At 42.5% G+C, this 144,179-nt stretch overlaps 1 long non-coding RNA gene across 1 annotated transcript; it reads left to right on the top strand.

Annotated features, from left to right (window-relative positions):
• Positions 1 to 70,361: 70,361 nt before the first annotated feature.
• Positions 70,362 to 73,243, top strand: LOC125961200 (uncharacterized). The gene is made up of 3 exons (XR_007471573.1): positions 70,362 to 70,475; positions 70,911 to 70,977; positions 73,150 to 73,243. It is a non-coding gene; the product is annotated as an uncharacterized LOC125961200 (long non-coding RNA).
• Positions 73,244 to 144,179: the final 70,936 nt, after the last annotated feature.

Consider the following 144,179-nt stretch of genomic DNA (forward strand, 5'->3'; position numbering starts at 1 on the left):
ATTTTTGTCATGATAAAATATAACCATGATAAAATTTTTGTCATGATAAAATATAACCATGATAAAATATAACCATATATATCATTTGTATATTACTTACATTCATATTAACATATAAATATTTGCTTGTGAAATATAAATACATGGCTATGTATTTCTAAAAAGAAAAGGTATTTATCAAATGATTTTCCCACCTGTTATTTGCCCAAGTAGGCAGACATGAAATTTTATTTATAAATTTATGGATATAAAGAAGAGTCATATTTTTGTGTAATCAGGTTTAGTCATATTTTCTTTAATTTCAGGTAGAGAAATTTATTTTCGAATGAATAACACTTGTTATATGCTTTGGCTATCTTTCTAAAGATAGAATCAGGGATCCGATGGGCATGAATGCCTTTTAAGACTGTTGCAGTATTTCGTTGTTTGGAGTGGTTTTACCAATTCCTCCTCCCACCCACGGAGTCCAAGCTTTCACGGCTCACTGCACCCATACTAGCCTTAAGTATTATAATTGTAAGTTATTCATCATTCTATTCTAATTCTAAAATGAACACATCTTCATCACAGAAAATTTGGAAAATACCACTGACTATAAAGAAAACAATAGAAATTGTTGCTGTCACTGGACCCAAGGATAAGTACTGTGAGCAATTTTGCTGAGTCACCTTCCTGCCTGCTTCCCTGGAGACTTACTTTACATATGAATTTTCATGCCGCTTGTATTCACTGAACATTACATGTGAGCGTTTCCCCACATCATTAAATAGTATGTACCCACATAATCTAATGGCCGCTATGGCGTTGTCAAACCTGTAATTAGTCATTCTTCTCCTTGAACGTAGAGGATGCTTCCAATTTTCCACAGTTGTAAAAAAAGGACATTGTAACAAATATCTTTGAAAACAGGCGTTTAACAGCGTCTCTTTTTATTTCCTGAGGAACATTTCTAGAATGGAATTATTGGTCTCAAAGGATATAAATTATATAACTTCACTTCTATTTTCAAATGACTAACATCATGGGAAAGACTATAGGAAAGACTATCCAGGGTGTGGTCTCTTTCCTCTGCCAGTGTCCACGCAGTGTCACAACAGGTGCTGTGGTCATCCAGGTCCCAGGGTGAGACAATGCAGAGCAAAGCCCCCAGTTGGCCCCCAAAGGACACATAATAAGAGCAAGAAATAAACCCAGTCCTTCTAAGTTCTCAAGACAATGTAGCATCCTCTGATCAAGATGTTGCCATTTTACTCAAGTTATAGTTTTTAAAAATTATCAATCAATATTTACAAGATCCTTTATATATATTTAAAATATAATTATATATAATTAAATATATATTATATATTATTTTAAATTTATTTATTTTAATTTCTTATATTAATTCAAATGAAATAAGCCTTATTATTTTTGGACCAAGGGAAATAACTAAGATCCTAGCACGTCCAAAACCTACACTTCGTAATGCATTTAGGAATCCCTTGAAACAATGGGGGTGTTGAGACTCAGGCTATATCACAAAGAAAGAAAAACTCACATCTTCCCAGAGAGAGGAAGTGATCATAAACGATTTCATGGTGTTTGAAGCACTTTATAAAGTGAATTTGCATGCTGACCTGCTTCATCTATTGCTACGTATCCAAACTTTTGCAACTGATCTGGCATCTCCTAGCTATATTTCTGAAGAGTAAATCTCAAAACTATATAGTAAAATAGCTGATGTTTTAGAGTAAGTTTTCCTGGAAATTTTTGATTACTTGATTACTAAGGCTGTTATGCATGTTTCCTAATTAATGTTTTTTTCTTAATCCATCTCTCATTGAATAGATCTTCTTTATATACTTGTTATTTTGTTTCTAGCCATGTAGTTCCTCCACTTATAGAACCAATGGCTTTTACGACCAAACCAGTTGCTTACCTAATCTGATGCTCTACAAGGAATATACCATCTTATGAGAAATAAAAATTTAAAAGTTTATTCCATGACTTCTTTTCCTGTCGGCTTTGAAAAAACATGACTGAATCTCAGAAGTGTTGTTTCCCCTTTATGCTCCAACTGTTTGTTTCACCCTCAATAATACAAAATATCATTGTAGAATCTATTTCTCCCTCTTTATTATTTTATTTTAACATTTCATCTAGCATTTTGCTGACTGGTCCACAATTTGCTTTCTTTTCTACTAGCATATTTCATGCTTCGTCTGTATAATATCTTTTCAGTCTTCCCCACACCCCTTGCTCATCCGCGTAAATCATGTTTTATTTCTCTTCCGGAAGGCCTTATGGTAATTAAATAATGGTGTTTCTTCTAATATTTCTAGGAACACTTTATTATTTTATACTAGACATATTGGATGCTGTGAATTGAAATGGACTTCAGGCAATTGCTTACTTTCAATATTGGTCTGTCATTAGGTTATGTCTAAAGGACAAAATCAAGCATATTCTGTTTTCTGATGTAGTAAATGTAATTGAAGTTAAGACTATTTGCCTGTCTGTGAAGCCATAAGAGAATATCAGGATTCTTTTTTTTCCTGTTAGCAAAAAGGAACAGGTACCAGTAATGCAAGGATACATCAGAAGTGGAGCTAAGACTTTTGTTTGAAAAAATTAAAGTCATAGACCGAGATCCACACTTGAGACAACATTGACCTTTGGGTCTAATGACTGTGGTTTGATTTTAAACAAAATAAAAAATAGCTTTTGTGTGTGGGTGGAAGCATGGAACGTGACTGGCAGTGCTGTGAAGGGTCCACGTTCAGATACCGGGATGTTTAACCTTCCCAAACCTTGGTTTCCTCTTTCGTAAAATGGTAAAATCTTTTCATCAGACTATTGTTGGGAAGATCGATGAGAAAATATCTGTCAAGCACCTGGTCCACTGTTACATCTCGCAAACATTAATTTCCTTTCTCCTGTACTTCACGTCGCACATAAAGATGAGTAAAAACTGCACTCCTGTTTTCCTATGGTTTTTAAATGTTTGTAATAGCTGCCATTTACATTCACGTTCAGGGCCTGAATTTTAATGTTTCTAATTAGAAAGCTCCCTATTTAATTGATTAGAGCGTGCACGCACGCGCGCGCGCACACACACACACACACACACACACACACACTCAGCATATTCTATTTCATTAACTTTTAGCATTGGCATTCAACACAATGAAAAAGTTTGAGGTGTGCTCTTCATTTATCTGGACCATGTTAGCTTATGCTCTTGAAGACTTGTCAGCACTGAATTAGGGTTTCGAGATGGAAGCTCTGCAAACGTAGAGAAATGAATCGGCAAAACTCCATAGGAAGACAATTTCTGTTATTTTACAAAATATTAATAAAGATGAACACCAGCTGTTTCCCAAGTCATTAACGTAAGGTCCAAGTAACACATTCTTTCAGGAAATAGGCCAAGAAAATTCATAAGCTTCCTTTTTTTAGTTAAGACTATATTAACTATTTTTTTCACTTTGGTTGCTAAGAGGCTCACAGATGAATACAATCTGTACTTAAATGAGCTTTTTTTGAAATGTGCTTTGTAAAATATAAATTGATATACAAACGCTATGATGTTTGCTGCATTAATATACAGACCTTTTGTTGTTAAATTTGTCTTTTCTTACGTTTGTGTCTTTTAAATTTTGAATATTAATTTTACAAGTGTTAAGAGTATGAGCTCTGAAAAATATTTTTGAAGTACAGTACAATTTATAAGTGAATGATATATAACATAATAGAATATTATTCAAGCATAATATATTCATAGAATATAATATAAAGATAATATTCATAGAATATTATTAGAATACTCAGTCAATAAAAGCGATGGTTACCATATAAGAAGTTTCTTTTTAGTTTCATTACTTTCTTTCCAGTTTTATCGAGGTATAGTTGAAATATGACATTGGTAAGTTTAAGGTGTATGTGACGATTTGCTACACATATTATACAGTGTTTACCACAATAAAGTTAGCTGACATATTCTTTACGTCACATAATTGCCATTCGGTTGTTGTTGTTTTTATGTTGAGAACATTTAGGACCTACTCTCATGGCTCCTTTTATGTGTACAATACAGTATTGTTAACTACAGTCACCAGGCTGTACATCAGATTCCTGGAACTTCTTCTTTTTATAACGAAAGTTTGTACCCTTTGACCAAATCTCCCCATTTTTCTGAACCCCTGGCAATCCCCATTTTACGCTCCATTTCTATGAGTTCAGCTCTTTTGGATCCAACATATAAGTGAGATCATAAAGTGTTTGTCTTTCTTTGACTTTTTGCACTTAGCATAATGCCCTCAAGGTCCATCTATATGGTTGCAAATGGCAGGATTTCCTTCTTTCCCAGAGTTGAATTATATAGAGGTAGATATTTTACATTTTCCTTACCATTCAACCGTCAACGGACACTTAGTTGCTACCATGTCTTGGCTGTCATAAATAATGCGGCAGTGACCATAGGGGTGCAGATATCTCTTTGACATAGCAATTTCTTTTCCTTCGATTATATATACCTAGAAGTGGAATTGCTGGATCACATGGTAGCTCTATTTTTAATTTTTTGAGGAAACGCCATACTGTCTGCCACAGTGTCTGCACTAATGTACCTTTCCCACGGCAGCGCACAAGGGTTCTGTTTTCTCCACAGACTGACCAACATTTGCTGTTTCTGATAGTAGCCAGTGATGGCTCACTGTGGAATTGATTTGCATTTACCTGATGCTTAGTGATATCAAGCACCTTTTCGTGTACTTGGCTCTTTGTATGTCTTTGGAAAGGGGTCTATTCAGGTGCTTTGCCCATTTTTAATTGGATGATGATGATTTTTTGTTGTTGAGTTGTATGAGTTCCTTATTTATTTTGGACATTAACCCCTTATCAGATATATGACTTGCAAATATTTTCTCCCATTCCATAGTTTGCCTTTTCATTTTGTTGGTTATTTTCTTTGCTGTGCAGAAGTTTAATGTAATCCAACATGTTGATTTCTGCTGTGTTGCTTGTGTTTTTGGTGTCACATCCAACAAATCATTGCCAAGACCAATGTCAAGGTACATTTTCCCTGTTTTCTCCTAGTTTTAGGGTCAGATCTTACATTTAAGGAAGTCTTTAGAAGTTTGTTTGTTTGGGGTTTTTTTGCCTAGAATTTGACCCATCCAAATAAAATTATATGGTTTAGAACTGAGTTGTCCCCAAGGCCTTCTGGACTTGAAAAAGCCCTTAAAACATATTCTTTCTCTTCTTTTCTAGAAGTTTATATGTTAGCTAGTCCTCCCTTAAATAAAATGGCAAGTTATTATTATATTTATTTCACGATAGCATCAAAATATTCAGTTGCATATTTCCCTTTAAGATTTAAATAATATTAAAGAATTCATTCTGGAATATTCACTATGTTCTTACATCAAAAATGATTATCCCTGCAAGCTCTGATTTTAAGTGAAACATTAATAATAATACTACTTAGCATTTGCATAGCACCTTATACTTTCAAAGTACTCAACGATTATTAATTAGTTAATCTTCCCACTAGCCCTGGGAGGTAGGCCGGCATTCCCCTTTCTTTGTACAGACCCAGAGATTAAGTGGCTTGCCCAAGAACCCAGACATTCAAATTATACTTGAACTCAGAGTTTGATTTCTAATGTTTCCTGCAGACTACAGAGCTCAGCTGCTCAATAATAGTAGATTAAAATAGAGTAGATAAGAATTAATTGAAGTAGGTTTTTAACTGCTCAATGACAAAACAGTAAATATTTGAACTTGACTTTTTGCTTTCGCCTGTCTTAGAGCTTTTTATAAGGAAATCATGGCTCAGTTAAAAAATTATAGTAATTTAAAAACAATTAGAAAACTAAACCGAGTTCCTGGTAGAAAGATCAATTTGAGGAAGAGAGTGACCTACTTCCTCTTTAATAATTGAGTTAACGGAAAATTGGACTAGTTTGCCAGGAGCACTTCTAGTCATTTTCATGGGGCCTTTTTTTGACAGTCTGCTCCCATCAGGAAGTATGTTTAAGCAGAAGAGAGGTGAGGTATTATTATTCATTCATTCGCACCCCACCAGCCCTATCCCCTCACCGGAAGCACATTTTGGGTATGAGTTAATCTCTTTGGGCAGCGACTTTCTCAGAGCTGGTGTGTTTGCTCAAGGCTGCTTTCTGTGACTTGAAAAACTCGGCTTCGGTTTTCTCTGTTAATACCTTTCGTCATGCCAGGAAAACCCAAGACTCCATTTTTAATTTTTCATCTTTTCAAAAAGAATGTTCATCTGAGTCATTTCTCAGTCACGTAGCTTCTTGTGGTTTTTTTCAGAACTCAATGGATTCCTTGCCTTAACTATATGCCTTTCCATTTACAAGTTGGGAATCATCAGTTTTTGAAAACTGGAAGTTTTTGTTTCATCTTTATCTCCTACAAAACCTGGTCCTCTGTTTTTGTACGTGAGAATTTGGCTAAATGTGAAGTGAGGTAACGTTTGTCCTGGCCTCATCCAAGGGTTTGATAAATATGCTTGCTATATTCTTCTACTGTTGTTTCTTATGTTGTTATTCCTTTGAAGGCAATAGATGAGAAAAAGGAAAATGCATTCTTTTTAAAAAAAATTTTATTGGAGTATAGTTGATTTACAATGTTGTGTTAGTTTCAGGTTTACAGCAAAATGATTCAGTTAAACATATACATATATTCATTCTTTTTCAGATTCTTTACCCGTATAGCTTATTACAGAATATTGAACAGATTCCCTGTGCTATACAGTAAGTCCCTCTTGGTTATCTATTTTATATATAGTAATGTGTGTATGGAAAATGTTTTCTTAAAGTTTCTTTCTTGTCCCTAAAGTGATGAACCTGGGATGCTAACAAGAAAGTAAAGGAATTAGCAAACCCCCCAAAACGCCAACGTTAGAACACGTGAGAAAAATGCGAGCCTTCTTGTGTATCCACCTCTCTGCCAGGCCAAGGGAGGGTTAGGGGGTGGCAGCAGGCAGCCAGGTGCCAAAATGATAGATCTGTTGATAAAGGAAACAATAATTTTCAAAATTTGTCATGTGATCTTTACAGTATAAAATGTTAAGGATCTATTCAATATATAAATCAATTATGAATCATGTGTTTTCATAAAAAATTCACTAAACAGGAATTTCAAATATTAGATAAATTTAAAAACAATATTTTAAGTAATATTTCTACTATGTGCTAATAGTAGAAAATTAATAATAATATAGTGAGAGCAATAATGCTTTATTATTTCTGAAAACTTTGGTTTCAGTTTTATAATACAGTAATTTAAATGTCTATTCGTAAGTTCAGTTTATTTTACTACTTGCTTTCAATAGCTGTCATAACTAAGAAATAAAAAACCCTTCACAAAGATACATAATTCCCAGTGGGAGAAACACACCAAGAGCTTTATTTAATAAAATTATATTTGTTTTTCACACCTACTGTTTTGATTTTTGAGCTTTTATGTAAAGGTTTTGTTGAACTCTTGCTATTAAAGGTCCATCTTCCTTTATCAGTCAATTGCACCAGCAAACTAATAGGAAGATGCGTCTTTTATTTTTATTCTTAGCTGTTTTGGGGGGAAGAAAACTTTTAAGCACATCAGAGGATTCTGTTTCTAAGTTTCTAAAGTTTGCAGCTGTGGGTTTTTTTTTTTTTTTTTTTTTTTAGGGACAATGTATTTACATAATTTTAAACCACAAATTGCAGATGAAGGAAACACAGTTATCTGTTTCTTCCAGTAAGCAATGCTTTCTATCATTTTGTTGATATAAAACTCTATAGTTAGTATGCATTTGGCTGCAGATGACAGAAAACTTGACTTAGTGGTTAAAGTCAGGAAGGTATTAAACAAACTATGTAATAAGAAGTTCTTACAGGATGGACTAGGAGCTCTGTGATGCTGTCAAGGACCCAGGCTCTTTCTTTCCTTTCTGCCATTCTTAGCATGCTTATTCTTCTCTTCATGCTGATACCTCATGGTTACAGAATAACTGCCATTGCTCCAGTCATTCCTGTACTCATTCACGGGAGCCTCCTGAGCAGACAGGATAAGGTTAAGGGAGAAAAAAAGGGTCTCTCTTCTTTATTATCTTCCTATCATTGTGGAAATTAAATCTTTCCCTTTTAATGTGGCCGAGAAAAACTCACAAAAGAGGTAGGAGAAAGTTCACCTCTGCTATTTCTTCATGTTTCAACTGCCTGTCCAGTTGTATCATCTCAAAGCTGAAGTTCTCTTTCTTGAAACTTTCAAGCCGCTTTTCCATTTTGTGAAGGTTAGCCGGCAAATACTAGAGCATGTCATGTGGATTCCATTTGACAAGACTTGGAACCTCTGCCTGCCCAAGTCCAGTCTGCCCTTAGGACAGCTGTGTGCTACGTGTGTCATAGGACCACCGGGTGGGAGCAGCCTGTGTCACTGCGCAGTGAATTCTAGGCATGCTTATCTCCTTTCTTTTTGACAGAAACATATCTACAGCACTGCTCTTCCAAGGTTGTTTTTTGCAGCCCCTGGCAATAGGCATCTCGTTGGGGGGCCTCCTCAGCCGAATAGCTAATTTCACTATTTCACTAAAGAAAACCTCAGAAATGTCTTCTTTCCGTTGACCATGAGTGGGCTGACTGCTGGAGCTCCACAGAGCCCTTCCCACAACACACAGGCATCTGCTGGCACCATCACCTAAACTCCTGCCCCAAACAATGAAAACAGAAAGGGACTCACTTCTCTGCCAATCTTTTTTATTTTTTACTACCAGAGGACGTAAGTCTCGCACAATGTAAGCTAATGTCATCGACACGTGTAATCCTTAGGCATCTGTAAAGGGAAGATGTATAAGGTGGAGCTCTGCTATTCTGGACAAAAGTAAGCAAATGCTGGAAGATGAAAGATGCAAGGACTTTAACTTAACCTTCTTTCTGGTTGAAGTCACTTGTATTTAAACGTTAACTGACCCTTTTCCTTGGAGCTTAGGCTGTAAGTGAAGGAAAACGTCAGGAGTAGGTATATTATGTTGGGTGGGGAGGCTAAGGTGTTGAGGTCATGGGAGTATCTTCTCGACCTCAAAGGACTTCCCTTTGGACCTTCCAAATAAAATAAAAATAAAATCTTAGGCCTCAAGGTGAAAGTTGAATTTCTATTTCCTGAATAAATGATGGTTGGTTTGCGTTTTCTTTTAGTCCTTGAGGATATTGTATTCCTTCACTGTGTGAGAATTCTGGACAGCCTTTTTTTTTTTTTAAGACTTAACAAGACTTAAATCTTAGAAAATATGTCAATGCATTTCAGCATCTGGGCACACAATTAATCTTCATCTATCTCTGGTAATATAAACACACCTGTGGGATGTTTTCCATTGAATACATGGAAAGAAAACTCATAATAAATCTCAGACTGATCACTTCATCTTGACTGACAGCGCTGCTGGGGGCTGCCTCTTGAGGAGTATAATTTGGGAGTCTATAAACGCGGGAGACTGATTTCTACAGAGCCGTTCTTTCTCTAGTATTTATCCCAGGCTGCGTGACTCTCCCTCCTTTTTCATAAAAAAAAAAAAAAAAAAGAAAAAAAACCGTCACACAATGTGCTTCTTATGTTTAGTTTATATGACTGAAAGCACACACACACACAGACTTACATACGCATCGTTGCTATCTAATACCTGGAAGACACAGAGATGGCCAAGGAGGGTGTGTAGGATTGGCTGCTGCGTTTGTCACCCAGAAGGGTCCTTCTAGAACTTGTTGCTTTGGAGGGACAAGAGAGAAAAATTTAGTCCCTTAGCTGGAACAGTGCTCCTAGGGAATCCATTAAGTAGTAGATTTAACATGATTATTGGGGTTTGACTGCACTCATCATCAGTAGCGTGTTAGTCCAATCTGTCCTATTCTGTGGCGGTAGTTTTCAAACTGTTCCAGCATGTTCTGGAGCACACCTCAGGGGTGTGGGGTGTGGGTGGGAAGTGGCACGTGGGAAAGTCACATGGAAGAGTCTAAGGCCCCCTTCCCATCCCATCTTTGATAAGAACCTCTGTGCTTTGATCTGGTTTATACATTCGATTTTAACGGTGTGCTATTCAAATGGATTTGGAGACTGCGGGTCAGCGTTAGATAAAGGGTAAATAAAAATTCCAGATACCTGGCAAAATAACTCCCTCATTTTCAGAATTGGTTAATTCTGCTCTGCTGAATCTGATGGCCATGTCCTTGTGGCTTTGTAGCCATGAAGGTAGAAATACCTTCATGTGTAAGGTATTTAAATACCTTCATGGGTAAGGTAAAGTAAGCAGCTGTCTCTCTCCATTTTGAGTTGGGTGACATTTCCCCAATATTAGGGGAAAACAAGTTTTATTTATATGGTGGAGGACTTGGGAAGAGAGAAGTTTGAATTGTAAAGATTAAAACTTTTTAGTTTAATATACTTTTAGACTTAGAGAAAAGTTGCAAAACACAGTACACCTAGTTCCCACATACCTCTCACCTAACTTCCTCTAATGTTAACAGCTTACGAAACCTAGTACAGTTATCAAAAAATCTTGGATAACTAGCTTTAATGCAATGTCCTGAACTAATCAAAATACTCAGGAAATTTTGCCAGTTTACACATTAATGTCTTTTTTACTGGTCCAATTTCCAATCCAATATTCTGCATTTCACTTGTTGTCTTGTGCCCTGATTCCGCTCCAATCTACGATCGCTCCTCAGACTCCGTTTTTCATAAAGATTCTCGGTGGTTGTGTGTTGAGTGGTTAATACTGACTTTAACTTGTTTAAGAATGAGATTTAAAATTTGCTTGACACTCTTCAGTAAACATTCTCAACTGTAGCAGAACAATAGACAGTGAAAATTTATTACCTACACATATGGAGCAGTTGTCAAAAATCCTAGGTTTTGACAGCTTAAAACCTGTGTAAATTGGTAACATTTTAGGCCTGATTTAATATTCCATAAGTTGAACATAAATCTACATAAATATGTAGCTATAATACCATGAATTTACTGGGTCTGTGTTCCATAGATTTACAAAGAAGATAGTGGATAATCATTTTTACTTTATTTTAAGATGTGTGTTTATTAGTTTTCAAAAATACAGGGGAGTGGGAGAGGGTAGTGATTCTCTGTCTAGGTGTAAATAATCTCTAATTGTACTGTTTTAAGGTCAAATAATGTCTGTATAATGTTTAAGAGGAAAATTCTCTTCTAGCAAAGTATGTACTCAATTTTTAAGGTTTTTAAAATTTTTAAACTTCAGGTGCACGTGAAAAGGATTTATATTCTCTACATGTTGGATGTAGACCTCTATATATTTCTGTTATATCAATTGTGCTCAAATGATATTCAAATATACCAAATTCTCACCAACATTTGATATAGCTGTTTGTTAAAAATTGTGCGGGGCTTCCCTGGTGGTGCAGTGGTTGAGAATCTGCCTGCCAGTGCAGGGGACACGGGTTCAAGCCCTGGTCTGGGAGGATCCCACATGCTGCGGAGCAACTGGGCCCGAGAGCCACAACTACTGAGCCTGTGCATCTGGAGCCTGTGCTCCACAACAAGAGAGGGCGCAATAGTGAGAGGCCCGCGCACTGTGATGAAGAGTGGCCCCTGCTCACCACAACTGGAGAAAGCCCTCGTGCAGAAACGAAGACCCAACATAGCCAAAAATGAATAAATTAATTTAAAAAAAATTGTGTGCTACAATCTCCCACAATATCTATGGGGTTTTTTCACTGTAACTTCTCCTGCAGTGCTCTTGAGTTTTCTTCATAGATTTTATGGTTCCTTTGCTAAGAGAACACACATTTAGGACTCTTTTCATCTTTCTGGTGTGTTGCTCCTTTTACTATTATGATTGTTAATTTTATGCATCAATTTGGCTGGGCCCCTCTACCCAGATATTTGATCAAGTATTATTCTGGATGTTTCTGTGAAGGTATATTTTTGAATGAGATTAACATTTAAATCAGTGAACTTTTCACAATAGCCAAGACATGGAAACAACTTAAGTGTCCAATGACAGATGAATGGATAAAGAAGATGTGGTATTTATATACAATGGAATATTACTCAGCCATAAAAAAGAATGAAATAATGCCATTTGCAGCAACATGGATGCAACTAGAGATTATCATATCTGACTTCTGAAGTAAGTCAGAAGGAGAAAATAAATGCCATATGATATCACTATGTGTAGAATTTAAAATATGACACAAATGAACCTACCTATGAAACAGAAACAGAATCACGGGTATAGAGAACAGACTGGTGGTTGCCAAGGGGGGCGGGGAGGGATTGGGGAATGATGGAGTGGGAGGTTGGGGTTAGCAGATGTAAGCTTTTATATAGAGAATGGATCAACAACAAGGTCCTACTGTATAGCACAGAGAACTATATTCAATAAACTATGATAAACCATAATGGAAAAGAATATAAAAAAAGAATGTATATAATTGTATAACTGAATCACTTTGCTGTACAGCCTAAATTAACATGACATTGTAAATCAACTATATTTCAATTAAAAAAGTTGATAAAAAATAAATCAGTGAACTTTGAGTAAAACAGATTGCCCTCCATGATGTGTGTGGGTCTTGAAGGCCTTAATAGAACAAAGTCCAAAGTCCCCTGAGCAAGAAGGAATTCTGCCGGAAGACAGCCTTTGAACTCTGTGGTGGTTAATTTTATGTTTCAACTTGACTAGATTACTGGGTACCCAGAAATTTGGTCAAACATTATGCTGGGTTACTTTGAAGGTGTTTTTGGATGAGGGTAACACTCAGATCAGTACACTAAGTAAAGCAGATTGTCCTCCCAACTGCAGGTGGGCCTCATCCAATTAGTTGAAGACCTGAATAGAATAAAAGGCTGACCCTTTCCTGAGTTAGAATTCTCCTGCCTGACTACCTTGGAATTGGGATGTCAGCTCTTCCTGGATCTACAGCAGGCTGCCAGCCTTTGGACTTGAACTGGGACATCAGCTCTGAAAATCTTGGATGTGCCAGCCTCCATAATCTTGTGAGTCAATTTCTTAAAATAAATCTCTTTTTTTTTTCTATGTGCATACACATTCTGTCTCTGGAGAACCCTGACCAGCACGATTATTATGTAGTACCCTCTTTATTCCTATCCCTATGTGCATACTCATTCTGTCCGTGGAGAACCCTGACCAGTACAATTATTATGTAGCACTCTCTTTATTCCTAATTATTATGTAGCACTCTCTTTATTCTCTTCTATTCCTAATAATGACTTTTGCCCTAATGACAGTTTTACTTAATATTGATGGTGCTGCCGCAGCTTGACCTTGGTACCTTTTCCATTCTTTACAGTCAGTCTTTGTGCATCATATTAAAGGGTGTTCCTATAAAGCTCTTGGCTTGATTTTGTTTATTATTCAATCTGACAATCTGAATCTTTTAAGGTATGAATATAATCCATTTACTTTTATTGTTAAACGGACACATATTTGGAGGAACTTGTCATCATATTTTACATTTTCCATTTAACAGACTCTTTCTTGCCTTCCTTTTCCCTCCTTTCCCATGTTCTAGTGGATTCATCATACCTTCTTTCTATCTCCTTTTTCCTTTAGTGGTTTGGGTTTGCAGTAACAGCAGGTACTGCTGGGTAAGAGCTTATTGTGTTCTAAGGACCTGGTAATTTGTGCAACATTTCCCACAGCACTGTGAGATATCTGTGGTTAGTTTTTCCACTTAGAAATGAGAAACCTGTGATGCGGAAGAATTAAGTAACTGGGCTAACGTTGTATGGGTAGTAAAGACTGGTTGAGAGGCCATATTCTCAACAGCCTCATGCTGATTCTCAGGTTAAGTATTGCATTTCTAACTCTTAGTGTCGGGCACCATATATTTACAAGCAGTCTTGACTGAATGAAGTTCAAACTTAATCAACGTTCATGTGTTCTTCCCCAAAAATCCAAGGATTATAAAAAGCTTTCTTTCACTGATCTCCTCTTCTTTATGCTATGTTATTGTTGTCTAATGTTAACTAATTTTGTTATACCTTCTTAACTACTGCCTTCCAAATTCATTATTATTATTTACAATAAAAGCTTATTTAGATGTGCTAACTTCCTTAATCATCACTACTTCCGCTACCCAACACCTTCCTATGAATCCACTTCCCTTTCTCTCAGGTATGTCTTTCAGGACTAGCACTTCTCACGAATGTCTGTAAACGGCCAAGTCTCTTGGTGGCTGTCTGCAGATGACCTTATTTTTGCTCAAATTCACAAGATTCTTTGGAAGAATATAGATTTTTGCATTTTTATTTTCCCTCAGTGCTTCAAATGTATTATTCAATTGTCCTGGTAGCTATTGTGTTGTTAAGAAATTTTCTATCAGCAACTGTATTTGTTTTCACTGGTAATCTTTGCAGAAGTCTATTTGAAAGCTGTCAGAGTTGCCTGTTCTTTTTGTTTTTAATCACCTTCTTTAGAACAGATTCAGAAAATTTCCAAAGATAGTGCAGAGTCCCATTTTCCCTGTTGTTATATATGTTCCATTCCATACTACATTTGTCACAGCCAGAAACCAGTGTTGGTACTTTACTAAATGTACCAACTAAACTCCACACTTATTTGGATTTCACTAGTTTTTCCTAATTCCCTTTTTATGTTCCAGGATTCCACCCAGGACACCACATTGCACTGAATCATCCTGTGTCCTTAGGCTCCTCTTAGCTGTGAGGGTTTCTCATGCTTTTTTGTTTGATTGTTTTTGAAGACTGTGGCAGTTTTGAGGAAGACTGGCGAGGTATTTTGTAGAACGTCCCTCAGTTGGGATTTGGCTAATGTTTTTCTCATGATTAGACTGAGGTTATGTGTTTTGCGGAGGGCAACTACCCTTTCCATCCCATTGGACCAAGGATGTATCCTGTCAATATCGCTTGTTATTTTTTTTTCTTTTCTTTTTTTGTGGTACACGGGCCTCTCACTGTTGTGGCCTCTCCCGTTGCGGAGCACAGGCTCCGGACGCGCAGACTCAGCGGCCATGGCTCACGGGCCCAGCCACTCCGTGGCATGTGGGATCTTCCCGGACCGGGGCACGAACCCGTGTCCCCTGCATCGGCAGGCGGACTCTCAACCACTGCGCCGCCAGGGAAGCCCTGTTGCTTGTTATTGATGAGGTGAGCCTTGACCACCTGGCCATGGTGGTACCGGCCAGATTTTCTCCTCTGCATTGGCTTCCTCATGTCTCATATGACTCCTGGGGAGCGAGTGACAAAATGCAGCCTGGCTCATGGATGAAGTTGTGGGAGAGGCAACTAAGCTGATGCCTATTTTTTACATATCGTCCTATTTTATTATGTTTCTACTTTTAACATGTCTATAAACGTCTTCAGCCTCAATGTTATTTCATATTTGCTGTATGGTTGCATTATTTCGTATTTGTTCATACAGTCACATCATTTCTGGTTCTTGAAGGGCCTGATTCTTCTCGTAATGGACTCTTCTGACTCTTGCTTCTTTCCGTCATGTGGATTGAAATACTTCATTGTGAGTTTATCTTCTGAGGGGGTGGTTCGTTTTGCCATCGTCCTGTTTACCTCCAGGTTTTGCTTTGTTTTGATTTTCTGCTCCTTCTGGGCCCCTAATGATTTCAGTGGTCCTGGTCCAACATTTATGGTAATTTCTTAGTTCAGAGTTTCTGCTTGGCACACCAAAGCCAAACACCACTCTGAGGGTTTTAATTTCTCCCAGATGCTTTTCCCCTTCCCTTCAAGGTCCTGGCCAGGTGGCAAGCTTCCTTGCTGTTTCCCAGCACCAGCTGGTAAAGTTTTACTGGTCCCAGCTCACCCACTGGGCAGAAAGCAATGCATCCTGGCTAGAGGGGCTCAGAGACCCCATGGAACAGCACCCCTGGGGGATATTTGGGAGTCTTCTCTGCTTTTCACCCTGTCCTGGACTTCTCTATTTCTGGATTTCCCTTTCAATGCAGATTTCCCTTTCTTCCAAATGTGGTATGATTTTTAAAATTTTTCTGTATTTCACTCAGCATTTTTATGTGTTTGCAGTCAGTCTGCCACTTTACTAGAAATCTCCTTTAATCCTTTTGTCAATACAGTATTTCCTATGTTGATATGTCATCTTTATTGTGCAGAATCAAGGATGGGGAAATTCTGATCCAGAATATTAATCTTACTTTGGGATGTTACAGATCTGCTAGTAATTACGTTTACGATTCAAAAATCTTTCTAGTAGTTCTTCAGGGTAAATGCAGTCAGAACTTCTGAAGTTAGTCATTAAATATTCATTGAGAACATACTGTGTGTAAGGTATTTTATGATAAACCAATGGCCAAGGCATAGTCTTTGCCTTAAGGAGGTACATCACCAACATGGATAACGAGAAAGTTGAATGTATAAGCGACATAGAAATAGTTTACAGAAAAGTCTGCAAGAGGCCGTAGAAAGATGAGACCATTTCTAGCTGGAAAGATCTGGGAAGGTCTGATGGAGGAGGGCATGGAGGGAACTTGAAAAACAGGCAAAATTTGGAGATGTGGCGACTGCTGACGCTCTCAGCACAAACCTGGATTAAAATGTCAGGCGATGAGGCCACCACACTGCCTGGAATTTTGGTGCACACACGAGGTGCACAGCACTGCTGACTGAGTGTGTGATGCAGGGGCAGCCTGTCATCGTGTTCAGAGGATACTGGAGAGTGTTGAAGATGTCTTCTCTCCAATGGAGTAAAAAGGTCTTGGGGGCAAGCAGTGGTTAATGATGAGGAAGATTTCATCCAAAGAAACATCTTGACAATTAAAACGATGAATCAGAAACAAATATACCAACAACTTGTCAGCAGTCGCCACACCCTCACTCCCAGCGAGCTGGGCTCTACCGGGCTGTCGCATCACCCCGGGGCATGAGGAGGCCTGAGCCCTGCACCCAGGGTCACTGGTCCCTGGGCGAGCAGAGGAGGAAGGCGATCAGGAAGCAGGAATCCAATTGCTGGAGAAGCTTCACTGGAACCATTAGAAAGAAAGAGCCACGGTGCACTTAAGCGAACATTCAAAAAGCATATTAACTTATTAATAACAGTAACGAGTATTAGTAAACTTGTTTGTAGTTCTCTTGTCTTTCAAGCACTTTATAAACATTAGCTGATCAATTAACAATGGCTGCTTCCCAATACCAATCGTAGCTCTGAACACAGAGCCTGAGGAAGGGTGGGGCGTGGTCACAGATTCGGGGTCCTTGGGCCAGTGTCCCCACTGCCCACCTAGGCTCTGCCTTGGGGCACAGGCTGCCTACATGCCTCAGCTCCCGTCCCTACCCTGAGCTCAGAAAAACTGCCTGTGTGGTTTCTCCTCTACATTTCTCTCTCCCTTTCTTTCTCCCTTCCTTCCTTCCTCTCTCTCTCTCTCTTTCTTTCTTTCTCCCTTTTAAAAAACGTTTATGACGTTTGAGTTGAGAAAACCAGACCCCTTTCTCCCCCGAGGTTGTACTTGTTCTTTCTGTGTTACTGTTCCTGATGTAAGCAACTAACCGTAACAACAGGGCCCCGGCGTCGTTCTCCGTTACCCCTTTTATTTACTGTCGCAAGAGAGGCTCAGTTAGATTGCTCTCCCTCTCGCAGTCAGGGTCCGCACCGGCCAGACGCTCCCCAGGCAGCTGTTTTGGGGGATGGACCCGCCCCACTAGAAAGATCACGAATTTATGGGGACCAGAAAAAGGCCATAGGGTATGTCTGCTTGAGGAGGGGGATTTAGACTGACCCCGTGGCAAGAGGCTGGGTGGCAAAGGAGGAACAAGGTGCCCCCGGGAAGAGCCGGGAGAGAAGGAAGAGGAAGGAGGAACTGAGGAAGAGCCGGGAGCATCTCGCCGGAGCGCCCACTGGTCCCCGCGCGCTCCCAGGCTTTCCGCACCGCGCGCTCCCAGGCTTTCCGCACCTCGCGCGCCCTGGGGCTCGGGAGTGTTTGATTCATTTGGCAATGACCTGGTGCAGTGTTGAAATGAAGACCCATAAAACCTCCTCTCTAACCTGCTTCCTCCCCTCCAGCTCTGGAAGGGGACCTCTGCCTGTCTCCGAGGAGCTGGCGGTGGCCACCTCAGGCCCTGCGCATCCCCGGCGCTGGTGCCCGGGGGTTTGGGGGCGGCCTCCGGAGGGCAGGGCGCGGGCCTCGGCTGCTTAAGGCCGATCACACACCGGCCGGCCGAGAGAGTGTCCAGGTGGTGACAAAGCCTGTGCATTCCTTCCCCATTGATCTCCCAGTCAATCATTAGGAAGCGACTGTGCTAGACACAGCCCTTGGGCATGTTTCCAATGCAAAGCCACTTAGCATTAAAATTGCAGCATCTCTTTTGGCTTTTTTACAAGACTTTATCAAACCCATTTAAAAACCTACCTTGAATCACAGCCCACTCTCCGGATAGCCTCTACTTTGAACTTCGACCTCTGTAAGACAGCAGCCAATAACTGTGCCGTTTAACGTTGAATTTTCTCTATGATAGGCAATTCTCATGGAAATATACTAAATTGTAGTATATTTTGTTTGTTTAGTATATTTTGTTCGGGCTTCGTTTTTTTGGCAATTTGAGAGCAGAGGTGCTTTTATATTATTATTCTGTCATCAATACTTCCGTAGCCCAATGTAAGCAATCTTGTCTTCCAGTTGTAGTTTAAATTTCAGTGGAAAAGGAGTTAACATTTTAGAAATTCAGAATGTGTGAGTTTCATACGGCATCAGTGTTTCCCCCGTGAGGGATGGAGGCCGTCTGCTGGGACCCCCCTCCCCCGCCCCACTGGGGGAGAACTCAGGAAGGAGGTCTCCCCAAGCCCACCTCTAGACATGCTGTGTTTTTTAAAGACCATTTTTCTTTTATTTGTGTCTCATAAATTCATCAGTTACAGAGACACTGATCATTTCTTTGGAAGCAAACGCACATCTCATGATGGAAACAGTCTAGCATATACCTAAAGGTCAGAGTCACTGTGACTGATGGCTTCCGAACAAAGTACCCATCCCTAGGAGAGGCAGGAGCTGACAGGAGCATCAGAGAACTCCAGGCATCTCGGGGCTCATTTGTTCGCCTCGCACTACTGACTTAGGCTGTGGTTATTCCTGCCGCGTGACACGCAGACACACTCATGGCTCACCATCGGGCAGCCACCATGGACCAGAAGAATCTGCAAGCCCACAGTGACTGGGGCACATTTCCTCTGAATAAGCCCCATATGAAGGCAGACTGGGGGTCTGAAGCTCTTGGACCTGGGCCCCCGAGACTGACCAAGGCGTGAATCTGTGTGCAAATGTGTCTTTCTGCTCTTGTTTACATGGACTTGAGAGTAGAAAGAAAGAAGAAAGGCTTGCGACCAGCTGAACCTTGTGTGGTATTTCAGGCAGGAAAACGGTAGTTCGGAAGATCACAGGATAAATCCTCAGGATAAATCCTCATTTGGTGTTTTCTTATTTTTTTCTTAATAGAATAATGTAAAAATTTCCGGAATAGAGTGGAAGAATGTAGATTAAATATCAGAACTTCCCAAAATTAAATAACACAAAGATGTGAGCGCTCTGAATGTCGAATTTTATTACTTTATGTTTCCTTGTAATATTTTTCTGTGGACAAACTTACATGAACAGAAATATACTTTAGTTTAATTATACCGAACATAAGCCTAAAATTCTATTTTCTAGTTTTCTTATTGGCATGTTGTTCAACCTCATTTACTACGCTTCACACTTGCCCTCACCCTGCGGCATCGTACATAGCCCAACTCCCCAGCTGCCCGGTGAGGCCTCGCTGGCCCTGAGCTGCTAAGGATGCTCTGTCCGCCTCTGGTCAGAGTGGGGTGAACCGACGACCTCTAGGGGCTTCCAACTCCCAGTGTCTGTGGTCCCTCAAGTCCCTCACTAACGTCACCATGTATCACGACTATCTCTGGGCTCTGTAGGTGGGAAGTGCATCCCAGTCCTATGTTCATGCAACAGGGAATGGGAAACAGCCATTGTAAACACTGAGCATCAAACACGTGCACTTTTTACTTTGCTGTTTGATTTCAAGAGTTACGCATTAAATCTCATAAATAAAAATATCAGTCTACTGCTCCCTGAAGGAGGCGGACCATAATTTTCCAAATCGTAAGTGTGGGCTGTGCATTGTGACTTATTTCCAAAAACCCAGTGTGCAAAGGGCGGGAAGAGAAACCTGGCTCACATGGCCTCAGCCAGTTGCTCACCCTGCGGGCCTCCTTTCTCCTTCGTCTGTTATTGGGGTGCATGTGTGGGCGGTGGTCCTCTTCATTTCTGATTTTACGAAAAATTGACAAATGTAGAAAAGAAGATAATAAAACACAAACTCAGAGCCTCCCAATTATTTATGGGATGTTAAAAGTCTCGCGTGAGGCAATCAGAAATCTTTGGTGTGTGTGTATTTTCATTTTTGTGATGCAGATGAGATGGCTAGGTAGCTATGTAGTTGACAATATAAGGAAATATTTCTTTCAAATTGTAATCGATATGCATGTGCAAAGCAACTGAGGCCCCAAGGATTCACATCAAGCGTTCTGCCTTTTGGAATTCAGTGCTTTACTTTCTTCTCTTTTTTAAGGCTGTGATGATCTATGGAGAGTGTCCTGCTGGGACCCCCTGTGGGATCCTAGGATCTTCTGTGTGACCTTGAGCAAGTGGCTCAATCTCTCTGGGCCCTGGTTCTCAGGCTGCAGCACAAGCAGGAAAACGTATCCTCCTCATTCGGTGTTTCCAGAGCATCGTGAACATTATGAAATGGTGCCTGTGAAAATCAGAAGTCCTCAGAGGTGGGTACAATGCAAATGTGACATTTGTTCCTGTTATGGAGAGATTCCATAAACATAATGCATGTACACTGAATGTCTAAATAATCGTGTACACATACATTCTTGCCTTTATGAGGGTTCATAAAACTCAAACAGCATTCATTGATTTTTGTCTTATTGTAAACCAAAAAAGCAATAAAACATACCCAGGACATAAAAACACTTAAAAACTTTCCCTTTAGCGATAAAAATATGCTTAACTAGTTATGGGCCATTGCCGTTTTGTTGAAGAGTTGCATATTTACCACATCTGTCCCCTCACCTCTCCCACCAAAAACAAAATCTCCAAGGGAATTCTTTGCTTCCAGAAACTCTGAGCCCCTTACAAATATCAAGATTTTCTATCATGGCAATAGCAGTGCAAAAAAGTACCCGCCCAAAGGTATTGTGATTTAGTAATGGCAGAAAGTTGTCTAAACGCACCGTACGTCCCTAAGTACAGGGGTATGATCTCCTCCCATCTATTAGATAGGGATTCACTGTTCCTCGGGATTGTTTTCATTCTTGGAATCCTACAGTTACTCAAAAAAAAAAGAAAAAATTAATTTCTCTCCTAAGGAGTAGAGTCCCGGATGTGACACACATAGGCAGCTGCTCAGATTTCCTGGTTCTCTGCCACCCTCCGATGCCTCCGTTTATAGAAAAGGAAGAGCCAAGGCGTAACAATCCTCCAGAACCACAGAATATTTCCAGATGGAAAGACAGGATTTTGTGAAAGCCACTGTGGAAGAGTGAGCTCACTTTTAAAAGATTTTCTTATTAATGGAAATGATTAATTCACAAAGAGACATAGGTCTCTTTGTTATGTATATGCAAGTTAATGTTAATATGATTCAGAAAAATGAGGCAGGCTATTCATTTTTTTATAGCTCTTCCCAAATCAATATACGTGTTAATATAAAAAGCTTGTTTTTTCGGTGAACTTGAAGGTATTTTAAAAGCATGCATTCACTTGGGCTTGCTATGAATATGTCACTGTTGATTCCTGTTGATCCTATTTTATAGTAATTTAGATTTCCTCCAAGACACTCAAATATCAAATGTCCAACAAGGCCTTCCCTGGTGGCGCAGTGGTTGAGAGTCCGCCTGCCGATGCAGGGGACACGGGTTCGTGCCCCGGTCTGGGAAGATGCCACATGCCGCGGAGTGGCTGGGCCCGTGAGCCATGGCCGCTGAGCCTGCGCGTCCGGAGCCTGTGCTCCGCAACGGGAGAGGCCACGGCAGTGAGAGGCCCGCGTACCGCAAAAAAAAAAAAAAAAAAAGACCAACAAATTACGCTGAGATGAAACTAGATATTTCAAATGTATTTTAAACAGTCGTTAAATTACCTCCATTGGTTTATTATCTCATCTGAAATTTGCTGATCCTGCTTCTGAATGCTAATCGCAGTTTCTGGCTTTTTATTTATATCGTTTAATCTTATATCTGCACATGAATGACTGCTATGCAGCCTGATGTAACTTATTCGGAGCCTCATTGTGTGTTTGTACCAATGTAAACTGCACAGGTGGCTGGCACGAAGTTGCCAGCTTCAGAGCACTGAGAAAATGCATTCTGCAGAGCCTCAGATAGAGCAGATACTCGGCACACTGCAAGAGAAGCTGTCTTCCGAAATGAAGACAGCTATATTCAAAATGGGTAAATGTCGGTCAAAATATGTAGGTGCTGTCAACGGATGTGTTTATTGAGCAAACAAGATAAAATTCCATATATTACCGTATAGAAGCCTTACCTCATATCCTGTTATCCTGAAATATACAAAAACTACAAACACATTTATCACCTACTACAGCAAGGAGCTTATTTAGATGGAGTAAAGAATAACAATGAATAAAAAGTGAATATGTTTTGCAGAATAAAATGTCAAATTTGTTCTCCAAAGTCCGTTAAGAGGACTTCTATAACTTGTTGTACTGGCTAGACTTATTCGTTTTTTCCAACCAGCCTACCTTGTAGGAGCCTAAAAAGGGGTGGGTTTCCCCCCCCCCCTCCATGTTATAAACACATATTTTCTGTAAATAGAAGGGTAGAATTAAGCTTCTAGAAATCCGAACAGATGGTACAATAAGAATTTGTCAGATCCCTCCCAGTACGACAATGATTGTTGGAATTTTCAGGGCAAAATCTATGAACCCTCTACTTTCTAAAGGCGTATGAAAGATCTCAGTGGTGTAATTTTACAGGGAGTTTTTTGCAATGCTAGCTGTTTTTCTAGACCAAGAATATTTCCTTTCATTGGTCTGAGGACACACTAGTTTTCATCTAGATCTATATATTATGTAAATTTGGGTGGCATAGCCTCCAAGATGGAGTAAGTGAATTTAATTTAAATTACATGTACCTCCTTAAATTAAGCTAACATTGTAACAAAATTTTTCTCCTTATTCCTCCTTTTACGCATTTCTCCTCTCTATTTATCATTTTTCCCAACCACCTGAAATGGATGGGTTATAATAATTCAACTGCAGTCATAACCCACCTCCCACTCACCCACACCATAAATACCACCAACAAATTATTTGGGGGAGAAATGTTGGCACTGACTACATCAAACACTTTATTTACAATAGATTCTTTTCCATTTGGATTCACCAAGGTTGCTACTCACTTAAAATACCTCACAATCTTCCATGACTGAATATGGGAATTTTGGTTGGCAGTTTTGTTCGAATAACTCATGGCAACCATGAAATAGTGGTTCCCAGCAAAAGGAAAAAAAGTCTTCATTACAACCTTAACCAAAATAAATGCTTGATGAATAGCTGCTACGAGTCATTTTGCTGAAGTTCAGCCTTTTAGGATCTTCAGAGCTTTTTTTTTTTTTTTTTTTTTTTTTTGCGGTACGCGGGCCTCTCACTGTTGTGGCCTCTCCCGTTGCAGAGCACAGGCTCCGGACGCGCAGGCTCAGCGGCCATGGCTCAAGGGCTCAGCTGCTCCACGGCATGTGGGATCTTCCCGGACTGGGGCACGAACCTGTGTCCCCTGCATCGGCAGGCGGACTCTCAACCACTGTACCACCAAGGAAGCCCCAGAGCCATTTTTATGGAGGCTAGTTCTCATCTCTCTGTAAGTCAAATTTTCTTCATTTTACCTTAAGAAAAACTAAGCTCAAATGTCTAAGACAACTTGGGACACACAATAATTAACAAAAGTGAACCCCAGAGGCAGCCTTAGGGTCTAGACTTTATAAATTTATTTATTTGTATGTTTAAGCTATATTGTAACACATCCCAAAACAAGATTGTTATTTTCATTATGTGAAAACGTCCATGGCTAGATTCTTAAAGACAAAAACAACAAAGACCTTTTAATATCACTGGTCATTGGTGTCATAACTCATGGTAATGCCCAATAGAAAAGAAAGCATTTATCCAGAATGCCAAATGAGGTTATTGGTTTTCTGGGATTTTAAAATGTAAGTGCCTTTTCTTCTTCCGAAGTCATTTGCCCCTCAAGTAGTCACTGGAACAGAAGATAATGAGGATATCATTCACAAATCATACGTCGGGTGCTCGGTTTTGAGTCTCGTCACTACTCTGGTTGCTTTAACCCTGGTTTATTTGAAAGGATCTAGCTCAGTATAGTACATGGTTGCTCATCTATTTCCTCACTTCTGCTTTCCTCTTGGCTACGTCTGGTAATATTTTACTCATATTACTACAGTCTTGGTGCATTCTACATTTATAAAAACCCCTAAATTCATACAGGCTGCAGATATGTAAGAGTATCATTCTTAATGATGCTCTGGTCTGAATTAGAATGAGTGCAAAGCAGTGTCCAATGCTTGTTTGTCTCCTCTTGGGTGCACATGGTAAAATGTATTCATTTCATCATTAATACCTAAGATATCCCTTCAGGCTTGTCACAAACACACATATACGCCACTTTGTTATCCACAAGGGGCTCAAGTCCATAAACAATCAGGAAATTGGAAGATTTCTATCTAAGTCAATTAAGTATAAAGGCGTATTTGTTTAGTGTATTGGAGCTGTCCTCATTAGGGGCTACTGGTTCATAATGCAATGTTTGCTGAACCTGGCTGAATGATAGATTGGGATTCTTTCTACTCCTGTGACCCCAAAGCTATTTGTTTTTCTTTTAAAAGCTCTCTATAATGTTTCCTTAATGTGGATGGTGAAATAAATAAGCCTTTAGGTTCAAATGTAAGTCAACATGGAATCCACTAATTTGCTGATTGTTGATGAAAATTAAGCAGTCTATAAACTTTAGATGAGATAGATGCATAAATCTAGCTCTCCCAGATGCCAGGCACACCATAAGAACGCAGTGCATGGTTTCCTTTTGAATGAATAAACTCATAAAATATATGATCTTAAGTGATGATTTTTTACAATAAATATGCCAAATATGATGAAATGGACATCATCCTACTTAGAGACATCCTTTGGAGAAGCCATCGACGGACTCATTTTGGAGAATCCCTTCAAAACTTACATCGCATCTTCTTAACTTTTCTCAGAAGTGGGAAACCTATTCCTCCAAAGTCTATTTAAATGTTTCTTTTACATCTGTGCGATCCACCATATCAACACAACAAAACCAATTTAGAGCAAAGTGCGCTCTGAATAATCTGGATAGTGAAGATACTCATCATAATTTCCCCCTTTTGCATAATGCCAAAGTCCACCCCAGAATTTCTTCCAAATACAACAGTATACTATTATACTTTGAGAGATAAGTTGAGTATACCGCTGATAGAAAAGAAACGCATTGGTATTCATTCTGAAAAGAGCTGTAGGTGCCTCATAAAAGTGCTAGGCTGTGCGATTCCTCACCACTCACCATTTCCTGCCTCATATCGTGATATTTATCATGATTCTTATGCTTGTCTTACTTTCCTTCATTATATTATGAAGAGCTAGAAGGCAGGCATGAGGTCTTCTCGTATTTATAGCTCTTGCTATGCTCAACACAATTCTGTATACCTAGTGTGTGCTCACCCACTGTGTATTGACTACCTGAACGATGATTTAATAAAGGATTTTTTTGGGGGGGAGTATTGGGGATGTGATGTGTCTGCCGAAGCCTCTCTTTCTCTTGGGTCTCAGTTCTCTTGCTCCTTGGTTCACTCCTGGTCACTCTTTTCTTCCTAAAGCATTGTATCACCCAGCCTCCCTCTGAAAGCTCAGCACAAACGTCAAGACCTTGCTGCCTCCGTTCGTCACTCAAAGCGCTTCGTGCAGTCTCCACAGAAACTTTCCTCGTGTTCACATTTTCTTTCAGAATATGCGAGCATCTCTCCCTTGGTATAAATTGAACTCTTCAGCCATCATTCTCACAGTTAATCATGTATTTGAATCAGCCACACCTCTGACCTTTTCAGCATTTCCTTGTGTCCTCTACATGATCGCATAACTGTACGTCGCTGAGACATCCTCTCACCTGCTCTAAAGTCTCCTGAGGCGGTCAAAGTTCCTTGCTCTTGCTTCTTTTACAACGCCAGATTTCTCACTTGCAGATTTGTTTAACTTCCTGAAAATTGCATTCTTTGCTCCAAATAATGCTAACGAACTTATATAACAACATAGAACACCATACACTGGTATTCTCAGATGCTAGCACAAAACTGACGTTTCCTTCCTGAAAATACTGTTGCTTCAAGGTGAAAAGGTTCGTAACATACTCAAAAGCTGCGTCTATACTAGAGAAACAGTGAAAGCAGTTTCATCTGTGATAGTTTCCTGTGGTACATATATGCAGGAAGAGTTGGTTCTTCTGAGTGTCTTTCAACAACGAGAAGGAATGGCCTTTCCTGATGGCCTCTGAATGCATGTTCTATTGTCTGTTACCTCTATTTTGAAACTGTTGTGCTTTAATATTTCCTCTCTAGAGTGAGGACCACGGTATCTTTCTACATTGTAGTCACACTTGCAATAGTTTAAAAGTTCTGTTGGAAAAGAAAGGAACCCAGTGCTCCAAATAAATCATTGCCTTATAAGCATCTCAAACTTTTTATCCCAAGATGGTGAACCCACTTTATCAGTGAGGTAAAATCATTACTGGATTAAATATTAGACTAGAAAGATGTTGATATATTTGCAGATTACTCCTGAATGTAAAATACAGGCTTAAAAAACATATTACTATATATATAAGTAAAAAATCAGGAATTGGTTATAAAGGAAATTTCCTGTTCAGTAAGTCACATATTGTCCAATGATTCATGGAGTTGTTGAGCTGGAGGAGTCCCTGGGGACCAGCTAGCCCAGTCCTCTCACTTCACAGATGGTGGGAATGCTCCATGGTTAAGTGATCTGCCCAGGGTTATCCAACCAAGAGAGGCAGGATGAAGATTAAGGGGAAGAATGCATGGTGACCTGCTTGGACCTTTCCCCACCATGGGGTATTGATCACTGAGCTATATCTTAGTTGAGTATAGTCTCTGCCTTTTAGGAGTTTGCAACTAAACATAATTATAACAAAAAGCTCATACATATTCATTACTTAATTAAACTAATCTTAGAAAGCTCTTGCTATGTAACATGTTCTACTAGATGTTGGAGATTTAAAGAAAGGTATGATCCAGTATTTGCCCCCAAGGAACTTGAAGTCTAGGTGGAGAGACCAACATGTAGCAGATCATGAGAATTCATTTCTGTATATAGTGGTAACGTGACAGGCACAAGGAATTACAGTAATACAAATGTGGGGTTTAGAGCATCCAGCCAGGTGATGGTGTGAGAAACACTCATCAAATGAAGCGAATTAGTCAAGCAAAGGTAGTGCATGATGTCTCTGTGCGTGTGTCTACGTGTCTGTGTCAATCTTTGACTAGACAAACTATGTTAGGTCCTAAATATGCAGACACAAAGGCAAGTCGTAGCACTTGCTGGAGTATCTTTAAGCAGATTTATGCTTTTATTTGAGTATCAAATATCAGACAGTGACGGAAAAGGTCAGCCACATGGAACAAATAGAACTTCTTTTGTACCACGTTAAAGCACTTATATTTGATTTTATGTTACGGAGGTTAAAGGAAAACAAGAATGAAAAAGTAAGTGAGCAGGAAAGTGACTATAAATCTGATTAGAAGGATTAGGAAACACTATATGGAAAAAATAACAGATGAGAAATAGGTTAGGGCCTTCCTGGTGGAAAGACAGAGCAAGGATGAAGACAGGAAAGCATGGACTGTGGTAGAGAAGGATGAAGAATCTTGCTGCACTGGGGCACAGAGAAGAGCAAGGTCATGGTCCACGTTCAGTCACCCAGTCCTCAGAGGTGCAAGGTTGCACAGGGAAGAAGAAGTCGTCAAAGCAGGAAGATCTTCATTCATGAGCTGACCACTTGTAAATTAGTTGCCATTGTTTAATGCAATGTTTTATTAATTTCTGTTAAGTTGACAGTGACTCACTCAATAATAGAGATTCAGATGATACAATGCAAAGAAAATACAACTGAATTGTAAAGAAAATTTGTAAAAACTGTAAAATGCATACAACTTTGAGAAATCAATAAAAGGTATATTGGAGAATTGTTTAAATCTCACACAAAGACATTTACAAAGAGAATCTGGCAGTTAAAAATTAATTGTTAACTTAACCTTAGAAGAATTCCGTAAAGATGAAGATAAGTAGGCTTGTCAAAAGAAAATCATACAGAGATCAAATAATTACTCCAAATAATTATTGCAGGCTCTCTCACATCTAAGGGCTCCTGTAAGGCCATGATCACCTACCTCTCCTGGGTCTTCTAGAAACAGCCTCCCACTAGTTTCTCTGCCTCCAGACTTCTCCCTCTGAAACCTCTTCTCTCTAAAGCCACCAAAGGGATGCAACAAGCGCTGCTCCAGTGAAGAAATTAAAACAATGTCGGTTTTTCTGATCTATGCTGAGAAGCAGTTAAAAAAATTGGAGGAACTCTCCTTCCACCCAGGTGTGGAATGAATCCCCTCAAGGCTAACGCCCTCAGGCTTTGGGCTCTCTGGCTGGTGCCACATGCATAAGATGAAACCTACGAAGGCTCCTGGTAAATCCTCAGTGTTATCAGTTATGGACCAAGAGGATAATACCCTCAACTTGTCTTGCCACCTCTTCTTGTAATCATGTTTTCAGGTTCCCTTCTCACTGATGGCTGCATGCTTGTCAATGAAAATACACCCTCCTCTAACAAACCCCAGAGTTTGTTAGAACTGTGTATAAGACAAGAGCAAATAGGCCCCGAAGGAGAAGCTGAGGGCGGATGACCACAGAGCACGAAACGCTGATGAATAGACCTGGGGACATCCATTTCAGTTACTCAGGGAATGCTTGCTTATTTCCTGATTCAATGCACATCCATCGGAATACAAGGATGACCGGGTGACATTACCTGCCAGTCCTGTTTCTGGAGGAGCCGAATTCTGGCTGGCAGTTCTCTCTGCTCCAGGATAGGACACCCCTCAGGGCGCTGAGAGCTGGGCTCCAGAGCGAGTCCTGGATGACAGTGAAGTTTGCGATCGGCCCACAAGCAGGAGAGAAGAAAGGGGGGAATGCCCTTCAAAGGACCTTAACGGGGTGGAGAGAGAATTTCATTTCCGAAAAGAAAAGGAAAGCATCCAGATAGATACACAAAACAGAGGTCCTCGTGGTCTTTAGGCTGTGGAACTGCCGTGCATGGGAGCAAAGGACACTCCGGGTTTAGGTTTATTCATCTCCTTGATTAACACTAGAAATCCATTAAAGGCGTATCGGAGCAATTTCTGCGAACACGTTTCTGTGAATTTCCAGGGTTCGGCCAGGAAAACATGTAACCCATTAGCAATCCCACCCACAGACACCCACGGGGAAGAATGTACATTAAGAGGAGGACAGAGATGTGCAGTGGGGTGGAAACACATGGAATTCTCTCTGCTTCCACAGTGAAGTAAGCCCGGCTGCCAGCGTATTCCAGGGCAGGTATTGATGTAGCAGGATTGGCCCACTTGCCTCCTTCCTCCATCAGGTGGAGGCACAGGGGCAGGAGCCTGTGTGGCCTTTACAGCCGGACAGACTTGGGTTTGGCTGGAGCCCCACCACTCACAGCTGTGTCACTCAGAGCACATTCTTGGCCTCTCTGAGTACGAATGCCCATAAAACGCAAATACTAAAATGCATCTTGTAATTTTATTGACAGATCCAATAGAGGAGCAAAGGTAAAGGGCCTGACCAGAGTAAGTGTTCAATAAAGATTAGTCACTGGTATTGTAATATGCTACCTGGTTGACTATAAAGAGAAACAAAATGGTCAGCAAAGATGTAGCACCCAGGAGAGCCAGAGAGGGGGGTAGAGACGTGTAGTCTACCTAATGAGGCGCTATTTTCCATTTCCATCTATCTTCCCAGGATGGCGACTGAAAGAAACATTCATAGGATGTGACATCTATATGTTTGCTCAGTATGTGCAAAGTAATTAACGTTTTGATCAAGTTCAAAAAATCTTAATTAGGCCCGTGAGCTCTTAGGGGACACATCCATTTCCACTGGTGCATTCAGCGGCCTCAGGATCGGTGTTCTCTCTGCTGCTTTTCCTCCCCCAATATGTACCCAGATTCTAAATCCAAGCCGGGCAGCCAGCGACACTGCATCCTGGGACACCTGGGATCCAGGGCTAGTGTTGTTCTCTTGTTCTGCCTTCATATGAGCAGTTACCTTCTGTGTCTTCCCTGCACGATGGGAGGTGTTGTACGGCTGGGGTCTTTATTTTGTGCATCTGAGGGTGGTTAAAAACAAAGCAAGCTTTTCAGTTAGACGTAGAAATTGCTTCTCTGTGCATACGTTAACGTTTGCAGATGAATTCGCTTTTCTTCACTTTTCTTTTTTTGTGCGTTTACTTTGCAACTCGTTCAAGGAATTTGTTCCCAAGCGGGCACGCACTTTTATCCCCGTTGGGTCTCTAAGAGTAGGGGATACAAATCCTGTTCCATGTTATGAATGCCTGGGATGGCCCAGCAGACAGTCTCAAAGGTACCAATAAAGCAGACTCCCTGGCAGTCACCTAGGTCTGTGTAATTCTGTATCCCTGGACAACAAGTCCTCTTGAATGACTTTCTAACCTCAGTTGTGTCAGGTGTTCAAATGACCCCAAAGGAGCACTGGATAACGTGGGTGCTTCTTCCAGCCAGCAGAACTGAAGCCTGGAAGGTTATTACTAATACACGGATCAAACGCACAGCATTTTAAATTTTATATTTATCTTGATATCGTTATCCACATCCTTAATAATACTTAGCATTGATGAGTAATGACTTCTTTCTCCAGAGCTTTTTATAAACCTTCATGATGAATCCCCTTGCACTTCTGTGACAGGGAGGTATAGGAGGTTTCGGAGTTACACATAGAAGCAGGGTCATTCCCAATTTTTTGACTTTGCTAAACCAGTGGATTTGGCCCTTAAGGCACATTGAGGTCCTTCCTAAGTGTCAGAGGCTACAAAGAAAAGGTGCGTACGTAGGTCATCACTTCCTGAATTTCCCCAAAGGTGTGTGTGTTACTTGCTCCTGAAGGGAAACCTGGAGCAAAAGTGTTGTGACGAAGCCTGGGTCCTTCAGGCCTCAGTGCTCCCCCGGCAGGGCCCTGGCGCCAGCGATGCGCTTTCTAGTGGCAGCAGGGGCCGCGGGCTCCTTGCTGTCCTGTCGGCCTCACTTGGGGCACGCAGGCGTGTAGTCCGTGTGTGGTCTCCCGGTCCCTGCAAAGGGACTGCCAAAGGCTCGGGTCACCTGACCTTGGGAGCCATCCAGACCACAGGCTGTTCTGTGGGTGAGTTTGGCAGTTTGGAGGGTCATGGGGATGGGCTGAGAGTCCCAGATAATCTTCCCAACAACGTCAAGGGGAAAGTGACTACCAGAGCTGCCCCTGTGTGAGCCGGACGCAGGAAGTCTGTTCCTCACAAGACGAGTAGTAACCCCAGCGGCACTGTAGGCTCCGCAAGGCTCCCTGCTACAGAAAAGTGGCTGATGTAGGTGGGGAACAGGAGGCTGCAGGGGGTTCTATTCCCTGGACAACCTTCTATGCAATCTGCTCTACAAACAGGTTTTCCTGGGAAATTGCGTCCATAGCGTCCCCTGCCTGATGGAGCCGAGCTGCTCCTCCAACAGGAGAACCGCGCAGAGGCCGTGTTTCTGGGCCGTGCATGTGCTTTTTGGTTTCTTTTCTTTTCCTTTTTTTAACAACAAGAAATAAAGTGGCAAAGATTGAAGCTAGTCAAATGGTCCTTCTCAAATCTTCAAGTACTGGCTTCCTGGTTCTTTCAGCATTCACATTAAGAGGAAACTGAGATTGTGCTGGAGGGAAGGTGTGAACCTGGAGTTACTTCTGTACAGAGACAGAGAGAGGCCAGCAGAGGCCCAGAGGCGGAAAAGCACACGGGAAGCTGGGACTCCGGAGGTTTAGTCCGGGACCTGTGAAGTTCACCTTCTCACTTGGATCTTCCTGATTCTGCACCGCTCCACCGGGGAAGGGTTCTCTGTTCTCTGGGTAATGGCGCATTTCTCTAGATCTCTCTGAATCACCTTCATTGGAGCCTCGGTCCTGGGATGTTCGGACCCACACTTGCCCCTAAGGAATCGTTCCTGTAAAGCCTCCCACGGCCCCGGAAACCTGTCTCAGGATTCAGAGTTGGTCCCCAGAGCGGCACCTGCGGGCGGGCCTCCTGCGATGTGGAAGCACACCCCCAATCTCAGGCGCGGTGCCTGCAGGTGCCCCCTCCCACCGGCGCACGTATAGGCGGGGCGGGCGCCGGGCCGCCCGATGCCTTCCAACCAGGGCGCTCTGTCGGAGGCGCCTCTCCTCCCAGCCTCGCCGCCCTCCAAGCCCAGAGCGGCCGTTCACACCTCGCCTCAGCTGCTCCTCGCTCCGTTCTCCGAGGACTCATCCTCTCCAGGTAACCAGGGAGACTAGTTGCCATAGTAACGACAGGTTTACTCCGCCCACCCCTGGAAGGAGCAGCGCGGGCGCCAGGAGCTCTTGCCAGGACCGCACTGGCTGCCGGCCCCCCAGGGCCAGGCCTGGTGCCAAGCAGACCCCGCTCTCCAAGAGCCCTCTGCCCTCCATTTCCATCTCCTGCCCTTTCCCGTCCCCTCCGTCCCCTCGTGTCCTGTCGAAATGAAAGCAGGAACCCCCGTTCTCCCAGGACCACTTTAGGTGGTTAGCAGGTAATTTAATTCTCTGAGAGCGGCGCGGGGCTGCAGCGCGGGGTCCACGACTCATCGCGGGCAAACAGACTGCACTTAAATCCTGGCTCCTCGAGCGCTGCTAACTGGCTGGCAGAAGGCAATGTGGATGGATGCGGGTTGGAAGGGGGCCTGGCTCCTAGGAGCGGCTCCGGCTTGCCAGGCATTGAAAGCCAAGCCGGCCAAATTTTTAAAAGGGACCGACCCACCCTCCCGTCTGTTGGAATCTCTGCTGCTCTACGCTCGTGAGATGGCTGGGACGGTGAGCTCCAGATATAAAATAGAGAATCTGAATGTTTCTAACAACGAATCAGGCAACGCCTGTGGCCTCACGGGCTTCCTAGGCTTGTGTTGAGACCCCGGCTCTCATCCAGCGTCGCCGGCATCCCCTCTAGAAGGCTGCCCAGGCCCCGGAGAAGCGGTGATGTGTCTCCCAATCGGCCGGACCCTAGGGTCGCTCTTCTCACACGATTCCTTGGGCAGCAGAGGGGATTGTGTGGGATTCCAAAGGGCACTCTTGGTGTGCGTTTGCATCCCCTTGTGCGTGTCAGTAAGCGATTCTTCATCCTTCTCTACAGGACACAGAGAGTGCTGGAATATTTCACGTAGGATGTGCCCACCTCCCTCTGTTGCATGGGTGTCGCAAGATGCTACTCTTGAGAGGAGAAATTGACCCCCTGCCCCATATCCATGGCACGTGGCTGCATTTCTGAATGATTCACATTCTTTCTTAGGAGACACTTCAATCAATTTCTAGGGCCCCCTAAACAACTGTCTGTCCCTTACCCAACATCGAGGCTGGAACCTCTGCCCCCAGAATTGCTCGGTGCTTCCCCATCTCACTTCTTTAAAGAAGTCTCTTTGTCCAGCAAAGGCAGATGTTTACGTAGAGTTACTCCTAATATTGTATTTGGTCAACAGAGTAACAAAGTTCTGTATTTTCTGAATCTAAAAAACCTCAAAAGAAATCAAGCTACTTGAAATAGGTTTTCCTGGACAGTAAATGACCAAGAAATCATCCAGCATTTTGTTTTAATAACTGATGTGGGAAATACAAAGAAATGTAGCCTGATCTCTAATGCAGAGGAGTTTCCTAGTTCCTTTGGAAAACAAAAAAATCCTTATGAATCTGAGGAAGAAAAAATAAAGTGTGCATCGGATATTCATATGTGTTTCAGTTAGCTGGAAGGACCACACGTCAAAGGACCCTCAGCTAAAACGAGGGTTTTGGACTAAAACAATCTCTCAGATCTTTAGATCTTTAGGCTCTGACATTAGGTTGTATGTATGTTTTCTGACATTTCACAAAGCATTTGGACAGCAACATCAGTAAGTCTGTTTTTATTTTTAACCCCCAGAAATATTAGTTCTAGAAAGGGAATGGTTTTATCCACAGCAGTACTTTGGCGGCACAGGTGAGTACAGAGAAAAGAAAACTGAATCCCAAGGTGTTGCCCCTTCTGGAGCAACTCTGTTCTGCCCAGAATTCTAAGACCTTGGCAGGGATGGGGGGCGGGTTACCATGAGAGACGGTTGGGCTGCAACGCGCAAGGACAGAGCTGCTCATGGAGCGCAGTCTCCAGGGTCGGAAAAACCTGGATTTGAGTCCTAGATCTGCCGTGACAGGCAATTCATTTAACCTCTCTGTTTCCCAAACTATCCTTTCTTTCATTTATTTGTTCATTCATTTATAGAATAAATTTGTTCATTTATTTATAAGATAGGATTTTTTCATCCTATCTTAGGTGCCAGGGATAGAGCAGGGAGCCAAAGAGATAAAAATCCCTGGTCTCGTGGGGAGAAAAACCACAAACAAACCGAATACAGCTGATCCTTGAATGACACGGGTCTGAACTGCATGGATCCACTTACACTTGTGTTGTTCAATAATAAATGTGACAGTAGTCCAAGATCGGAGGTTGGTTGAATCTGCAGATACAAAACGGTGTAACCAGAGGGTTTACCCTAAGTTACATGTGGTCTTTCCCTAAACCCCACATTGTTCAAGGGCCAACTGTATACACCATGCCAGGCAGTAGCCGGTGCTCCTAAGGAAAATACAAAACAGGGTGGGGAGAGAGGGTCGTAGGCCAGGGGCAGTGCTATCTTGTCACTAGACACCTTTCTGATAAGGTGACCTAAATGGACGCATGTATGTTTGATGAACATCCTACAAAATAATGACCATTATAGCTCCTTCCTCATAAGTGCATTCAGAGGCCGCAAAGCGATGGCCTGTGTGGGGAGCAGGTGTAGGTGTAGGGTCTTTGCAGATGTAATTTGTTAATTTGAGGTCATACTGGGTTAGCGTGGGTCCTGATCCAGTATGATTGGTGTCCTTATAAGAAAAGAGGGAAAGAGAAAAATGTAGAGACCCAGGGGGAAGACCGTCCCGTGCTGATGGATTCAGAGACTGGAGGGACGCAGTGGCACACCAAGGATTGCTGGCCACCACCAGACGCTGGAGAGAGGCCTGGAACAGGTCCACCTTCAGAATCTCCAGAAGGAGCCAACCCTGCTGACACCTTGATCTTGGACTTCCGGCCTCCAGAAGCAAGGGAATGAATTTCTGTTGTTTAAGCCACCCAGACAGTGGTACTTTGTTACAGCAACTCCAGGAACATAACCCACTCCCCTTTTTCAGATAAAAAGGGGAAAGGGGGAAAAAGCTCTGTCTTCCAGAGCTTTCTGACTTGTCCAAGTTTAAGGCCCCTGAAGGATAAACAAGGGCTGGAATATCAAGATCGGCCGGCTGATACACCATCAACCTGTGTCCCATTTGTAAACTGAGAACCACCTGCCCCACAACTGAGGAAACAGAAGCCAACCAATCAGGGCTTGAAATTCTGCATCTCCCTTCTTTAAAAGCTGTCCCTCATGACTGAGTAATCGAAAATGACAGCTTTATTTTAGTAAACCAATGACATAAGTATACCCCATATTTTAATCTCCAAAATTAAAGCATCCAGCTGAGGATGAGAACACATACCTGCAGGAGGCGGATGGCATTCCAGCCTGGGTGCTCTGCTCCGTCAGCTCTCCAGTCGGTTCCTTCAGAAGCACACATGCCAAACGCGTGCTCAAATGGCAACTGGAAAAATTACCAAACCGATTTGAAGGCACAGAAAATTTAAAGGGCAACTGGAAAAATTACCAAACCAATCTGAAGGCACAGAAAATTTAAAGGGTCTCTAAGCCTTGGGGACGTCACGTGGCTAGTAGCCAAATAGCACCGCTGGTCACACCATGGAGAGTCCTGATACTCTGACCCTGGTTCTTCTATGGGTGTGACACCTCTCATGCAATGGGGCACGGGATGGTTTGTCTCTACTTGGATGTGAGCTCTTTCCACAACTCTGCTGCTGTAGAACAGGGTTCTTCAGAGAAGCAGAACTAGTAGGATGGAGATACACACACACACACACACACACACACACACACACACACAGTTGCGCCTTGGACAACATGGGTTTGAACTGCACGGGTCCACTTATACATGGAGTTTTTCAATCAATGTGTGCTGCAGTACTGCAGGGATCCAAGGTTGGTTTAATCTGAGGATGCAGAGCCATGAATTTGGAAGCTTAGATTTGGAACCTCAGATTCAGAGGGGTGATTATAAAGTTACACATGGATTTTTGACTGCCATAGGGTCAGCAGCCCAATCTCCCTGTTGTCCAAGGCACAACTGTGTATAGTATACAGAAGTATATATATAGTGTAGAGATGTATAGATAAATGTACGCATAGAGAGATTTATTATCAGGAAATGACTCACGTGATTATGTAGGGTGACAAGTTCCAGGATCTATGGGCAGCCATCTGGAGACCCAGGAGAGCAGATGGTTAGTTTCAGTCCAAAGGCCCAAGATCCAGGGAGCTGGTGTTTCAGTTTGAGTCCAAATGCAGAAAAAAGCTGATTCCCAGTCTGAAGGCAGTCAGGCAAGAGAAATTCCCTTTGCTTGGGGAAAGGTCAGCCTTTCATTCTACCCAGGCCTTCAGCTGATTGGATGAGGCCCACCCACATTATGGAGGGCAATCTGCTCGACACCGTCTATGATTCAGACATTGATCTCATCCAGAAACACCCTCGCAGGCATAGTCAGAATAATGTTTGAACAAATACCTGGGCCTTCTGTGACCCAGTCAAGTCAGCACACAGAATTAACCACCACACTTGCCTACTGATAGAGGAAGTCTTTACTCATAGATGGTTCACTTTCCCATTTCCTCAAGAACCAGAACGCTTCTATTTAGAACCGTCATCAGCATTATCTTGCACACTTATATTTTAAGGAAAGACATCCATTTTTCTGCAAGCTATAATTTTTAATATCACAGTGCTCCCCTGAGAGGAGCAACTGTTTGCTTTCCCTTGGTATTTAAGCATGTTATTGGTCTACTACTCTACTTGTCCCTAGACAAGTAGATCATAGATCATTTGACTATGTTCAGATTTAAGTTTTATTCAAATTTCGACTCCAGCTATTATTTCTCAACCAACCCAAGGGTTATAGGCTCTGCATTTGACCCTAATATTGCAACCTCTGAACCAGTTTCCTTCGTGTGAGGTTACATTATGTAGGAGGCTCCCCTTTGTCCATTACCTGGGCATTTCAGTGACAGAGCCTCGAAAAGGCATGATACTGTAAATCAGGAGGGGCCCGGAGCTGCAGGGGAGAGAATAATAGTGTTGAGGCCACCATGGTAATTTCTTCTATTCTTAATGCCATAGAAAGAGCTCTGTGAAGAATGGGCATGAGGTGTTTCTTCCTGGCAACTTGTCAAAGGAAGAATATGTTATGCAAATGGGAATATTCTGTTCCGAGAAATAATAGATCTAGAGTGATTTCATTCTTTTGTTGAACCGGACAAGGTTTACCTTTAACAGATAGGTTGGCCCTTACCAGTGTTACTTGTTGGATGAAGAGGGAGTACCGAGAAGATATTAATTGTACGACATTAAGCTAATGACAGGCACCCCCCCCATACCATACTTGAGAGAGGTCATCGATAAAAAATTTGTTAAAGAGTAATTGAGTGTTCTGAATTACTTAAATAGGTATTGAAAATGATAAAGTCAGCGCAGGAGGATTAAAAGAAAGGCACCGAAGAAAAGATGAAATAGTGACCTTTGGTGATCAGCTTGGTGTTCTACCAGGAGAAGTAAAATCCTAAATGCGATATTTTAATTGGTTTCTCCCACTTTGATTCGGAAAGACATACCACCAATCAAGAAATTCTAGAAATAAAATGCGAGAAGAAATGTGATTTCCTGGCGTTTTTGTCTTCACTGCCGCCACCTCTGTTCCCATGTGAAACGATACGAAGCACGTGGCATTCTGGTAAGATTTGTTCCTGTCTCCTTGGAAGTGGATCCCAGCTTCAGATTCTAAGTAAGCCCTGAGGGCTGTTGGTGGAACAGTATAACCAGCACTGGATCAAGTAACGCGATAAGACACAGTCTCTGATCTTGCTATTAGCTTCAAGTTCAACAGGGAAGACAGACAATAAATAAGTTTATTATAACGTGGAGGGTGCCAGACATAGGGTGCTTTGGAAGCATTTACCAAAAAAGTGAATACATCATCTTTAGATTCTGAAAGAGTCCCTACTGCATTTCTTCTCTTCCTAACAGGTCAGTGTTAACATCTATTCATTTTAGATACTTTGACTAATGACCACACAAAAGCACCTTACATATCTTCTGGTCCAGATCGTCAGGTAACTTGTGGCTAGAGATCTACACGGACTGCTCCAAACCACACAGGGAATCCTTCAATGCAATTGCTGATATGATTGGATGCAGTTCACCCTACTTTGAAAATAATTCATGAGTCCTAGGCACCAGCCTATTTCTGTTTCCTTGAATGAGAACTAAAATATTGATTTATGTTGAAAACAAATCCTTTCATAGTTAATAGTATTCTTTCCTTACTGAGGTGTACCTGTTGCATGTTAATTTCTATAATTTATGTTCGTTTCTTGAAGTTTTGAATTTCTTGATTTTGTGCATTTCTATTAAATAATATCTCTATAAAGGTATATTTTACAGTGATTTTAAAAGAAGATTGAAAGAAAAATGCGATTACAAAATTTATCAACAATTCCATGCCAAATGGCATCGGTAATTTTAGAAATGTGCACTTATTAATCAAGAAAAATCTTCCGTATGTATAAATTTCACTAGGCCCTGCATATACCATTGAATCAGAATGTAACGATTATTCTGCATTTGAAAAAAAAAGGAAAACTTTGCATGAAACATCCTCAGTGAAACTAAGGCATAGTTTAAAAACCAATCAGAATTAATAAAACATCCCAGATTATATTCTCTTTTAAAATCTGATTTGAAACCATGTGACAGATGTCTCCAAAACTTTTAAAACCGTGTTGATATTTTTGAATAAATATATCTCAGTAAAGATGAAGCAGAATGGTTTATTTTAATGGTACATTTTAATTGCTAATAATCATGCGTGATTCAGAGAAACCCACAAGTGCTGTTTCCAAGTAGACTTTTTCAAATCAGTGACTCAAGAACGATCAGGTCTCAAATGGCCACGCTAATACTCCCCCAAAGTCCTCCAATGATACCATTCTGAATGGTATGACCCCAAGAAGAGATTCTCTAGCCCCTACACAAATACTTATTTTCTTGCATGTCATCAGTAATTTTGCATTTTCAAAAAATTAACATAAATCTTTTTTCCTTTTTAGAAAAATAAGAAGAGATTCAAAAAAAGAAAAAAATTAGAAAGTATAATTTGTTGTGATAATAGCACACACATATAGAGTACTTATTATATGCTAGTTACTCTTGTAAGTGAGTTAATGTATCTGCTCATTTAATCCTCATAACTCTGTGAGGTAGTACAATTATTATCCTCCCATTTTACAGGTTGAGACAGTGAGGCAGAGAGGACACATAACTCCCTGGAGGTCACACAACTGCTCAGAAGCGGTTGAGCTGGGATTCAAACTCAGGCATTTCTTATTTCTGTTGTTTACTTTTTGCTGTTGGACAGAGAAAACCATTCAATTTTTTTTTCTACATATATATTCACAGAAAGGCAGGGTATTATACATACTATTTTGTTGTCTGCCTTTTTCACTGTTCAAAATATGATGCACAGCTTTATTTAATAACAATCACATCATAGTATCACATTTAGGAGAAGCATAATATTTAACTTTTCATTGTTTTGTGACATTTCATCATATGTATTTAACTAACCCCGTTGTTGAAGAAGACTGTGGTTCACATGCCGTCTTATTCCTCCAGATACCCGGATGTCCGTCCTCTTCCACAACTTGTGCCCTAGGGTAAATTCCTGGAATGGAATTTTTGGGTAAAGAGTTTATAGAGCTTACCTTTTATATATGTGCTGAGTTGCGCTCCAAGAAGGATGTCAGCTTTTGAGGCCTTAGTTTGGCATCTCCGGTGGTCACCTTCTAATTGTAAACTGCTTGGTTTTCTTCAGCGATAATCTCTGAGGCGTGGATAAGTAACCTTCCCTCTTTGAAAGTGTTCGCTCCTTACCCTCTGTAACCCTGCTTTCAGGGTCCCCTTCAAACCTCACTGCCTGCTCTTACCCAGAGGTTTTTCCACCCTGATAACTTCTATGGCTGAAGTAGAAACATCCTCAGTATTCTGCCCCAGCCTCCCCTTTGCCCTCTGTGTTCTCTGCTGGGCAAGTTCATCTGTCCTTCTACGGCCAACTCCCACCCTAAACCCAAGGTTTCCAGGTTACCCCCCTGGACCTCACCTCCCTCCTAAGCTTCAGATCTCATTTTCTACTGCCTGCAGGACCACCATGGAAGCATCCTGATTTCCAAACACGTATCTGAAACCAACTTCAATTTCTTTTCTCCAAAACGTATTTCTCTTCCAACAACTGCCTATGGAGCCTTATGTGTAACATTCAGCTTTCAAAGTGAAGAGGGAGGTAACTCAACATCCATCTCCCGGTCACTTGGCTACAACATTTGGAAGCATCTTTGACTTTTTTGGACTTCACATTTGCCAGCGTTTCGCGATTCTATCTCCAAAATACTTCCTAAAGTATCTTCTTGACTTCCTCTGCACTCATAATCCATGACTTGAAATATTTCTAGAGACTCCCAACTGATCTCCAGCTTCCATCCTCCCTGCATTCACCCTTCTCAGTACTCACGTCCGGAAACAGCCCTCACTCTGGAGGGATGCAGGAAAGTGCGGTTTGACTTTCCCTTTAACATTACCCATCAAGAACCTACCCACAGGGAACTATATTCAATATCCTGTAATAAACCAAATGAAAAAGAATATATATAATTGAATCACTTTGTGCTACCAGAAAGTAGCACAACATTGTAAATCAACTATACCCCAATTAAAAAAACAAAGAAAGAAAAAGGAAACCTACGCATTCCACAAAGCCACCTGGTCCATGCACTGTTTCCCTCACCCCAGGACTGATCCATGCACCTCCCCATAGGGCTGTTCCTTTCCTGTCCTATGACGTAAGTTCCCTCTCTGGTGGGCTCCTTCCTTAGACACGACGTGCCTGATAGCCAGGGCTGTATTTTGTTTTCATCTTTGTGTCCTGTACAGCAGTGACACTGGGCCTCTCACACCGTTGTTGTTCAAGAAACTTTTATTTCTTATCATCTTAAACAGCTCCAGGGGAGCTTTGGTTGTGTAAATTTCTAGCAGAAAAAGACGTTTATGTCTTACATGCAGATGATCAGACAATAGACGACTGCCCTCAATGTGCTGTGTGCAGTATGACGTTCAGGCGAGATCCTGTTTGGGTATCACAGTGCTGGGACAAACGATCAGTACTTCATAATTAAAGTGCTCATCAACTTGATACAATTTTTCTTCCAGTAAGAAAGCGCAAGCACACTCACATATTTAACAGCAGAACAGCATTAAAATCATGAGGAACAGGTGTTTACACAGTGGTGGTGTTCCTTCAAAGGGCTGGAAATGATAATCTATCACTGACTTCTTGGACCTCATCGTTAATGACCTGTACACACTATTTCGAGAGTCTCCTTAATGTCTTCCACTTTCAGCATCCACCATCTGACTAGTTCTAGTTCGTGTTAACTTGAGTGTGAATCCACCATCTTCCTCTCCAATCCCAAGAACTGACTGGTGACCAAGGTAGCTGGACAGGGACCTACCCTTCTTTGCCTCAGGCTATGACTTTTGCGTCTCCTAATAAAACAAGGACAATTTGATCCAGTAATATTTAGTGATCAAAGCTATCTTTGAGGAATCATATTACCTGCGGGCAGTGATCTGTCCTTCTTTGAGCCTTAGAGTTTAAGATGCAACCCGAGGTTTTCCCTTGTCTCTTAAACGTGCAAAGCTCTGCAGTGAGAAGAGGGGGAGGTGGCGATTCCATGCCAGGACTGCTGTAGGAGACAGAGCATGTGCTGCAGTGCCAGACAGATGCCACAGGCTCACTTACCTTGATCGTCCTCAGGAAAGATCATCACCTTATTCATCCCAACCTTAGGGCAGCCCCTGGCACGTAGTGAAACCCAGAGAAGTTCCATAAGAACCTGCAGCTCCTGTGCTAGGACTTCTAGGAGATGCTGACCCAGCAGAATGCTGTCATTTCAGGGGACCTTCACCTGAGCGAGGATGTACAGTAGCTGCCTCCAGGTTTACCCTGGAGCAGTGGTTCCCACACTTTTGCATGTACTGGAATCACCCAAGGGACTTGTTAAGCTCAGCGTGGTGGACCCACCACCAGAGTTCCTGTTGCAGTAGGTCTGAGGTGGGACCTGAAAATTGAACAAGTCCAGGGTGATGTCGATGCAGGTAGTCTGGGGACCGTGCTTTGAGAGCTAGAACCGTCCTCAAGCTTCAGTGTGCGTATGGATCACCTGAGGGTCCTGTGAAGATGCAGATTCTGAGGCAGCAGATCCACAGTGGGGCCTGAGAGTCTGCATTTCTGCCAAGCTTGCAGGTGTGTCGATGCCGTGGAGCCGGACTTGGACTGCTGTTTGAGGACCAACATGCTAGAGATGGTCAGCCTTAGCTGGCCATCAGGATCAACACTGAAGTGGGCAACCCCAGACCGAATGGACCACATGCTAGCAACCATCCCCACGCCCCGGCTAGTCCTGCAGGCCATGGCTTCATTCTCTGCGCCACCATCTCCTTCTCTCCATGGACAGAATGACCTCAGCGGTGGTCTCGCTGAATTCATCCACAGGCTTCCCTGGGCAGGTGCCCCTCTGACACCACCCCCACACTGCCCCTCTCTCGTTGAGAGGCAGCTGCAGGTTACATCGACGTCCCCAGTGGCTTTCTGACCAAAGCCCTCACTCCACATCCACTCTGCATCTTTATTCAACCCGCCTAGCAAATGACTGGACACCCAGAATTAAGATTTTGAGTTATAGTTTCAAGAGCTTCCTGAGAGTAGTAAGCAGATGGTAGGCTCTTCTTCTGATCAACCCAGAGTTTAACACTCACCTGTGTTCTTCATGCCTTGATTCACTGCCACCATATTTGGTGAACTCCCTGTGGGTGTGTTTTTTTGTCTGCATTCATCTGATTAGATGAGCTGTAAACTGGATCGTATTGACCCACCAATGCATTGACCCACGTGCCATCCTGATTCAGTAACTGGAGAAGGCAAAATAGTGTTACAGGCACTGGAAATCACCGGCATGGCCCACGCGCATCCACTCATGGGGCCATGAGGTATAAAGCCTCTGCATTTCCAGAAAGAACAAAGAGACAAACCTTAGACTGGGGTTCAAGCTGCCACATGTAGCCACTGGTGCGATAGAACCTTCATTATAACCCATCCCCCAATGCCTGAGTTGCCTCAAGATGTCCACTGTCTTCCAGTGACTCATTTTGGGTGGGGTCCTTCATTCTGCGCTCCAGCTAAGTGCCCTTCCTCATGGCTCAGGACTCTGAGGGTTTGAGGGCTCACCTCTAAATGGGAATTGGGTGAACCTGGAGCTCAGACATTGGTTTTGAAAGTGTCCATGTCCTACAAGAGGGGAATGTCATCCACTGGGCCTTTCTGGAAGAAAAAGGAAGGATGAGACGAGGCATTACAAGTTCAGAGAGTCCTCCAGGGATTGAATCTTGTTGCAATGACCTGGCCCTGCAGAACCCTGGCCCTCACCTGTGAGACCTTTGCTTTCAAGTAAAGGGCAGTGATGGGAAAGTGGGACAAAAGTCAGGACCTGGTCTACAGTCTCAGGGATGGTTCCCGGTTCCCATCTACTTCCTCCTCTGCCTGTTTCCTACTTTGCTTGAGTCTTGACTGCAACAGGCATGCAATAAGGCTTTTCTTCTGCCTTTGCCCACTAGCACAGGATAAATTCACAAACTCACGTCTGGTATTGAGTCGTACAATTACAAAGCTTTAGAGGTGGGAAGGCTGAAGTTCAATCATGTCCATTGACTAAGACTCAGATGGGTGACGTCAAATTGCCTCCGGTGCCCGGCTCAGTGCTGACTCCTCCCCCTCTCTCCTCCAGCCTCACTGGGATTCTTGAGACCTGGATTTTGTTTCTGCCTCTGCCCTGACCCTCTGACCCTGCTTCCTGGGTCGCTAAATGCAGACTCTAGCCAAATATCTTACATGGGAATCTTGCCTCTCCCTTTGTTTGATCAGATACCCTGACTTTGACCTTTGGCGCCGAAGACATCTCACCTTTCACCTGCCCTTCTCTGTGGCTACTGAGCTTCTTGCCCTGAATCTGGAGATGCTTGGTCTCTTCTCTTTCTCCTCCTCACTCAGTCTCCTGGCCCCTCCTGGGCTGTTCTGCATGCCACACCTCAGGACCCTGACTCTAGTCCTGATATCACACAAAATACCTTGTGAACTATTTGTATTTCTCAATTTGACTTCCAGTGTGGGCTACCAAGAATGTCTCTTCCCCCCACGAAACTCCACATGGGAAGTAAGAAGCCCTACTTGCTTCTTCTACTGGCCCCAGGAGCAGGAAAGAGTAGGAAGGGCCCATGACCACGGGTGATGCCAGGGGTACCTGAGAAGTGGAGCAGGTTCCAGAGTCTCCGTGGATTCCCTCTGCCAGCTTGTTTTGTTCACTGTTTTCAGGCTTTTCTGTGGTGTGCTAGGTGATAGCACAAAGGTGATATTTGAAAAACACTTGATGGATGGCAAAATAAACTCCCAGAACTGACAAAGCTGAAAGAATATCATTTTCAGATACATAGCAGCCCAATTTAGACATCAGAGAACGCTATTATTAAGTCAAAGAATAGGGGAACAAAGCTACTTCAAATATGTTAAATCAATCAACAATGGTATTATAAGACTGTAACCATATGAGGAGCTTCACATGTTGTCGGCGAGGGTATAGCCACATTTGCAATTAGTGAAAAGATAACAGCACGCAGTGTAAGGGGTGTGTGTGTGTGTGTGTGTGTGTGTGTGTGTGTGTGTAAGCAGCAGAGATTGCAAGGGCACAGTTCTACATAGCAGGTCACTCTCCAGGAGTATGGGTAGTGGATCAATAGAGGTTATTTACTGAGCACATACATGGGTCCAGGGGCTTGTGGAGCTCCTGTCTCATCTCTTCCCCTCAGTGAATCCCGGAGGCTGGTTCTTTGCCCAAATTCACCCAGAGGGAAAGGGACAGAACCTCCAAAGTTACACTAACCCAAGCACTCAGCCTAAATGTGGAAAGGATGTCCAAGGGAATAACCCCCAAACTAGCGTTCAGGTGTGAGATCTCCCCACGAAGCCCAGATCCTGACCCAGCAGTGAATACCACCAGCAAACATGCTCCACGTTTAGCCCATTCTTTGCTTTACTTCTCTACCTTTCAATAACGGATCCACTTACCCCCGCTCAGGAGTTCAACTCATCTGATGCCGAGTGTTGATTTTCTCCTTCTCAAACTTATCCCTTTCGAAGTTGCGGTCCAGGCTGACTATCATGAGTGAAACCTTCAATCCTAAGGGGCACGTCCACCTTTTCAAGTCAGTAGCACCCAGATTTGTTTCCCGTCCAGTGACTTGTCCGCCAGGAAGTTGTGTCATTTGTTTCTTGTGGCTGGACGTACTGCAACTTCCCTGGCTTTAAAGCATATACGAGCAGCCATTCCAAATAACCTATGGAAGGGGAGAACTTCTTTGCTCGGCAAATGGTTTCTCTGACTTGGGGTGTAGGAGCCCAGCTGAGATGGTTTCTTCTCCCGGGTGAAGCAGGCTGGGGGGTAAGGAGCACACGTTTTCTCCCTCTTCTGCACTGTGGGTGGCTGCGGGTGCTCTCATGACTTTGTGGAACAGAAAGAGACAAGGCCCCAGCCCTGAAGAGTTTACAACCTGAGCCAGACAGAAAGGAGGCAGCAGCCAGCAGTAAAAATCCCATTTGTGCAGATATGGCTGGTACAGAGAAGGTGAGAAGACAGTACTGCTGGAAGAAATTTTTAGGAAAGATTTATAGGACAGGAAAGTATGTCCAGCGCATAGAAAACTGGGATGCTGCTGAGAGAGGTTCAGGCGAATGTACAGCCTGGGGTGGTAAAGAGCTGAAATGATTGACTAAAGAATTAAAAAGAAAGGGTTGGATATAACTTAACACGACAACCAAATAAATTATTCATCAGAATATATATTATAAGATATTCATCTTTTACATTGTTATTTACCCAAAACGGCTTTTCAGAAATGACTGACCATTTGGGACTATAGCCCTAGTTTCATTCATCCCACTAAGATTCTGAGATATTCGAAGAGAAACCAAAATACTCGAACTTTGCCTCTCTTGTTAATGGGGCCATCGGCACTTGTATTTGGTGGTCTAGAGCTTTACAGAATGACATGCACAGCCTAGGTCCCTGGAAGAGTTTACTCTGAAGATCACATGCGTGTTAGATGATTAATTCATCCCCTGATAAACAGCAGAAAACGTTCCTCCGAAGTGCCTTGGTGTCATGCTGATTTCTGAGTCGTTAGTGTTACTGGCTAAGAGGAATATTGAATGGTCAGTAATTGGGAACTGAAGGTAGGGTTGTGACTCGAGGAGAATCCCTGCAGGCATTTCAGGCTTTAGTTTTCTTCAAAATTTCAATATTTGGGGAACATGTGACTCCTTGTTTATTCCCAAGGTTGAAGGTAGGTTTGTTCTTCTATCTGTAGAAGAATAGTGACGAGCAGTCACAACTCTGCTGTCTTATTTTTATTTTTATCTTTTTTTGCGGTACGCGAGCCTCTCACTGCTGTGGCCTCTCCTGTTGCAGAGCACAGGCTCCGGACACGCAGGCTCAGCGGCCATGGCTCACGGGCCCAGCCGCTCCGCGGCATGTGGGATCCTCCCGGACCGAGGCACGAACCCGTGTCCCCTGCATCGGCAGGCGGACTCTCAACCACTGCGCCACCAGGGAAGGGAAGCCCCTCTGCTGTCTTATTTTATTCCAATTAAATGTCTCTTAGCCATCCTCTGAACTTGTTGAAATTTATTTCCCTGACATGTATCTCTTTCTCTCTACTTATTTTTCTCTTTTAAATCATGAATTCAGTTTCTCATGATCACGTCCAATACGATTTGCATACAGGTAACTAACCCTTCCCCCAAAAAGGAATAGACAAAAGACAAATCCCAAGAGTTCTCTGTCTTTTAAAATAAGAGACTGTTCCCCAAACAACTTCAAAAAATTGTTTGACAAGCTGTGGTTTACTCCTTTGTTTTTTGTTTTAATTTTGTCTCTAGAACAGGAACCAACACACTTTGTCTGTAAAGCTCAAGGCAGGAAATATCTTAGTCTTTGTGGCCTGCATGGTCTCTGTCACAACTACTCAATTGTAATGTGAAGCAGCCATAGACAATATGGAAGTGAATGAAGGTCTGTGTTCCAATAAAGCTTTATTCACAAAAACAGGAAGTGGGCAGGATTTGGTCCAGAGGCCTGGTTTGCTGACCCCATTCAAACCAATAGATTCAACTTCCCTTCCAGGACCTGACCCTTATTCATGACCTGGCTCATGAATAAGCAGAGAAGGTATTTGACTCTTTCCTGGTCTTATTAAGGTATATATTGATAGAATGGTAAAACATTGGGGAAAATCAAATTTATAGCATTTTATAAGTGGAGCGCTAGAAAAGTTCAGTGAACGTCATATGTTAACATGAATTATAAGTGACACAGCACAGACTCAGCATTCTTAGCTGAGCTTAGTAAACTCAGTCTATCATGTATCCCTTTTGGTAACAAGTTTTAGGAGTGGCTAAGAACCAACTAATCTATTATTCTGAGTTCTATTATAGCTCCTACTCTTTCATTCTTTTCCATTTTTATTCTAGTCCAGTCAATCCTTTCCATTTTTAGGTTTTGAAGATAGTGATGATTTTCTTTGCTTTATAATGGTAATGGTAATTATTTAATAATAACAATATCTGTTACATTTGCTTTGAGATTTTGTTTCTTATCTGATGTTGGACTACCGAATCTGTATAACGTGTCCAATTCTTCTAATGATTCTACAAAGTAGGTACAATTAGTTCTGGCTTTTTTGTTGTTGTTTGCTTTTTGTTTTTTGTTGTTTTTTTTCCAAATAGGAATATTGTTGTTCAGAGAACTTCATTGGACTAGCCTCCAATCACACAGACTTTTATATAGCACCTTCCACATGCTTTTTTCCCTCAGACCCATTGTTTACACATTCTTGATCTGACAGCCTAACTTTTCAGTCCTATCAGTGATACCGCCATATCTCACTTTTCGGATTAAGTTGGATCAGTGATTCTGAGCTAGGATCCTCGGTTCCTGTCCTTTATTATTCACCATGACTATAAACCGAGCCATGGAATACAGCCCATCTACAGATTCTCAAGCAATGCTGCTGCCATGGATATTTACGGAAAATAGATATTAGACGACAAAAGGATGTCTAAGCGGCTGCTGTGTGATGAGCTTTAAATGGAGATCTCCAAACGGGGTGGAGTGAAGGAATTCCTCCCGGGGCTGGTGAAAAGTGGCTTCCAGCAGAAGCAGTATGATTGGGCACTGCTGGGGCTGGCCTGGCACAGAGCAATCAGAGCTGGGTGGGTCTTTTAGTGAAGGAGAAGCCAGCAAACATGAATCTAAGAGATAGAAATGTCAAAAGTTATAAGCAGTGCGCATAGTGGCTGGAGTTGTGGGCCAAAGGAAAAGTCTTTACATGAGTCAATGTGGAAAGAATGCCTGGCAGCAAATATGCAGACATGGATTAAACCAAACCAATCATGACAAACTTGAACAATACCAACAACAGAAAATCATCTCAGAGGCATCCTCACTGAATACGAAGGACAATGACACCATCAGTGCACTCGAATTAGTGTTGTTAGACTCAATCCTTGCCCCCATCCTCACCAATTTACCATCTGGTTGGGGACTCGATGCTCCTTGGAATTCTATATAAATATTTCCCCAAACATGGCCTTTTGCCTATTCAGCCAGTTCTACTGTCAAAGAAGATGGGTTCTTGTTTGTTCCTCTGGTTGTTGCTGTTGAATTGGGAAGTCTGGGAATTTTTATGCCTTATCTACTTCTTTTCTTCATTTGACCTTTCTGCCCCAGGCAAAATGAAGAGTGTCATTGGCTTGAAAGAGGAATTTTTCTCTTTTTGTCATAGATCTCATGGAATAAAAGGAAACCAAATGAATAAACTAGCGTTGGAACCATGGATTCTGTCGGTACTGAATCTCTCTGCATTGTAGAACATGGCGGCTGGGTTAATGGAAGGATGAAAGCTAGTGTCTTATTGGAGCAGGATGGCTAGCTGGACCAGGGCTTCCAGGACAGCCTCCTGCGAGGACGTGGTGTCTCCCCCCAGCTGCCTTTCACTGGCACTAGTTTGGGCATCTCAGGAAAGAGACTTTCAGCTCCCCAGATCAGTTATCACTTCAGCACATGTGTTTTTAAAATACCTTTTATGTTTGGTAAAAATCTCTACCTCAGTAAACAGTTACATCACTAATTGCTAAATATGACATTATCAGATAGTTTTGACTTCCTGGGGGTGAGAGTAAGGAAAAAAGGTAAATTACAATTAGTTTTGTCTCTAACCAATGGAAAGTAGCGTTAACATCTGTGTGCTGCCCGCTTGAAGGTTGGCAATAATCTCCGTGTATAAACCAGAGGAGAATAGAATGACCCAAAGTGCGATGTGTTACCTGAATTTACCCAGCAGCTAACAAAATCGGTCTCTTTCACTAAAGACTAATTTTTGCATTAAAAAAATCTTTATTATGGGCCTAGTGCAGTTAAATTGCCTGACAGTAGGGAATCTATACTTAGACTAGTAATATTAAGCACTGAGAAAATGCCTCAGGTGATGATCCAGCTGAGTGGTAATTCAGACCCCTGATAATTCTCTTTCAGGGAAATTCCACCAGGTGGCACAAAATGTCTCAAAGTACCGCTGAGCATGCTCTCTCTTTGGACCACAGTGAACTGGGGAAGAAAATATTTAAGAATTGCTAAAGATTGTTATAAGTGCCCCCTCCTCCTTCTAAATGCACGCGTTCTCATCCCCAAGCAGCTTTTTTAAAGACAAACAATACACCCGTAGCAATATATACATTCTATACAGTCACTGAAATGTATCCTTTGAATAATGTATAGGACTAGTCAGAAAAGATAAATAAAGCCGTATGGGAGAGAAATGGAGATTTGCAAAGTTACCAGTTTGACAAATCTGAAGTCATAAGCTTTGTGTAGAGAAATCTTAATATCACATCTTTTCATGAGTTTAAATGCACGATCATTCATACAAGCTGTAAATGTTCTGGCATGTTGAGAAACCGTAGTGATTATAAAGATCTGTAGAGTTTAACTGAAGCCAAAATCGCTGATACTCAAAACCTGGGGAGAGACTTTACAGTAGGATGAAATAAAGTGAGATAGTCTTATTTGTTCTAGAAACTTGTCTAATATTTGTCCAGCGTGGGGACTCAATATATATGAGAATAGGGTGTCAATTAAATAATTACATGGAAGTTGCTATAATATGCAATCTTGCAAATGATGGGAGAATCATTTGGCTCTAGGATGAAGAGGGAGTTTTGAATCATCTATAGAGGGAGATTCCCTGCTTGTTCAGGCCAGTGTCCCAACCCCAGACATGCAGACCTGATATGTCTGTGGAAGGCAAGCATATGCATTTTGAAAAGCTTCCCAGATGATTTTAATGTGTCATCGAATTAAGAGACTTAGTTTTAAGAGTTTAGTTTCCTTTTATGGTAATCATGGTGGGTGTCCAGAAGTTCCTTTCTAACAGAATCTTCCCAAGGAGCAGAGAAGTTCTATGCCCATGGGTTGATCTGGAAAGGAATCTAGTGTCTCTTCCTTAAAGAGCAATTCTTCACTCCCGTCTGGGGATGGAAGACTGTTGAATCATGTGAAATTTCAAGCATCTTTCATGCTCCTCTGTCTTTGAAGAAATGGCTCGTCCCCTTAAGGAGAGATAAAACATGAATACATGGGGATATAATATAAGAATTGTTCTTAAACTGGATTTCCAAAAATGCAAATTCGAATAGTTTGAATAGCAAGGAAATAAGACCAAAGATGTAGAAAGTTAAGTTATGTGGAGGAATTAATACTTTGTTCATTTTAAGTAGGATGTGGGATATATGAAGGGTAGTCAAAGGAATTGAGCCTTAAATTTTAGACTAAGGTCTTTTAACTTTATTTCGTGTGAAGCCAATAGTATTTCTGATCCAAGATATGACGTGATTAGTTTTATGACTTCTGAAGTTTAAATGTGGCAGCTGCACAAAAAATGAAGGATGGGAAGCGACTGAATTAATACTTACCTTTATATTGAGTCCTTTCTAGTACTAGGCATTGTGGTAGGTGCCAATTTATGTTCAGCATTTCCCTAAACCTCATAATAACCTTGTAAGGTAGGTGTTCTCATCCCAATTATTAATAAGAACAAAAATGGAGGCTTAGAGAGTTTAAATTCTCTGCCCCAATCTATAATTTAAAGTCATGGAACAGGAATTAAAACCCAAATCTGTCTGACTTCACGATCTGTAAGCATGACTACATTGAATCATCTAGATATGTGTGTAAGGAGAGAATTAACCGTCATTCAGGACAGGGGTGATGAATTTGAAAACAATTTCAAGAGAAAAAAATTTCCTAGTAAAGTGTAACATAGAGCTAGTTCCTTTTTTTAGTTTTTTTTTAAAATTTTTTATTTTATATTGGAGTATAGTTGATTAACAATGTTGTGTTAGTTTCAGGTGTACAGCAAAGTGATTCAGTTATACATATATATGTATCTATTTTTCAAATTCTTTTCCCATTTAGGTTGTTACACAGAGCTATCTTCTACAATAAAGTAAATGATAGAAATTATATCTGGAGCAAAAATCAAAGGAATTTTTAAAATCCAGATTTAATAGGAACTGACATTACAAGTAAACATGACCTAACACATTTCCTGGTATTGAGGAAAAGCCATTATACAAGATATACTCAAGGCTCTCTGGTCTTATTGGAGCATAGTTTGGTCTAATTCTTTAGCTCCTGTTTTCTTATGTTTGGAGAAAATCCCACTGTATTAGACTGTCAATTCAGTAACGTGATTAGTCTGAATTCTAAGAGGGCTTGACAAAAGTACTGAGGTAAAAAAGCTATCCTCTATGCATTGACCCAATGCCTCATTTTGAAATGAATGGATATTCAAGCCATTCATTAGAGAGATGCTACGTTATAGCAGTAAAAGACTCTGAACTCAGGTAGACCTTACTAGCTCTGGTTTCCTCATCTGTAAGAAAGGGCTAATCATATCTATCCCACTGGGTATTTATTTCACAGGGAAAAATGAGAAAACATACAGTAGAGATGTACCTGGCATTTGTCAGTACTCAGTCAGAGATAGATGTCGTCCACCTCAGGTTTTTCTAGGGTTGAACACACACTTCCCTGCTATGCCCCTGTGTCCTCTTGGTCTCTGAAGGTAAGAAAAAGGCAGGTGTGCAGTACTCTTGTCCCTTACCTTCACCCATTGTTCATTTGTTCATTCATTCATTCATTCATTCAGTAAACATGTTTCAGATACGTCCCCTGTACATGGTAGTGGAGACTCAGAGATAAAAGCCAGGTCTGAGGAAGACACAGTCACATGCGACCAGGGCTGTGATGGGCGGAGCTGAGCTATTACCTAGTCTACAGGGGCCGAGAAGACTTTCTGTGAAAAGGGCTGTCTGACTTGGATTTTGAAGAATGCTTATGAATTACCCAGGAGAAGAAGGGAGGGAAGAGGCATAAAATGATGTTCTGAATAGAGAAATGTTAATTCCTTAATCAGAAAAGACTTCCTCCTTAAAAATCTAAAAATAGAGCTACCGTATGATCCAGCAATTCCACCCCTGTGCATATATCCAGAGAAAACCATACTTCAAAATGATACATGCGGGCTTCCCTGGTGGCGCAGTGGTTGAGAGTCCGCCTGCCGATGCAGGGGGCCTGGGTTTGTGCCCCGGTCCGGGAAGATCCCACGTGCCGCGGAGCAGCTGGGCCCGTGAGCCATAGCCGCTGAGCCTGCGCGTCCGGAGCCTGTGCTCCGCAGCGGGAGAGGCCACGGCAGTGAGAGGCCCGCGTACCGCAGATACATGCACTCCAGTGTTCATTGCAGCACTATTTACAATAGCCAAGGCATGGAAGCAACCTAGATGTCCATTGACAGATGAATGGATAAAGAAGATGTGGTGTATATATATATATATTTATATATACACACACACACACACACAATGGAACATTACTCATAAAAAGAGTGAAATAATGCCATCTGCAGCAATGTGGGTGGACCTAGAGATTGTCATACTGAGTGAAGTAAGTCAGACAGAGAAAGACAAGTACCATATGATGCCGCTTGTACCTGGGATCTAAAACAATGATACAGATAAACTTATTTATGAAGTGGAGACAGACCCACAGACTTGGAAGGCAAGCTTATAGTTACCAAAGGGAAAGGTGCAGGAGAGGGATGAACTGGGAGGTTGGGATTAACATATACATGCTACTATAAATACAGTAGATAATCAACTAGGACCTACTGTATAGCACAGGGGGGAGAAAAGAAGACTTCCTACCACTGGAAAAGGACTGGCTGATACTGTTTTTAGAAGGACATCCCTGTGATTCCTCTTTGCTCTGAGCTCCTTCTCAGATCAGCCTTGGGCAAATTTAAGAATTCTTGACATTCAATTAAGAGTCTGGAAACTAACCTCTGTTGACCAGTCAGACCAGCTGATGAAAACTGCAACACTTTCTACTCTATTTCTTTAAAACACAATACAATGTTTTTGGATAGACTGAGCCCTGCAGATCTCCTCCTCACTTGAACTTTATTGTTTTCCTTTTGTTTCTTTCTGCCACTGCTCCCTGATCCCCACCCCATGCAGGACGGGATCTTGTCCCAAAATCAGAATGGTATTTGAGATTATATGACCAGTTCAGTTCCACCTGGAAAACCCTTCATTTAAAGTAGGAACATGAGTTCTTGTGTTCTCTTTCATAGCGCTGATGGAGGGATGAACTGAAATCATTTCAAACTCTAAAAAGTGTTATCATCTAAGCTATCATCATCCAGTTGCTATGACCATTTCATATGAAATGAGGTAGCTGTTGGGTACTTAATGCAGGTAAAAGTGAGAGTGGAAAAGAAAGTGAACAAACACCCTTTGGCTTGCTTCCCTGTTATCATTAGGCTGTTTTGTCTTTCTTTTATGCACTGTAGCTAGTCTATTTCCTTCTCTTTATTTAATGTGCTTATTTAAACATTTTTGTATTTTAAAATCCACAATAAATTCCAGGGGCATTTTTGGGGGTCGCTTATAAAACTGCTGCCACTTGGTTTCTGACATCATGAAGATAGTATTTGAAGCAGACTTCACGCAGTGCTTTCCATCACTCCCTATTTTTATTTTATTTATTTATTTATTTTTGCGGTACGCGGGCCTCTCACTGCTGTGGCCTCTCCCGTTGCGGAGCACAGGCTCCGGACGCGCAGGCTCAGCGGCCATGGCTCACGGGCGCAGCCGCTCCGCGGCATGTGGGATCTTCCCGGACCGGGGCACGAACCTGTGTCTCCTGCATTGGCAGGCGGACTCCCAACCACTGCGCCACCAGGGAAGCCCCTTCCCTATTTTTTTTCACTGCTAGGTAGTGAATTTTTCTAAAGTAGATTTTGGGTCTTAATCATTTTCCTAGGCTCTAAAACGTTTCTGAGCACATGGTACCCATTTATAAAATTCTTAAGTTTTTAGAAATGGAATTCTCTAAAATTGTGTAGCTTTCTTGACTAGAAAAACCACTCTGCACGTATTATCAGTTCAGCTCTGGCAAGAGAGACATAGGCAGGCTTCTGTCAGCATTTCTATAGGGTTGGTCTATGCAGTCAAAGCTGAGTGGATGATTGTATCAATTATCTGGTAAGCTTGGATCCAGAGAAAGAACATTCAAGTCAACAGAAGCTCCATGTGGCTTGTCTTGGTGCAGTTGGACTGTCGTTCGTTCTAGGTCAGAAACACGTTATCTGCTTTCTCACATACACACTCACACACAACTCACATACACATGTATACACACAGCCGCACACAGGCACATATACAGACACACACAGGCACATATACAAAGCCACACACACAGACACATGTATACACACTCACAGACACACACAGGCACATATACAAAGCCACAGACACATGTATACACACTCACAGATGCACACAGGCACATATACAAAGCCACACACACACATGTATACACACTCAAAGACGCACACAGGCACATATACAGACACACAGGCACATATACAAACCCGCACACACAGACACATGTATACGCACTCACAGATGCACACAGGCACATATACAAACCCACACACACAGACACATGTATACACACTCACAGACACACACAGGCACATATACAAAGCCACACACACAGACACATGTATACACACTCACAGACACACACAGGCACATATACAAAGCCACACACACAGACACATGTATACACACTCACAGATGCACACAGGCACATATACAAACCGGCACACACTCACACACACATGTATACACACTCACAGACACACACATAGAGGCTCACACAGACACACACTCACACAGGTATACATTCACCCACACACACGCATACACCCCCCCCACACACACACAGAGAACCAGAAAGTGTTCAATGAATTAACTTTTCCTTCCTTGTATCTACCATCTCTATGGACCTGCTAAGTCCTGGGATAATTATTCCAGCACACTCACTGAAAAGCCCTAAATATTGTTAAAAGTACAGCGTGCACCAGTTCTAGAAGAACATACAGCTTGACAACTGTTGGCTCACGTAGGATGATAATTCTAAGACTTTCTGCTGGGACACAGAAAGTCTGAGGTGGTTCCGTTTCTGACAGGTCAGGAGTGATAGCCCTGGTGTGTGTCTTGCAGACTAGAAAGTCTTTCAGTGTTTCTAGAACTCTTCAAATTGATAACCAGGAAGAGGATTTCATCTGGAGAGACAATGTGAATGAATTGAAGCCTTTAAAAAACTAGCCTAAACAGAGACACATTCGTCCCTAACTACTCTCTCATTAATTAGCATATAAATAGCAATATAAGATTTACTTAGAGGTAGTGGATATTTATGATTCCTTTTGTCCGTCCAGCATCTGAACCCTGTTTCACAAATGTTGATAGTATGCAAAGAGAATCTCTTCTTCAGCCACAGAAAATTCTGGTGTTGACTTTCCCAGCTTCCCTTACACCAGGGGCTCAGGTATGTCACTCATGTTCTACCAGACTCACTCCCGTAGGACAGTCACTTAAAGGCAGAGGCGCAAGAGGGACCATGGACACGGGGGAATTTTCCACCTGCACAAAGACCCACTGCAGCCAAAGGCAGCGACCCGGGTGCAGGCAGCGGCTCGAGAGGGCTGGGTGTTAGCAGGTGTGGTTTCTCACCAACCCCGCTGGCAGCTCGCTGGGGCAGTGTTTCTTCCAATGCGCCCTCTACCGTGATCCCCAGCCTCCCCTATGTCTCCTGGAGCTGCCTGACACCGTTTCAATACGGTTTCTTCTGCTTCTGTTGATCTCATGCTTATGACTCAGAATCTGAATTAATTCCCTGCGCTGGACACTGGGGGGCCCCAGAGATGACTAAGACCCTCCCAGTGGCCTTAGGGACTTCACACTCCAGTAGGTGAGATAAGGCCAGTTCCCCCTCAGTGGGATGTGAATATGATTTTTCTCTCCCTGAACCCACTCACGCCTGTAGAGATGATCCTTTGTGTGGGGTCCTGGTGAGTTAGGGGATTCTCCGGGTCACCTTTCTGGGGCTTGCAAGGCTGGCTCGTTACCCAGAAAAGAGACATCCCACATAAGCTCCCCGTGACACGTGTGAGTGACCGGAAAGACGGGCAGAAGAGAGTCTTCCTTTTGTCTGAGTGTATTTGCAGCAGAAGGAAATCTGCGGCTCAGTTAGCAGGGAAGAGCTTCCCCCAGCCCAGGCCTGTGTGGACTCTCACAGATGGCGCTCCCAGTAGGATTACACATCCCAGGGAGCTCGTGAAGCATATGGAGGAGAAAGTTCCCCGGCTGAGAGCTCCGCTCCATTATTTCCCGTTGGAAGCAGCGCGTTGTGATCAAGCCTGAATTATCAGATGCGAGGCAACGGGTATCAAAATGCTATATCTGCCAGAGTTTGGAACCACTTACTCTCCGCCTAAGGCTTAGAAAGAACATGTGGTTGTAGCGTATTCTGAGTTATGCCACCCGGGATCGCTGACAACATTTCCAAGGGCACGGCCATGTAGCTCCGCGGAGAGCCCTGCCCTGTAGCAGGATTCCGGCAATAAGGACAGTCCGACACCATCCCCGACCCAGATTCCTCCTGAATCTTGGTAATGGAACAAACTTTGGAGACAGGGAGCATGGTGTCCTTGCCTTGCCAGCTCTGGGTCCTGGCGGGCGCTGCCACCCCGAGAAACCTCTAAGGGCATCAGCGTGAGGCCCTCGCGTGCCATTGGATGTCTTTATAAATCAAGAAAGGAAGGGACCAAAGAGAAGGTGGGGAGGCCGGGTGGAGCAAGAGGCTTGCTGCGCCCACGGGGACGCACTGACCCTGGGCAGCTTCGCGTCAAGGTCCCAGCCCAGGAGATACAGGCCCAGGACCCCTTCAAATGTCTCCCGAACGTGTGTCTAAGAACGGGGAGCCACTGGATGGAGAGGTTGCTTCCCTGGGGTGATGTGTTCTGTTTGCGTAAAACATGTAAGCTGGGAATCACGAGCCGCGGAGGCCGGAACGAGCGGCAGCAGCAAAAGCACACCAGCTGGCGCGGGCTGAACAACAAACAAAGGCTGACAACCCGCTGCCACGTGCACGCGGGACTTCCAAAGCCCTCCGTGACCAAGAGGGGCATCTGCTGGAGAGGCGCCTGCGCGGCTTCGCGCCGCAGGCCCGCCCCGCGGAGGAGGTGTCTCTGCGCTGCAAAGGTCGAGAGAAAGGGCACCGCTTTCGGGTCTGCTCTGGGATGGATGCACCTGGCTCCGCCTCCGGCTGGGCCCACTGGGGTCTGGTCCTCCGAACTCCTGTGTGCTCTTGCGTGGGCTTCCCCAGGGCACATCTCAGGGCTGTTGGAAAGAGAACCATCCAGAGCAAGGCCGCTTGGGTGAGAGGGAAAAGGGGCGGAGTCTCACCTGCGCAGACGGGATGCGCCTGGTTTCTGGGGTGTGGTTAGAAGTATGTTTCTCACATTGCAAACACAAATGAAAAGGTATTTGGATTCAAGAGAGAAAAGGGGAACAGAAGGGAAGAGATGACCTAGGTGGAACCTCTTTAGCGTTAGGAAGCCACATGACATGAAACAAAACTTGTTGTCCCAGGAACAAAGCGGGGTAAGGGAGGATTTTAAATCAACCACTGTCGGCAGACATTGGGCTCATTCTTCTCTCTTCTTGTTTACTATTGAAACAGGGGCTTTCGTGCAAGTCCCAGCCTGTCTCTTCTGCATCAGGGGCAACTGAGGGGTTTTGAACTTTGGGTTCTGACTGCTAGGGCACAATGTTCTAGAATAATTGGAACACACCTGAGGCCAACAGAGTGCCAGCAGTGGGAAGGATGAAGGTGAAATGCAGGAAGGTAGAATTGAGACAGGCTGGGACCTGATACCTGGGACCCTTTGCTGCAGTGCTGCAATGCTTGCACCTGTACAGACATCTCCTTGAGCAACAAAATACAAAGAAACTATAAGGGACTAAAAGTAACTGCGTGCATGTGCAGCTGGGGCAAATTATGGACAACAAGATACAAAAAGACCAGAAAAGCCCAACTGCCACTTCTGAAGAGCTGGGAGCAAAAGCAGGGCACTGCGCATGCCCCCTGCACTCAACACCGCCAAAGGGGTGGGCAGACCACCTAAGTCAGCCCTCTGGCCTGACCCCTGGACACACCCCTCCCCTCACCCCGTGCAAGGAACCAGCTCCGCCCTACTTGAGTGAGCCAGCAAGGGAATCTGTTACCTGTTCTCACTACCCCCTGCTGCAGCAGGGGCCCCGATAAAGCCTTGCCTGAATTTCTTGTCTGGCCTCTTCTCAATTTCTGTTGATTAAGGAGGCCAAGAACCCTGTGGGTATCAGAATCAGAGGGGCTGGGTTCAGTGTGGAGTTAGGGTCGTAGTTTATTCAGCAACACAAGTAGTCCTTTATACAGCCTCTGACCTTGGAATTTCTAGGACGTTGACAGCAACATTTGCACTGGCAGTTTCCTAGAGTCTTCCTCAAAACCACATGACCAGATTATAGAGCTGGAAAATAGAAGTACTTGTTCAGGCATAAAAATATTTTAAACACTTTGTGAAGGTATTAGACAAAATAAGCAATATTAGTAAAAAGTCTCCAGGCAGATTGAATCCCATCCAGAGATGCAGCTTTAAATATTGATTATAAATACCCTTGCTGAATGTATACCAGACATAGATGATATATTCTTCCCCAGTTATAAAGCAATTACCCCCACGGCTTGGGGCCAAAAGTTTGGATATTTGAGACTCTGAAATGATCATCCTGTAACTGACTGTAATGTAATTAAAAATAGATTATTGGATTAATATTTGAATTACTTTGGAAGACCTTGCTTTTCCTTGGTGTATGTGGTTTTGTGTTTTGGTTTTTTCCCCTTATTTTTTCTCTCTCTGAGTATCATAATTGAATGCATCTTTAGACTACAAATTGTAATTTTGCTGTCAGCAATGGTACTCTAATCTCAGATGTTTATTAGAAAATTTCTCTGCGCTAACTGTGACTTTAGCTAACAAGAGGAACTTGAGTCAAGTGAATGGACTCATAACACAGTCAAGAACAAGGTGACAGCACTGTGTCAGGGGTGACTACAATGAGCTGTGATTGCTATAAATTTCATATTTTCACATGTAGGGATTTCATAAAAATAAGATAAACATAAATGTATTGATGCTTGTATTAGCTGTTCTCTAGAAAAGAGAGATGGACTAAAATATAGTAGTTTGGGTATATACATAATTGGGCCAAAGGAAATGGGGAGTTGAGTCATTTCTCAATGAATTTGATTAATGTAAATAATTTATCTGCATCCTTCCACTCCTACACCCCATTTATTCCTTAAAGCACAGGGCATCTTTTCCTTGAATAGACCTTCCTCCCCATGCTCTAATTCACAGAAGAGTCTACAGAGAGCAGGCTGCAGGGACAGGGCAAACAGGAGCAGGACACGGAGGTCCAGCCTCCGTCCAGCCTCTGTCCTTCCTCATCGCATGTGCATGGATCTGCCCCATCTCTCTGGGCTATCGTTTCTTTGTTCTGAAAAAATGAAGAGATTAGACCACACAAACATTACAGTTCATCTGACTCTACTGTTCCATGAACTGTTTCTGTGAAGAGGACTTTTGCAGTAGAATTTCTACTCTTTGCTCTTAAAGAAAAGGCAATATATCCTTAGTCTGTGTTGACTGGGAAATAAACTGCATAGTTTCTCAACAAGTTGAATAGACATTTACTGAATGACCCAGCGATCCACTCCTTCATTTCTTTTGGTGGGTATTTACCCAAAAGAAATGAAAATTTATGTTCTTACAAGAAAAAGTACTCAAATATTTATAGCTGCTATATTCATAATCAGCCCAAACTAGAAACAACCCCAATGTCTTTCAATTTGAAGTGAGTTGAACAAACTATGATGCAGCCATACAAAGGAATACTACACAGTGATGAAAAAGAAGGAACTGTAACACACACAACAACGTGGAAGAACAGGAGAAAATATTTGTAAATCATATATCTGATAAAGGGTTAATATCCAAAATATATAATGAATTTCTACAACTCAATAGCAAAAAAAAAAAAATCCAACAAAAAATGGCGAAGGATTCGAATAGCCATTTCTCTAAAGAAGACATACAAATTCCCAACATGCAGAGGAAAAATGCTCATAATCACTAAATCAAAACCACAACGAGATATCATTTCACACTTGTTAGAATGACTGTTATTTAAAAGAAGATAAGTACTGACGAGAATGTAGAGAAACTGGAGACTAGTCCACTGTTGGTGGGCAGGTGAGTGGTGTAGCCACTATGGAAAACAGTGTGCAGGTTCCTCAAAAAACTGAAAATAGAACTACCATGTTCTCTTCCACTTCAGGGTGTTTATCTGAAAAAATGGAAGTTAGGATCTGGAAGTGATATCTGCACTGCCATGTACACTGCAGCAATATTCCCAGTAGCCAAGATGTGGAAATAACCCTTGTCCATCACCAGAGGAATGGATAGAGGAAATGTGATGTCCACACAACAAAATATCCTTCAGCCTTAAACAAGAAGGCTACCCTGCCATAGGCAGCAATGTGGCTGAACCTAGGAGCTATAAGCAGTCACAGAAAAGCAAAGACTGCGTGATTGGACTTACATGAGATACTTAAAAGTATAGAGACAGGTATTAGAATGGGGGTGGGGCAGGGCTGGGAGAGGAAGAAATTGGGAATCACTGTGCAAGGGGCACACATTTTTAGTTATGCGAGATGAGTAAGTTCGAGAGATCAGTTAACAGAGCTGTACTGGGCACTTAAAAAATTGTGAAGATGGTAGATCTCACATTATCTGTTCTTATCACCATAAAAAATACATAACGAAATACTGATACATCGTTTCCCTTAAAAAATAAAAAGGGCGAGAACGCACACCACAACATGGTGAACCTCAGGAGAATGATGTGCTAAGTGAGAGAAGCCAGACTGAAAAGACTGCATGCTGATGATTTTACTTATTTAACGTTTGGAAGAAGCAAAGCTGTAGGGGCAGGAAACAGATCAGTGATTGCTAGGGGCTGGCAGGGGAGCGATGACCAAGGGGGAGGGTACAGAAATGTCCTATAACACCTTGACGGTGATAGTGGTTATGTGACTAGACGTTTGTTAAGACTTGGTTTTACACACTAAAAAGAGTGACTGTGCCTCTGTAAAGTATATATCAAGAAAAAAGAATCAACAGCAGAGATCTAAGCTTTGCTGCTAAACTACACTTTCCCTTAAATTTAAATTCTAAAATTTTTTTAAAGGTTTTCTAAAAAAGATAAAAGCTGGGCTTCCCTGGTGGCGCAGTGATTGAGAGTCTGCCTGCCTGCCAATGCAGGGGACACGGGTTCGAGCCATGGTCTGGGAGGATCCCACATGCTGCGGAGCAACTAGCCCCGTGAGCCACAACTACTGAGCCTGCGCGTCTGGAGCCTGTGCTCCACAACAAGAGAGGCCTCAATAGTGAGAGGCCCGCGCACCGCGATGAAGAGTGGCCCCCGCTTGCCACAACTAGAGAAAGCCCTCACACAGAAACGAAGACCCAACACAGCCAAAATAAATAAATAAAATAAAATAAAATAAAAAGGCAAAATTCCTTTAAAAAAAAAGATAAAAACTAACACAAATGTGTAGGCAGCTGTGTTTCTCTCTCCTCCTCCTTGTGGCACACGAGTTAAAAATGGAAGTGGAGGGTCCCAGTCCCTGGACTGAACTGTCATCCAGTGACAGTGGGCTGACCCGGCTCAAGCACTGTCCTCAAATACACGCCTGCTTTTCAGGTTCCTGAAGGCTCCTTTCTGCTCCGAGGAAGCAGTTCTCATTTACATTGACTTCCAACAAGTTCCTACAGGCAAGGCCCCAGAGGCACGCACCCGCAGTCTGCTGCCTGCGGCGCAGGTACAGTTTGGGGCCCGCTCCCTCCTGAGTTCTTTTGTGCTTCAAGACGTAAGGACCCACAGAATCTGTCTTTCAATGCATCTGGCTTTCAAGGCAGACACTGTGCAGCTCCAGGGCTTCTGGTGTTATCAACCCAGGCATTGTATGTACCTACACAAAAAGAACACTTTATACCAATAAGGAGTTCGTATCAGATGCTCTAAATTCTGTGCCAGGCTGGGAGCCCTATTGAAAACAGAAACGTGGGTAAATTCCTCTGCTTCTACAAGTTAGGTCTTAGATTAGAGTCTTTCTGGGCATTAGACCACAGTGTGGTGGTATTTTAAAACCTATTAAATGGATGAAAAATATTTTACAGTTGGTAACTGCATGGTATGAGCAAGGTCCTTATATGATCCAATGCACATACTACTTACACAGATGCCTATGTAATGTTTAGGTGATTGAGAAGGGTTAAGTTCATTAGAGAGATTTAATATTAATCCAAAGACTATGTTATGCACGCGCTGCGTGGTGTTTTCTAGTAGTAGCGGTAAGTTTGTACATAATCTCTTGTCCCTTAAGTAAACTGGTATTTTTAACTAGCTGGCTCAGAAGGGAAATACAGTCACGTGATATTCGAACTCATGATTTTGACCTCAGGTTCACTGAGTCACAGGCTAAAAAGTTTGAAAATCAGAATGTCCAAATACTCACCCCAAGCGAAATGCACACCAACTGTTGCCTAGGTTCGCTAGATTATGCCTGAGTATCTCCTGTGAGAACAAATTCCTAACTTCCAGAGACAAATCCTTCCAGGTTTCTATAGGTTGGCCTGACATAAATTTTGTCCTGATCCAGTGTTCAAACACCAGGTTCAGAACAGTTGTTACCCTAAGGCAGTGGCTTCAACAAAGTGTTATATAAAGACTCTGTGTATATTTAACTATAACTAATTTAACTCAGTCTTCGTCAGGCTGAAATATCTATCCACAATATTCAGATTTGCAATCATGCATTCAAACAAAAGTGACCTTAAAAATGTCTGTTTTTGAAAACAATTTTCCCAAGGCTTTCTGTCAATAGAGCGCTAACAGTCTAAAAAAGGATCAGGATAAATCTTGCAAGACAAGAGAAGGGAACAATGGGTGCTGACGTGCAGGGAGTCCTGGGCCAGTCACTGGAGCCTCAGCCTCACCAGATGGCTGGGTGATGGGGGGCAAGTCGGCTATTCTCGACAGGGGGTGAGTAAAATTCTCTTATAAGAAAGATCCTCTCCCTTCCATAGTGTCTTAATACTACAGAAATTGCATAAGACGATGCTCCACCCAACCAGAAAAGGCCATGTGTAGACTGGGGTCTAAAAAGCAATGGTTCCCGTTTGCAGGCATTGGGAACCCTTGGCGCATCTTCCCTCCCAAGATCCAACTCTGCCTCCCAGTCCTGCCCCACATGCTTGTGGAATCCACCCCCCTCCCCCATTGCAACACTGATCCAATGTGGCAAATGAGGAAGCTTGTTTCCCACTTGTGTAGAGGCAAAGCAATGGCTTAAGCCAGACTTGGGCAAACTACAGCCTGGGGGTCCAATCCAGTGCCTTGGCTGTGTTGGCATAGGCTGGGAGGTAAGAATGGGTTTGCAGGTGAACATTTGCAATTGATTTTGTCATAGGGCACAGTGACTTTGAACCCCAAATACGTGGAATGTTATGGAGCCAAAGAATTCCATGTCTTTTCATTAGCTGTAGACCTAAGATGTTGTACTCAATTATTATTGTTATATTTTGACCTTCATCAAAAGATCTGGGGAAGTTTGTTGCCCCTTTTGTTACACAAATACCAAGAAAATGCCTTCAATTTTGCCTCTTAGCCTGCAAAGCCTAAAATATTTACTCTCTGACCCTTTTCAGAACAAAGTTTTTGAACCCCTGGTCTAAGCAGTATCTGGTCACTCAGCAGGGCAGAAATCGGTTGACTAGACAGAGGAGATAAGTTAGAAGAGAATGAAACAGAACAAAACAGTGGATGCCTTAATTGCTTATAACAAAAGCATAAGTGAATGTCATTACTAGGATTGGAATTTATCCAGGACGTTGGGATCAATTAAAATGGCATGAACTCTCATGTCCCTGAGCGCTCAGTTTGTTACTTTTATTTCCTTTCCAAAAGACAGAGTTCCCCCATGCCAGGTTATTGGCTCGATATGATAGCAGTAAATCTCTGGTGACACTTCCAGCAGCACAGAAGAAGATAGTTCTCAGAAATGACCAATAATTGACCCAGCCTGACCTGCCTAAGCATGGGAGGTCTAATAGGCTCTAACATTAAGTGTAGAATTATTTCCCAATAGATACTTTGCATGGAACGCTATTCAGATAATGAACAAAATAGAGTCAAGTAAGAGAATAGACTTCTTAACTCTCTGTGATAAATGAAATTGAGTTTTGACCAACTGATGGAAAGATTACCTCTTATTATTTCTAAAATCAATGATAGCATAATCAGATTTAGCAAATGGGATTTAAAAAAAAAAATTCCTTTTGAGGTCACCAGGCTATTTCCTAGAGTTAATCCAGGAGTATTCCCTAAATTGAATTTTCTAGGGTTTTGGTTTGGTTTAATAAAAGACTTCTGGGCTTCCCTGGTGGCGCAGTGGTTGAGAGTCCGCCTGCCGATGCAGGGGACACGGGTTCGTGCCCCGGTCTGGGAAGATCCCACATGCCGCGGAGCGGCTGGGCCCGTGAGCCATGGCCGCTGAGCCTGCGCGTCCGGAGCCTGTGCTCCGCGACGGGAGAGGCCACAACAGTGAGAGATAAAAAAGACTTCTACTTTATTGTGTCAATGTTGCTGAATAACAAATCACACCCGACAGTAGCTCAAAGCAAGGATGACTCGCTCCTTCTCATGCTTCCTTGGGTTGGCCGTACAGTTCTTGAGACTTCAGCCAGTGGATGGCTCGGCTGGGGTCCCTGTTGAATTGTGCCGCACTCGTGTGTCTGGGGCCCCAGCTGTTGGAACGGCCAAGCCCGTCTCCCTCGCGTGGTCTGTTATCCTGTGGTCTGTGTTCAGTGCTGCTTCCCAGCAAGGCAGAGGTCTTTCAAGAGCAGAATCTGCAGGTTCTCTTGGAGGCTGAGGCTCACAGGTTACCCCCTTGTCCTTCCTCTGTTCTACTGGTTAAAGCCAGTCGTGGGTCAGCTCAGATTCAAGGGGTGGATAAATACACTCCACCTTTTATTAGGAGGAGCTTCCATCCTGGGTGGACTTTTACAATCGACCACATTTTTATTCCTATTTATTTATCACCGTGGACCCTGAGATGCTAATGAAGGCCCCGTAAAAGGAGCTTGACGCGCCCTTGAAGATAGCGCACAATGCTCGCGTGATCAAGGACGCGGCTTTAGCAGACAGAGTGTCAGAAATAAAACAGAAACGGCTCTCTTCTCTTTAGCAAAATTACGGAACAGAAAACATTTAGAATGCTGTCTACAGTTTGTTCCCTTTGCCCAACTTGCTGCACAAAGGTTTGTATTGGAAGACCAAGCCCCCTTCCCGGATCTGCTGTTGGCTAGTTGTTTGATGTCAGGCTAGTTACTTAAACCCTCTTGCCTCAGACTCTTCCTCCTTATAATGGGAATAGGAATAGTGCCTACTTGATGGGTTTGCTGTGAGCATAAAATGAGGCAGAGTCCAGCACGGTTCTCAGCACATCATAGGTCCGTGATTAATACTGGCTGCACGTATGACGATAATTAATATTCCTGTATTGCCATTGTTTCATTGAGTTAACTTGATTAAGTCAGAAAATGAAGGATCTTAGACGAAGCGGTCTTAAAGTTCATGTATTATAGTCCATCTGATACTTAAACGCACTCTGATGATGGTTTTGTTGATCGCTGGATAGGCTAGGTTATGGCGAGGTAACAGGCAGCCACAGAACACACACAAATCCTTTCTCATTCATTAGACATCCAGTAGGAGACAGCAGCTTTCCAGAACCGCCATCCTCCTTGCAGTGACCCAGGGATCCAGGCTGCTGACTTAGCTATGCCGGATGAGCACAAGGTCTCCTCGGTCACCAGGCCAGCAGCAGAGAGCGGGAGACCCACCCATTTTACCCTGTCTCCACCTGGAAGTAACCACTACCATTTCTGCTCCTATGGCCCACCCCACAGCAGGCTGCTGGAGAGTATGACCTTCCAAGTTTCCAGGGAGGAGAACGTGGGCCTGGATTCAAACACACACGTAACAGCCTCTGTTACCACAGTGATGCAGCCTGTGTTTCGTTCCTCGTCTTTCTGAATTGACCCATTTCGCAGTGAATAGCTCTGAATGGCAGCCAGGCCTGCTTCCTACAGCACAGGGATCCGCAGGCTCCTCCTTTGGGTTACACAGGACAACACGAAACCCTCTCCCATATGAGAGCTGTTCCAGGATGTAAAGAAGATTGATGGACAAGCAGCCCTGGGGACCAGAGAGGCCAGATGCTGCTCAGACAGATCACCTTCCCCTGCCCAGTTCTCTCCTCTGTGCTTAACCCTCCTTCAGGATTTCTCCCACTGGAAAAGCTAATGTAAAGTATCACAAAGGGAATAGAGTCCACATGACCTTACCCCATGGGAGTGCCAAGGTATGTGTCACATCCGTTTTCTTTTGCTGCAGAAAGAATGACCTCAAACGTGGCAGCTTAAATACTACTACTTCCTAGCTCACCCTCCTGTCAGATGGAGGACTGGGTGGGCTCAACTGCCTTCTCTGCTCCAGTCTCACAAGCCCACAATTAAGGCATTAGCTGGGCTGAATCCTTATCTGAAGGCTCTGGGGGAGACGCCCCTCCTAGACTCCCCAGGTTCTGGAGGAAGCCAGCCTCTTGTGGCTGTAGGACTGGGGCCTGTCCCCTCGCTGGCTGTCAGCCGGGACGGCCGTCTGCTCCCAGAGACCCCTCTCCCATCCCTCGTACGTGGCTGCTTCCAGCTCAAAAGCCAGCGATGTGCATCGAGTCCTTGTCCTGCTTTACATCTCTCGCCGTCTCCTCCTGCCACCAGCAGGAGAAAATGCTCTGCTCTTAAGGACTCACCTGGCTGGACCCCGCGCACCCGGGTCATCTCCCGGCTGCCCTCCCAGCAGCATCCAGAGCAGGGTTTGAATAAGCAGGGTTCAGGGGCCTCTTAGAAGCCTGACTGCCACATAGGCTAACTATCTTATATTTTAACTTCCCTCCGTGATAATAACAGCTACTACGTACGTAGTGCTTACAACGTGCCAGGCACTGTTCAGAGCAACCCCATGAGCTGCGTGCTGTTTTCATTAGACTGATGAGCAAACCGAGGCGTGGTCAGGTCCAGTCTGCGGCTCAGATCGTACAGCAGTACGTCAGGGGCAGTCTGGCCCTCGTGTCCCCCCTAACCACCACCCTGGGCTCCTTTCTGCTGAGCTCTAGGAATGGGCTTGAGGGCCAACACCAGGAGGGGTTCCCCATCCGCCCCGCCAGCATTCTTCTAAACCGTATTCTCTCTAAACTCCATTCCTGCCTGGATAGGGTCCTACAAGGAGCAAAATGCAGAGTGGTTTTAGTAGTGAATTGGATTGTTTAATTCTAATTGCCGAAAGTAGTAAAAACCAGAACTGACTCAACAGACGAACCATGAGCTGCCCTTCCTGACGCTTTTCAATACAGCACTTAGAATGGAGAAGTCGACAGACTAGACAGATAGATGGAGAGATAGATAGATACAGATGGATAGATGCGTGAATAGATGGATATGGACGGATGAATAGAGGGATAGATAGATATGATAGATGGTGATAGGTTGAATAAATATTTTACTCTTGTGTTTTCCTGAGTGACTCTACACCATGAAGAAAAGTCAGTGCCAAGTAAGAGTTGGGCAAAGAGCCCCTGTTTTTACAGGACTGGTCGCTTTAGACCAAGTGTCTGATGGAGTCCCTCAGACCTCCAGGAAATCCAAATGGGAATTAGCTCACACTTTGCACTGTGATGCTTTCCAGAAAGCAACACTTAAATCCATGAAGCTGATGAACAAGAAGGGGCCACAGTTTCCCTCCTGGGCTCCTCTGCTCGCTAGAAAATAGAAGCGACGTCCAAAGGCCAGGAAAGAATGCTGAGGACGGACCCTGACATTTTTTCTAAGACAAAGATGCAATTCCAGGCACAGTGAACCGAGCAATAAAAACAAATGCGAAGGTGAAACATCTTGAAGTGAAACTTATGCTCTCCAGGTACTACTTTGGTTGGATTTTGATGTTTCACTAACTGTGCTACTTTTAACATTAAACTGATACTGTGATGATCCTCCTTAAATAGCATCTTGGAGGCGTTCAGAATCTACTGGAATGTAGAAGGTATAGTGCTGTCACACATCTATTTATGCATAGAGGTTGTTCATGCAATGAGTTATTTATAGAAAGCTAGTGGATTTGTGAACAAAGAAAGTTCTAATTAAATCTTCACTTTTTGCCGTGCTGTAGCTGATGGTCAATGGACACTCTTATTTTTAATCACATCTATTTTTACCGGGCTTTTGTTGCTTTTATTTGCGTTTAACTGAACCTAGGAACTTGACAGCCTGTGACTTAATAAAATAGATTTGGAAAAAAGACTTACATCCATTTCTCTCTCCCCCTTTTAAAGTTCTAGGACATTGGAAAATGTGCTTATAAAAATGATCATTTGGCTTGGAATTTGGGTCTGTTCTTACTAAAAAAGTGAATTAATCTTAATAATTGCAAAGAAATCATATATGGAGTAGTCCTCAGAAGGGTAATTACTCACGTACAGTGGTTTTCATTAAAAAGTTAACATTTATCTTATTACAGTAATTACCTTATTGCAGTAAATTGGCAATATTTTCCTATTCCTTCAATGAGATAGCACAGTAAGATGAGTTCCCTGCAATAAGATGTGTTTGAACTTATTAACGAGAATCATATGCATTATTGTTTTAACTTGGTTTTAAAAAGGCAAAACACATTTTATTTTTCTGTATAAAACAACGTTAAGTTAGAAAGCTGTCGTTAGATACTATTTATCTGTCTTTGAAATGACTCTGCTTTGAGATAGGACCACACTACTTGTATTTGTTATCAAGTAAAATATTTCCTGTTCTTTTCAACCTTCTATTTCAGGAATGAAAACATCAACTTAAATGAAAGATTTTGTGCCCATCTCCAAAGGTTTACTGAATTTTAAGGATTCTTGGAAAATATCTAATTCAACAGTACTTATTTTCAGGACAAGCATCTAAAGCACAAAGGTGTTAATGCACTTGTTCAAAATTACGTGGTGAGAGAGGGAAGGAGTTGACATTGGAATCCGTGTCTCCTGCTCTGAGTGTTCTTTCAGGAATATTCATTCCTTGTGTGTGTGTGTGTGTGTGTGTGTGTGTGTGTGTGTCTGCACACACGAGTGCTTGTGTGAAATATCTCTATGCTTGTGGCTAAAATGACCACGTGGCCTTTGATGTGCAGCCTCAAATAGCTCCTAGGAAACCACAATGCGTTTTAACTTGATTCCCTTGTTTCAAACACTATGTGACATTGTTGTCCAAAGGGACCTGCTTGTCCCTGCTTATTCTGGCTCCAGGGAAGCCCACGATCCTATGGCTGTGGTAGATGCTTTAGGTCGTTTGTGAATTTGTCTTGCCATGAAAGACCTTCGTGGCAAGTTCACTTCTATGCTGGTGGTTGAGCTACAGTCTTTTCTTCTTCAGTGTTGTAGATACAGCTTTGTCACTCAATATCAAGTCTATTTCCTAATTGCTGCAGATAAAGATGTGCAAGGAACGGTGAGTGGAGACTGGCAGCTGTTCCCAAACTCCAAAGCATGCATGCGTGGAAAGCAGCAACTCCAGGCTAGCATTAGTGCTGAATCCCCCTCCCCATGATTCATCTTCAGAGCTGGGCTAAATCTAAGCTCCTTCCTGAAGCTGTTCAAGCAGGATGAGACTCAGTCCGTTTCTTTACCCAGATAATATGTGCACCTATAACACATGTGTATTGTCTCACTTTGCCAAGATGGTCCATCTGGTCTACCTGCTCAGATCCTCCTCATGGGGAAGTAGAAAACCATCTCACCAGGCACATGATCTTCTCAGGTTCCTTCACTCTTGTGGGGCTTCCTGTTCTACTCCCAGCTTGGCCAACGAATAAAGCAGGCAGCTCTGCCTCCCAGACACCCAGAGTAATCACACTTCAGGTGTTGCCCTGAGGCATAACCTCAAACTCAGCGCTGCTCAGGGCTTACCCAAAGCCAGGCTGATGAAGAAGAGCCTGTGGAATATGCCAACCAACCTCTTCAGAACTTAAAATCTACTAGATTAACCGAACCCACGGGGACCTTTATATTCAGACCACCTCTTCTCCTGTCCTACAGAACTGCCTGGCCTGAGTTACACTTTGATGCTCTCTCTCCAGATCGCCCTAAGGGATGTTCCAAGAAATAGCCCTCATGGAGGGTTAGCTGTTGAGGCTGATGTTTCTTGCATTACATGGTGTCCTCTTTATGAGAACTCATGACAAAAATTCTCACCAGCTGCAGGGCTTGGGATGATTATGCATCCCCTAAGCAAACATTTTTTAACTTTATAGACACAATGAATCATGTAAATTGCGTCCTTTCTCTCTTTGTATTGGCTGTCACGACACTCACAGCCATGTTCGTATCCACCCTGACAGGTACAGGTCGTGCACTAACTCATTCCATTACTAACTTTACTTCTTATTTTTCCTTCCCTGAAACATCCTCACTTCTTTTCTGTCATTTTGTCACATTGTTTGTATTCCTCTAAGTGGGGTTAAATGACTTTTAGAACAAAGCAGAGAACAAAATAAAATATACGGATAAATCCCTACCAATGTGTTAAATATTCAAGTTGTGGGGATGTTCAAGGACGTTCAAGTTGTGGAGAAAACCATTTAATAGACTATCCAGACATCTGGAAAAATAGGAATTGGAATATGTCCTATTGCTTCCCTGAGTGACACTTAAGATCTGGAAGCTACTGAACAGAGACACCATGTTTCATGTTACCAGAAACCTCCCAGTCTGGAAAGGCCTGAAGATGCACTAATAAATGGCATATCTAGTTTCCATTTTGAATGAAACAACAGACCTCAGTTAACTCATTAGGGTCTGGAAGGATTTTAGCATAAGGTGGTTCAGGAGATTGTGTAAAAGAAGCTGAACTTCTGCCCCTTCATTTTCTGAAGATGGGCGGGGAGAATTCAACCTCCCCACCCTTGGTCCAAAGCAGAACCTGAGCTCCCTGTCAGAGGAATAGCTGAGTAAACCCAGGGACCAAAGTGGCCTTTACCTCCCTTACGTTCAGTGGAACCAATGAAAGTCAGGTCAATGTTGGCAGCGTTCAGCTGTCACCCAGGATGCTCTGCACGGCTGGCACCAGCAGCCCGAGTGACCTATCTCGTAACACACAGAAAATAAGAAATCCTCTTCTGAGGATTTACTGTCAGCACTGGCCAGAGCCATGTATCTTCATGATCACTTTATACATTTGCTATTATTATCTTCATGCATTAGATGTGATCTATGTGTGAAGCACTGTACAGAAAAATAAGCGATAGGCACCGGCGTCGCCTGGCTTCTATAATCACAGACTGAATTTGATAGACAGAGAAGATCCAAAGATGAGTAAATGATGGAAACACACTTTAGTGTATTTGCAAACTGACGAAGTTATTCTGGGGGGTAATGTTCTTTTACACTCTCAATAAGGCGGGGAGAAGGAGGCAGACACTGTTTTCGCACTACAATTCATTTCCATGAAGAGCAGCATTAAAATAGAAATGCAAAACTTGCAATGAGTGGGGAGGAGAGACAGGGCAGTGAGCGCGCCTTCGGTGAAGCCCGAGTTCAATCAGTTATGAGAAGATTATTCAAATTGGGGTTATCCGTGCTGCTCACGTCCTGTGTTTGCCTATTCTTCCTCTTTGCTTCCCAGCTCTTAGGCATTTCTGTGCATCTGTACCCCAGACAAGGTAACAGCAGCCACCCAACCACAGGGAAGGAAAAGAAAGCCAAACTCCAGTCCAAGGTAACCTACCGTCGCGGGGCTGAGAGTCTCTTTGCCCCACGGAATCATTGAGGAGTCACAGGTACAGGGGCCAGGTGAACTACTCTCTGTCTCCCTCTCAACTAGGGAAATTATTATTATTTTCCCTCCATGATGGGGAGGAGGAGATTTTCAGGAAGACCACACATAGGGTGAGGGGCTTAAGCCCGTGCACCCTGGAGGTTGATGGCTGGAAGAGTGCCATTAGATGCTGTTCTGTCAACCCCTCCCCCCCCATACTCTTACGCACTATACATATTAGGAAAGACAGAACAGCATAGGGTCCTGGAAAGTTCTTAACCCAACGGCTCATTCTTCTTTTTAAGGAGATGTAATTTACATATAACATTGTGTAAACTCAAGGTCAAGAGACAAGTAGTGTCTGTGAGGTGTGGAGAAGAGGGAACAGTCATGCACGGTTGGTGGGAACGTAAATGGACGCAGCCCCTGTGTGGAACAGCGTGGAGATTCCTCAAAACACTAAAAACAGAGCTACCATACGATCCAGCAGTTCCCCTTCTGGGCACAGATCCAAAGGAAATGAAAGGAAAACAGGATATTGAATAGACCATACCTCATTCTTAAAGAATAACTCAATCTACTTCAGCTACCACCGTTACTATTAGCTTAGATTTTTCTTGGGCATTACAGCCCTTGGAGTAGTTAAGAAGTGAGAAAAAGATCTATAAAACTATAAAAGATCTATAAATAAGTGAGAAAAAGATTTTTGTCAATTGTAGTAAAATTGCACATATCAAGACACACAAATTGATGGAGGCTTCAGAACAGGGGATGCAATAAGAGGAGTCCCATTTTAAAGCACTGAAACAGGGCAAGTAGCACTTTGAAAAGCATTTCCAAATAAACCCATGACTCTGAAGCTCAGTGCCATCAGATATGTCATTGTCTTACTTCTGGTAAGTATGGGAGAAATTTTCCAGGCTGGCAGAAGGGTGAAACCAGTCTAGAAGATTGATGGATTACTCTATAACTTACATTCCTTTCCAAGCAAGGAAAGAACTATTTTTAAAAAACCACCTGACCTCAAATCGTTTCTATTAAATGTCAGTGCTTCCATATTACCACTGAGATCTTAATAGAAATGACGGCACATTACGTCATGTCACGCAGGCCCCTGAAAACTCTTTTTCTTATTTCTTCCGTGTTAGGAAAGAAACATTTCTAAGGAAAAGTAGTGTTCTCTTTACAGCATGCATGACAAACATTCCCAAAGACCTGCATCTTCAACATCTTTCCGTCTCTGTTTCTTTAATCACTTTGTTCTTTCTGATACAATCTATTTGACTCTCAACATTTCAGTTTACAAAGAAACATGAATCATCATGGGGATGGAGGAATCAAAATAACTTTTTTTCATTCCTTACGTGCCTATCAAGATTGCTTTTGAGAAAGTGTAGCCACGGGTCATGGCTTGAACCGGGAAAAGAAGTTACGAGTGATGATTTATTTTTCATGAACTGGGTGATTTATCTGAGCATTTTATCTTTTTGTATCTGCTTCTTCATCTAGTAAATAGTTTTTTTCTTCAAACACAGAGTGTAAGTGAAAAATATAGCACATTATTATCCTAATATACCTCATCAATAAAGTAAAAACTATGCTGCAAATCAGAAATGTTTGGAAATGGGATCTAATGAATGCTGACTGTGGAAGTTCCTAATTTTTGGAAATAGTCAATGCCAGCCTTGGGAAACGGTGTTCATCGTTTGAGTTTGATATTCTTCCTTCTCATTCTATGGCGTTTCCACCTGTCTCTCTGTCTGTATCTCCTCTCCTCTTAGGAGGACACTAGCCATATTGGATTAGGCCCACACTAGGTTTAACTGAATTATATCTGTAAAGACCCTGTTTTCAAATAAAGTCATATTCACAAGTTCCTGACGGGCATGAATTTTGGGGACACTGTTCAACCCAGCACGACTTGTCCCATTTTGTCCTTCCAATGGTGCTTTTCTCTCCATTTACCATCTCGAGTGCTTTCTTGGTCTTCCCAGGGCTGTAAGCTCCTTGGGCCTGTGCTCTCAGGAGATCAGCGTATCATACAGCTCCTTCCTCTGCCTTTCCTGGAAAGGTCTGAGCAGCCAGCGACCTAAGAATAAAGGATCCACAGGGTGCTGGTGGTCTTTCCCTGAGACCTTCCCATGGTCAGAGGCCATCATGCTAGGGATACGCTAATGCAGGACACAGAGTGCAGCTCTCCAAGCCTGGGGCTGCAGGAGATGCAATTGGTGGGTCCAGAGCTTTCTTTCTTTTTTTTTTTTATAATTCATTTTTATTGGAGTATAGTTGTTTTACAATGTTGTGTTAGTTTCTGCTGTACAGCAAAGTGAATCAGCTATACATGTACACATATCCCCTCTTTTCTTGGATTTCCTTCCCATTTAGGTCATCACAGAGCACGGAGTAGAGTTCCCTGAGCTACACAGTAGGTTCTCGTTTGTCATCTAGAGGTTTCTGAGGGTCAGTATCCTATGGCAGATCTTTCCAAACAAAAACGCCCTTTTTGTTCTGGAAAGCTACCCAGAACCTAGGGTAAGTTTGAAGAAAGGAGAAGAATGAATTAAATTAGGGAAATGAGGCGGGAGTGGGGGGAAGAGAACAAAAAGTCTTTATTTAAGGAAGAATAATACAATTTACTATAAATTTCTACTTGAGGTCTACCAAATATCCTGGAAACTTCAACTAACTAAAAGTTGGGTAATTTTTTTAAAAAGGCGATTCTTTGGTGACTGTAGTCAGATCGGATTTCTTCAGTGAGCGAGCTCTGGACTAGGAGCCAGACCCCTCTGTCAACTGCAGGTGCCCCCAAACCATCAACCTCAGCTCGTCGCCCTTCTGCAACCACAGCTACCCTGCACCCGTCTTCTTGAGAGTGAGGGTTGCACCTGAGGTGAATCTCCCCTTAGATGGGAAGGAAGTCATAACATTAGGAAACATATGTCTGCTGGGTCAGGGCTGCAACGGCTCCATAGAGTTGCATCCATCATGCCCTTTTCCCATTGTAAGTTGAGGTCCAGAGAGAATAAGTAAGTGGCCCAAGGGCTCTCTAGGAGGACACAGCTGGAACGTTGCTCTGAGGTCCATGATCACAGGCTCCACTCCACACGGATGCTGGCGCTGGAGGCTGGGTACTCTTTGTATTTCCCTGACCTTATTATACACATTTAGAATCAATTCAGTCCCCACGTATGAAAAGGATCTCGGGGAAAACTGAACGCAGATTTTGGGGAGGACCCCTTCTGGCTGGTCTAGAGGTCAGCTCTCCTGTTGCCCGTGCAAATGCCTTATTCACCACATTATTCAAAAGGAAAAAATACATGCAATTACGGTATTTGGAACTGGCCCTTCCAAAATGTCTGGGACCATGACATTCAGCTACACAAAATTATTTAGCAGAGAGAAAACACTGCAGCTTTCAAAGCATCCCAAAATTTAACACACTGAAGAAAGTAGAGACGATCGCTTACTTTGCATAATAGATTCCAATGATACTTCAATATTTTTAGTAATTCATGCTTCTAAAATTTGATTTTTTGCTTTCTGGCAGCCTCAGTGAATTGTCATCATATGACAGATTTAGGGAATTAGGATTCATTAAATATGGTGTTTAATAGAGGGTTACCGTGTAGCTCATCAGTAGATAAAAGATGTAAACAAATTAAAATACAATACATTAAAATCAATGTATTTGGTCATACATAAGTCATTCTAGGATCCGGTGGTGTCTCAAAGAGGACACGGTCGTGGGATAATGTTTTGAACAGTAGCCGGATCTCCACGTGGGTCTTTACTGATTGGGCCAGCATGTAAGAGCAGATACTCTCAGGTGCGTGGGCATTTAGGGAGAGGGGAGAGACCAAGGCTGTGACACAGACTAAAGGTTTGGGGCTGGATGTCTGTAACAACAGAAATGAGCAGCATTCATCCAGGGCTATTTGCCCAGACACTTCGCTGGCATCATCCCCTTTAATGCTCGGAGAAACTTCAGGTGCAAATATTATTATTTTCCCCATTTTTATCAATGAGGTGACAGAGGCAGAGGGATTGTGGGTAACTCGCCCAAGGCCGCTGGGCTGAGCTGTGGGCCTGTGGCTGACTTGGCGGCCGCCTCACCGTTGTTCTCCCCTCCACCCTGTGCTGTGCACTGCTCTCCCCGTCCACGCTGCAAACCTCACCTTGACCCTCAATGTGACACCAGAGTATCTCCCCAACTCCTGCCTCTGTCCCTCCGTTCCTTCCACCATGTTGCAAACCCTTATTTTCCTGAAATTGAAAGAGCGATCATGCCAACAGATGTCATAAAATCTTCTGCTGCCTCTAAACGACTCCTGGATAAAGTCCAGACACTCCGCCTAGAACACAGGCTCTTCCTGACCTGCCCTTACCCAAAGCCTCCCGCTGACACAGTCCCCAGGCCATTCACACAGTAGCTACTTGCTGTTTACGCACTGCGGGGGCTTTCAAATCTGTCAACAGGGCCACGCTCAACTCCATCTCTGAAATTCCCTTTCTTGTAGAGCTTCAATTTGAGGATGCACGAGGGAGATGCTTGGGCTGGTGGGGCTCGCACACACTGTGGGCTCTTCTACAGACCCTGCTGGTGGGCAAGAGGCCCCTGAGCCTCTGACTCCTGGGTGAGGTGTGTGTGTTCTTGTGTGCTTGTACGTGTGTGTGAGTGAGTGTGTGTGTTCTAGTGTGTTTGTATGTGTATGTGAGTGAGTGTGTGTGTGTTCTTGTGTGTTTGTACATGTATGTGAATGAGTGTGTGTGTTCTTGTGTGTTTGTATGTGAGTGTGTGTGTCCTTTGTGTTTGTATATGTATGTGAGTGAGTGTGTGTTTGTATGTGTATGTGTTCTTGTGTGTTTGTATGTGTATGTGAGTGAGTGTGTGTGTGTTCTTGTGTGTTTGTATATGTATGTGAGTGTGTGTGTTCTTGTGTGTTTGTATGTATATGTGTTCTTGTGTGTTTGTATGTGTATGTGAATGAGTGTGTGTGTTCTTGTGTGTTTGTATGTGTGTGTGTTCTTGTGTGTTTGTATGTGTGTGTTCTTGTGTGTTTGTATGTGTATGTGTTCTTGTGTGTTTGTATGTGTATGTGAATGAGTGTGTGTGTTTGTATGTGTATGTGAGTGTGTGTGTGAGTGTGTGTGTGTGTGTGTGTGTGTGTGTGTATGCTTTCTCCTTGTGGTCCTACTTTCCTTGTTGAATTCTGCCTGACAGACCCCGTGCTCTTTCGTGCCTCTGTACCTGTGTAGGTGATGCTGTCTTCTTTTGTAACACTGAACCCTCACATTCCATCCCTGGAGAAACCCAGAACAGTTCCCTGACATTTTATAAAGACGTAATCACTCCTTCCTTCATGATGTCTCGGATCCTTTAAAGTGCCTCTGTAATATAACTACTCCCAGTTTTTCTTAATTATTTCCATGTTAGCATCCATTGAATCTGAGCACCTCAGAGACTGTGGCTTCTTTATCTTGTAAACACATCTCCTGATTCTTAACAAATAGAAGGCAAAGTACTGAATCAGAGGAAAGGAAAACAGAGGAATCTATCAAAGGACAAATGGAGGAACAGCGACAGAGATGCAACAAGTAACCGTTAAGAGTATTGGATGGATAGATCATGTGTTTTAGAGTGTGAAGTTTATTTTTGATGTCATAAGGTTAAATAAATTCTCTAAGTTCAAAGAGTTTAGGCAGATGATGGGAAAGTTAAAAGTCAGTTTCAGTCTCCAATTAATATATTTAATTTTTTTCAAATAATTTGTGAAAAGTCCATGACAAACTCAGGGACATTTAAGGTGATTTTTCACATCCTCCCCTTCCCACCCACCCCTGCTTCTTACGGTCTTTGCTGAGTAACTATTTAGACTTAAAAATAGCTTTGTGTCCTCTCATTCATCAACCTTTTGTAAAACAATTTCTCTTTCACAACGTTGGAAGCAGATAATCCTCTCTCCATTTTACATCATAATCAATGATTCACAGTCATTCACACACAAGAGCCATTCGTTTTTTTGTCTTTTTGTTTTTTCGGTATGCAGGCCTACCACTGCCGTGGCCTCTCCCGTTGCGGAGCACAGGCTCCAGACGCGCAGGCTCAGTGGCCATGGCTCACGGGCCCAGCCGCTCCGCGGCATGTGGGATTCTCCCAGACCGGGGCACGAAGCCGTGTCCCCTGCATCGGCAGGCGGACTCTCAATCACTGCGCCACCAGGGAAGCCCCATTAGTTTTTCTACTTGGCAAAATTATCTCATCTTAGATCCAGTCCACTGCTTACTTATGAACACATTTGTGCTCCAAACAATGTTGTTTGGATGCTGTGGGAAATTCAAAAGAATCTGATGTGGTACATCATCAACAGGCTTACAGTCTAGTTGGAGATCCAAGGTATTAATAGAGAAATGTCTACTATTTATAGTTCTATCTTCCTAGAATGAAAATGTATAAGTGAAAATTTGAAAGAGATTTTGCTTTATTTTCTATTTCAGTATTTAAGAGGTGGTGTGTGCTGAGTAAATATTAAATAATGATGTTGGCATGGTGATGATGGTAATGATGATGATGGTGATGATGGTGATGATGGTGATGATGATGATGATGATGGTGATGATGATGGTGATGATGGTGATGATGATGGTGGTGATGATGGTGATGATGGTGATGATGATGATGATGGTGATGATGGTGATGATGATGGTGATGATGGTGGTGATGATGGTGATGATGATGGTGATAATGGTGATGATGATGGTGATGATGGTGATGATGATGGCGGTACTGATGGTGGTAATGATGGTGATGATGATGGTGATGATGATGGTGATGATGATGATGGTGATGATGGTGATGATGGTGATGATGATGGTGATGATGATGATGGTGATGATGGTGATGATGGTGATGATGATGGTGATGATGGTGATGATGATGGTGATGATGGTGATGATGATGATGGTGATGATGGTGGTGATGGTGCTGATGGTGATGATGATGATGGTGGTACTGATGGTGGTAATGATGGTGATGATTATGGTGATGGTGATGATGACAGGCTTAGCTTGCACTTTACCCAGTAAAGCTGAACACCTGGCAATTTTGTCTTAATTACACCTGTAAAAACCACTGCTCCAAACAAGGTCACATTCACAGGTTCTGTAGGTTAGGACATGGACGTATCTTTGGGGCAGACACCATACAATGCACTACACATGCTCATGAAGCTGGCACAGCCATACCTTGAGATACTAAGGGTTTGGTTCCAGATCACTATAATAAAGCGAATATCGCAATAAAGCAAGTCACACAATTTTGGGGGGTTTCCCAGTGCACATAAAAGTTATGTTTACACTATACTGTAGTCTATTAAGTGTTCAACAACATTATGTCTGAAAAAACAATGTACATGCCTTAATTATTGCAGGTTCGCCACAAACCTTCAATTTGGGAAAAAGTACAGTATCTGTGAAGCACGATAAAACAAAGCATAATGCAGTGAGATAATCCCGTACTGGGCCTTGGACAAGGGTCTTCGTCTCTCCAAGCTTCAGTTTTTTCATCAGCAAAATGTAAGTAATGAGCATCCTATGGGCCTCGGAAGGTGTTTATGGAATCAAACTGGGTGACAGCTGTGAGACCACTCCAACGTTAGATGCTATTCAAATGTAACATAAATGCACGTCACTAAAATCAAACAATATTTTCTAGACTCCCCGTTCCCCTACCCCAGTAATAGTCCTGTTTCTCCACCTTCCTCCTCAGCAAACTTCTGAAACATTTTCTGTCCCAGAGGACCCCTTCCCCACCTCGACTCCACAAGCTACTCCAGCAGGGATGTCCCTCCCAGCCCCCATTGCCAGCCTCCAGCCGGCCAGGACCATTCTCACCAAGGTGACCGGTGAGTCCCGGTTCTCAGACCAAATTGCCTCACCTCTGATCTCATTTCACTGGCTCTTTCTTCAGCATTCTGAACTGTTGACCACTCTGGAAGGCATCTCAAGATTTCCTGATTCTCTTCTTTCCGGCTACTCTGTTTTTGGACACTTCCCCTTCAACCTGATATCCACACTTTGGAGTTCTGAAGATTTCAGTCCTGTGGCCAGTGGCTCTCCTGCCCTGTGTTCTCTCCCTGGGTAACTCTCTTCTTCACGAGGGCGTTAAACCTCACCAGTATGCTGATGACTCTGGTATGTTGATCTCCAGATCCAAGCTATTCTCTACACTTCAAACTTATTTATCCCACTGCCTACTTGACATTTCTACTTGGAGTTTGCAGAAACATTGCAAAATAGGACATTGAAAACATTTCTGCCCGTCTCAGGCTGTCCTCTCTCAGTAAGTCCCCACCAACCACACGGTTACTCAGATAGGAAGCTGGATGTAGTCTTTGATTCCTTCTTCTCTTTACATCCCTCATCACAAGGCCCTATGGCTTCTTTAACACATACTTTGAGCCCATCTACTCCTTTCATGCCAACCAGCATCACTCTGGTCAAAGAACTAACCTCTCTTCCTGGATTGCTGCAATGCCATCTTTATTGTTCTTCCAAATTTCATTCTTGATCCCTTTCAATCCACTCTTCAGACAGCAGACAGACATCCTTTTAAATTAGAACATGGTCATTTGCTACTTAAATCCTTCGGCAACTTCCAAACTTTTGTGACGTGACCAACAAGCTTCTCCCCAAACCCAGCCTCATCATCCACGCTGTAGCTGATGGATTCTTCCTGGTTCCCCACATCTTCCCACCTTGGGATTGTCTTTCCTCTGTGTCATGGCTCCTGTTCCTTCTTTAGGTCTTCGACAGAGACAGAGAAACCTTTCTTGACAATGTTAAGAAAGTGCCCTCTCCCCCAGTTAAATCCCAAGTCTTCATCGTATTTTCTCTGTAGCATCATCAGGATTTGAGACCATGCACTGATTGGCTGTTTACTTGTTTACGGTCTAAGTTCTTGCCCTCAGAAGACATGTCCTTCTTATTCTCTGATGAATAGTGCCTACAGCAGGGCTGGACGTGGAGCTGGTGCTTGATAAATATTCAGGGAATGGATGTTGAATGAATGAATGAGAGAACAAGCTCACCTTCCCTTCAAGGATCTAACATTCTCACATTAAAATCTTATGGAGGTTCAAACAATCCTCCTCACATCACTTGTGAGGACATGGCCAGACAAAGCCTGGCGACCTGCATTGCGAGAAGTTAGATGGGAGGAGGTGAGGTGTCTAGAATGAGATTCACCTTCCAGAAAGGGACAGACACTAGGAGGTCAGACCCACGTTGTGGTGTTGGGGAAGAGTCTGGTCCTGCAGCCCACTGGGGCCCCAGGGAAACCAGGCAGTAGACAGTAAGGTCCAGCCAAGGGTGCAGAGAGGCAGGGACACAGCAGGGACGAAGGAGTGTACACGGCCCTGCAGGAATACCCAGGGGGGTGGAGACACTGTTAGAGGCAACATTCTAAGACCAGTGTTCTGGTTCCAGAGCTGATACCGCGCCTGAAGGCTGCTAACCAACAGAGGTTGGCTAAAGAGCAAAGGTAGACTTCCAGAATTCCAGCCTAGAGGCGCGGTTCCCTAACTTAACTTGGTTAGTAATTGTGATCACGGGGTCCAGCGGCTCCCTTTCAGTTCAGGGATTATTTTCCTCCCTGGGGGGACACACTTTGCACCTGTGTCTGCTGTCACCCTGTCGCCCCTACTGACCTGAAAGATTTACAGCATCTTCAGAAGAAGAAACAGATTTCTCTCTCGCCTTAAGGATCTATGCCAAACAATTTTTTTCCTGCAAAATCCATTTTTAAATTTCTTTTCTACAGAACCATTTTAAGTGATTCAGAATTTGGTGATGCGTTCTCCCCAGGGACTCAAAAGGTGTATTTTTGAGGTTGAAAAATACGAAGCTCTCAAAAACGACCACCACATTTCAACTGAGGAAAGTACCTAATAAGCACGGATTGAAGAGGATGTTTTCCATAATATTTTTATCTTTATCGTGAATGACAGTGATAGCCTGTCCAAAGAAAGCGCGAAAGCAAAGGAACGTCAGGGGGAAGTCTTTTTTTGTCAGTGGCAGTGTCTCCTGTGCTTGCATTAGAACTGTTATGATGTCAATGCAAATGCGAGTGCCATTACAATGTCAATGTGAGATTCTTCCCCTTGCTTTTGTCAGTTTCAATTAGATGCTTGATGTTCCCATAATGCAGTTTCTTCCCCTCCCCCAGGCTTAATGTACTTAAATTCTGAAAGTTACCACTTTTAAGAACCCTGCTCTATTTCTTAATGGCACTCCACAATGAACCCGTATTAAAAAGTAATACATTTTCCATACAGAAAGGAATATAAAGTACAACACACTTACATTTTAAAGTATATACCATTAAATATATTAAAAGCACATTGTGTCACACCATATATACTAAATACCATGAAAAAAGCCGGCTTTGCAATTTATTTTAAGTACATGAGAACTGCATTTAATAAAATGTTTAAAATATAATTTATTACGGTAACAATTTATTAATAATGATAAGTAAATGCTCTTGAAGAGGTTATTCATGAAAGAATGGTTTGTCAAAAGAAAAGAATTTTCCATTCTAAAGATAAGGGCAGTAGTCAGAAAGGCATAAATTTTGCCCTTCTTTTAATTTAACAATTCTAAAAGAAGCACGCACATTAAAAACCTTTCCCATAACTGCTATTCTTTAAAGAACTGACACTGGTGGAATATTATTCTGGACATAAACCCATCATTTACTCCATTGGGTTCCCCTTTTGCCTACAAAGGGTGGCACGGAGGGCTTCCCTTGCCCTGATTGTAAACACTAGCTCCTGATTTAAGTGATAGTTTGTGTTGAAGCCGGGCTATAAATATTTTACATATTGTATAACATAAACATCGTTACATTCCCTCCTCTGGGAGAGTTGGTACGTGTGGAAGATTTGTCAGTGCCTGAAGCTCAAAGCCATGGTAAGAATGTCAGATCTGGAACATGTCACTTTGAGCTTTGCGTCTCGTGTATTTATTTCACTCAGGCTGGTCTGTATAAAGTGCCGTACCCAGAAGATGATCTGTTCCAGACAAATGACAGATCCTTGCTCCAAAGGCAGACGAATCCTACAGGCTTGAGAAGAGACCAAAAAAAAACCCCACCAAAAACAAAAACAAACAAACCAGAAAACAAAACAAAGAGGGAAGTCAAGTATGTACTGATAAATAGTTAAAATTCCTAGGTTCTGTCGGGAACCTTAGGTTTAAAACTGAGAGAGGGTTCATGATGGTTGTTTTCTCTCCATGGATCATAACATGCATCCCAGAACAGAAAGAAGGTGATCATGTTAACTACAGACCCATCCTAGCAGAGGTGTCAGCAAGACATGGAAAATTCAGTTATGTCAACAGAATTTGATTTCCAATATTCTTCTCCCGTACAGCTCAATGATTCCAGGTATGAGGGGGCGTGCTTGGAAAAAAATATAAGAATTGATAAATGAAATAAAATATTTAGGACTGCCTGGTTAGCAGTCCATTTTTGTTTGGGTTACTACCAAGTTAAGAGGATTCGGTTTTTCTGAAACAGCCAGTGACCGCATGGCCCTCACAACAGATCATTAACGTTCCAGAACTGCTAACTCTGGGCTCTAAAATTTCAAACGGTGGAGGTTTGCTTCAGGTGCTATCAACTTCCATAGATGCTGATAAGAGCAACTGTCATCTCAGCTCATCTGTTCTTGTCAGTCACAGAGAGACCAAGAACGTTGCTTGCAGCCGAGAGCCTTGCATCTTAATAATGGATGTTCCCTGTAGACCTGGTCAGTTTGAGGATCAGAGGGGTTGCTCAACGCAAAAAGAAAATAGAAGGAGTAAAACGCTGTTTCACCCATGGCTTATGTTCCTATTATTCAAACGCCCATCAACTGATGAATGGATAAATAAAACGTAGCATAGCCATGCAATGGGATGTTATTTGGCAACTAGAAGGAACGGCATACTGACAGATGCTACAGCAGGGATGAACTTTGAAAACATTACGCTATTTGAAAGAAATCAATGACAAAGGACCACACGTTGTATGATTCCATTTCATGTGGAAAGTCCGAAATAGGCAAATCTATAGAGGCAGAAAGTAGAGTGGTGGTTTTCTAGGGCTTGCATTGCTGGGGTTGGAGAGATCATGGCTCAGGAGTGCAGAGTCATGAATCAGTTCTAAAATTTTGGAGATGGATGCAAACATATGTGAATATACTAAAAACCACTCAATTCCATACTTTAAATGAATTGTGTGGTCTGTGAATTATGCCCCAATAAAGCTATTTAAAAATAGAAGAAAGTTCAGAAAATAAGCCTAAAGCAGCTGGGACCAATGTAACTCAAGCTGGCTCAAGTGAAAAAGTGAGATTCTGGTCAGCTCAGCTGGAAGGCTGAGGATGGAGTGAGCTCCAGGCTCACCTGAATTCCCAGGTGAGAAAATAACAAGACCCTTTCGTTCTCTGTCTTGCAGGTTTGCTCTCCTTCTGAAAAGTTCAAGGGGGCTTCTGGAAGCTCTCTGCTCCCTGAAGCAGGTCCATAACTAACTACCTTGAAGCTTCAGATCTGGCAGGAAAAGCCAAAGCCACTTTCCAAAGTGATACAGAAAACCAGTGCAGGAATGAGAGCTCAGGAAGGAATGAGCCTCTGGAAGGACATGAGGTAGGAGGAGGGTGATTAGATGCTGGGTGAAAAATAACAGATGATAGATACAGAGATAGACAGATGGTAGCTGCTAAAGAGATATGTAGGTGGATGTGTGCCCCTAACCTACCTTTCTAAGAAATTTCCCACTAATTAGCCATTTATTCTCATTCCAGAGCAACGTACTTTTAATTATTGTATATTTTCAATACGTTTTTATGTCATAAAGAAAAAATTACCCCTCATAACCCTTATTTTCCAGACTGTTTTTAGATGTTCTTCTAGCCTGGGTAAGAGACGCATACCCATTACACATTTTTAAAATAAGAACGTAGTATTGAAAAAAAAAGCATAACTCAAGGAGAAAAAAATTCCACAAAGTATGGAAAATTCTCATGTTTCTATAGATACTTTCTTGAGGACGTTAACTCAATAAAGCAACAGATCACACCTTGAAGATAAAACAAAATCAGATGACAAAGAAATACTGCAAAGCTCAGGAAGTAAGGCGAGAGATGAAATAATCTCATTGCAGGACTAATAAATAGAAAGCAATAGCCACTATTTCCATGCCCTGGAGTTTTAAAATATCACAAGAATTGTCAGTTATTTGAAAGATAAAAAGGAAAAACAAAGTAAAAACATCGGTTTTGGTGCCTTTGGTGACACCAGTTTCTGGATAATATTTTCAGCGCCTTCCGTTTCGTTTATTCAGGATTTCCATTCCTTCTTGGGTCAAAGTTTGTCATCAAAAACAGTCATTTCTTCAAGATTTTCTAACTAATTTTTTCAGAGATTTATATAACATTTTCTTAGATTAATTGTTCTCTACTTCTGTAATTATATTACTTTTTTTGTTCATAATCATTACTATTTGTGTTTCTCTTCTTTGTTTACGTCCATCTTCGTATCTCAATCTCTTTCTCCTCTTTTTACTGTCAACATTTGCCAGATATCTCTCAATTTTAATTTCCTGGCTTTATCAAGCCCCTCTTCTGGCTTTGACAGCCTTATTTCTCGCTTTAAACGTTTGCCATTCATTATTTCATTTGATCTTCTTGACAACCCTATAGGATAGATAACTTACTTGCATATTACAGGTAAGAAAATGAGGTAAGTCCCACAGTCACAGAAGAGTTCCAGGGCGGCCGGTCTCATCCTCGTCTGTTTTCTTCGCTGCTGTGCCACTTGGCCACTGTTATGTCAATTCTACTAATGTATTTGCATTATTTTCAATGTTAACTTGCTTTTGTCTAATCGCTTTGTGGAATGTTGAGCAGATCATGTTAAAATTTCTTACATTTGTTTTTCTACTATTTAAAGCATCTTGCCCCCCCCCACCCAGCAAACCTAGCCATTTAGCACAAGAGAAGTATTATCTCTCACTGTGGGGACCCACTGGGCTCCAGTGGGTGGCCTTCAGCTCCTTGTGAACTCCTGGGTTCATTGGAGTCTGACCTTAGCTGTGAGCTCTGTGCAGGATGGGAGAGCAGGGCTGGCTGGGCTCAGGGCTGGGGGGGCACTGCCACCCTCCCTGTTGGGGACTCTCTTGCATAGTAGTCCAGCCTGAACATTTTATAAGATGGCTGGCTTCTAAGAGTGTGCATTTCCAGAGAGTGACGATGGAAGCTTCCAGGCCTCTTAAAGACCAGGCGTAAAATCAGTACAGCATTACTGCATTCTCTGGTCAAGCAAGACACAGGGCAGCCCGGATTCAAGGGGAAGGGAGATGGACCCCGTCTCTTGATATGGGAGCAGCAAGCAGATAGGAGGTCCCTTCAATCGTTTGGCCAAAAAGCTCACGCTGGCTTTGGAAGACCGTTGGATGTAATATCTTCCCATCTTTGTTTTACGATGCAGAGCCTACACAGAGTTTGTTTAATTCCAGATACAATACAGTAGGAAATATTGATGGACGTACCTGCAATTTGCAACAGGGTAACAGAAGAGAGAGAGAAGTGAAAATGAACTGATAATTTTTAAAACTCCAAGATGGGTATGTGGGGCTCATGAAGTTATCTTTCTACTTTTGTATTGGAAAATTTTCCATTATAAAAAATCAAAATAAAAAGTAATTTTAGCTCTAAATGATTTGGGATAAGTGGAGATCCGCCCCCAGGTTCATCAGTGCTGCCTAGCGCTTGTGTGGACTGTCCTTGAACTTGGGGGTGTGGGGTGAGTACTGTTCACATTTTAGTGGGAAGGTAGTAACACATTTATCAGGTTATGACTATTATCAAGATCTCATTCATTTTTATGGGGGTTTTGGTTTGATTAGTTTTTCATTGTTTAATACTTTAAAAAATGTAAACGCTATTTTGTCGTCACACAAATAATATATTCTGTGAGAAAAAGAGGAAGCGGAGGATGTGAAGGAGGAGGGGGAGGGGAAGCAGATTCCGATGAGCCAAAGACACAACTCAGATGTCGCACAACATCTGAGGGGTTGCTTTTGATTAGTTTCAAAGATTCATTGCACAGTCCCACCTCCCACAAGGTGCTTTTGTAAGAGAGCTCTTCTGACATCAATGGAGTGGCTTAGCTCTTGGTACAAGAAATTTGGAGGAAAGGCTTCAGCGAAAGACATGTGACAGAGATCTGTGGAAGGACTGTTCTGCCGGACCTCCTGCGCTGTTCCAGGACACTTCATCTTACCTGTCCACTGCCTCGCCCGCTTGTGACGACAGTCCATATATTGGCAATAGCAGTGTGGTCTCATCCCCTTGCTGATTTCATCCACTCCTTTTGACAGCGTTGAAGTAGCCAGTGTGTCAGACGCTTGGACTGCCCCATGAAGAGGTGACCAGGCTCCATTTCCTTGGCTACCCTTGTTCTTTCAGGACTACGTGATACTCAGACCAATAGAACAGTTGGCAGTGCTGAGGCCAGGGAAACACTCTTGAGGCTGCCCTGGCTCTCAGGGTCCTGCAGCAGCTCCAGGTGTCTGCTCTGGCACCTCTCTCCCTCCTTCTCTCTCTCTTCCCCCCTCCACCCCAGTCTCCCCCCTCCACCCCAATCTCCCACCTCCACCCCAGTCTCCCCCCTCCACCCCAATCTCCCACCTCCACCCCAGTCTCCCCCCTCCACCCCAATCTCCCCCCTCCACCCCGCCCTCTTCTCTCCACCCATCAACCTCCCCTTTTTTTATTTTTGTGGTCAGTACTTCTTCCAATGGTTGGTGGCTGGGCCTGTTCGGTGCAGGAGAAGGAAGCCGGGGACAAGATTCATGTAGCTCCAGACAGACTAGCAGTGTAGCAAGTCCAGAAAAAACATCATCCTTCTCTCTCCTGGAGGAGACACTGATTCGCCTGGCCTGGACACTGCGTCCATCCATGCGGGTGGACCCTATAACTCGATCTGTGTCCCCTCTGCTCTCCCACCATGGCTGGGACTTTGGGGGCTTTGACTGGCAGCCTCACCAAGAACCTCAAGAGAAGGTAAAGGGAACATCTCCAAAAGAAGAGATGCTCTCATGTGAAGATGGGTAGAGTCTGCTCGGCTACTGCCCCAGAGCAACATGGCCTGGGAGGCTTAAACAACAATGTTTATTTCTCATAATTCTGGAGGCTGGATGTCCAAGACCAAGGAGCCAGCTGACTCAGTTCCTAGTGTGAGCTCCCTTCCTGGGTTGTGGGTGGCCCCCTTCTCGCTGTGTCCTCACGTGGTGGAGGGAGAGAGCCCTGGGGTCTCTTCCTCTTCTCATCAGGGTACCAGCCCTATCGGATGAAGACCTTAACCTATGACCTCTTTTAATCCTTACACCTCTCACAGGCCCTCTCTCCAGATACAGTCACATCAGGCATTAGGTTTTCAACCTATGAATTTGGGGGGAGACATAAACATTCAGTGCATAACAATAGAGGAAAGGGCTTCTGGGCACAGAAAAGCAACAAATGACCACAATGCAACCAAAGAAGTGATTCTCACTGGAATCTTACAGGTAACAAAGGAACTGTGAAAGGACAGGATACAGTTGGCTGTACCTTTGACCTAAGTGTACATTTACATAAAAGACCCTAAAGGCAACTTGCAGATCCCATGGTAACACAGCTGGTAGAACCCCTCGACACCTGGAACTACGGCGCCTTGAGACACCTTCTGTGGTCCGTCTGGATCGTCAGCTTCTCACAGAACCTGTGTTACCACGTCTCGATCCTCTGTGCGTCGTGTTCTCCTGCTGGTCACAGACAATGCCCCGTCTCCATGTGAAATTGTTTTGGGCTCATAATCGTAAATTGTAATGTTCAGCACTTTTACTGGTAATCGTTTCTCTTTCCATTTGCCTCTGTACAGATCACCAGATCTCAATAAAACCTGAGAATGAACCTTTCTCTCATACTGAAAATATGTCAGTAGCGACTCAGTGAATGCCTAGCAGGGCCGTCCTCTCTGTGGCTTTGAAATTTCTCCAAACTGCTCCGGATATTTAACTAGAACTCGTCTCTCATGATCCAGAAAGTCTTGCTTACTGCCTCGTGGTTTTATAATTACCCACAGGGGTGAAAAAAAAATGGGGGGACCAAAAATGTGTTGTTCATGCTTAAAAGGTTTAAGTACTTATCTGTTTTGGATGACTGGACAGAAAAAGGTACTCATCTGATTATGGATATTCAGTTTAATGCAATAATTTGTGGAAGGGTCTGGGGCAGTGGATCAAACCCTAACTTGGAAGCCAGGAAGTAGGAGATCTCACCCTAGGTCTTATGATGTGATCTAGTCCAGAAAGGTGTTAAATTTCAAACAATAGGAATTTATAAGGAAGTTTCCCTTGTACTCACTGTTTGACCTAAATGGATGGGTTTCAACTTAAACTCTGTAAAATGACTTCCTCAGTCCCCTTAATAGAGAGAGAAAAAATTATGTAATGAGATGTGCCTGATGCTGGCTCCATACGACCACGTCTGAACAGAACACAGTCCAGATGAAAATGAAACTGACGATTGTGTAAAAGATACGTTTCAAAATCATCTACTTGTGTCCCTGAGCAAAATTCAAGTTGTTTCATTTTTCTGAATTGTTTATTTTTAAATTATGTTTTCATTTTTATAAATTTTATTTTCTGTATTGCTTGCTTTCTTTCTTTCTTTCTTTCTTTTCTGCTGCATTGGGTCTTCGTTGCTGCGTGTGGGCTTTCTCTAGTTGTGGCGAGCAGGGGCTATTCTTTGTTGTGGTGCGTGGGCTTCTCATTGCAGTGGCTTCCTTTGTTGTGGAGCAGAGGCTGTAAGCTCATGGGCTTCAGTAGTTGTGGCTCACGGGTTTAGTTGCTCCGCGGCATGTGGGATCTTCCCAGACCAGGAGTCGAACCCTTGTCTCCTGCATTGGCAGGCGGATTCTTAACCACTGTGTCACCAGGGAAGTCCCAGTATTGGTTTTATTTGTAAAATTTGCATGACATTGTAAGTTTTTAAAGCAAACGAAGTGGTGTGCAGACACCCTAAGGGTTCTTACCCTGGGGTCCATGAATCTACCTGGGCTCCTCCTTGAGGGGTGGGTCTGTGGGGAGCATTCAGAGGTGTGCATGACCTTGGACAGGAAATAATTACATCTTAGCTTTGCCCTAGCCTCTGACTAAAAAGGAGTATTTCTTTCAATGCTACTTGTAGACCACAGATTGCAGAAGCATGGCAGTACTGAGGCTTTGTCAGCAATAAAAATCACATATATACACTACCAAACGTAAAATAGATAGCTAGTGGGAAGCAGCCACACAGCACAGGGAGATCAGCTCGGTGCTTTGTGACCACCTAGAGGGGTGGGATAGAGAGGGTGGGAGGGAGGGAGACTCAAGAGGAAGGAGATATGGGGATATATGTATATGTATAGCTGATTCATTTTGTTATAAAGCAGAAACTAACACACCATTGTAAATCAATTACACTCCAATAAAGATGTTAAAAAAAATCACAGGTCTTTTCATACCATATTCCCAGTGTTGCAGAAAACTTGCAATGTCATCTAAGCCCATCACTACTTTGAAATTTTGGTGTGCTTATCCTAAGTAATTCAATTTATCTAAAACACTAATAAAGGGCTTCCCTGGTGGCGCAGTGGTTGAGAGTCCGCCTGCCGATGCAGGGGACACGGGTTCGTGCCCCGGTCCGGGAAGATCCCACATGCTGCGGAGCGGCTGGGCCCGTGAGCCATGGCCGCTGAGCCTGCGCGTCTGGAGCCTGTGCTCCACAGCGGGAGAGGCCACAACAGTGAGAGGCCCGTGTACCGTGTACCGCAAAAAAAAAAAAACCACTAATAAAAATACATTATGATATCACAAATATGTCTTGATGTTGAGATCACTGAATCTCATTGTTTCCTTGATAAACTTACACAATCTTTTTTCTTCCTTTAGAAACATTGTTTGGAGAAGGGGTCCACAGGGACCAGGCTCCTGACCCAGAGTAGGGGTTCGCCCTGAGAAAAATGTCACGATTCGTGCAGGTTGGCTTTGTCACCTCTTTCTCTTCCATGCCTTCCTTCTGCTGCCTGGTTTCTGCTTGTCCCACGCAGACATCCAATGGCTCCACGTTTCTTTGGAGTTTGCTGAAGGTCTGCGACACCCTGCACGCCTCTGCCCCTCCTCCACTGCCTGCTGTTTCAATTGAACTTTTCCTCTAAGCTTTCTGCCAGGCCTAAAGAACCCCATTACTTCTTTGACGCTGATTATTCTAGAATGTTTGGGAGAAAGAAATCGATTAAACGTCTGCTAAAACGTTAACGAGAAGCCCCACTTTCGAGCGCTCTTGGATAATCCAGGATAATCTTCCTGTGTTAAGGTCTACGTCCTAAATCAGCCCTTAGGCCAAGCAACATAACAGTCACAGGTTCTGGGGGCTGGGATGTGGGCATCTCTGTGGAGCCCCCCTGCCTGCTGCAGGGTGCATGAGACAATACTTCTCTCCCAACTGGCATTCTAGGCTCCTTGTTTTAGGGACGAGCTTTTATATTAATGGAAAGATTTGATAAACTCTGAGGTTACTAAGTTAGTTTATTCTTGGAACTCTCTAAGAATAAATTAACCAAGGACCCATGTTGGTAATGAAGATAGATCTACTGGTGGATTAGATGAGCTTTTTGGATCTCCAAGAACAGTGGATTTATACATTTTCTTAGTAAATTCAAGTTTTTTCTTTGAGCTTTCTTTCTCTTGGATCTAAATAGTCATGAGATGGGGAATCACAGGGTTTGCTCCTGATAGAGCCTGTGCTCTGTGGTTCTCTGAATAGTTCCTCTATAATCTCTCCAAAATGACTGTGGCTTCTCCTTCAACCTTCAACCTTACCGGTTTTTCTGAGTATCTCCAAGTATCTCTTGGTCCCTTTAAATATCATCACTAGGCTTGCAATGTCTGTGGCCTGGCGTGAATGGCCATTGATATCTTGCTGTCAGGAAACTGGCCACTGATATCTTGTTGCTAGAAATTTAGCTTTGTGATGATCATTCCAGCTGTTTTTAGTGTCCTATTAGTGCTTTGTTGGTGTATTACCTAGGACATTGATAACTGGCCATTTCAGAGTTGTTACCAGGGACCAGGATTTTTCATGGTCACGCCCACTGTTTATTTGTGCTACCACCACATACAGGAGGGTGTTTACTTCAATCTTCCTTCTTGCTCACAGTGATGAGTTTGGTTGTTTTTCCCTGGAGTTTGAGAAGCTTCTCTCCAGAACTCTGTACGCCAAATGCATCAGTACATACGTTCTTCTGAGATGTGTATTCAAGAATGGATGAGAAAGGCTTCCGAGGACATCACAAATAGTAGGTGTTAGTACACACCTGCAAAGAATATTTTATATGTTCTTAAATATGCACATTTATTTATATCGGCACCAACTAAGGAAGAATATGGAGACTGTCAGTCCCTTTAAATACAGAAATGTTATACTTAATCTACATTTAAAAGTTCTCATTATAGTACTATACTAAAATTTATGGACTTATCCAGGAAAAAGTTTTCCTCTTGGAAAGTAAAATAAAGAGAGTATTTAGGCAATATTTAAATAACAGAGAATATGGCCGAAATTCGCCACCTGAGTCTAATAGGTGTGTCCACGATCATTTTGGTTGTTTGATGAGATTAACTGCCTATTAGCCAAAGCCATTAAACAAACAAACAGACAAACAAAGAAGCCAAGAAAGCATCATTGAAATTGAAATTGTTTAAAATTAATTTGTTCTATTAATTTTAAGTAAAAATAGTGGAATCAGTTAAGCATATACACATAGACTTGTAAACATACATATTCTTGTTCAGAATATTTGAGAATTCGAAGCCTATCGTAGTTACACTAACTGTGGATCTGCTTTTGGGTAGGCAACCTGACAGCCAAGATTTACAGACTTCCCAATTTGGAAAACTAGGCAAAAATCAGAAAACATTTTTTAAAGGAAGAAGTACGCCACTTAAAGCATTCCTGCCCATTCATATGGGAATAAATAATTAAGAGAAGGCTGTTCAGAACTTAGGAAGAGATGAGAAAATGAGAGACCTTGACACCACAGGAAAAGGAGAGTGTGGGTTGACCTGAACTTTCTAGACCATACTTTGGCCTTCAGACCATACCTCCCTCGAAAGAATGATCCAGAAGATATGAAAACTGCCGTCTAACATGAGGAAAACTCCCTCAACCACATGCAAAGGTAGCCAATACAAAAGAATATTGCAAACTTAAATGAAAAGAAATGTAAGGTACCCCCCATACGATTGAAAGCAAAGATATATTCTCATATCAGCCCTATCTGTCATAATAACACAGGGTAGATAAAGTTCTCATGAATTCAGTATAACCCCCTGTTTCGAGGGTTTACATCTCAGCCATAAACTTGCTGTGCACTAAAATGCGGCATATAAACTTCACACCAGGTGTGAATGTGTGTGTGTGTGTGTGTGTGTATCTTAATGGGATTCAAAGAGGCAGGGCACGTCCACAATTTGAGTCGAGAGATTTAAATAGCAAAATCAAAAACTCTCCTCCCTGCTCACATTCCCCAGGGGACGTCCTAGGAAGGGAGGAGCTTTGAGCAGTGTTACCCGTGCTCCAGTTGTGTGCGTGACGCTTGCAGCTGGCCGTGTTTGCCAGCTGCTCGGGGAATATTTCCTGGACTTGATGTCTATGAGCACACTGCTCTGCTTCTTCTTCCCTTTCACCTTTTCAGCAATTCCTCCCATCCCCTCTCTCCTCTACCATCATCTGATCAGCTACCTTTCCAGAAGCAGTAAGATGTCTTCAATTGTTACAAAGCTTTGAGTACTGTGATTGGGGAAACGCCCTCCCAAAGTTGCCCACCCCCTAGTCCCCAATGCTACTCGTGAGTATGTTTCTTTCATGGCCCAAGAGACTTTGTGGATGTGATTGATATTGAGCACCTGAAAACAGAGAGATTATCCTGGATTATCCAGATGGGTCCAATCTCACCACAGGCACCCTTGAAAGCAGAGCACCTTCTCTGGCTGGAAGAAGAAGCCAGCGAGGTTCAAAGCATGAGAAGGACTGCGGGCACCGCTGCTGCTTCTGAGAAGTAGGGGCCACATGCACAGACTGGAAACAGAACTCAAGGAGCCAGGGAGAGCGTGCAAAGGGCTCTAGGAACAGAGATTGGTGATAGCCAGCAGGGGAATGCGTATCTCAGCCCTGCCAGCCTAAGGGACTGAATTTGGCCAACAGCCTGCGTCAGTGGAAGCAGAATCTGCCCAGAGCCTCCAGCGAGGAATGCAGCTCTGCCAGCAACCCCTTGATTTTAGCCTGGAGAGACTGTGTCCAACCTCTGACCTGCAGCGTTGTGAGGTAATAACTGGGTATTGTTTTGTGCTGCTGTATTTGCAGTAATTTGTAGAGAAGGAATACACTAACTTTTCAAGAATAACGGAAGACTCTTCCCAGCATTCCTGGGGTTCAATTCTGATGATGCATCCGGGCTTCAGGATTCTATTTATGCCTGATTAGTTCACTTTGTGAATTCTTATTTTTTTCTCTTCTTCTGGTTGCTCATATTTTAACCTAGGTATAGGATGCAGTCCTTTAAAACAACAATTTCCTCTCCAGACTCACGAACAAGTCACTTGTAGAAAGCAGAGTGGGGAGATGGAAGGTTGATGCAGTCTCCAGGTCAGGATGGTCTCAGTGATCCCTGGGCTCTGGGCTTCAAGCCTTGTCTAGTCTCTTCCAACAAGGAGTTAGGCTTAGTCTGTGGCCAGTAGCATTCAGCAGAAATAACGATACATCACCCGATAGTCTAGGTCATAAAAGATAGGTGGCTCCTGCCTCCCTCTGTCTCTCAGGCTGCTCGCTCTGTGAGATGCCAGCTGCCATGCCCAGGGAGTACTCAAGCTTCGTAGGGAGAGACACACGTGGTGGAGAACCAAGGCCTCCAGCCAACAGCCCAGTGAGCGTGCCATCTTGCAGCGGCTCCTCCAGCCTGGGTCAGACTCTCAGACGACAGCTGCCCTTTCTGATGGGTTGACCGCAAGCCCAGGGAGAACCCATGCCACCGCCCCCCAGCTTAGCCACTGCTGGACCCCCGACCTGCAGAAACTGTGAGATGATGTGCGGTGGTTGTTTCAAGCTGCTACATTTAGGGTCATTGGTTACACAATAGATGATGAACGCAACTTAATACCAAAAATTTTTTAAAAATCTAAATATCTCATGTTAGACATTCCCATCCTCCAAGTGTCTCAGCCATTTCATCCAGGTACAACCCCACTTCCTATCTCCTGCTTCCATCCACCTCTCTCCTCCTGTCCCCATTTCTTGCCAAAACAACCTGAGTTCTCAGGCGGGGAACCTCCTTCCAGTTTCCACCTCCAAAGTCGACTCTAGGCTTACTTCGCTAAGCCCAAACCCACCCAGGGACTCAGCAAGCAACGAGGTGTTTCCTAAGACAGAAACCACCCTCCTCAGAAGGCAGCAATTTTCTCAGACTCTCACTTCTGTTCACTTAACGCTATTTTCCTGTGCTTGGCGAAAATGGATTAACTACAAGTAATTCTAAACCCTACACCTCCCCACTTCCCTACCCAGGTCTGCATCCGGTGGAGTTACCAACTGCTACACTCTCAACATGGTTCTCATTTAAACTAGACCCCTTTCCTCCAACCTTTTCTCTTGGGTCATGTCTTCAAAGCCTTTGATGGGTTTAATGTTCTCAAAACCCTCTCTGATTTCTCTGTAGAAATCAAGTTGTACAAATGAAATCAGACATTGTCCTTCCGGAAAAGTATGCTAAAACAGACCAGAGAGGAAAGATGTTCCTTCCAATATTTCTCTGTTGCAGAAAAACCTTGATTCATTGGAATTAAAACCAATGATACGCTTCCACGAATCACCAGTTTTCTTTAAGACCATTTTAGGAGCCATGAAAGAAGATTTAGTCATATTGTATCTCTAAAACCGGAAATGCCAAACAACCATCCCTTTCTCCCTCAGAAATCCCCACAGTATTACCAGACTGAGTCACACATAAGATTCACAAATATTGGTTGAGAAAGACGTTTGGCTGTTTGTAGAACAGCGTCGAAGAGAAAGGATTTACTACTGCTCACCACCAGAAGGATGTGACACGGGCTTTATCTGAAAGAGAAGCCCCAGAAACATGTGAGCGATGACATGTGACTTCAGAAGTGGATGTCCAAGGGGACCACCATCTGCTTGGACACCTATTTGTTTAGGGCATGTTCAGTTTTGTTTCTTAAGCCTACTCCTCAAGTTAAGATCTTCCCCTGAAATGGTTTCCATCAAGTTCTAAAATTTAAATGCCTCATCCCTCACATTTGTATCTACTTCTTTTGATTTTTAATCAATCACAAAAAGATAATTCTTTTAGTTCTTCATGCTATTTTAAGAAAAAGGGAAGTGAAATTTCTCTTTTATGATTTGCCTGTCCATGTAAAAATAAAGGATAAAATTTTAGATATTAGAATCTTTCAAATGTTTCCCCGTTGCCTCCTACATCTTGGGAAGTTGAATTTCCTTTTTTGCCTTCACCTTCTTATTTTTACACACTTATGCCATTTCCCAGCCTGCTCTTTAATGACCTGGTCTGATTTCATTTTCGTGTGGTCCTCTAATTTGCATTTCAGATCTCCAGCTAGTTCTTACCTAATTAAGATTCATCTAATGGGGCTCAGCAACTTCTACTATAAAACGTTCCTCGAGTCATCACCAGGAGCCTAGGAGATGCCAATTATAGTATGAAAAGGAGCTTCATTAGGCCTTAAAAGTAGCCTTTGAGGACACAGAAGCTCACATGCTTATCTAGGCTATAAAGAAGAAAAGAAATGCTTTGGATGATCCATAGATGTGTAGGCGCTTTGTCCATTGGTCTGGTGATCAGGATTGGTTGTCCCTTCAAACCCCAAACAGAGGGAGACCATGGCAGGACGGGAGGACCACTTGTTGTCTGGGTCTTGTAACAACCCAGCAAGTTCACACCGAGTTACTATGTCACGAATAATGAGTCCCTGGGTGCCCAGGAACACTGTGACAGCAGCTAATGAGGCAGAACAGTGTGTGTGATGAAACAATGACATTTTTTTGAAGTCAGCAATGTGAGGTAGAGATCAATAAGTGTTTTCCAGGGTTAATTTACTGGTCACCATTACTGACACGCCATTAGAGCTGGGGATGAGTGCAGGGATTCAGGAGTGGGGCTTAATCTAGATAAGCGTTAAGACCATCAGTGGTTTATTTCAATAATTGGAAACGTTGAGCATGAATCCTCACCCATCTTCTTCAGGGATCCTAATACCCTTCAGTCAGTTAGCATTGCCCCAGCCCGTACCATCTGAATCCTCTCCTAGACTGGATCCAAGATTCCATCCCACTTGATGGTACCTGGAGTGGAAAGCTTTTAGCTACCTGAACTTATATGGATTTCAGGGTTGAATGACTTCTATTTCTATTTGTCTGGGGAAATGGTAACCAGGAGACTCATTTCTGTCTGTAATAAGTATTGTATTATATTGTAGGGTTGGACTGTGTATAAATCAGATAAAATTTAGAATACATGGGCTTTTGTCTTGCCTTTTTCCCAAGCTCACAATTGGAGTCCAACAGAGTCTTTTCACCTGTCTGTGCCTCAGTGTGTCTACCTGTGAAATAGGAATAATAACAACCTCCTCAAAATCACTATTAGAACTCAAGCAATCAAAAGAATATTTCTTGAACCCTTGTTACCCTACTCTCCAGGCACCGAGATAGATGTTTTCCTTGCACCAACAGTTAAAACGTGTGACAACCCCAAGAGGCAAAATCCATTATTACTACTGCCCCCAGATAAAGTGGTAATATGCTTAGAGCAGTTTGGATTTTCTTCTTTCTGTGTAAATCCCTTGTAAGTTCTATATTTTTTGAGCGTATTGTTATAACCCTTAGAGTCTTTGAGTCTATCTGTAGCATCTTGATTACAAATGATCCTTCAAACAACCCCAGTTATACCGTATAGGTGACAACGCAATGTTGCAGGAAAGTACCTTAAAATTGTCTAAATTCGGGTCTAAACCTTGCCTCGTGGTCATGGAGCCTGTAAAACACCAGCAATGGAGCCAGGTTGCTTTTGTAAAAAGAGAAACAGGGCACCAGCTGAGCTTACGGGTGAAGCAAAATATCCTGTTTATAAGAAATTATAAACAGGATTCTAAGCTGCTTGAGAGTGAGGGATGTAAGGATAGGTGTTAAGAACTGAGGTTAATAAGTGATCTAGATGCTTGTTTTTTATGGAGTGGTTTTTATTAGTTGTATCTGGTGAAAATTCAATAGCAGTCTGAACTTTAAGCCCCAAGGTAAGAGAGGGAGAAGAAACAGTTAATCTAAATTATGGGGAACAAACACTTTTCATAACTTTAAGAGTTGCTTATAAATCAACAACCAGAAAGGGAATTTAAAGTGACACCTGACAGCAGTCATACACACTGTCCTAAAAGGTGAATTTGATCTAAAGATACATATGTATATATTTAAGAAGAATTGAGTCTTTCATCCAAATTTCTTGAGAAAAAAAAAAAAGAGAGAGAGAAAGAAAGCAAATATTAAAAGGTGTTTCCGGGTGGGATGAGGTGTTTTAGGAACTCGTCACTAACATACATGAGGTACTTTAAGACGAAAAGGCTCAGTGTCAGAATTATTGATCCTCTGACTCTCTGGTAGTGTGGTGACCTCCTGAAATAACATCCTATGGCGATTCTTCTGGGATTGATGACTCTTGGTCCCAAGCTAGGATGCTTCACATTCAGAGGCTCTTCCCCCAGAGCCAACGGTTCAATCGTTTTTATCTTATCAGAACTGGAATTCATTAGAGAGAGGCAAAGGCCTCTACGTTTGAATGGGAGACATTTAAGGCAATAATTTAAAGATGAAATAAGAGTCAAAACCCCAAATGGCAAGACACAGAGCCAGGTATCCTTGATAGACAAAAATAGATTGCACAGACACAACCCAGATTTCAAATGATAATTGCAAATCAATGGCGCGGTAGCCCCAGCATATAAACCATAACTAAAACGTTAGTAAAGTATATTAGAATTGTTATAAAAATAACAACATTTATCAAAACGAGGGTGCAGCCGCATTAAGAAAAATAAACCAGGTAAAACTGTTTTATAATTTAGTTTTCTGGAAAATAAGATGTTTGAAATAGAAAGAGAATGGCTAAAGTGTTGACGTTGAAGGCGTTCTTGGGTGCAGTATTTCCATAGAGATCGGATAATGAGTCAAAAAGAGAATCAAATACAAGCAGCTAGTGGTGGAGGGGATGCTCTGATGATGATCTGGCCTTTCCTGGGCGTAAACGGGCAGGACAGAATAGACCATATGGTCTCCCCCGACCTTTCATGTTTCTATGGGACTCTGTATTAACAAGGCAACAGCCAACCTAAGGAGATCGTGCCATCTAGAGCCACAGAGATATGAGGCAGCATAATCTATTAGATAGGTAATAAAGGAAGGCTGTGGGAGTGACACCCAACAGCCCCGGAACTATACAAAAACCGGGTGTGGGAACTTGGGTTGACCAATTGTGACTGGGAAAAACACATCGGTCCAATTTGCTAATACTCTGTTTCTATAAAGCAAAGACAATCAATATTTTCTGTATCATTTCCATAATGATGAAAAATAAAAATAAGTTTGTGACATTCAGGTGGAATCGTCATTCTATTAAGGCCACCTATTGAAATACGGTAAGGAATCCGATGGTAAATAAGGAGTGAGCTCAGCTTCCATGAAAGGACGCTGAGTTAGAATACGTATCTGCTAACCCCAAATTCCCATTCCATTCCTCCTCCAACACCCTCGCCCTTGACAACCACCAGTGTGTTCTTCATGTCTGTGATTCTGTTTCTGTTTCATAGATAGGTTCATCTATTGTATAGCACAGAGAACTATATTAAATATCCTATGATAAGCCATAATGGAAAAGAATATATATATATATATATATATATATACACACACACATATATAGAAATCTACATATATATGTATAACTGAGTCACTTTGCAGTACAGCAGAAATAACTACAGCATTGTAAATCAACTATACTCCAATAAAAAAATATTGAAAAAAGAAAACACTTTAAGCAAATTCCTAAACAGGAAAAATAAGAAAAAAAAAGCAAAGTTTACCCAAAGGAACCCCAGAAAAGCATTTCCACTTAGCCTAACACTTGAGGTCATGGCTTCGAGGACGTTAGCGTGCTCAAGAAATATTTCGGGGCCCGGAAGGAAGATGGAGTTCGCTCAGAATGAGGCATTGTTTCTGTCTGCAGCAAGCTGTCATAGCTCTTGAAGGCGTTCTATAAACAAGAATGAAGTATTTAGGAAAACAGATTTATTGTAGCATTCCCGGGGATTCAAGAGTTTATCTAAGTGAGTAAACAAACAAAACGTCCCTGGTAGTGGAGCTGATAAGGAAGCCAGGGCAGCCCTTGGTATTCCTCACACCCCCGAGCCGCCTGCCATTTGTGCCTGAGAAGGAGCTAGCTGGACAGGTTTTCCAGACCTCTCTAAACATTCCTAAATTACTGCGCTCCCCAAATTACAGTCCTCAGGGGTCTCATTTCATTTTCTGAAAATTGGTAACAGGCCGCCATGGCTGATGAAATGAGGAGGGTATCCAGGCAACTATTGTGCTGTTTGATTAACACAGAGAGGCTGTGGGGATGAGCCCAGGGCTCCGAACCTCCTGCCTGAAACCAGAGCCCGGGAAACCTCTGCCTCCAAGTCAGCCAGGCTCCCACGCTTGTGTCACCCGCATGTTCCATCTGATAATGATCTCATCATCTCCATTAGCAGTAGACCATTTAACCAGTGATTTCTCCTAATCCTAGGGATTGGGCTCTGGGTCCAGACTCTCTGACGAAATATGTGCAGGGCTTTGGAGAAGGCAGAGACCTTGCCTGCAAAATGGTGATGAAGTCCATTTATTTATTCACTTAAAAATATGTATTGACATCTAGTGTGTTCTGGTCACTATTCTAAGTGCTCGGCTTACTTTATATCAGGAAACTAACAACAACCCAAAACACACAAAAATATCTGCCACACCAAGTTCACTTTTTCTAGCAAGGGAAAACAGACAATAAAATTAGATGCATTCAATGAACATATTACATATGTTATGGCTTGAACTGTGCACCTCCCCCCACCCAAGAAAAATAGTTGGGGTCTTAACCCCCAGTAGTACCTTAGAGTATGGCCTTATCTGGAGAGATAAGGTTTTCACAGAGGGAATCAAATTAAAATGAGGTCATTAGTGTGGGCCTTAATTCAACATGACTGGTGTCCTTGTAAAAGGGGAAGTTTGGACACAGAGATAAACATAGAGTGAAGACAGTGTGAAGACACAGGGAGAACGCCATCTACAAGCCAAAGGATGCCAAGGGTCGCAGGGACCACCAGAAGCCAGGAGAGAGACCGGGAACAAATCCTGCAGAAAGAACCTTGATCTTGAATTTCTGGCCTCCAGAAGTGGGAGACAACACATTTCTGTCATTTAAGCCACTCAGTCTATGGTGCTTCGTCCCGTCTCCCCTGGGAAACTAACACAGTGTATTGGAAGGTGACAAAAGCAACAGACAAGGAGACAGTCCAGGTGGTCAACGGGGACTGAGGTGTGGAGGGCAGTGGGGAGACTGTGGTGTGAAATGGGGGGGGGCTCTACAGACCTCCGTGAAAATTTTGGGGTTGAGCAAGGACTTGGAGGACTTTAGGAAGCTAGGCTAGTGAATATTTGGGGGAAGCCATTCCTGCAGAGGGAAAGGCCAGTGCAAAGGCCCTGAGGCAGCTGTGTGCCTGACAGAATTGGGAAAGAGCAAGGAGGCCAGTCGGGGGAGGGGAGGAGAGGAGGTCAGGGAGGTGAGAGGGAGCCAGGTTGGACTGGATTCTCTCCTGAGTCGGGGAGGCACCACTGCAGGGCTGTAAGCAAAAAACGTGAAAAGTTCTCCTTTGTGTTTTCAAAGAATAATTGTGTGTTATGCTGACAGTAGATTACAAGGGGAAAGAGAGAAATAGGTGAACCAGTTAGTAGCTGTTGCCATGGAGGAGGTGAGAAGAGAGAGTCTGGCAAACTGGAAAGGCAGTGCCCAGAGGGTTCTGAGGCTCAGACGGGGCTCATGAGAAAAAGAGAAAAGCCGAGGGTGACGCTGGTGTGTCTGAGCCCTGGGCCACCGGGCTGCCACGCCTGAGACAAGGAAGATGGCTGGGGAGCAGGTTCGGGGGAAGGTCAGTGTTCACTGTTGGACGTGCTGGACTGGAGAAGCCTGTCCCGTGCCCAGCGGAGATGCTCAATGCGGGCTGCGGGATGAGGCTGGCTTTGGGGAGACAGGACTGAGGGCTGGAGACAGGAATCTGCGTCGCCGTCATACCCACTATATCTAAAGTCAGAATAGAGGACCACGTGGGTGGAGAGGAGAAGGCCCTTCCAGTGTTTTTCAAGGTACAAGGTCAAAAGGGGCCTGACTGCAGTGTGTGGAGGAAAGGTGACATTTTCCATGTCTTGTTTTTGCACGGGAGCATCCCACCCCTAACACGTGAAATCCTGTGTCCGACAACTCCTCCGCCCGTGGAGTATCACCTACTGGTGCCCACAGAGGACTTTGGGGCGTTTCCCTCGGGGAGTCACACAAGCCCTCCCTTTCTGGGCAGGAGCGAGTCCCAATCCACCTTCACGACCACCCACAGAGGCTTCTAGACGGCACTGACCTTTGATGGGGTTTCCAAGAACAAACCCACCCACCAGATGATTCTTCCAATTTCTAGGGCGAGTCTGGGAAGGCAGTTAGTCCCCCAGATGCCTCATCGAGGGCTGCACAAGCCAGGTGAGCGCAGTGTTCCCAGCCCAGCATTGCCACCTGGCCGCCTGCAAGTCCCCCCAGCAGAGGCCACGGTCTCTCTGAGCCTCCCTAGCCCCGGGGGCGCTCAGGGACAGCCTTTTCCAGTGCACTGCAGGATGTGTCCCTCTCTCTGGAGGCTTGGGGAAACCCTGCAGAAGCTGTAAGAAAGCACTTAGCATATGTTGTATTTATAGGGGCCTCTCTACCAACAAGCTGTGTGGTGCAGGTCCCATTTCATTAATGCTCGCAGCAGGTGAGGAGAGGGTTGGTAAGAATAGTCCCTTGTGCCTAATGTTGAGACAGAGCAGAGAAGCGACTCGCCTAAGGCTGTAGATGACTCAGTCCCGGGGTTCAGATGACAGCCCGGGATTTTTTGACTTCTGATCTACCATCTTACACCCCCCTTCTGAAATAGCGTAATAAAAAGGGCACTAAATTTGAGAGTCTAATTTTCTTTATGGCGCCCAGCCTGTCTCTTAACCTCTCCCTGCCCCAGTGTCTGAATCCATAAAATGGGGAGAATAACACTTGTCACCCAGCTTGTCACAGAACTATTATGCATATTAATCTCTCTAGTGATCAGACTGTTTGGAAATAGTGGTCATATAAATTCAAGGTTGAGGTTAAGATCAAAGCAAACCACTTACCTATTATTCAATGAACTAGAGAAATAACATTGGTTTTACTTTAATGGAGGAAAGAACCGTGGAATGATAGGGAAGCTTTTGAAAGTATGCATTTTTTTTTTTTTTTTTTTGTGGTACGTGGGCGAAAGTATGCATTTTATTTATCCACACGGGGCTGGTTTTCTAATGATGATATGTAGGTATCATGAAATGCTTTAATTTTTCAGTGATCTCCAAATACTTTTCTAGAACCATCTTCCCAAATCTTTAGTTAGATACAAATGGCTGAATATAGTCTGATTGTTTTTCAGACAAAATGTGCTTAGATTTACATCACATTTGTCATCAGAGGAAACAAAGAGAGAACATGGGGAAGGTTTTGTCTTTCACTTCCCCTCCTCCGTATATACGTTCCAGGTCCAACATCCTCTGTCGCCACTAATATGGTGGTGAAATTGGGATGTATCTGCCGCCTCCAGCTCTGGTCTAGTTCCCTACATCCCTCTGAGTCCAGTGCTCAGGGGTTAACGGAGTCTATGGTGGAGTGTTTGCTTCTCCTCTTTGAAATCAAACACCTGATCTTTGTCTGCGGTGACAGGCTTAATGCTTTTCTTCTCTGACAAATTTTCAGTTGAAGAGGAATGCAAACACTGGTATCCGTATGCTTATATAAAGAACTCATCTGCACAAGCCAGTATTGGCAGCTTGATCCCTAATGAACAGCAGAACTCCAAGTAGCACCACTTGATAGAAGGAAAAATAAAAAAGGAACCGAAACTCTGTACACATTTTTCCAGCACTTCCACAGCTGTGCTGGCGTCCGATGGGGAGAGACGTAACACAGAACTTCAGCTCAGAAGTAGCAGCATTTATCACCACCCCTCCCAGGGAGGCTGGGTATGCAGTCACCCAGGAAGCAGGTGGACACTGCACAGATGACCAGACCCCGGAACTCCCCAGAATTAACTGGGCTTTTCTTTGGCCCTCGTAGTGGTTCTACCATTTGTAAATGCTAAATTCTAAGCTCCTCTTTGGAAACATAATACTCTGAAAAGTACATTGGCCCACCATCTATGCACAGGTCTACCTCATGATGGACATGACCAATTTGGGCACTTTTCCAGGTAGCATCTAAACTTCCCTACCGAGCCCTGTGGGTCTCCAGAGACCGGGAGAGCTCACCACGGAAGGTGAGGGAGGAAAAGTTGCGCAGAGCTAGTATATACCAAGGGTGCGTAAGCCAGACCCTCGGCAGTAAAATACTATATTTCACATGCAAGGAATAGATCACAATATATGGCAATATTTTAAGTTGATTCTCGTTTTTCCTTTTTTGCATTAAAATTCATGCGATGTAGAGGAAACCTGAAAAAAAATTACATGGTAGCAATTTCTGACTGTGACTTGCATATCAAGTTCCCTAGAGAAAACTTAAATTTTAACCCACGATAGAGTCTGAGCAGATAGGGCCATCAGTATGATGGGAATTGGAAATTAAAAATTTAAAAACTATTTCTGTATCTAGTCTAAAATACACTGAAATATTTGATATTTATTTTCTTGGTGGGATGGCTTTTACTTTACTCATCCCCTCCCTCTTTACACCAGAGCTTTTATTTAGTGAATCAACAAATATTTATTAAGTACCCACTGTGTAGAAAGGCTCTGTTAGCAAGGAAGACAAACCCGGATGAGAAACGGTCTCTGCCCTTGAACCAGGATCTTCTAACTGTGTCAACCATTCTGAGCACAGAGGCCTCAGGTCAGAATCCCTGAGGGTGAAGCTTTCCAGCTGTTGGCCTGATACTCATACCATGTGGCATCCAACTGACGGGGTCCCTATTGTCTTTGTACCCGTGACTTGAGCAGATTATACCTTCTTAGGGAGTCCCAGATGAAGTAATAAGTAAATTCTGACGTCCTTAGGTGACAGCAAGCTGACTACCCCTCAATCCAATCACACCTCGCCCCGGTTAAGTTCAGCCCCTTTGGAAATCGACCTTTTTATAGTACGAATCATCGCAGAAAACAAGACAATCCATGCTGCTTGTTTACCTGCCTGGGCTCAACCCCGCAACCCCCAAGCCCTCCAAATCCCTCCTGTTGACTGCTCTAGCTCAGAGCCCGCCTCTGCAAACTCCAGGGGTCCTCAACCACCTCGGAGAAGCCAGGCCATTTGTCCTTGAGGGCTGACCCTGCAGCTCCTTTAAGTGGCCGGGCACCGAGCCGAGCACGGGTCTCAAAGGCATCGTCTCTGGTTGGTCCCCACATGCTGGTGAGCGAACTCCCTCAGCTAAACTCTGCTCCAATGAAGACCTTTCCGGCACCCAAGAGGCTCCCAAAGGAAGAGCAGCTGCGATCAGAACATAATAGGTGTCAGTACATATTTTTAATTGAATAAATAAGTAGACTACATCACCATTTTGCAGACAAGTTCTGTGCCTTCTCAAAAGTCCTGCAGATACTTCATCAGAGAGTCTGGACCCGGAGGGGCCCCCAGCTCAACCCCTAGGATTAGGATAAATCACTGGTTAAATGGTCTGTTTTTGACTCTTGATTTGGGTCTTATATTACTCTCTTGGAAGTTGAAGTACAACGTGTTTCTGTAACCCTGTCAAGATTGTCTCATTATGTCAGCTGTGGCAATACAGATGGTATCAACTCATTGCACATTCACTTAAATTTGTCTTGCCATTGTGCATAGAATTTAGGCATTAAGGGACAAATCCAGCAGAAATGCTGTGATGTAAAAATACTCAGTTAGGAGTGGTGTTTTGTGGTATAACGCCTCTTTCTAACATTAACTAATTTTGTGAGTTTGGCAAATTACCAAACTATCCTATGTGGGGTTAGTTACCTACAAGTTGGGAACAGCATACACACAGATATTCTTACACCAGTAAGAGCAGTACTGCATTTATTATATAAACCAGGAATGGTAACATATACATTTTATGAACTACCTTCATCTTTAAGTTCTGTGTCATGACAGAGATTATTGCAGAAGTAGTAACATGCTTAGAATTTCTTTATAATTAAAAGATCCTATACTATAAAACCATAAAAATCAGGAGATTTACACACATGTGTTTGCTCTCTGAGGTGCACGGTTGGGTCTGGACACTTCAGACTCTCCAGGCACCCAGCAGAGACGTGTTTGTATCACAGCTCACGTGTTCTCTCAAAAGATTTCCAAGAAGAGAAGAGGAAACTAGTTCTTTGTAGACGCCGTCTCTGATCAGCATCCTTGGTACTTTGACATTTTTGTAACTTTAAAAATTTTCTCCCTTTGGATCCCCCCCATGGGCCAAAAAGGGAAACAATTTTTCAGGTAGATATTATTTTTTATTGTGGTAAAATATATATAACTCAAAATTTACAATTGTGCAGTTTTGTGGCATTAAGTACAGTCCCAGTGTTGTGCAACTATCACCGCCATCCATTTCCAGAAGTTTTTCATTTTCCAAATTGAAACTCTGTCCCCATGAAACAACCCCCCTCCCCCTTTCCCCCAACGCTTGGCATTCCCCTTCCACTTTACATCTCTGTGAATTTGGCTTCTCTAGGGACCTCGTGTAAGTGGAATCTTATAGTATTTGTCATTTTCTGTCTGATTTATTCCACTCAGCATCATGTCTTCAAGTTTTATCCATGTTGTGAAAAGTATTTTTTTAATAGGAAGAATAAGTGAAAGGAGAAGAAGAAAAATCATGAAGAATCATGGAGAATTTAAATTCTCTTTTATAAACATTTACAAGTCACATATAAACATGTACAAGTCACTTATCCAAACCACATCTCAGCCTGTGGGAACCCTGAGGCTGGAATGCCCTTTGTTTAAGACTTCTGGTCACAGCCCTTCTTCCAATGAGAGGAGCATCATAGTACTACCCCAACTGACTGTTTTTCTTCCAACTTTCTCAGTGAATTCCTGGTGGCAGTAGAGTAGCTTTATACAGCCCTCCAGCTCATGGTATTTCAAATGTTGCCTTTTCTGCATGGTGTCTTATTTGAATTTTTGATACACATATATCTTTACTTTGGGCCTGGGTATAGAACGGATAAATCAAAGTGTCAAGGAAACTCATTGGTTCACAGAGCTGTTTCTCAGGCTCTGCTTAGTCTTTGCCTCAGTTACACTGTGCATCTTAAGATCTGACACACGGGAAGGAAACTGTATATATTACAGGCAACCATGAAAACGATCAAAATCAAAGCTCACCTGTTTCGATCATATTAGCCATGTGTCCCCCCCACTGATCGTCACCCAGTGGAGCCTTTCTGCTTTGCCTTCTTCTTACTAACTCTTTGAACTAAGCCTGATACACGTCTTGCTATTTTAACTACACCCAACCCAAATTCTTCTAAATGGGGGCATTCCTTTACATCGTTCTCCTGGAGATTAAGATATGTGCTATGTGCCCTCCTACCATCCTATTAATAATGAATCTATTCCTTTTCAGAGCTGCTGGTACAGCCTCTCTTCCACTCGACCTCAATTCCCACCTATTTTCCAAAAAATGAAGAGCCATGAAAAGCTAACGTGTTCATTCGTCCTCTCCACGACGTCAGGGAGAGACACGCAGTGGGCATGCCTGGGACTCACTTCTGGGCCTGGGAGAAGGCGGATTCAGCTGGAGTGGGTAGAAGGTGGCGGTGTATGCGTGTTAGTGGGTAGATGTGGGTGGGGCCGGGGCTCCAGAGGAGGAGGGACAGCAACCATGATTCACATTTGGGGCCAATTCTGACGGGTCGAGTCTGGGGTTACTCCAAAGCCCTTGGGTACGTGCATTCTCACGCTCCCGCATCCTTTGGAACTGGAGCCATGCCCAGTCAGGAGGGATCCTCCCCGGACACGGATACAGGCATTGCAGAGAGTGGGGAGCTGGTTGATTGGCACCCAGAAACTTTGCTGTCTACCTAGCAACGTGATAATTGACGTGCTGGCGACAGGAGTGCCGGACCACATGGATTCCAAACAATTACTTTCCTCAGCTGTTAGATTTTCAAACGTGATCTATCGAGGGATGCTGACAGTAGATTTTCTGCCGGCAATAAAGGTGGCCTGATTCACAGAATAATTACTGTATGCAAATGAATGTGATTTTCCTCTGCCCTTTTATGGATGACTCTGCTCTGCCATTCATCAGGGCCACAAATTTCACTTGGGAGGAGATGGAGTTAAAGAGACAGGCGCCCCTGGAGCTTGCAGAGAACTTACTAAATCCACGCTAAGTGTCCTCATAAACAGGCGTGTGTATGACAGAGTGGGGTTGCCAGACTCTGACCTTTCGGTCTGTGCTTTGTTGCTTGGAAAACTGTTGAGAATACATCTTACTCTGTGCCCTCCCAGGTCAGGAATGCTTTCGCTGTCTGGAGGAGCATTTCCAGCGGCAGTATTATTATACGTGTGGTTCAGGAGACCCTGGTGGGCTTCTTCGCCGCCCACTGAACCCACTCTGATGTTTATACACCTGTAGGAGGGGACGGCAGGAGCAGAAAGCCCATCCTTATACACAGCATTGTTTCTAATGAAATTACAGCGCAAGTGATTTGAAACAAGAAGTGGGTTTTTGCTTGACACTGAGATGGAAGCAAAACACACAGTAAAACCTGGAAGTAAAAATGAGCTGTTAAGAAACCTGGAGTTTCAGGGCTTCCCTGGTGGCACAGTGGTTGAGAGTCTGCCTGCCGATGCAGGGGACGCGGGTTCGTGCCCCGGTCCGGGAAGATCCCACATGCCGCGGAGCGGCTGGGCCCGTGAGCCATGGCCGCTGAGCCTGCGCGTCTGGAGCCTGTGCTCCACAACGGGAGAGGCCACAACAGTGAGAGGCCCGCGTACCGCAAAAAAAACCCCACAAAAAACCCCCCTGGAGTTTCATATATTTGGGCTTGGCTTCTCGGGGACCTCGTAGCCTCCTCCCGAGTTGGCGGCATTTCTCTGTGAGCCTCTGCGCCCTTGCACACGTGGGACGGGCGGGTTTGCTCTGTGTGGCTCCAGTGGGGGTCAACGCTGGGCAACCCTGCGGGATGGAGCCGCCATCGGCCCCAGATGCTGGGACCAGCAGAGGAGGGCACAAGCTCAGGGAAAATCCGTAGTACATCACGTGTCACTGCTAAATATCAGTGCCCGAATTTGCTCCCAGCATGCAGCGTGCGTCCTCATCCTCCGAGTGTAGAAGAAAGGGGACCTCGGGCCAGTGTTGTGAATGGAGCAGCCCCATCTGTCCGTGGCCTGTCTTGTTACTCATACTGCAACAATATACTGATGTCAGCACATCCGAACATACCTCCTTCCACCATCACTCACAGAATAAAGGAAAGACATTCGTGTTTACGTGTATACAAGCAGCACACCCCACGGGAGGCCGTCACAGCCTTCTCAAGGTAAGTGCCCATTAACATCGACATTTTCTGAGAGTACGAAACAGCTGAGCTGGGTCCCCAGGAATTCCTTCCCCTCCTTGACTTGGGAAGCAGGTCTTCCCAAGGGCTCCTACAAGGGGCACAGGTGGTTTCACAGACCAGCACAAATCATGACATTACTTTTTAAATTTCTTTGATTTTCTTTTTTGTTTTTACATATTTTTATTTTAAAAAGATTTTAAAATGTTTATATAATTTTAAAGATTACTTTCAATTTATAGTTATTAACCAGGACACTATTTTAAGATAAAATTTTAGATCAGTTCTTGATTGTGATATCTTTTCATAGGCGAACAAAATTATCTCCCCTTCACAAATTATAACAATGAATGGTACCCTGTATTACTAACTTATTTTTTCTGTTAACCTCTTTCTTTAATACCACTTGTGATATAATGAGGAAGACATAATGTTCAAAAGGAGATTCAGTATTGGACTACCACAATTTATAAAGCAGTTTTAACCTTGTACACTACAGTGATTGCATTTATTGAGAATTGTTTTAGTAGGTAGAAGGGGAAATAGTGAATATTCCACTTGAGAAATATTCTTAAGAAAAACTAATTCAGTTGAAAAAATTCTAAATAACAAACATTTATATGTTGATTGTTCACAGGTGTGCAATGAAAACATATGTAATTACTATTTGGTAAGCGTCAAGAAAAGTAAAGTTGCTTATACTCTTATTGCCAGATTTAAATGCAAATTGACAAGTTTCTCCTTGTTTGGTTAAAAAAAAATTCCTAAAATGAAGATGACAATGCTACACTACAAAGAACAAGTGAAAGAGGATTTTAAAAAATTATTTAGAAACAAAGTAGCTTGCATGGTATTAATTCTCAACAAGTTCATTTATTTTGCTTAGCAGAAATGTCCATCACCCTTTACCATGGGTTGAATTGTGTCCCCTGAAAAGGAGATGGTGAGGCCTAACCCCCAGTACCTCATAGCGGGACCTTATTTAGAGATTGGGTCTTTGCAGAGGTCCTCAAGTTTAAAGGGGCTCACGTGGGTGGGCCCTAATCCAATGTGACTGGTGTCCTTATAAGAAGGGGAAAATTGGACAGGGGTGCACACAGGAAGAAGGCCAGGTGGAAATGAAGGTAGAGATTGGGGTGATGCTCCTACAGGCCAAGGAACACCCCAAATTGCCTGGAACAGATTCTGGAACAGATCTGTTCCAGAGGAAAGCCTGGAACAGATTCTCCCGAAGTGTCACCTTGATCTTGGCCTTCCAAACTCCACAACTGTGACAGCATAAATCCCTGCTGTTTAAGCCGCCCAGTCTGTGGTACTTTGTTACGGCAGCCTGAGCAAAGTAACGCACCCTAATGCTCTCACACACTCAACTGGGTTTAAAAACAAAAAGCCACCCCAGCAGAGTAAATAGAAACTGCAGCAGCCTCCTGAGAGCTTACAGGAGACAGAGCCAGCGGGAGAATGAGCCCCATTGCTCTCTCCTCCTGGAAACAGTCCCATTCTTTTGGAGGAGAGCTGTGAGAACAGCTGTAAACTGCATATTAATACCACTAGAAAATGACCTGCATTTCAGTATTCCTATATACCAAAAGTGGGTTTGGGGATCTCTTTAGCAGGTACCTAAATTTATATCACAGATTAAAAAAGGATTTGAAAACTATATATACGCTTTGTTGACTTAACATTTTACTCAATGAATGTTTTCATTAAATCAAATTATATAGCGTTAAGATTCAAGGTTACTATTGCATAGGTAGTCAAGGTTTTAGTTCTGATGATATAATTTTATTTATCTCTCTATGCAAATTTTTTACAAGATATTTCTTTAAATCTTCCACTGTGTCTTTATAACAAGTTGCAATGACATTGCACCAGAAGGAATATTGAGTCGCAATTTTAAATATCGCTAATCTTTAGCCAGGAACTCGCTGAACTGAGACAGCCAGTATCTGGGCATTTGTCAGTGCTTATGAGAGTCTTATAAATTCAACTCTAGACTTTTCCAACAGTGTCTGCTTTTTTTTTACCCCCAAGTTTGTACCTCCCCCTGCTAAACCTGCTACTGCACAGCATTCATCTTTTTACACCTCATTCAATCATCCATTGTTCGGCCATATGTACAGTCATTCATACATCACACTTCGATTGTGTGTCTATGTGTGTCCATTACTCTGATCAGCGCTGGGAATGCTTAGATCCAAGGAATACAGTGCCTGTCCTCAGGAGTTTTCAGTCAGGGAGTAGTTCCTGCTAATCCTTTACTCCAAAATGGTTAGTGCCTCCGATGGCTGGTAGGATAAAGTCCAAATTCCTTAGCTGAACAAAGTGTCCCTTAGCTGGAGCTGGACGTGTATCTAACTCGAAGGTTGAGAATTCAGCTGGCATCTGGGTAGGTAATCTGAAGTAGTCAAATCAACTGCCAAAACTTAGGAAAGTATTAGAAGCTGGAGCACCAACATTCAAGACAGACAAATGATGGCGGGGGACACACAGCTGCGAGCCACTCCCCTGTGAGTCAGCCCATGAGCCTGGGACCTCCCTTACAATAGATGCTTGAACGTGGATGACATCAGACAGGAAGCATGGAAGTGCTATTGTTGCCACCCTTGGAAAGTCAACCAAATGGCTTAATGATTTATTCTTATTCTTGGTTCATTCATTCAGTCATGTCACCGCTGTGTATTACATGACACAGCGACTGCGCTGTGCTGGTTTCAGAGGATAATCTAGGGCATCGGTGGTCTGGAGAGGATGGAACTGGTGTTCCCTGGTGAGATGGGTGTTGAACAGCTACAGTCACAGTGAAGAATTACTGGTGTTCATCCCCCATTTTCCCAGAGCCAAGAATGGCAGCACCATCTATGCTGTTGGGCAAACCAAAGCTCTAGGGATTGCTCTTGACACCTCTTATGACTGATACTAACTGTGTTCCCGGAGAGCCAGTTTCCCTCTACTATTTCGCATGGAGAATAACTCCACTTTTCTGTCCCCTTGACCCAGTGACTTGTCTTTGACAATGAGCTGTGGGCAGAGGGGATGGTTGTCACCTCCGTCTGGAAGCATTGATGAGTCAGGCATGATTCTCTAAATTCTCTTAATCCTAATTCATCAATCAGCCGCTTCCAGGGGAGAGTCTCCATCAGCCTGGGTCTTTGAGGGGAGACAATGGGGAACAAGGTCCATGCTGACATGCCATGAACGTGGAACCTAAAGGAGGAGTTGATCTAAGTTGTTCTGAGCCATCACGATGTCAGTGCTAATTTACCACACGATGCAGCTGGGCCACACTGAACTATATGCTCCTCCATCTCTCAGCACCGTCTGATCCATCGGCCATTCTTGTTGACTCTACTTCAAGACATGTGCTGCATCTGTCCACTTCTCATCGCCCACTGCTATCCTCCCAGCCCAAGCCACAAGCCCTCTTTCGCCTGGACAACTGCAACACCCCCTTCTCTGGTGTCCCTCTTTCTACTTTGGCCATTTCAATAGATGTTAGAGTGATCCTTTTAGAACTCAGCTCAAATCAGACCATGCCAGTCTCCAACTGAAAACCTTCCCATGGCTTCCTATTGGACCTAGAAGAAGATGTACTGCTGCCTTGGGTACCCATGGGTACAAGACCCCACCTGACCTTCCTCGTGCTCATCTGTCCTGACTCATCTCTGGGCAGGTCACCCTCATTTATTGCTCTTCAGACACTTCAGCCTTCATGTCATTTCCCCAAACTCCAAGCTGTCCCCTCTGCCTGGAATGTTCTTGCCTGACCTTCACTCATCTATAACTCCTTCACTGAAATGTCACCTCTTCAGAGAGATCTTTTCTGACCAGAAAACCCTAAGAGCTTTCTCTCCCAACACATTATTTTAATTTTCTGCAGAGCAGTCATCGCCATCTGATGTTTTTCTTGCTTATGTGTTTTGTTTGTTTCCAGTCTATCCCCATGAGGATGCCAGCTCGTCTGAAGCAGGGGCCTTGCCTTGCTTAGAACTGTATTTCCTAGAGCAGAAGGAGGTCTGTAGTCAAAAAGTGTGGCTTGCAACCTTGATGGGGTGCATCTGCGTGTGAATGAATGGACGCATGTGTGCTGACCACGAGCGCAGGGGTGTGCCGGGCACACAGGGAGCAGTGGCCTTCGGGGACGTGGTCCTGCGGTGACATCTCAGCCACCTCTGTGCAGATCTTTCATCCTGCCCTGGCGATTGGGTCTATAAGAATTAAACACGCAGCATGTAAATGAAGTCTTTCCTCTTTCTCTTAAAGGCATAAGAGGAAATGGCTTCTTAGTGCAGCTCTTTGGAATTACAATGGTGAAGAATTTTCGAGCATGATAATAGAGTGCTCTCCCATTTGTGAAAATCCCCTTCCCGGAGACCTTTAACAATAGGATACTATCAAGATGGAGTTTAATTTTTACTCTGTTCTGAAACCCAGTGGTGATATTAACAATCACAGCTATGAGAGACGTTGCGCAGAAAGTCACCATCCGACATCTCTATGTGATATTGATTGCTTGGAAGCAGTAGAAAGCTCTACGCTTAATAACTATTTCAGCGTTTGTTTTCTCTTTTGCTTGAAGATTGTAAGGAAATGGCACTCAGCAGAAACATTGGGATTAAATGAGGGATCGGCCTGTCTTATTGTTGAGGACATATCTAGATTTGTCTTAATAGGGTTTGCGTGATTTTCCACGACTTAGCTATAAATACAGTTGTGTGGCAGGTAAGAATCCTGTTGGGGCCAAAACATGGGCAGCTTTTTGACACTGCAAAATGTCAAACTGTATGGATTGAATCTCCTTTTGGCTAATTTAAAATAGTATTTGGTTTATTTTTTCCACCTTATGATCTTACATCTCCCTTTCTGCTCTAAGACAATACCACTATTATTTCTTCTAATTCTAGTTCTTGTGGTTAAAATGGCCCATTAATTTGGGACTTAAAGGTTGTCAAATATAGGGTGAGGCATTCGAAAAAGGAATGGCCCTGGGAAAGATTCTGGTTCTCTTAAGCCGACATATTCGGGGAGCCTGGTGACTTGTTTTACGGGCTATCAGATACAGGACTGACGCAGCCATAAAATTTGTTTTAACAGACATTTAAACAAAGGCTGCTCATTCTTAGGGTTATTGAAATTGAACACTCGCTACCTAGACTGAAACCACAGAGAAATTTATTGGGCCCTAAGAGTGCTGGCACGTGAGCTGCAAGCCAGGTAAACCAGGGTTTGGGAAGGATTCAACCAAGAGCAAATGAGAACAGGGGTGTCAGACTCGACTTTTTAAGGTGCCAGGACTCAGGTCATAGGCCGTTTTCTGGCCAGGTGGTACAGGTTTTTGTTGTTTTGTTTTGCTTGTTCAGTTTTGCATTGTTTTTAATAGCAATTTAAACCGGAGTGGCCGTTGTTTGCTGCGACGATTTTAGGCAAACTGCCAAACACTTTCTTCACAAAGACGAATGGGCAAAAGCCAAAAGCCTGCTGATTTTGCTTTGCTTATGTGTATAATTTTTTTCCCGTGGCTTCCTGGTTCATCCTGCCTGATCTTTTGTCTTAAATCTTTGCGATATACTTATCAAAATCCCAGGCTGCTGTCTTTGATTGATGGTACTTCTAATGATATAATTCTAAAGAATTTGAGGAAGGTGGATAAGATCCAAGCCAGCTTGGGAAAATCCAATGAAATGTAAATCCTGGAGAAGGACCCATCCCCCAGGCATTCTCCACCATCCTAGGCTATTGGTCCAGCCTGTCCTCTCCCTTCCTTCCCTGCTGCCAGCCAAAAAGTTTGCCCTCTGCATCATGGATATATAACCTGTAGCCAAAGATTCCACAATTCCTTAAAATGGTCAAAGAATTGCAAAGAAACAAACTGAGACCTACCACTGAAGAACAGTTAAAAGAAAATAGACATTTTTTCAGTCAAAACATCCCACAGTATCTCCACACACAGACTCATGACACATGACAGGTAGAAGATAGTGTTTCTTTTCTTTTCTTTTTGGAGTATGATTGCTTTACAATGGTGTGTTAGTTTCTGCTGTATAACAAAGTGAATCAGCTATACATATACATATCTCCTCCTTCTTGTGTCTCCCTCCCACCCTCCCTATCCCACCCCCTCTAGGTGGTCACAAAGCACAGAGCTGATCTCCCTGTGCTGTCCAGCTGCTTCCCACTAGCTATCTATTTTACATTTGGTAGTATATGTAAGTCCATGCCACTCTCTCACTTTGCCCCAGCTTACCCTTCCGCTCCCTGTGTCCTCAAGTCCATTCTCTACGTCTACGTCTTTATTCCTGTCCTGGCCCTAGGATCTTCAGAACCATGTTTTGTTTTGTTTTGTTTTCAGATTCCATATATATGTGTTAGCATACACTATTTGTTTTTCTCTTTCTGACTTCCTTCAATCTGTATGACAAACTCTAGGTCCACCCACTTCACTATAAATAACTCAGCTTCATTTCTTTTTATGGCTGAGTAATATCCCATTGTATATATGTGCCACATCTACTTTATCCATTCATCTGTCGATGGACACTTAATGTTGCTTCCATGTCCTGGCTATTGTAAATAAAGCTGCCATGAACATGACTCTTTTTGAATTATGGTTTTCTCAGGGTATATGCCCAGTAGTGGGATTGCTGGGTCATATGGTAGTTCTATTTTTAGTTTTTTAAGGAACGGCCATCCTGTTCTCCATAGTGGCTGTATCAATTTACATTCCCACCAACAGTGCAGGAGTGTTCCCTTTTCTCCACACCGTCTCCAGCATTTATTGTTTGTAGATTTTTTGATGATGGCCATTCTGACTTGTGTGAAGTGATATCTCATTGTATTTTATTTGCATTTCTCTAATGATTAGTGATGTTGAGCATCCTTTCATGTGTTTGTTGGCAATCTGTATATCTTCTTTGGAGAAATGTCTATTTAGGTCTTCTGCCCATTTTTGGATTGGGTTGTTTGTTTTTTTGATATTGAGCTGCATGAGCTGCTTATAAATTTTGGAGATTAAGCCTTTGTCAGTTGCTTCATTTGCAAATATTTTCTCCCATTCTGAGGGTTGACTTTTCATCTTGTTTATGTTTTGCTTTGCTGTGCAAAAGCTTTTAAGTTTCATGAGGTCCCATTTGTTTATTTTTATTTCCATTTCTGTAGGAGGAGGGTCAGAAAGGATCTTGCTGTGATTTATGTCATAAGAGTGTTCTGCCTATGTTTTCCTCTAAGAGTTTTATAGTGTCTGGCCTTACATTTAGGTCTTTAATCCATTTTGACTTTATTTTTGTGTATGGTGTTAGGGAGTGTTCTAATTTCATTCTTCCACATGTAGCTGTCCAGTTTTCCCAGCAGTACTTATTGAAGAGATTCTCTGCTGTATATTCTTGCCTCCTTTATCAAAAATAAGTTGACCATATGTGCATGGGTTTATCTCTGGGCTTTCTGTCCTGTTCCATTGATCTATATTTCTGTTTTTGTGCCAGTACCATACTGTCTTGATTACTGTAGCTTTGTAGTATAATCAGATGTCAGGGAGCTTGATTCTTCCAGCTCTGTTTCTGTTTCTCAAGATTGCTTAGGCTATTCGGGGTCTTTTGTGTTTCCATACAAATTGTGAAATTTTTTGTTCTAGTTCTGTGAAAAATGCCATTGGTAGTTTGAGAAGGATTGCATTGAATCTGTAAATTGCTTTGGGTAGTATAGTCATTTTCACAATGTTGATTCTTCTGATCCAAGAACATGGTATATCTCTCCATCTGTTTTTATCATCTATAATTTCTGTCATCAGTGTCTTATAGTTTTCTGCCTACAGGTCTTTTGTCTCCTTGCGTAGGTTTATTCCTAGGTATTTTATTCTTTTTGTTGCAATGGTAAACGGGAGTGTTTCCTTAATTTCGCTTTCAGATTTTTCATCATTAGTGTACAGGAATGCAAGAGATTTCTGTGCATTAATTTTGTATCCTGCTACTTTACCAAATTCATTGATTAGCTCTGGTATTTTTCTGGTAACATCTTTAGGATTCTCTGTGTATAGTATCATGTCATCTGCAAACAGTGACAGCTTTACTTCTTCTTTTCTGATTTGGATTCCTTTTATTTCTTTTTCTGCTCTCTTTCTAGTATCTGTTCTGTTTGCTAGTATCTTGTTGAGGATTTTTGCCTCTATGCTCATCAGTGATATTGGCCTGAAGTTTTCTTTTTTTGTGACATCTTTGTCTGGTTTTGGTATCAGGGTGATGTGGCCTCATAGAATGAGTTTGGGAGTGTCCCTCCTCTGCTATATTTGGAAGAGTTTGAGAATGATAGGTGTTAGCTCTTCTCTAAATGTTTGACAGAATTCACCTGTGAAGCCAGCTGGTCCTGGGCTTTTGTTTGTTTGAAGATTTTTAATCACAGTCTCAATTTCAGTGCTTGTGATTGGTCTGTTTATATTTTCTATTTCTTCCTGGTTCAGTCTCAGAAGGTTGTGCTTTTCTAAGAATTTGTTCATATCTTCCAGGTTGTCCATTTTATTGGCATAGGGTTGCTTGTAGTAATATCTCATGATCCTTTGTATTTCTGCAGTGTCAGTTGTTACTTCTCCTTTTTCATTTCTAATTCTATTGATTTGAGTCTCCTCCCATTTCTTCTTGATGAGTCTGGCTAATGTTTTATCAATTTTGTTTATCTTCTCAAAGAACCAGCTTTTAGTTTTATTGATCTTTGCTATTGTTTCCTTCATGTCTTTTTCATTTATTTCTGATCTGATCTTTATGATTTCTTTCCTTCTGTTAACTTTGGGGTTTTTTTGTTCTTCTTTCTCTAATTGCTTTAGGTGTAAGGTTAAGATGTTTATTTGAGGTGTTTCTCATTTCTTGAGGTAGGATTGTATTGCTATAAACTTTCCTCTTAGCACTGCTTTTGCTGTATCCCATATGTTTTGGGTCTTCGTGTTTCCATTGTCATTTGTTTCTAGGTATTTTTTGATTTCCTCTTTGATTTCTTCAGTGATCTCTTGGTTATTTAGTAGTGTATTGTTTAGCCTCCATGTGTTTTTATTTTTTACAGATATTTTTCTGTAATTGATATCTAGTCTTATAGCATTGTGGTTGGAAAAGATACTTGATACAATTTCAATTTTCTTAAATTTACCAAGGATTGATTTGTGACCCATGATATGATCTATCCTGGAGAATGTTCCAAGAGCACTTGAGAAGAAATTGTATTCTGTTGTTTTTGGATGGAATGTCCTATAAATATCAATTAAGTCCATCTTGTTTAATGTATCATTTAAAGCTTGTGTCTCCTTATCTATTTTCATTTTGGATGATCTGTCTGTTGGTGAAAGTGGGGTGTTAAAGTCCCCTACTATGATTGTGTTACTGTCGATTTCCCCTTTTATGCCTGTTAGCATTTGCCTTATGTATTGAGGTGCTCCTAGGTTGGGTGCATAAGTATTTATAATTGTTATATCTTCTTCTAGGATTGATCCCTTGATCATTATGTAGTGTCCTTGATCATTATGTATTGTCCTTCTTTGTCTCTTGTAATAGTCTTTATTGTAAAGTCTATTTTGTTTGATATGAGATTGCTACTCCAGCTTTCATTTGATTTCCATTTGCATGGAGTATCTTTTTCCAACCCCTCACTTTCTGTCTGTATGTGTCCCTGGGTCTGAAGTGGGTCTCTTGTAGAGAGCATATATATGGGTCTTGTTTTTGTATCCATTCAGCCAGTCTATGTCTTTTGGTTGGAGCATTTAATTCATTTACATATAAGGGAGTTATCAATATGTATGTTCCTATTACCATTTTCTTAATTGTTTTGGATTTGTTATTGTGGGTCTTTTCCTTCTCTTGTGTTTCCTGCCTAGAGACGTTCCTTTAGCCTTTGTTGTAAAGGTGGTTTGGTGATGCTGAATTCTCTTAGCTTTTGCTTGCCTGTAAAGGTTTTAATTTCTCTGTCGAATCTGAATGAGATCCTTGCTGGGTAGAGTAATCTTGGTTGTAGGTTTTTCCGTTTCGTCCCTTTAAATATGTCCTGCCCCTCCCTTCTGGCTTGCAGAGTTTCTGCTGAAGGATCGGCTGTTAACCTTATAGGGATTCCCTTGTATATTATTTGTTGCTTTGCCCTTACTACTTTTAATATTTTTTTCTTTGTATTTAATTTTTGATAGTTTGATTAATATTTGTCTTGGCATGTTTCTCCTTGGATTTATCCTGTATGGGACTCTCTGCATTTCCTGGACTTGATTGACTATTTCCTTTCCCATATTAGGGAAATTTTCAACTGTAATCTCTTCAAATATTTTTTCAGTCCCTTTCTTTTTCTCTTCTTCCCCTGGAACCCCTATGTTGGTATGTTTACTATTGTCCCAGAGGTCTCTGAGACTGTCCTCAATTCATTCTTTTTTCTTTATTCTGCTCTGCAGTAGTTATTTCCACTATTTTATCTTCCAGGTCACTTATCCGTTCTTCTGCCTCAGTTATTCTGCTATTGATTCCTTCTAGAGAATTTTTTTTTAAGATTTTGGGGGTAGGGGTTTATTAATTAATTAATTTATTTTTGCTGTGTTGGGTCTTCGTTTCTGTGTGAGGGCTTTCTCTAGTTGTGGCAAGCAGGGACCACTCTTCATCACAGTGTGCAGGCCTCTCACTATCGCGGCCTCTCTTGTTGCGGAGCACAGGCTCCAGACGCTCAGGCTCAGTAGCTGTGGCTCACGGGCCCAGCCACTCCACGGCATGTGGGATCCTCCCAGACCAGGGCTCGAACCCGTGTCCCCTGCATTAACAGGCAGATTCCTTCTAGAGATTTTTAATTTCATTTATTGTGTTGTTCGTCATTGTTTGTTTGCTCTTTAGTTCTTCTAGGTCCTTGTTAAACATTTCTTGTATTTTCTCTATTCTATTTCCAAGATTTTGGATCATCTTTACTATCATTACTCTGAATTCTTTTTCTGGTAGACTGCCTATTTCCTGTTCATTTTTGGTCTGTTGGGTTTTTACCTTGCTCCTTCATCTGCTGTGTGTTTCTCTGTCTTCTCCTTTTGCTTAATTTACTGTGTTTGGGGTCTCCTTTTCACAGGCTGCTGGTTTGTAGTTCCCGTTGTTTTTGGTGTCTGCCCCCAGTCGTTAAAGTTGGTTCAGTGGGTTGTGTAGGCTTCCTGGTGGAGGGGACTGGTGCCCGTGTTCTGGTGGATGAGGCTGGATCTTGTCTTTCTGGTGAGCAGGACCGCATCCAGTGGTGTGTTTTGAGGTGTCTATGACCTTATTATGAGTTAAGGCAGCCTCTCTGCTAATGGGTGGGGTTGTGTTCTTGTCTTGCTAGTTGTTTGGCACAGGGTGTCTAGCACTGGAGCTTGCTGGTCGTTGAGTGGAGCTGGGTCCTAGAGTTGAGATTGAGATCTCTGGGAGAGCTTCATAATTTGATATTACGGGGAGCTGGGAAGTCTCTGGTGGACCAATGTTCTGAACTCGGCTCTCCCCACTCAGAGGCACAGGCCTGACACCTCGCCGCAGCACCAAGACCCCATCAGCTGCACAGCAGACACCGAATCTGCCATCTGACAGCACCTTGATCTTGGACTTCCCAGCCTCTCCCGTCGTCCATCTTTGGTCAACCTGGATGGTCACCCCTCTCGACGGTGTTTCTTATAACTAGTCAAAAATAAAATCCAGGTTGAGTGTGAACAGCCTTTGGAAAAAAAGAATAAAAACAATCCTCAATCTGTGTTTCAGGGTCACTCAACTTGGAATCTCTCCCAAAATTGTTGGTTGGGGTGGGGGGTGGGAAGTGAGGTGGAGGAAGCAATTGTTAATTACTTAATGAGAATGTTAAATGTTAGAAAAGGGAGAAATCCCACTTGACTCCCACTTTGTGAAACACCATTTACACATAATTTTCTGATATTTTTTTGGGGGGAATGTGAGGTTTCCAGTTTAGAGGAGTTTTTAATTCAATAGGTCACAAAGAAAACATTTCTGTGTGTTGTATGAAGAAGTGAAATTAACATGTGTTAGTACAGAAATCCTGTAACACTCAACTAGTGATGTGATGTTTCCGGCACAACATAAAAAGCTTTTCCCAAAGAACACTGTATTAAAATGACTCCTAAAACTTCCACTCTCTTAGAACACAAATTTTGGAGGGTTGATGGCAGCTATAGAGTCCTTACTTTTCATTTCTTTTTGGCTTACACACCCTTATCTTTTTACTTCACTATTTTGCCACTTATACTTCTCTTCCTGTCTCTCTCTCTCTCTGTATCTCTCTGTATCTCTCGCTCTCTCTCACATACACACACACACACACACACACACACACACACACACACACACACACACCACACACAGAATAACCTCACTTTTAGGGTTTTTCATAGCAGTTGCCCCCAAAGAAATGCTCTCCACCAGAGCTGGTGCCTGTCACCACAGCCCATCACTTGCCTGGTAATTAAACTCTGACTGATTTATTGACTGACCGCCAACAAATCCCAACCTGGTTTTTATGATACACATACTTCCCCGGGCTAAGTTCACTCAAACAACAACCCAGAGAGGGCTGGCGAGGGGGATGGCGGCGGTGGGCGAGTGATATGAAAATAAATAGGGAAACCAGGATCCGTTGCCAAAAGGAGACATTTTGCAAAAGAAAGAAACTCCATGCAACATCTTTTTCAAACCCCGAGTTCTGGAGAGCAGGGAAGGCGCTGGTAAACATCATACTTCAGCTTTGAGACCCATTTGAACTGCCTCACGTACAGAAGTGCTCTGAAGGGGAAAACAAGACGGGCTTGCAGCTAATATTACAGTCAAGTTCCAATTTTACCTAAGGGAAAGCGGCTTTATTAAAAGTCATGACTGAAATTGCATGACAGGTGCCAATATCCCGCATCCTGACAGATGTGCCGGTTTGCGGATGCCATTTCCCTGTCAGCGCTCCCTAGATGGAGGTGCTTGCAGCCCCATTTGTCTCTCTTCCAGCGAGATCACACATGCCCGATGTTTGCCTCCAAGCTGCATGGCGTGGTTTGATATGTGGAATTCTCACAATGAGACTTATTAAAAGACAGTCCATTATTTTTATTTAGAGCATTTCCAAAACAGGCAGAGTGCACACAGAGATAATTTAAAAATCGTGTGGCAGGTCATCTCCCGGCCAGCGTGGCTCCATTTAAAATGCATAAGAAAGCAGCATCTCTGTCCCTACACTCCACACACACACACACACACACACACACACACACACGCACACACACTTCCCTGTTCATAATGGGTGTGATCTGAGCGACATTTAACCCTTGACTAATAGCCCTGACAGTCCAAAGCACTATTTTGCTATAAACCACAGGAGCATTTCAACATGAAGGATGAACACTGCTCCCTTTTTTCCTTCAATCTTTCTTCCTTTTCTTCTTTTTTTTCTCTCTTCTGATTTCCTTGCATCCCTCTTTTATTTTGTTACAGGTGGGCTTTCTCATTGCAGCCACAGATATAAAATACTCCCGATTGGCTGTATTTATGGGTCCTTCTCGTCCTCCTGTTGATTTCAAACACAAAGAAAAATGGTCTCTCTTGACCGTGCCTGGTTTGAACAGCAGGTGAAGCTCCAGCCGCCTCCTCTCCCCAGCCACCGATGGAAAATTATGACAGATGCAATGATTCTGTAATGGAAATGGTGAGAGGGAAGTTGCAGCTTAAAGGGTGCTGTGACACACAGTGGATTTGCCACCAGGACAAGTGTGACCCAGGTTGGCTTTGCTTTCTCAGCTGGGGAAGGGCAGGCAGCAGAACAGCCTCTGGAGAGCTGGACAGCACTTCCAATGGCAGTGAGCAGAGTTTACCAGCATGAAATTTGTTCTCAGGTGAACCGCTGGTCTTCATGCCTCCCTACTGCTTTATCTGGTGGAATGAGAGTAAAGTGAAAGCTCAGTGTTGATTGGCATCAATTCTGTGACCTCACCCGGATGCAGCATGGCCACTGGCTAAGCTGATTGCACCCAGGGCAGCCTTTGGCCCGTTGCCCCAGCCAGCAGTCCCCAGGCAGGAACGGCAGCTGTCCTGGAACAGGGAGGGATTTTAGGGCAGTGTTGAGGTGTGGCACGCACAACGCGGGGCACCAGCAGAGCACTTGGGAAAGGGCTTGTGCATTCTGCACTGTTACTCTTGTTCTCGCCAGACCCCTTCGGCTCCTGTTTTCACGGGCACCCTAGCAAGCCACAAACAGTAAAAAGAATAAAATCATAATGATAAAAATTTAAAAACCGCATCTTACTGTTCTAACCTTGAAATGGAGGATGGGCTCCAAGGAAGGATGGTCTCCTGAGGGTCCCCCAGGTGATGGGTGGCTGGTGGTCAGGTGGACCACACCACCTTCATCTGTGGAGGAGCCGCTGGACGCAGACAGCAGAAGATGCATCCGAGTAAATTCATGTGCATGCCTTATTTATGTAGCGAGTGCCCACAAGCCTCCTAAGACATTGTGCTAAGTGCTGCGAACCAAGAGAGCGAATAGGTGGTCTCTAGCTTCAAAGAGGTCACTCATATTCTTAAACAGATAACAGGATAGCCTCCATTGTTCTTCTTAATAATTACGGGTATTTACATATCATGTCTGCTGAACCTCTTCATTAGCTACTCAATATGTATTCTGTTGTGGAGTGTTAGTTATCATCTCTCCTACCGTTGTTCGTTCTTAAGTTCTTATCATGGAACCGCGGTGAATACATTCAGTGCTCTTAGTTTTGCCAGTTACAACATCATATTGGCTCTTCATTCTCACTTATTTGTTGTGTAGATTTGTTGAAAGTCCTCAAGAAGTGTGCCACTAGGAATGGCATCCATTATCCTTCTCTAACTTCAGGATGTGTTCCTTTTACTATTGTTTCGTTACCGAGCTCCCCAGAGGGGGAAGGAACGTGTAGGATTGACTCCCCCTCCTTATCTAGAAGACCACGCCCTGATGTCTTTTGCACCTGGCTGTCCATCCAGAGCCAGAAGAGCATTGATCTTCCCTACTGTTGTTCCACTTCTTGTAAATATTGATTATTTGGGGGCCATTTTCATCGTTTCATTCACTTATCAGATATTTTCTTCACTTTTTCAACGAATATTAACTTAATTGCCTGGAGATGGACAAACACAGACGTTGATGCCCTTGTCGATCTTAAAACCCTTGGAGCTCGGTGTTATCCTTGTATCTGCCCGTGACCAAATACCTTAAACCTACTTCATGAACCGGATTACTTAGATTCGTATTTTGGTCTATTCATGATTATCCTGCAGCCCTTAGTAAAAGCAGGTTCTGTGTTTTATTTTGGCTCAAGAGAAAAGGTTCTTGCTTCTACAATTTTCTGTGATTACTTTATTTCCTTGTTCAGAAGCCTTGGTTGCCTAGTAAATACTTCCGAATTCCTCTCGTTGGCATTCAAGGCCCTTCCTAGTCTGACCCTGACCTGATTACCTGGCCTCCCTTGCTTCTTGCTCCTCCTGGCTCTGCCTGTCCTTTGTGCTCTGGTCACCAAAACCTATAACTCACTCAACAGGATGTACGTTTCTCATCTCTGCATCTTTGTATAAACTCTTGCTCTGCCTGTAATGGCTTCTTGCTTGGGAAAACATCGGATGTATCTTTCACAATCAGTCTTTATGGCTTTTTCTGACTCCCTGTTCTGTACACTTTGTGTGTATCTCTAATATAGCACTTTGAACACTGTATTAAACGTTGTTTTTTTATTCCTCATGTGCCACACCAGCCTCCAAATCCCCACGGATAGGATCTCTGTCTTCCTCATTGTTCTCCACATAAACTATCTTCTGGATCATCTCAGTGAGAATGTTTCCCAAATACACCCAAACCTCACCACCTTATGGGCTTTCCAGGCACAGTTCCCACAGCTTTGGAACAAAGTCTCTAACAATTCTTGAGATACAATCTTCTGGGGAAAATCCATTCCTGCAGGAAGACTTTTCACGTTCCTCTAGTTAGATCCAATCCTTTTCTCCTAAGAAAATTCAAAAGCTTCATTCATGCATCCCTCTATGGGGACATTATCTTCTACTGTGTAATACAGTTATTTGAGTACATAATTTGATCCCATTACTAGATTTAAAATATCTGGAAGGCAGGTGGTGATGTACAGCTTCTATCTCTCATGTCGCCCAGCACAAAGTATAATGCTCGTCACACAGGTGCACCATCAACGCTAATGCAAGGGAGAGGCAAATGAATTGATGCATTCGGTCCAAAACTGACTTTACGGTATCACATTATAGCATGTAGGTCTGTATATTTTTCATTCGAGCTATTCCCTTTCTTCTCTCAGGGGTGAAGAGACTGTCTGGTGAGATCAAAGTTGGCTTGGACTCAACACATTCCTTGAAGAGCCTTTCTTGGACTCTTTAAACTATTTTTTGAACAACACGCAGGATGCCAGTTTCCATAGCATTTGACCCCCAAGATGATTAGCGTTATGAAGATTGCAGGTAACGTACACGACATACAATTAAAAAGAGAGCAAGACAGAAAGGGAATGGGGAAGGAAAGAATGCAGGAAGCACAGCAAGTCAATATGACACCCTCGGTCTGAGGTCTGATTGCAGGGAGTTTTCAAGCAAGGATGTTTATCTGAAACTTCACAGGCCGCTTGACCTTGACGTGACGGAAGTATGCCAGGATTTACACCGGTTTAGTCACTCGAGCCAATGGGACCAGCTGTTAGGCAGGCACTGGGGACCCTGCTCAACATCGTGACTGAAAGGGAATGATTAACACCTTTTTCGAGATTTTTCAGGAAGTAATTTTATTCACACTTCACGAACCACAGGGTATTCCACAATCAAAGCTCTCCTTTTCTTGTTTCTATGAGATTTCTCCTTTGTCTTTCTTTTAAAGTTGTCTAGAAATACTTTTCACTGCTAAGAATGTCCCCTCTCAGGTCGCTTACTGAGCCCCTGTTGAACTGGAATCGTTCGGAGGTTGTGAGCTTGGGGTGCTGTCACCTGCTCTTCCATTTCTGATGGAATTTTTTTTTCATTTTCTTTTCTTTTTTTAAACCAAAGAATTTAAAAGAACAAATCCCACTTATTGTCTTAAAACTGAGAAGTGCAATCAATGGATTTATCACAGGAGGTCAGGAGAAAAAGAGGTAATTGGACAAAATTCTCTAAAGGAGAAAAGAAGTAATCAAAATAGAAAAGGAGCATGAAAAGAAAGCGAAGAAGTTCCCCTCTGACTGGGAGGCTCCTGTGCTCACAGCCTGGACGTCCTGAATGGACCCCATCATGTACAGCATCTTCCACCTGGCCAACGAGTAAAGAGTTAGTTGACAGGGTTGGACTAGAGACAGAGGCAGGCATGCTTTTAGTGGAGAAAACTCAGATTAGTGGAAGTGTAAATCTAGGTAAACCAGAGTAAAAATTAGATAGATGAATGTGTGGCTCAAGAAGAGAGTCTATCCAGCCACACCTGCCACCAGGCCATGCAGCGCCTTTGTTGTATCATGAGTGATACTGGCTCCATCACACAAATGCAGCTGTATCTATGCTCAGAACTTCCTTCGTGATGAAATAATCAACCTCAGTCGTTATTTTATAATGACTCATTAGTAACTGTTGGATAAAAGTGTTAAGACCCCAGGTCTTGCTGTTGAGTTGAGAAAAGATCCTCCGGTTTGCAAAAGTTTCACTATTACTTGGCACATTGACTCATTCCACCATTTTAGCACACTTGACTTTTAGTGCCCCTAGTGATTATCCCACACTCAATGAATAGAATCGTTGTGACCCCAAGTCCTTAGTCCCTGAATTTCTGAACCTATTTGTAAATATTCTGTGGCTCCTGAGATTGTGGAATGAACGTCAGATAAAATATTCCTAACGCTCTATTTGCAAACCGCATTTGAAAAATAAAAATCTTTACCTAATTCAGTGTAACAATCTATTTTGAAAGTAGACAGTTCAGGTGGGTTCCCCTCCCAAACGGCCACGATCCTGTGTTATTATCACTTGTTCCTGCTTTCTTTGGGAGACTTAAATACTCCCCTCACTCATCTAGTCCTGGGGGTTTGCTCTGGGAAACAGGCGTTAGGGTCTGAGGGTAAAGAAAATCAGAGGTGACGTGGATGTGTGTGCATGTGCACGCGTGCACGCTCGGTCCAGTGGTTTCCATCAGAAGACCTAGAGGAATGAGGAAACCTTCCCACTTACACTGGCCTAGAGACTCAGACATCGGCCTTAAACAGCGACTCAGCATCCAGATCTCTTGGAAGGAGGCGCCTCCTGCCCCATCACCTCCAGCCCCGCTTGAAGACTTCGCTTTTGGGAAGAAAAAAGCGAAGTCCTTTTTCCTTCCGGTTTCTGTCTTGGGAAAATGCTTGGGAGGTTGTGAAGGTTGGAACTTCTTGGCCAAAGTTTCCTTTGGCCTTTGGGAAACACCACACTCCGTCTGGCATGTTTCTCTTCTGCCAAGTTCCTTTAGTTCCCTCCCAAATGTGTAGCAGGATGAAATCCCATGACTTTGTGAAGAAGTGAGCCCCGGGCAGCCAGAGGACGTGAGACCCTCCCACGTGGTGGTGGACTCTGAGGGCATTGGACCAACGTCCTTGCCGAAGCCGCGCTTCCCCGTGAAAGGCGTCCCCTAGGGTGTCTTGCACGACCTCTGTGGCTGCCCGTCTAGGGGTTTCAGGAGGCCGCAGTGGCCTTCAACGCAGCTAGGAAGTCTGGGGAGAGACACGACCGGATGAGGGGAAAGCTCATGGGCTGATAGCAGACAAACAGCTCTTCCCAAGAGCTTTGGTGGCGATGGTGTCCCAAGGCAGAAATCAGGCCTATAGGACAGCAGCTCTTATTTGTATTTTCATCTGTCTTCTTCCTCTAGGCTGTAAGCTCTTTAAGAACGAGCACTGTAGTCTGTTGATTGCATTATTTGAGAGCCCGGCCCATAGTAGGGATTCAGTAAATATTTACTGCCTAAACTATGAATTTTGTTGAAATACGAGGATTTAAATGTATTTGCACATAGTTAAAAGTCTGGGCCAGTAGACTGTGTTTTTTTCTGGATAAATTCCTATAGACAGTACTGGATAGAATGACATTTTGCTTTCTGTTCTATTGCCACCCATCCCCCAACATCCCTCTAAAATATTGCTGTTAGGTGATGTATAGTTAAAAGTCTGGACCAGTAGACTGTGTTTTTTTCTGGATAAATTCCTATAGACAGTACTGGATAGAATGACATTTTGCTTTCTGTTCTATTGCCACCCATCCCCCAACATCCCTCTAAAATATTGCTGTTAGGTGATGTATAGTTAAAAGTCTGGACCAGTAGACTGTGTTTTTTTCTGGATAAATTCCTATAGACAGTACTGGATAGAATGACATTTTGTTTTCTGTTCTATTGCCACCCGTCCCCCAACATCCCTCTAAAATATTGCTGTTAGGTGATGTATACCTATCTCTATACAGATATACACATATTATATTTTAGGGTCTAATTCAGGCCATCTGCTCTTTCATGGAAAGTGATAGATTTAGATTCCTTTAATGTTTCTACTTATAAAAGATCATAGGCCTGTATAATAATTAGTCTTTTCCTACTAATTGGTGACAACTTGAATCCCCTTTTATCTGAGCGCAAAATGTTTTAAATATTAACTAAGCTTCACAGCCTCTCCGTGTGATTTGTGCTGTGTGTCTGTGGCAGAGAGGGGTCAGCTGGTCCCCTGATGCAGGGGCAGCTGGGGGCTACGGTCCCTGACAGCATCACACACAGGTTGTGGTGGCCCAGACCCAAAGCCATCTGAAAGTGGCTGTCCCCAAACCTCAGAGTACTGCTGCACGTGAAAACTGGCTGGCCTCTGAACAACGGGACTGTCCCGTTTGATTTCTAGGAGTCCAGTCAGTCAACTCATTGGACATTTCTGTGGTGAGATCACTCAAGAAAGTCAAGGAATCTAATCATGTGTGTGGACAGGAGCTCCATCAAAAGCAGATTCCTACCATGTGCTTAACTTAAACGCCACATGAGCTAAGCATCATTTTGGAGAAATTCATCAACACTGCAGCTGTGTCTGTGCTCAGAGGTGTTGATAGTATTGTAATAAGTGCACCCATTTGTTTAACATATAGATTTATGATTGTGTTAATTACATTAATTATGTAATAATTATATACTATATACTATTAATTATACAATAAAATTATAGACAACTAAATAATATAATTATTAAAATCATATGAACAGCCATGTCATTATTATATAATTATTATATTAACTTTAATAAATCTATCATATTAATATGATAATTGTATGTGATTAATATAATGTATTACCATAAAGTCATTGTTTATAATGGCAATGTTTTCTAAAGATTAATATTTGTATACTAATCTTTAGAAAACATCGTTAGTTTAAAAGCTTTCTAGTTTAAAAACTTGAGTGGTACTAATACCAGCCATGAACCAATCCAGGCATGGCCTGGGACCTCGGGACTCCGGAGCGCTGTGCGACCAGAGTGTTGTGGGACGAGATGCGCGCTTCCTCATCTATCTCCACCCCTTCCAGATGATTCCTTCTCTTCCCAGAGCTTCCCACAGAGTCAAATCTCCATAAGCAGCAGTGTCAGTGGCTCCTGAAACAGCACTATTTCAGGACAATGACGTGTCCTCTGCCCCATCGGCTCTCCACTGGCCACAGAATGTCCGTGGAGAGGGCTGTGAGCCCTTTTAAGGTGAGGCAATCGGGTGGAGGTGGTCCCTTCTCCGTGAAGGAGGGCCTCCGGGTCAAGTTCTGAATCCACCTGCAAACGTGTGACCAGAGTAACCAATGGAGTCCTTATCCCCTAACAGTTGACAGGACCTGGTTCTCCAAAAGAGCCCTCTGGGATCAAGCCCTAAGGGAGGTGGGCAGGCAAGGGCGGAGGGGCTGCCGGATTAGAAAAGCAGAACTTCATGGCCCGAGGTGAACAAGTGGGGCTGCGGTAGAGCATCAGGTCAGAGGTCAGAGATGGGAAGCCAAGGGGCAGAAAGAAGGCAGGAACTTCAGGAAAAGGAGCAGAACATCTCAGGGTACAGCAGAAGAAGCTGGGACTGGGTGGACACCGAGAAGCCCAACGTGGGGGGCTGGGCCCCGCTGGCCTCTCCAGGAGCCGCCGGACGCTCCGCGCTACTTGGCTTCAGAGAGAAGTGCATTCTCACCCCGTATTCCCCCAATTTCTCATCTTTCCATGACTGCGTGAAGTGTCACCCCACATTTATTAATCATCCACAGAAAACCAGTGGCACAGCTAACAGTATCTCACACCCAGGGATGATAATTCTGTTACTGGGATGTCGGTGTCCACAAAGCAGGGGGGCTGTGACGTTTACGATTTGTGAAAGAGGAAACATCCCAAGTAAGGAAACAAAGGTATGTGGCAGAGGACAAAACAGCTGAGAATGACATCAATCCACATCCATTTCATGGCAATGTCTTCAGAAAATGTGGGTTGTCTTTTTGAGAAGAAATGTCATGGAAAAATACAAATAATGCCTTGTTTTGATTGTTTTGTTTGAAAGATTATTATTTTGGTTTCAAAGAGAACGATCAATAGTTTGCATTTTAATTTCAAACTCACGTACCACGACTCGACCCCATCTTGACCCCATCCTGACCCCACATGACCTCTCCCAGCACTTTTCCTGGCACACCAGTCGTGTAGCCCAGCGCTTGGAGTACAGACTCATAGTTCCATTCCTTTCTGTACTGATGAGATAATGCATGTAAATCTCTTGGATCAGTGCCTGGCACTTAATGAGTGCTCGATCAGCATTAGTGAATTATTACCATTGTTCTGGTTCCTCAATCCTAGTGGTTTGGCTGTGAAGACTCACTCCAGTAACTGGACCCAGTGACTCTGAGTTTTGCCTAATTCTGCTTTGCGCATTCATTAGAGTCAGATTTCCTCAGCGCACACTTTGCAGTGAGCCAAAGTCCTTTGCAGAATAGTGCTTTAACACCGGCAGAGATTTTCTCTTTAATTATTTCTGCTTCTTTTGGTTTTGAAGTGTGTGTTTATTTACCCTCTGGATACAGCACACCACACAAGTGAAGAAATTACAAAAAAACCCAAAAACTAAAAGTTTTGGTCACATAAAAAATGTTTCCAAGTATGAAAATGTAAGCTAAAAAAATTATCTGCTGAAAATGCTGGCCAACAAACCATTCATCTTAACATGTAAAGAGACTCTTTTTTGGTCAATGAGGAGTACGAAGATCCCAACAGACGAAAGAGTGGAACAGACAGTTCGTAGAAAAAGACATCACCTGGTGAATGGAAAAAGTGTTCATCTTTACTAGCACCTCAACAATGTGAATTTTTAAAAGTTACTACTTTTTATCTACTAAATGCCAAAAATATAATAATGCTCGCATTACATGTCAAATGTGATGACCACAGTCCTTACTGGTGTAAAATGACTGAGTGTCTGGAACACTGGTCAAACACGCCGCAAGGAACTTACAATGTTCATATGCTTTTGAGATTTTCTTTTATTTCTTGGTCCAATGGTATCTCATTTTTTAATTAATAATTTTTTAAACCGACACATGGTATATTTGAAAGTTCTTAAGAGAGTACATCTCAAGAGTTCTCATCACAAGGAAAAAAACTCTTTTTCTTTCTTTTTTTTATCTGTAAGAGGTAACGAATGTTAACTAAGCTTACTGCGGTAATCAATTCACAATGTATCAATATACGCAAGTCAAATCATTATGCTGCACCCTTAAACTTATACAGTTTATGTCAATTAATATGTCAATGATATCTCAATAAAATGGGGAAAAGTCAAATAGTCTCTAAGATTCGCAGCAACAACAGTAGCTGCCCCCCGCAGTTGCCATCACCCCGTATCCTCTGCTTTTCAGCTGGATCTACTCTCAACTCCTTCAGCTGCTTCTTCTATTTACCTCCCTAATTCTAAATTATATGATGCGCTGCTCTCCCATGCATCAGTTTAAAACTTTGTTGACCTTTCAGTATGGTAGATGGAAGTATTTTTTTAATTAATTAATTTATTTATTTATTTTTGGCTGTGTTGGGTCTTCATTGCTGTGCGCGGGCTTTCTCTAGTTGTGGCCAGTGGGGGCTACACTTTGTTGCAGTGCGCAGGCTTCTCATTGCGGTGGCTTCTCTTGTTGTGGAACACAGGCTCTAGGCACACAGGCTTCAGTAGTTGTGGCTCATGGGCTCAGTAGTTGTGGCTCGTGGGCTCTAGAGTGCAGGCTCAGTAGCTGTGGCCCACGGGCTTAGTTGCTCTGTGGCATGTGGGATCTTCCCAGACCAGGGCTCGAGCCCCTGTCCCCTGCATTGGTAGGTGGATTCTTAACCACTGCACCACCAGGGAAGTCCTAGATGGAGGTATTAACTTTTATAAACTTCCTTCTTCTCCCCTCATACTTGCAAATATAATTCTATCCTAATTTTATGGTAAGCCTGCTGAGCCTAGTGGGGTACTATATTTGCACTTCCTATCTTCTACAACTTTAAGTTTTCCCTGGAGTTCACAATTGCTTCTTTTTCTCATTTGCTTCATTTTTTTCTTGAATCTCTGGGTAAATAGTCTCAATATAATTTTCCTCATAAACTATCAGTGTTCTTTTTCCAGAAGATGCCCCTCTTGATCTGCCCTGGACACCCCACCTTGAGCCATCCACCCCTAGCTCTGACCTGGACTATTTGTTTTGTAGGCTCGCTTGTGCAGCTGTCATCCTGGGACTCGCTTTTCTGTAGTCACTCTATTAACTCCTTTTCTGTGTTGGCCCCCATGCCATTCTCTTTCTTCGTTCATTGCTTGCTTGGGAAGAGCAATGTTGTGCATAGTTTCCTGAAAAAGAATACATAGGAAGTAAATTTTATAAGGTTGTAGTTGTCTGAAACAGTCTTGATTTTACTCTTGTATTTGATGGTAATTTGACTGGGTATAGAAATCCAACTTGAGAAGTGTAACGCCATTTTTGATTCTTATGACTTGCTAGGCTCTCTCTCTTTCTCAAAGCATTTAGGAATTTCTCTTTATCTCTGGTGTTGTATTCTTTATTCCAACACTGTGCTTAGTATTCATGAAACTCATTAATCTGTATTTTTACATTCTTTCATTCTTCAATTTTTAAAAAAATTCCTGTTGTTAGATATTAGTCCTTGTGGATTAATTCTCCTCTATTTTTTTCTTATATTTTTTGTCTCATATTGTCCATCTCTGTGTTTTTGTTCTACTTCTAGGGAGATATCCTTGATTTATCTTCCAACCTTTCAGCTTAATTTTTATTTCTGTTATTAAATTTTTTTATTCATAAGAGCTCATGTTCACTAATTATTCTCTTTTTAGAACATCTTGTCTATATTTGAATTGATGCAATATCTCTTCTTTTCTCTCTGTGGCTACTCATTAAATTTTCTTTAAAATTTTCTTCACACTCTCTTGTCTTTATATCCATTTGGTTCCATTTTGCCTTTACTTCTTTCGTTCTATCTGTTGCAGGATAGAAGCTTTCTTCAAATGTGTGGTTAATTCCTCAACACTATGAAATATTTTATTAATATTAGTTTAAATAGAATCAAAGTAGGGCAGCACATGGTCCTAGCAAGGATGTTAAGAGCATAATTCCAAGAGCAAGAGTGTCTGGTTTTAAGTTCTACTTACCAGCCACATGACCCACCGTGAGAAGCTTACTTAATTCTCTGTGCCTCTGTTTCCTGGTCTTTAGAATAAGGCCAATGACAGTACTTACAGGATTATTGTGAAATTGACATCGGTGGATCTGTCTAATGCTTAGAACCATTTCTCACACATAGAAAACACTCACGAAATCTTAACTATTATTATTATTGTTGTTATTACCTAATTAGGTCACATTTGTTGTCTAGTTCTGATAACCCCATGTTAAGTGGGACATTGACATGCTAAAGAATTCCAAGAGAATTCTTGGACCCGGAAACATTCATATGAAAAATGAATAAGAGGACCATGAATGTTTAGCCTGAATAGGGGAAAATGTATTGGAGAGGAAGCATGATATTAATTTTTGAATCGTAAAGTATATTTGCCAATATAACTCTTCTTTTGTCTGGTTGTAAACGTTGATGGTTTTACTAAAATCTGCAAGACAGCTCTCCTAGCTGTGGTGGAAGTGAAAAGGGTTGCATGAGATAATACAAGGAAAGAAGAATTTAGGAAAGAAAAAGATTTTGACAGTTAAACTAGACTGTTGAGCATCCCTACACTACGTCCCACAAAGACAACAAACATGTGGGCTGTATGAGCATTCAGTAGCAGCTATAACAAATTAACCACATGTCCCCTGGTCTACACAACACATGTTCATTAACTTAAAGTTCTGTGGGTCAGAAGTCTCACTGGGTTAAAATCAAGGTGTGGGCAGAGCCTTCCTGCTCCTTCTGGTGGTTTTAGGGGAGAATCCATTTTCCTGCCTTTTCCAGCTCCTAGAAGCCGCCTGCATTCCTTGGTTCATGGGCCTGTCCTCCAACTTAAAATCAGCAGAATAGCTTCTCCAGATCTCTCTAGCAACACTCCCTCCTTTTTTATAAGGATCCTTGTGACTATATTGGACCCACCCAGATACCCCAGGATAACCTCTCATCTCCAGATCCTTAATTTAACCACATCTGCAAAATCTTTTTGCAAGTAAGGTAACATAGGCACAAATTTCAAAGACTAGGATGGACACTTTTGGGGGGCCATTGTTCTGACTGCCATATGGCCCACATCCTGAAGTAGAAATCAGGTCGGTATGCTGGTTAGGAAGAGAGCACTCTCCTTAGCCCAGCAAGAGAAGCAACATGACTTGGGGTGACTTCTGGGGTGATGTCCCAAGGACACGAGTCCAATGGATACTTAAAGAATCAGGCCCAGAAGGTAGCCAGGGACAGAAGAAGAAAGAACAGAGGAGAGAGGAGGGAAGGAAGGGAGAAAAGAAGGAGGAAGAGGAAAAGTGCAACCCTGGGAGCACAACAGCTTTTCTGTCAAGTCTAGTAAGTACATTGCAAATAATCCTGGGAGGTCCAGTAAAAGAAGAATCGTGCTAAGGAGAGGGGTTCCAGGAATTAAGCACAGTTTCCCGGAAAAATGACGGTCATTTCTAAGATGTCAGTTCTGGAGTGCCTGAGACCTGTTAAGTTTTACCATAATTACTAAAATTAATATAACTATGGTCATGGTTGCACGCCCCTCCAAATCACATTAAAGAACAAAAAATCTCACAAACTCCATTTCCAGTGAAATAAGGAGTTAAATAGGATGTCGTTTCCAGTTCATATGAAGGACCTATCAAAAGCCCCTGTGGTTGGGGGAAGAGGAGAAAGAGGAGAAGAGGCGGGCAGAGAGGGGAGTGGGCCAGGGGAGGCAGAGCTCGGGAAACATCATTTCCTGAACGCGAAGAGCTCACCTTGGAGTTAAAAACATTCCATGTGCCTCATCTGCAGCAACAGGTGTCAGACCTCCGGCTGGGGGTGGGGACGTGGGAACGCCAATAGCAGAGTCCCTGTTGGACTCAGAGAAGCAGAGGGGGCGGGGCTACCCAAAGAATCACGGCAATAAGCCACGTTTGTAGGACGAGGTGCAGATCTGGGGCAGGATAAGCAGAAGCACAACAGGGATACAAACCTTAGATGCCTACTGGGCAGAGAGACACTCTGGCCATTCCCCTGTGTGGCCACACATAGGAATCTCCTACACAGAACTGCTTCAGGAAAATCGATTTTTTTCCTGTGATGAGTGGTAAAAGTTGGTATTAATAACCAAAATATGTAAAGAGCCCACACAGCTCAAAGCAGAAGAGCAAATAATCCAATTTAAAAGTGGGCAGAGGACCTGAATAGACATTCATCCAAAGAAGGCACACAGACAGCCAACAGGCACATGAAAAGATGCCCAACACCACTAATCATCAGGGAAATGCAAATCAAAACCACAATGAGCTATCACCTCACACCTGTCAGAATGGCGGTCATCAGAAAGACAAGGAATAACAAGTGTTGATGAGGATGTAGAGAAAAGGGAACCCTTGTGCACTGTTGGTGGGAATATAGCTTGGTACAGTCACTGTGGAAAACAGTACGGAGATTCCTCAAGAAATTAAAAATAGAACTACCACATTCCACTCCTGGGTATTTATCTGAAGAAAATGAAAACACTAACTTGAAAAGATATATGCACCCCAGTGTTTACTGCAGCTTTATTTACAATAGTCAAGATATGGAAGAGACCTAAGTATCCATCAGTAGATGAATGGATAAAGAAGATGTGGTGTATGTATACAATAGGATATTACTCAGCCTTAAAAAAGAATGAAATCTTGCCATTTGCAACAACATGGATGGGCCGTGAGGGTTTTATGCTAAGTGAAATAAGTCAGACAAAGAAAGACGAATAATGCATATTGTCACATGTAGAATTAAAAAAAATAAAACAAATGAATAAATGTAACAGAACAGAAACAGCTTCACAGATGCAGAGAACAAACTAGTGGTTGCCAGAGGGGAGGGAGGTGGGTGGATGGGTAGAATAGGTGAAGAGGATTAAGACTTACAAACTACCAGTTATAAAATAAATAAGCCACAGAGATGTAATGTACAGCACAGGGAATACAGTCTATAATATTACAACTTTGTATAGTCGGTAATCTATAAAAGTATCAATCACCATGTCATGTACCTGAAACTAAGATAATATTTAAAGCAATGATATTTCAATTAAAAAAATTCAACTGCAATAGCACTGATACAAAACTGTTGTAAGAAAAACATTGTGGGAGAAAACAGCAAAATTTAACATTAGATAAATGTCACTAACCAGAAAATGATTAGTGATGATTAAGTAAGTAATAATTAACATGAAGATGATGTGGAAATGTTTTGCAATGTTTTTAGAAACTTAAAACTTTAATTTAACTCTAGAAGGGAAGACTAGAAAGAAGTAGAAGAGGTCAGGGAAGAGGTGTTAGATATTAGTAGGAATGAAGAATGTCAGAAAAAAATATTAGAAATGAAGATTATACATATATGATCTATACAGAAGATTACATACATATGTATAAATATATTTCTTGTAGAAGCAGTGGGTTCAACATTCACTAATTAAGTGTTCGCTGTGACTTTATAGAACCTAACTACCTACCGTGAATAATGAGAATGCACTGTATGTGTGTGTATATATATGTATATGTATGTGTGTGTATATGTATATGTATATGTATATGTGTCTTTGCCCCTATTTTCCTTCACACCACTCTTATCATTACAATAATAGGCTTTGTTTAAGAAGAAGGCGTCTGATTCTTCCAGAATAAGGCCATTTTGAACTGACAGTAGGTCATCCATAACTATCATACCGAGACACAGTTTGAGTTGCATTTGTTTGAGGTTAATTTAAATATATTAATCCCAGCTCTTTGTTCAACTACTGCTTTTTTATGAGATTTGTATAAACCCTTGAGAGATTTACTCATTACTTATTTTACTTTGCAATATTTTAATTTTATTCACGTTGTGTTTATCGCCACAGCACCTGCATGCCATGCAGATAAAAATTTCCTAGATAATGGTTGTTGAAGCTGTAGTGCAATGAAATCATTGCTCCTTAGAAGCAAAGAAAAGGTAGGTGCCAGATGCAAAAGATAATGCAAGAAGGCTTTCTTGCAGTGGGGGAGCAGCTCTATAGAGACCTGTGCTGTGTGATTCTCAATGCCAATTGTCAAAGTGGGTATTGCTGTAGGAAAACAATACTCAAGTTCTCTGTGCCCAAACATCATAAATCAGCTGTGAAAATGATCAGACAGTTTAGAAGATCCATGTTTGATAAGTGAAATTTCTGGAGGTCTTTCCCACCAGCCCCCTTCTTCTGGCTGGGCAAACTCCCATCCTATTCTCAGTTCAGTTCATTAAAAAGATGCCCTTTCCTCTTCCTTCCCACTTTCTTCTCCCAGTCCTTTTTTTTTTTTTAATCTTTCCTGATGCCTTGTTTGCGTTCATTCATTCATTCAGCAAAATAGTTACGGAACTATACTAATTGTCAGATTCTGTCCAGAGGATACAGTGATGAACAAGACAGAAAATGTTCTACTCACGTGGAATCTTGATTCTAAAAGTAGAAGACATACAGTGATCAAGTAATACCAAAATGTCAGGTGTAAGAAGATTTTATACAGGGAATTAAAATTAGCTGATGTCATAGAGAATGACTAGGTAGCTACTTTAGCCTAAGTGATCAGGACAGACCTCTCTGAGGAGATGACATGTCCTTTCATATAGTATTTTCAACTTTAGTTCATTCAAACTATGTTCTAATTTTCATTTCTATTTCTTCTTTAACCCATGTATTGTTTAGGAATGTGCTATTTACTTTCTCAATACTTGTGAACTTTCTAGGACTATTTTTATTATTGAGTTCTAATTTAATTCCATTTGGTCAGATAACATACTTTGTATAACTTGAATTCTTATAGATATCAAGATTTATTTTATGGGTTCATGGCCCAGAATATGGTCTACCTTGATAAATATTTTGTGTGCAAATTAAAAGAACCTGCATTCTCTTGTCAGGTGGTGAGTTCTATAAAGTCTAATTGGATCAAGTTGATTGGCAGTGTTGTTCAAGTCTTTTATAGGCTTATTGATTATTTTGTCTACTTTTTCTATCAGTTACTGAGAGAGGGATATTGAAATCTCTGATTATAATTGTACATTGTGTTTTTCTCTTTATATCTCTATCAGTTTTTGCTTCACATATTTTGAAGTTTTGTTAGTAGAGGCATAAATGTGTAGTATGGCTGTCCTCTGGATAAATTGAGTCCTTTATAATTACAAAGTGACCTTTATGCTGGGTAATATTCTCTTCTCTTATATCTACTTTTTCTGATAATAAAGCCTCTGGATTTTTCTTTTGATTTTTGGTAGCATGGTATATGTATTTTCCCCATTTTTAAACTTTTAACCCATTTGTGTCTTTTTGAAGTGCATTTCTTGTAAGCAGCATATAGTTGGGTCTTACTCATTTATCCTACCTGACAATCCCTGCCTTTTAAATAGATATTTATACCATTTACATTTAGTTTAATTATTGAAAGGGTTAACTTTAAGTCTATCACCTTGCAATTAAAAAACATTTGTTCCATCTGTTCTTTGTTTCCCTTTTCCTATTTTTCTGGCTTCTTTTAAGTTGAATATATTTTATGATTTCATTTTATCTCCTTTGTTGTCCTTTGTTTATCACCATTTGCCTTCAAGTGATGTAGCATTCCATGTATATTATAAGAAAAAAACTTGCATTACCATTTCCAGTGCTTTTCATTCCTTTGTGCAGATCTGTATTTTCTTTCTAGCTGACATCTTTCTTCTTCCTTTCACATTTCTTGTACTGTGGGTCTGTTGGTGATGACCTTCTGCTGTATTGATGATCTACTGATCTAGACAGCCTTTGTAAGTTTGAAAAAAAGTTGTTATTTCACCTCTTTTTGAAAGATATTTTCACTGACTGTACAAATCTGGGTGGATATGCTGTTCCAAAGTCTTCTCACCTGCATCATTTCTGACAAGAATTCTGCTGTCATCCTCATTTTTGTTCCTCTGTAATTAACATGTCCTTTCCCTCTGGATACTTAAAAATCTTTCTCTTTAGAACTGGTTTTGAGCAATTTTATTATGATTCACCTTGATGTAGTTTTATTCATGTTTCTTATGCCTGAGGTTTTTTGAGCTTCTTGTATCTGAGGAATTATAGTTTTTTAAATCAAATTTGAAATTTTGTAGCCATTAAAGTTGTTTCACAGTTCATAGTTCACAGTGTCTCTTTCAAATTTTTTTCTATGTATTTTTTCATAGTTTTTATTGCTATATTTTCAATTTCAGTTATCTTTTCTTCCACAATGTCTAATCTGCTGTTAAACTCATCTAATGTATTTTCATCTCAGCCACTATAGTTTTCACATCTCAAAATTCAACTTGGATCTTTTTTATGTCATCCATATGTCTAATTTTTCTAACATGTGGGATAAAGCTATGCCCTTTTCTGTTAATTCTAAAATTTCTGGGACTAATAGTTCTGGATTAGTTTCAATTAATTGATTTTTTTAAAAGACCTTATTATGATTGGTATTTTCCTTATTCTTTCTTTGTATCCTGTTCACCTCTGATTGGATGCCAGCCAGACATTGTGAATTTACCTTGTTTGGTGTTGTATATCTTTCTATTCCTAAAAATATTTTTGACCTTTGTTCTGGGGTGCAGTTAAGTTACATGGAAATAGTTTCTTCCTTTCAGGTCTTGCTTTTAATGTTTGTTAGGTGACATCAGAGCAATGAGGAGCACAGTGCTAATTATTCTCATCAACTGGGGCAATACTATTCTGAGTAGTCCATCCAATGTCCCATGATTTATGAGATATTCCAAGCTTACTGGTAGGAAAAGACACTCTACTTGGCCCTGTGTGAGTAATGATACAATTCTCTCTAATATGTATTTTTAACATATTATATAGTTTCCCCTTTTCAAGTGTACAACTCAGTGATTTTTATGCCAAGTTGTGAAACCATCACCATAAAGCAGTTTTAGAATATTTTCATCATACTAACAAGATTCTTCATGGCCATTTGCTGTTAATTCTTGTTCTCTGCCCCAGGCAATGACTAAGCTATTTTCCTATAGATAGCTGCTAAGATCACACATGTGTAAGTCTTTGTGTAGGTGTGTGTTTCATGTCTCCTGAATAGACACTTGAGTGGAATTGCAGAGTCATAGCACAAATTTATATTTAACTTTTAAAGAAACTGCCAAGTGGTTTCCCAGTGTGGCTGCAATTCTCACAAGGAACGTATGAGGGTTCCTGTTTCTCCACATCCTTGCCAGCATTTTTAGTGTATGTCTTTTTTACTATAGCCATTCTAGTGGGTGTAGAGTGGTATAACATTGCATTTTTAATTCACATTTCCCTAATGCAATGTTGATCTTGTATTTATTGGCCATTCATATGTTTTCTTTGGTAAAATGTCTACAGAAATCATTTGTCTATTTTTTTAAATTGAGTTGTTTCCCTTCACATTATTTAAGAGATTTTGATTTGTTTTGTTTTTGTATAGTCTGGATACAAGTCTCTTGTCAGATGTGTGTTTTGCAAATAGTTTCTCCCAGTCCAGTCCATTGTCTTCATTTTCCTAATAGTATCATTCAAAGCACAAAAGTTTTGAATTTTTGATGAGTTCCAATTTATCCATCCCTTTAATACTTTTTGCTGGTTTCTTTCTCAAGCTCAATTAGTTTCTTCACATGCATGTGCTAACCAGCACCTTGATAAATACTGAGGGGGACCCTCTGCATATCTCTTCTCTGGAACTTTGTTCTGTGAGCCTGTTTTATTCTCCTCTGAATTTCACCTTATCTCCTTAACTCAGTGTATTTTCCTGGTTCTTCCTAGGTTCCTCCTCTCTGCACTGTGTTCTGGGAACTCTTTAGTCCATAAGCTGTAGATGTAGACAGCTCAGTTCATTTGCTTTCTGTCTTTCAAGAACCTTTGTCTTTTGTTGCCTGATGTCCAGTTTATTTAAATACATATTTCTGTTAATTTAATTTATTATTATTATTTATTCTTCTATGTTGGAAGATAAATCCAGTCTCTGTAACTCCATCTTGGCCAGAAGTGGAAGTCATATCATGGAGATGACCTTCAGGCTGAGATCTGAATGCTAGAAGGTGCAAAGCCATATGAAGTTCAAGGGAAAACTGAGAGGTAAAAGGCAAGAAGGACCTAACCTTGGTCCAGAAAGAACAAACCTGCCAGAGGAAAGGCTCTGGGTGGGAACAAATGTGATGTGTTTTAGAAACAGACTGGAATGTTTGAATCTTGTTGCTGGAGGAGAAGA

The sequence above is a fragment of the Orcinus orca genome, chromosome 15 (assembly GCF_937001465.1).
Source record: "Orcinus orca chromosome 15, mOrcOrc1.1, whole genome shotgun sequence".
Taxonomy (NCBI): domain Eukaryota; kingdom Metazoa; phylum Chordata; class Mammalia; order Artiodactyla; family Delphinidae; genus Orcinus; species Orcinus orca.